This window comes from Schistocerca serialis, chromosome 1 (assembly GCF_023864345.2).
Source record: "Schistocerca serialis cubense isolate TAMUIC-IGC-003099 chromosome 1, iqSchSeri2.2, whole genome shotgun sequence".
Lineage (NCBI taxonomy): Eukaryota > Metazoa > Arthropoda > Insecta > Orthoptera > Acrididae > Schistocerca > Schistocerca serialis.
The window spans coordinates 833,457,890-833,602,068 of NC_064638.1; the positions used below are offsets into that span (position 1 = coordinate 833,457,890).

The window sequence follows — 144,179 nt, forward strand, 5'->3', positions numbered from 1 at the left end:
AGTATTAAAGACCCTTCTTAAAAAGAGAAAACTACTTTCTTTCTGTGCTAATCTCCAATGGCATTGTCCCAATACACAGTGCAAATGTTCCTGGCTGCATACGCTGTCTGCCATCTTTTGAACTTAAACAGAAGAATATGTCGGAAATGTTCCGATTTCTCCACTTAGCACTCCATTTTTCAGCGTCCACAGCTCCACTAACTATCTCCAGATGACAATATGTAAGCTCGAATAGGAACAGCGAACTACAAGTAAAAAGCGACAATCGATGAATAAACCCATAGTAACCTGATTACCAATATGCAAAACAAAAACGCTAAGAACTTCTGCACCAACCTAATATACCAGTGAAATTCAAGACGCGTATAGGTGACATAAGGAGTGTGATAAGAAAGAAACAAAAAGAAAAGTTTATAAGAGCGATTTGTTACACTGATACTTTTTGAGATACATGGTATTCAAAACTGATATTAAAAAACAAAATTGTAACACTGGTTGAAAGAAGTGCATCGAGCAATGCTTTTAGTTTATCTGTTGAATTGAGAAAGGCAGTTCTTATTTTACACTGTTTTACTAAGCATGTCTTACTATGTTTCACAAATTCTTGGTGTTTTAATTTTCTTTTTAACATGTAGAAAGACTTTTTTTAAGAAGGTACTCCTCCAATTTGAGTAAATGCTTGACTTCCGTCTGGAGCAGTCTTTCTTCTTTGGTGCGGCAGAGGGGCGTCGTCCCGCTAGCGGCTGGCGGTGCGCGCCACCACTTCTTGCAGGATGGCGACCATGCTGTCGATGGTCTCTAGCGCGGTGGGCACGATCTGGTCCGCGGGCAGCAGGAAGCCGTACTGGCCCTCGTCGCGCAGCTCCCACTCGAACACGAAGCGCGTGCCCAGCGCCTTCTTCACCCAGTCGATGGAGCCGCCGGCGGCCGGGTCTGCAACAGGTGGACTCCCCTCAGGTTCGCTGCCTCACACTGACCGTGGGGCACTAGAGCTGCTGCTACCAGCGCCGGGTTACTTCACACTCCTACTGAGGGAATGGCTAGAGGACAAATGTAAGGATGTAGAGGCTTATCTCACTGGGGGTAAGATAGACACTGCCTACAGGAAAAGTAGAGAGACCTTTGGAGAAAAGAGAACCACTTGTATGAATATCAAGAGATCAGACGGAAACCTAGTTCTAAACAAAGAAGGGAAAGCAGAAAGGTGGAAGCAGTATATAGATGGTCTGTACAAGGGCGATGTACTTGAGGACAATATCATGGAAATGGAAGAGGATGTAGATGAAGATGAAATGGGAGATACGATACTGCGTGAAGAGTTTGACAGAGCACTTAAAGACCTGAGTCGAAACAAGGCCCCGGAAGTAGACAACATTACATTAGAACTACTGACGGCATTGGGAGAGCCAGTACTGAAGAAACTCTACCTTTTGGTGAGCAAGATGTATGAGACATGCAAAATATCCTCAGATATAATTCCAATCCCAAAGAAAGCAGGTGTTGACAGATGTGAAAATTACCGAACTATCAGTTTAATAAGTCACAGTTGCAAAATACTAACACGAATTCTTTACAGACGAACGGAAAAACTGGTAGAAGCCGACCTTAGGGAAGTTCAGTTTGGATTCCGTAGAAATATTGGAACACGTGAGGCAATACTGACCTTACGATTTATCTTAGAAGAAAGATTAAGGAAAGGCAAACCTACGTTTCTAGCATTTGTAGACTAAGAGAAAGCTATTGACAATGTTGACTGGAATACTCTCTTTCAAATTCTGAAGGTGGCAGGGATAAAATACAGTGGGTGAAAGGCTATTTACAATTTGTACAGAAACAAGATGGCAGTTATAAGGTTCGAGGGGCATGAAAGGGAAACAGTGGTTGGGAAGGGAGTGAGACAGGGTTGTAGCCTCTCCCCGATGTTATTCAATCTGTATATTGAGCAAGCAGTAAAGGAAACAAAAGATAAATTCGGAGTAGGTATTAAAATCCATGGAGAAGAAACAAAAACTTTGAGGTTCACCGATGACATTGTAATTCTATCAGAGACAGCAAAGGACTTGGAAGAGCAGTTGAACGGAATGGACAGTGTCTTGAAAGGAGGGTATAAGATGAACATCAACAAAAGCAAAACGAGGATAACGGAATGTAGTCGAATTAAGTCGGGTGATGCTGAGGGAATTGGATTAGGAAATGAGATATTTAAAGTAGTAAAGGAGTTTTGCTATTTAAGGAGCAAAATAACTGATGATGGTCGAAGTAGAGAAGATATAAAATGTAGACTGGCAATGGCAACGCAAGCGTTTCTGAAGAAGAGAAATTTGTGAACATCGAGTACAGATTTAAGTGTCAGGAACTCGTTTCTGAAAATAATTGTATGGAGTGTAGCCATGTATGGAATTGAAACATGGACGATAAATAGTTTGGACATGAAGAGAATAGAAGCTTTCGAAATGTGGTGCTACAGAATAATGCTGAAGATTAGATTGGTGGATCCCATAACTAATGATGAAGTGTTGAATAGAATTGGGGAGAAGAGGAGTTTGTGGCACAACATGACAAAACGAAGGGACCGGTTAGTAGGACATGTTCTGAGCCATCAAGGGATCAGAAATTTAGCATTGTAGGGCAGCGTGGAGGGTAAAAATCGTAGAGGGAGACCAAGAGATGAATACACTAAGGAGATTCAGAAGGATGTAGGTTGCAGTAGGTACTGGGAGATGAAGAAACTTGCAGAGGATAGGGTAGCATGGAGAGCTGCATCAAACCAGTCTCAGGACCACAACAACAACAACAACAACTAAAAAATGGTTCAAATGGCTCTGAGCACTATGGGACTCAACTTCTGAGGTCATCAGTCCCCTAGAAGGTAGAACTACTTAAACCTAACTAACCTAAGGACAACACACACATTCATGCCCGATGCATGATTCGAACCTGTGACCGTAGCGGTCTGTAGCGCCTAGGACAGTCGGCCACTCCGGCCGGCCAACAATAACTGCGGGAAATGTGTATAATAGCGTCAAACGTCTGAAGTATGACGTACGCGTTTCATTATTGCTAGATCCGTACGAACGGCAAGAAACAATATATTTACTACTACAGACCGTTTCCTATAAACTGTAAAAATTCACCATTTCTCACGTAAATGAAGTCAGATTCTCTATCTTCCACAGAAGATGTAAGACATGCCTCTGCGCTCAAGGTGCGCTAATGCTATTTCGCCAGACCAGCAGTTCGCCAGTTCAGGAGCCAATTTCAGCACCAGATACTGACCAGCAAATGAGAAGAGATCGTAGAGTATACAGGGTGGTCCATTGATAGTGACCGGGCCAAATATCTCACGAAATAAGCATCAAACGAAAATACTACAAAGAACGAAATTCGTCTAGCTTGAAGGGGGAAACCAGATGGCGCTATGGTTGGCCCGCTAGATGGCGCTGCCGTTGCAACTGCGTTTTTTTAAAAATAGGAACCCCCATTTTTTATTACACATGTGTAGTACGTAAAGAAATATGAATGTTTTAGTTGGACCACTTTTTTCGCTTTGTGATAGATGGGGCTGTAATAGTCACAAACGTATAAGTACGTGGTATCACGTAACATTCCGCCAGTGCGGACGGTATTTGCTTCGTGATACTTTACCCGAGTTAAAATGGACCGTTTACGAATTGCGGAAAAGGTCGATATCGTGTTGATGTATGGCTATTGCGATCAAAATGCCCAACGGGCATGTGCTCTGTATGTTGCTCGGTATCCTGGACATCACCCAAGTGTCCGGACCGGTCGCCGGATAGTTACGTTATTTAAGGAAACAGCAAGTGTTCTGCTACATGTGAAACGTCAACCACGACCTGCAACAAATGACGATGCTCTAGTAGGTGTTTTAGCTGCTGTCGCGGCTAATCTACACGTCAGTAGCAGACAAATTGCGCGAGAATCGGGAATCTCAAAAATGTCGGTGTTGAGAATGCTACATCAACATCGATTGCACCCATACCATATTTCTATGCACCAGGAACTGCATAGCGACGACTTTGAGCGTCGTGTGCAGTTCTGCCACTGGGCACAAAAGAAATCATGGGACGATGACAGATTTTTTGCACGCGTTCTATTTAGCAACGAAGCGTCATTCACCAACAGCGGTAACGTAAACCGGCATAATATACACTATTGGGCAACAGAAAATCCACAATGGCTGCGACAAGTGGAACATCTGCGACCTTGGCGGGTAAATGTATGGTGCGGCATTATGGGAGGAAGGATAATTGGCCTCCATTTTATCGATGGAAATCTAAATGCTGCAATGCATGCTGATTTCTACGTAATGTTCTACCGATGTTACTGCAAGATGTTTCACTGCATGACAGAATGGCGATGTACTTCCAATATGATGGATGTCCGGCACATAGCTCGGGTGTGGTTGAAGCGGTATTGAATATCATATTTGATGGCAGGTGGATTAGTCGTCGAAGCATTATACCATGGCTCGCACCTTCACCGGATCTGAAGTCCCTGTATTTCTTTCTGTAGGGAAAGTTGAAGGATATTTGCTATCGTGATCCACCAACAACGCCTGACAATATGCGTCAGCGCATTGTCAATGCATGGGCGAACATTACGGAAGGCAAACTACTTGCTGTTGAGAGGAATGTCGTTACACGTATTGCCAAATGCATTGAGGTTGACGGACATCATTTTGAGCATTTATTGCACTAATGTGGTATTTACAGGTAATCACGCTGTAACAGCATGCGTTCTCAGAAATGATAGGTTCACAAAGGTACATGTATCACATTGGAACAACCGAAGTAAAATGTTCAAACGTACCTACGTTCTGTATTTTAATTTAAAAAAAACTACCTGTTACCAACTGTTCGTCTAAAATTATGAGCCATATGTTTGTGGCTACCACAGCACCATCTATCACAAAGCGAAAAAAGTGGTCCAACTAAAACATTCATATTTCTTTACGTACTACACGAATATGTAATAAAAATGGGGGTTCCTATTTAACAAAAATCGCAGTTGATATCCGTCTAGTGGGCCAACCATAGCGCCAGCTTGTTTCCCCCTTCATGCTAGACAAGTTTCGTTCTTTGTAATTTTTTCGTTTGACGCTTATTTAGTGAGAGATTTGGCCCGGTCACTATCAATGGACCACTCTGTATACGACTGTGTGACAATGTTGGGGGTTAAATTCCAAATCTCTCCACAACATTTCATAGAATGAGATTAGATGGCACTATCAATAATGATCTGTCCATTGGATAGGGACATTAGTACAGGGGGTTTATAGGTGCTCGAGACGTGTTGGTCGTGAGAAAGTGTGCCAGATAACGTGTTTCTCTGTCTCACTTCTCTCATTATGTTACCAACGACACAATCACACTCCCCTAATAATTTATTGAGACAGAACACATCGCAAAGGAAAGGTGCCAGTGTACGTGGTAAAAGAAATATATCAGACAGTTGATATCGGCTAACTTACTATTTTGTCCAACATACATTCTTCGTATGGATTACGAGAGTAAAATTAGAGGAATTACGGCTTTTATGATTGTATGCCTACATTAATTCTTCCGTATACTATCCATGAATGGAGTAAGAGAGAGGTGAGAGAGAGACTTACCAGGTTCATTCCGCGCACCCTGTCACACACCAAACGCTTCCCTGTGGATAGCTGATGCAGACGTAGACACACGATTACGTTGTACCAGCTTCTTTCCGCTGTGTAGTGGAGCCTTACTGTCTCTACCATCACTCCACCTTATCTCCCCACTCGGAAGATATAAGTAAAAGAATGGGTCTCTATGAGCCTCTGTTCCTGCAGTTTTACTTTGTGGAACGAGGTGATGCTGGTGTTGGACTTTTAGACCAGAGGAGCAGTGTGCAAGTCCTGATTTAGTTTTTCCTTGACATACGTAAATCACTTTTGGAAAACACGGGGTGAAAGATTACGATCGAATCTTTTCCCCATCCTTGTCCAACCGAGCATGTGCAATGTCCACGGGATATCATACTTACTTTCCTTATTTTCTTCTTTACATCTAGATCTATATTCATACATTGCAAGCCACCATACGATGCGTAGGAGAGCGTACCATGAACTACTACTATTTATTTTGTCTTGTTCCACTCGCAAACAAATGGAGGGAGAAACTACTGTCTATATGCATCCGTACGAGCCATAATTCCTCTTGTCTTGTCTTCGTAGCCCTTACGCGAAATGTCTCTTGGCGGCCGTAGAATCATTAGGCAGTCAGCTTCAAATGCCGGTTCTCTGAATTTTTCAATAGTGCTCCTCGAAAAGAACGTCACCTTCGCTCCAGGGATTCACTTTTGAGTTCCTAAAGCATCTACACAATATTTGCATGTTGTTTGAACCTACCAGTAACTGATCTATCAGCCCGCCTCTGAGATGCTTCCGTGTCTTCGTTTGATCCGACCTGGTTCGCATCCAAAACACTCCAGCAGAACTCAAGAAAGGGTCGTAATATTGGTCTATATGCGGTCTCCATTACGGGTGAAGCACCGTTTCATAAAATTCTCCCAATAAACCGAAGTCGACCATTCGCCTTCCCTGCCACAACGCTCACACGCTCGTTCCATGTCATATCGCTTTGCGACGTTACGCCCAGATATTTAATCGACGTTACTCTGTCAGGCAGCACTCTACTCATGCCGTACTCGAATATTACGATTTTTTCCCCTACTAATCTGCATTAGCTTACATTCTTCTACATTTACAGCTAACCGCCACTCACTAGACAAAATAGAAATTTAGTCTATGCCATGTTGTACCCTCCTAGAGTCACTCAACTTCGACACCTTCCCGTATATCACAGCATCGTCAGCAAACAACCGCAGACTGCTGGCCACCATATCCGCCATTTCAGTTATGTATATAGAAAATGATAGCGTTCCTATAACACTTCCTGACTATACCCTCATCTCTGATGAATGATCGCCGTTGAGCAAAATGTAATGGGTTCTATTACTTAAGAAGTCTTCGAGCCGCTCACATATCTGAGAACCTATTCCGTATGCTCGTACCTTCGTTAGCAGTCTCCAGTGAGGTAGCGTGTTACTTGCTTTTTTGGAAGTCTAGGAATACGGAATCTACCTGTTGGCCTTCATGCATAATTCGCAGGATATCGCGTGAGAAAAGGGCAAACTGATTCGTGGACAGAAACTTTTCCGTCCCAAATAAATTTATTATATTCGAACTCAGAACACGTTCAAGAATTCTACACAAAAACAATGTTAAGAATATTAGTCTGTAATTTTGCGGGTCCGTTCTTTTACTGTAATTTTGCGAGTCCTTTTTTTACCCTACTTATGTGCAGGAGTCGCCTGGTCTATCTTCCAGTCGTTTGGGACTTTGCGCTGGGCGAGAGATTTGTGATAAATATAAGCTAAATAACAGAGCATGCCGTAGAGTACTCTTTGCAGAACCTAACTGGGATTAAATCCGCACCAGAAGACTTATTTGTTTTCAACATTTTCAGTTGTTTCTCTGCGCCAGAGATTCCTGTTACCATACGGAAGTCTGTGCGATAGTCAAACGACGGTATGTTTGTACAATTTTCCTGAGTGAGCTATTTCTTAAACGCGAAATTTAAGACTTCGATTTTGCTTTTGCTATATTATAACTGTCACACCAGACTGTTGTGACTCTGTAGCTGGGAATCGGGAAACTTTATTACGAATGAACACTCAAGACAGAGGCACTCATTTTCGAATGCATCTTTTCTGCTTGAGAAGCGGAACTTGCCTAGTAGTGTCTTCCACGACAGATTATACGCGATGGTAGCCCTACGATGGCAAGTAATTAGCCTTCCAGACTGGTAGTTTATGTAAGTGTAATACAATGAATGTTTACAAAATGTGTACGAAACGAAATGATCGTTATATTATAGGATACTAATTCGTATTGTCCCGTGGTATCACTAACAAATGCATTTTGAGAATACACGTTTGCCATCTCTCAGGATTTCTGGGCGTAGTTGATAAATGGTGTGGTTCTATGTGCCACGCGGAGTGGCCGCGTGGTTAGCGGCGCCATGTCACTGACTGCGCGGCCCCTCCAGTCGGAGGTTCGAGTCCTTCCTCGGGTCCGGCCGAAGTGGCCGCGCGGTTCTGGCGCTGCAGTCTGGAACCGCGAGAGCGCTACGGTCGCAGGTTCGAATCCTGCCTCGGGCATGGATGTGTATGATGTCCTTAGGTTAGTTAGGTTTACCTAGTTCTAAGTTCTAGGGAACTAATGGCCTCAGCAGTTGAGTCCCATAGTGCTCAGAGCCAGCCTTCCTTGGGCATGGGTGTGTGTGTGTGTGTGTTTTTCGTAGCATAGGTTAGTTTAAGTAGTGTGTGAGTCTAGGGACCGATGAGCTCTGCAATTTGGTCTCTTAAGAACTCGCACAGACACACACACACACCACACACACACACACACACACACACACACACATACACACACACACACATACACACACACACACACACACATTTTGTGTGGTTCTGTGTGTCCTGTCGAGTTGCTGTTTCCACATTATGCATAACATTTCGATGAGTGACCAAGCCATCTTCAGACCCTGCGAGTTCTGCTGTTATGTGCACTCGCTGCCTGGACACCAACTAGACTGAACCATTATTGTTGGTGCGCCGCTATTTTAAGCTCAGTTCCACTCCCGACGCGCACTACTCCCTTTGATGCTCTTTTTTATTCAGAGCCAGCGCTGGTTATTCTGTGAAACGCTGGTGGATGCGATGGCGTGCTAGATCTTAATAAATTGAGTACCAAACCACAAGCCTTGTGTAAATTGAAAGCAGTGTCCTTGTTTGCTAGGTTTTCTGATATCTTTATTTCGGTAGACTCTAATTATGCTGTCTCATAAACTTGTCGTTTGCACCACAATACTGGTCTCATCGTACATCATTTCACGATTATATTCGGGGCAGTGCTTGAGGACAGTTGACGCGCTTGGTTGTTTTGTAAGTAGGCTGTTTATGTTTTCTCTATGTAAGTAGGCTGTTTATGTTTTCTCTATGTAAGTAGGCTGTTTATGTTTTCTCTATGTAAGTAGGCTGTTTAGGTTTTCTCTATGTAAGTAGGCTGTTTAGGTTTTCTCTATGTAAGTAGGCTGTTTAGGTTTTCTCTATGTAAGTAGGCTGTTTAGGTTTTTTTATTGGTAACGCCACCTCTGTATGAAAATCACTGGCTGTGCTGTGTGCAGTCTGTGGCTGCTTTGCATTGTTGTAATACTCGCCATTGTAGTGTTAGGCAGCTAGATGTGAACAGCGCGTAGCGTTGCGCAGTTGGAGGTGAGCCGCCAGCAGTGGTGGATGTGGGGAGAGAGATGGCGGAGTTTTGAAATTTGTCATGAACTGCTATATTTATATATGATGATATCAAGGTAAATACATTGTTTGTTCTCTATTAATATCTTTCATTTGCTAACTAACCCTATCAGTAGTTAGTGCCTTCCATAGTTTGAATCTTTTATTTAGCTGGCAGTAGTGGCGCTCGCTGTATTGCAGTAGCTTGAGCAGCGAAGATTTTTGTGAGGTAAGTGATTTGTGAAAGGTATAGTTTAATATCAGTCAGGGCCATTCTTTTGTAGGGAATTTTGAAAGTCAGATTGCGTTGCGCTAACAAAATATTGTGTGTCAGTTTAAGCACAGTCATGTATAATTGTTCAAAGGGGACGTTTCAGTTTTAGTTGCGGGTGTCGCTGATATTTCTTTCGTCCTCCTTCGACTGTCCTGATAATCTACCCCACGTAATACGTGCCAGTCTGCTTTCGGAGACTTACATCGCCTTTTGAATTAAAAATGTTAATTACGAGACAAAGACCGTCTTTAACATTACAAATGTTAATTACGATCCGTGTCTCTGAGACCAACGTTTGCGTCGCATTCCATGCGAATGTGACATACGTTACTTGAGACAGGTTATCAGAACGGTCAAGGAGTGATATAAGGGACATCAAGGAACGCGCCCGCTTTAAACGACCAAGTCTAGCGCTGCCTGGAATATAATCATGAAATGAAATATGATGACACCAGTTTCGTGGTGCAAACGACAGTTTTCTGGGAGAGCATAATTAAGTAATCTATCGAAAGAAAGATGTAAGAAACCATAAAAACCAGGGACGAAGGTTTGAATTTAAACAAGACTTGGGAGCTGGGATACAGTTTATTCAGATCTCATCGGCCATCACATCCAACAGTGTTGCGACACAGAGAATTTGCGTTTCACGGAACAATCAGTGCCTGCTCTGAAAACAAAAGAGCGTTAAAGGCCGTAGACGGTGTTGGGAATCGAACTATAAGTAGCGGAGCAAGACCAATAATAGCCGACAGTGCGGTTGGAGTCCAGGCAGCGATTATACATAACAGTAAAACTCTCAGCACCTGAAGAAGACGGTTTGGTTAGTCTTCGAAATATCGTGCATGGCATGGAAACAACAACAGAACACCCGCGATTACATAACACACGCAATTACACAGTCAGAAACAAACAAATACACACACACACAAAGCACTTAGGTGGGCGTCGTTTCAGAGTAAACAAAACGCTAAACATGTGCACAGACTATCAAGTTGTTAGACATCACACTTTTCTGCATCATTGTGTTTGGATGGGATCCACTAAATTATAGAATAAAATATTTATAACCACTCATAATGGACGTAGGAGAACACTGCAAGCTGCATAAGTTCCCAGCTGTTGACTGAATACATAACATAAGAAGGAAATGTTATAGATAAACAAACAGTGTGGGATATTTACTAAAGAATAAAACAATGAACGAGTTACTAGCGTATGTGACAGATATAGAAGATCATTGACAGGTATAAGTATTTTCGTGCCTGATTGTCATCGAAAAATCTGGAAGAAGATATGTGTTGGTTCAGTATGTTTGTTAAGAATTTTGTGACAAGATTTAGATAGTAAATGCAAATCTCTAATTGTTCAACAAAATCCATCCATAACCCATTGTCAAAAATGTGTAACACTGGAAGGTTGCCATTGGTGTCATCACAGAATATTCATGATCCGCAGCGTGTGAAACAAAGCTGGACTTACTTCAGTTTTGGAATGGGAGCGCATCCATATGCTCTTCGTAGCAGGTTGCAAAGTTTCTCCCTGTTTGTCCTACGTAGAAGCAAGAAGATAAGCATGTAAGATTACATATGCTCGACTTCTGATGCCACTGTCCAGTCGATATATTATTATGAATAATTTTATTTTGCAATTTATGGTCTGTATGGAAAGATATTTTTTTGTTAGGCGGTATGAAAAGATTTGCAACTTTTTCTGTGACATTTTTCTGAGGAATTGAAGACATAAATTTTGGTATTCCTTTTTTTGGTATGCAGTGGTGAGGTGAATGCTGTACTTTGCTTTTGTTTTGCTCAGTTATGATGTTTATGAGTGAGGGATTATACTCATTAATACAAAAGATTTAAGTATGTTTATTTCATTACATGCATGTGCTTCTCTGATAGAAATGCGGAGCATACGATTCGCAGCTGAACCGAAGAAAGATAGTTTATGTTGGTTTATGTGGCAGTGAGTTATTGTTAATGAACAGGGTTTTCATCTGGAAGGTATATTTATTATTATGACAGCAAACAGTCATGTCAAGGAAATTATTTCCTTCTGTTGTTCAACTATGAATGTGATCTTTGATTTTCGGATCCATCTCATTCATTTCATCTGCTAGGTTACTCAGTTCCTCTCCTTGACCGTTAAAGCGTACAAGGAAACTTCACGATATACTGAAAAAATTAACACTTTTGAAATTAACTTTTCAGTTAACAACAGTCTCGATCTTCCATGGCCACACGCGTCAGAGTAATGTTGAAGTGTGTGTAGCTACATACGCTGTATCCCTAATCATCCATCTACACTGCAGAAAAATGGCTTAACGCACAGCCATTACGCCGTGACCTGCGCAGTTCGCAGAGAAGGCGGATACTTACAGATGATGTCATAGATGGTTCCATACTGGTACTGCGTGCCGTAGCGTTGTTTCAGGGCGTCCACTGCCTTCCCACCGATTTCCATCTGTTTTGGAAAACAGAAATTGTTGTTAGGTTATAAGCTAACACACAGAATGAAGTAAAATAAATTTCGTAATAAGATCAGCGCGGGGTTCGGACGTAAAATCGAGCATAATTTTCCAGAAAACAAGTGTTTGAAAATTGAGCATAGTAAAACCACTAATATAGAACGATAGCCACTTATCGGATTCCGTGTAAAAGTGTGAGCGTTTAACTTAACTTGCCTCACCTAACACCACTTTTGCTAAAGGAACCATCTCTTTAGGGGGTTAAATTGCATTAAAATAAAACTTTAAACTGAATAGGTAAGTGCAGACAAACATTAAATTCCAGTTCATGCTTCGTTAGACACGATTTCGCTGTAATGTTTACTGTGTAAAGTTGGACTGTTGTTACCATCTAAACAAGAAGTACTGCAACTCTATTACATTTTTAAGCCAATAAGAATCACCATTAAAACAACTCGACAATAAGTAGGTCGACTTCTGCGACTGAAACGTGAAATGTTTTCAATTATAAAATTTAAAGACCACGTGTAGAATTTCTGCTAAGTTGAACTTATTTATTCCAACAAAACTGTAACCGAAGCTGATGGGAACAAAAATTTGCATTTTAAACACTATTTTTCTCGAATGTCATTTTCTTATTTTGGATATTTCTACCTCCACCATCGTTACAAAGTTTTTGTCCTCGAAAACAAGGTTAGGTCATACCCTCGAAAATTTTTGGCGTTCCGGAAACGATTTTCACAGCCTCATTGAGAACAGATGAGCACGAATATTGACTTGAGCGCACTCGTCTCTCATTGACTGCCGTTTTGTGGGAGGTGCGCCAAGACGGTTCATTAGCGATCGCCGGTTATCCGGCGAATTTTGCTCTATCCAAAGCGGACCTGTCACAGCACTGGAATTCCCACTGCACAATGTGCCGAACAAAGATCTCGATAATCTTATTTCATTTTGCTTACTTGCAGCTGAAATACAGCAGTTACGGGTTTCAGAGAATGTAAAGTGTTTTTGTTCCGCACAGTATCTTTGTAATGCAGAATATGTATGGGTAACCAGATTTTAAGTACGATGTGCTTGCAAGAAGTAGGCCATGTATGCAGCTTTCTGAGATAGCTGATACTTCTGTCAAACGAGAGTTAGGCATCTGAAGTGTTCATAATTGTCAGGATAATAAGTATGAAATACACGGCTAGACGAGTAACTGACAGCGCATTGCCGGTCAGTGGGATTGTAAGGAAGGCTGAAAGAACTCTATCAGAGACAAAGAGAGAGAGGGAGAGACAGAGAGAGAAAGAGGGATTGGGAGCGAGAGATAGAGATTCCTGCCTATATTGTGTATCTGTTGCTTTTGTGGCACTAGTCTTTCGGTAGGAATTGTGTCATGTACACGAATATGTCTTTCCTTTCTTTATTGTGTTGCCTACTAAGTGGGCACCTGAACCAGTCCCGCATCCCTCGTGCATTATTTGACTTACTGTGCACGACTAAAACGAGTGCATGCGAGTTTTGTGAGAGAGGCCAGTAGGTGTCCGTCTGCTGTTGCGGCTTCGTCTGCCTACCCAGTTTTGCCAATAGCTGTAGGCGACGTAGAAAGACAGAGAGGACTAGCTAGGTCATCAGATCTGGTACGTAGCATAGAAAAAGAGTTAGACTGGCAGGTAACGACGTCAGCTTCTTTCGTGGCCTCTCCACCAGAGAGGTAGCGGGAGCGGTTGTGTTCGGTGCGAAAAGAAAGGCACTATTCTGCCGGGGCTTGGTGAGTATGTACTGATTTACGGATAGATCAGGAGTAGTGGATTTTCAAATGTTTAAGGTGCGAATTTTCAGTCACTTCATTGCAGTTTCTTTTGGCGATCAGGGGTACTCATATTAGTTAGCGTGGGAATATATTAGTGTGAAGTTTTAATATCATAATTAGGTTAAGAATACTTAATGTATGAATAATCTGGTCTCCACATTTGGGATAAGACAACAGAGACCTGATTTCCAAAACCGGTGTTCTAATAAATTCATTCTAAATATGCAGAGTTAATTAATGAAACGGAATTGCGAGAGGTACGAGTCTGAATTTTAATTCTTTCGCGAGTTTGGGAACTCGAAAATAGGTGGCTTTGTACATCCACGTTGCGACGTGGTTGATGATGGAATCTAAGCTCATTCTTTGGTAACTCATAGTAAATGTGTGCACCTTCAGTGCATGAGCATTGTATGAAACGCAGTTTCAATTGTTGAATCAGCCCCTTCTCGTTCTGGGATTCAAGGTATCTCCACCACGTGGGAACATAGTAGAGTATATTTCTTTATTTAATCAATCCGTAGTGTGGAATATGTATTTACTTTGCTAAATTATTTGATGGTTCGACAATTGACCGCTTTAAAGTAATTTCATGGTATTTCTCACATTTAGATCATCCTCTCCTGATTTCTTTTGGTAAATGAACTGATGCATTAAGATACGCCTTTAAACATAAGTGTATTGCAGGGGATCACATCAATTTATTAGTTGAATACTACCGTCTTCTCTGAGCTTGGTCCACAAAAAATAAAATTGTTGTTTAAACCTTGTTGATCCTATGTTCCATGTTTTGAAGATTAAAATCCCATTCCACATCCTAAATGTATTTGTGGAAGAGTAAGTTGAAGCGTTATTGATGAAAATAAACGTCCTGTTCTTGTGCCTTTCTCAAAATGGATATCAGATCCAAGTAAAGAGATTAGTACCTCAAAAAGTCAAGATTAAAGGGTAGTTAAAGGGAAAATAAAATACAGGTTAAGGGAAGGGCGATTGAAATCAGTATATGCTGTCCTCCACTCCAACAATAAAACGGAAATCCTCCACTCAGTACTAAACTAAACCGCTTCAAGGCTTAGAAGCACTGTTAAATGTAATGGACACGTTTCTCAGAGAGGAATTCGGTGCAATAGGACGCAACTCATAAAAATATTGAAAAGTAGCGATATGCCAACAGTAGCCACTTAGCATCAGAAACTGCTAGGAGAAATTGGGATAATTGGAAGAATTCTGTTTTGTAGGAAGGGATATGGATTTACATTACTTGAAGCAAGAAGGCGACATAGAGCAATCTGACTTTCCAACAAAAGCAACCGGTGTCTTTGAGCTGACATCGTATTTCGTTTCTGATCAGCAAAAACTTCGTATCAATGAAATGGAGAACAGGAAAAAAGCAGAAGTTTAAATGTAACGTTACAAAATGACCTTATAAATTAAGCGGACATATGAAGGGTAAAAAACGGAACAGCTACTAATTGAGGCCTATGAAAAAAAATTACTACGAAGAACATTTTGGTGGTACACCCGTGCTAAGACACCCAGGTTTCTTGAGCTAGGTAAAGGGAGTACCTATCACGTTTTCCATGCTGTTGATGTCTCCACAAAAATAGTATAACGTCTGTGGGTAGTGACATCGATTGTTACTAGAGCTGTAAAACTGTCGTAGGTTATCGCAGACTAACATACGTAAGCACATGCTACAGTAATTTGCCTAGTAGCTTTGGGCATTTAAGGTCGTGTCCACATTACCTGTATGCTAGGTGTGTTGAATACCTATCAGGCATTACCTCTTAATGATCGCTTTCCTTGGGCATGCGATCAGGGTCTTACTAGATAGCCCTAGAAACCGGAAATGGTGAACCTTCTAGAAAAAGAGCGAGAGTTTACGAAGAGCCAACAGAAAAGTTTTGTTCAACATTGTTTCCTCCCGTATTCATGTAAAAATAAACAGTTTTTGTTGTTGTTGTTGTGGTCTTCAGTCCAGAGACTGGTTCGATACGGCTGTCCATGCTACTCTGTCCTGTGCAAGCTTCTTCATCTCCCAGTACCCACTGTAACCTACATCCTTCTGAATCTGCTTAAGGTATTCATCTCTTGGTCTCCCTCTACGATTTTTACCCTCCACGCTGCCCTCCAATACTAAATTGGTGATCCCTTGATGCCTCAGAACATGTCCTACCAACCGACCCTTCTTCTAGTCAAGTTGTTCCACAAGTTTCTCTTCTCCCCAATTCTATTCAATACAAATAAACGGTATTTATTGCAAAACTGAAACTTTCAATGTCTAATTCAGGTTTAATTCTAAAATTGATTTTTAATGTGAAACAGAGGGATGTGGTAGTAAAAATAAAGAAAACAATACAGATTTGTCATATAGTGCAAGGAAACGCAATTTCCTCAACAAAAAGGTAAAATGAAACATAAAAAACTGCGAAACAAAAATGTATCAAACATTGCTTCAGTAATTTGACGAACTTATATAAACAGACACTATGGCCACACAAATGAACAATTTATATAAAACACGTTTCTGTTATTCATAAACAACTTCCTCTTTTATCGATAATAACAGGAGACGTTTGCCTTTCGTCATGATGAAGAACGTTCCATTGAGTGCAAAATAGCAACAGTTATTATATCTATTTCTTATGTTTGTGTTGTGGCGTGACCATAAGCGCCGGAAAGAAGAGGAAGAACGCAAGACCAGAGAAGGCGGTGAGGAAACGTCAGCCAATAGCCCGCTGACAAGGGCCGCGCCGTGCCAGGAGTGACCTCTGAAGGAAGTGAATATAAGCGCCGCTCCAGCCAGCCTAGGCCGCTCAATTCGGGTGAGTAAACTGCATTAGTGGACAGGATTCGCCGAGCAGTAGTAGTGCAATATGTTAACCGTGCAGGAAGATTGTGTGTAGCCAGGACTCTGAATTATATTGCATGTCGCCCATCGTTTGCGACAACATTTTGTACATACAATTTAAGTACTGTTAAATCTGCTTTATAGAAATAAAACTACTAATGTTATTTTCTTGAAATGTTGTACAGCATTCCGAGAACGTAGCATCCCTTAGGCACACTATGCGAGATGAGTGGGCAAGACCCAACAGTTTGTGCATGTAAACTGTGCTTGCATCAAAAGTAATTGCTTTGGTTGCATAAAAGTGCAGAAGTTACACGATCATATAATTTTTTTGTACTGCTAAACTTACTGTAAGGATATAAAAGACACAATGGACTAACACTGAATGATGTGCGGCTCTAATTATGTGTAAAACAAACAACCAAACAAAAAACAAAGAGAAGTCATTGGCTCCCAGTTCCTCAATTCAACATTCATTTCTTTCCCTATCTTCGCTGTCAATACTACTGGTAATGCTACCGTTTCCTTGGACGTTTATCTAGTGTACCAAAACTACCAAACCGTAATTTTAGCAGAGCGCAACTCTAGTTATTACTAAGTTAGCCTCGGATAGCTAAGGGAAATGATTGTGTGCAGTACTCACCAGCTCGTCGTAGTTGTCGGGTCGCTCGTAGTTGAGGCCGTAGGGGATCATGAGCAGCTGGGAGTAGCTGTGCAGACTGAGGTAGACCAGCAGGTCATCGGAGATGCTCTGCAGGAACTCTGAGAGCGTGCGCGTCTCCACCTCCGAGAAGACCGAAGGGCCGGCGTACGTCTCCGAGCACGATATGGGGCTGGCGCCCTCGTCTGCAAGCACGACACGGTAGGCTGGTTACACGCCGTTCTGCTGAATTTGCAGCGTTTGATTAAAAAAAAAAAAAGGAATATTTTTCCCTTAGGACAGCGGCAGATGGAGGGAGGATGAAGGAATTTGACAAATACGACGGAAAGATCCCATTCTCCTATGGTATAGATGGAGGTCGTCAGCTAGGATACAATTTAAATACTTATGAAGGAAGCCCCGATCGGTTCAGTGACTAGTCCAAAAGATTCCTCAGTGGTCATCACCAGCCATTTGACATTCACTCCTGGCGAAAGCCTCATCCTGACTTCTCCATGAACTACAGTATTCAGCCGTATGTATTCATGCTGTCCCTACATATTTTTTGATGCCGTCAACCCAGCCTCTTCGCCTCGATTTCATAATATCTCTTGGAATTCAGCAGTCAGTTTCCTTGATCCAAATTTTAGCCATTCGCCTGCGTACATATCCTATCCACCTTCAATTCATTTTCATTACAGTCACAACTAAGTTCTCCATTTTACTCTGTTATCTGATCCATTTCTTTGTTTTCGTGTCTCTCCTAGTAATTGCCAACATACATATCTCTGTTACCTGCAGAAGAGCATCCAGTTTTTGAATGGTTATTACTTTACAAGTCCATTTCTCAGTACCACAATTCAAAATAGGCAATATACTCAGATCTTAAGCCTTTCCAGTTATCTCGAATGCTTGAGTTTTAAAATCCTATTTATTTAACCAAAAGTCCTTCCCAGGCCATTTTTACTTTACTGTGTATTCCTTTTGTTGTCTATCCTGTTATCTAATGGCTCCGTAGCTCTATCATTAATTTGTGTTATTTTCTGTTTAATCCATAAGTTTTATAAAAGTGAGTGCAAGTATGTATGAATGTGTCCATATGAATGATTTCAACCAAACATGGTACAAATATCACTTACTGTTTGGATGGAACCACTGTAGTGGCAAGATCCACATATCTCTCAAAATGGGGGCAGGAGGGTGAAGAAGAAGCGTAGCTCAAGATGCGCAAATAGCCACATCATATTCGTCCAGTATTTCAGAATGAGAGCTCTTCGTGACTTGCAACGAACTTTACACATAACTTAAAACTCATGACGAGACTTTTTGTCGACCCCCTCCCCCGGCCCACAAACTGATGGAAGGAAATTTTTTTTATTACTTACTACATTTCCGCAGCAAAACTGCCGCATCAGGCACAATCTTCTAATTCATTACTTTTTTACTAATAACTCTATCCGCAACACATTTCGCACGCAGTATTAACGTATACGGTTGAACGAAACTGCAAAAATGAGACATTATACGACACATGGGTCACAAGATGTGACGCCATAAACAGTGAGATGCGTGAAAACGAAAGTTCAGGGTGAAATTTGCTTGAGGCACAGGTGTAATACGTGTAAAAATATGTGTGAAGTATGTTAAATATATGTGACAAGTGGGTGTGCGAGCAAAGCTGCGGGTAAAAGACTCCTAAATCCTGTGAGCGATTTTAACTAAATTTGATACACATATTACTTACAATCTGGGGAGAAATACAGTGGGGGGGGGGGTTGATAAGAACCAGCCACTTCCTATTGGGGAAGGGGTAATAACACGGAGTTAGGAGGGGTAGGAGAAGAGGGACGACAGAAGAGGAGGGGATGGACGTAAATGTGGGGGGAAGAGGAGATGGACAGAGAAAAGGGGAAAAGGTAATGGACAGAGAGAAGGAGGAGGAGATGGATAGAGAAAGGGAGGTGCAGCAGACGGACCGAAAGAAGGGCGAGGGGGAGATGTACAGAGGGAGGGGGGAGGAGCGTTTGGACAGAGAGAGGGGGAAAGGAGAGATGGACTAATAGAATTGGAATAAATATATATCCAGGCAATGCAATGTTCTCGGCTAGTATGTACAGGGTAATTCCGTGATGACGTTGGAAACCTTCAGAGATGATGGATAAGGTGAGGTACGAGACCCTGGTCAGAAAACGACTGAGTGGAACGTTCCAAGCGAAAATCGTTCTAATACAGTGGAGCTCTTCTACTGCAGGCTCTTTGATTTTCATATTTTGGGAAGAGGTAGCAACGGATCGAAACAGGAAAAAATAATGCAATAACCATGGGCTCTAAAACGCTTAACTTAAGAGCAATGCGCACTTGTTCAGTGGAAGAGACGTGTTTTACAGTATCAAAAATGAACAAGTGCTCTTAGCTCGTAAGGTATGCATCTTGCAGCCCGTGATTACTGGACTTTTTTCTTTTGTTTTGGTCCGTAATACCTTCTTCCAAAATATGGAAAACAAAACGCTAGCAGTAGAAGAGGCCCACTATCCTAGGTGTAAAAGGCGATTATCGCTTATAACGTTCGACTCGGTCGTTTCCGGACCAGGGTCACTTACCTCAAACTGATACATTTACTAAATCACTTCAAGGCGAACAGCTTTTGCTAGAGACAAAATGCTCGTTCACGCTTCCCAGCAACGGTAGGCAACCTTTAGTTTTCTCCGCTCTAGGATGATGAGATGTCATCGAAATTGCATGGTCTGCAAACTAAATGCGCGGCATACTGCTACTCTGAGCGATTGTCAACAAAAAATGTAAGAGTGATTGTTTCCAAACGGAGAAAGATTTTTAGAAGCGTATCACTAGCTTTAATTTTGCTGGACTCAGCCCTTTCCCCCCGGAGCAGCAGATAACTGAATACGCACGCAGCAGAGAGTCTATGCACTGCCGCCTCTCAGGGATATAACCAGTACAAAAGCATGTCTGTTGTCATCTGGAAACGTTAGCGAATATTCGTCGCTAACAGAAGTTGTTTGCCATGTTGTGATCTGTCAACCCTTCCCCACCCTGTGATCTGTCAGCTCTAGAAGTTTGATGCAAAGACTTAAGCTTGCGTACTTTCAGATTTGTTCTAAAAAGTCCTTACTTTTGCTGTTGGAGTTCATATGCGTTAGTGGTAGAGGGAAACGGTGTGAAGATGATTTACAAACTGTTTTTTCCGTTAACATGCATCATTTTGTTTTACTAGTTTACATACCGTAAATTTAATTTAGGATAGCTGAGAATTGTCGTGGTGACATGAAACCTTTTTGTCTACCCGTTCTTTCAGTTCTGAATTTCCCACTAACTTCATGAGTGTAATGGTAGCTATAGTATTGCATATATTCTTCAGCATACTAACATACATTGAATCAGTGCCTTATCTGACATGAGTGCTTAGCAGTTCCTTCTTGAACCATAACAGAAGTGTAATTCTGTGTCTGTGGGAACTAAACGCCGTGTCAGAACAACGACAAGTCCAAAGTTCCCAAATTTACTTTTTTATTGACTCGATGACTGGTTTCGGGCCGATACCGATTTTCAAATCACCATAACAAAGTCAAAAATGGTATTTCGAAGATGTGAAAACCGTGTCAAAAATGTGCAACGAACAGTCACAGAGCTCAAATGTTTCTCGCTTATGATTTGTGATGAGTTTGGTAATAGATAAGAATGAAGACACAATAGTGACAGCAGATAGCTTAAACATGAACTGTGCTACGCTGCATTTTAATGAAAACGGTATTCTGGCACACCAAAGGGAGAAATTATAGTTGAGAAGGGCTTTAAATTATGTGCAGGCTAAGTTAGAACCATTTTATGAGAAAGGCAATGCTGCATCGCGAGCTACTTGTGGGTGTTGACTGATGAAACTGTCAGCTGGGGTTTTTGACAAAAGCTGTTGAACATAGCCTCGGTCCACTAAACGAAAATGCAAGTAATAACGCAGTCACACTAAAGGTGTCAACTTAGCTATACCGTACTTACCCAGCCAGTAGTAATCCCAGTTACGGTTGGGGTCTGTGCCGACGCACAGCCGATCATCAGACTGGCTTCGGGTTTTGCGCCACATGCGGTTCTGAAACACACACACATAGGCTGTACTGAGCAGCTGAAAAAAACTTACACTATGGGCTAAACAAGTAACAGGTGCGACGTTTCGTTATTTATATAGCATGTGGGCCTAGTAGCTCAAGCTAAAAGGGTGAACCAAGAGAAACAAAGTGTTATTCATCATTGGGTAGGGCTTTTGGAGATAGCAAATCTTCTCCTCGGGGATCTTCGACCTACAAATATGCATAGAGGCAATATGTTGAACAATTGGAGGAAAGTGCGAAGTCACTTCGCTCACTAATAATTTAATTAGATTCCTAACAAGCAGCACTTAGCAATTGCTTTCGCCCTGATGACGACAGAGAAGCGTCATGGCACGGCGTCTATGAGACACTGAAAGCACTGAAGAGCCATTGTGATACCTACCCGCTCAAACGAGACACGCATTTCACGGATATTGATTGGGTGGCTGGTTCTTTGGCATGCACCCCTCATTCGATAATTCGACGTGCCAAACAGAGTTGCCTCAGATAACTAGAGAAGACTTTCGAACACCCTCGTGTCCATGGCGTGTTCTTCAAACTATTTGGACACCATTTTGGAGAAAGGCTGCATATTGCAGATGAAATATATGCACATAAAAGCAAATCACCACAAAATCTCCTCAGTGAACAGGCCGAATTAGCCAATGCAGCCTTTCTTCAAAATTTCATTCATCTGCTTTCCAGTTTCAAGTAAAAAAAAAAGAAAAATCAATGCAATATCCACTGCTGTAATATTTATACACGCACATCTATCCCAAACCATTTACTTTGCTTTTAATATGCGCCATAATATTTACATAATATATCCATAGTTGTAATATTTGTTTACGTACATCTGGCCCTTACAATTTACTTTGGTTCCAGTGTATACCATAATATTTATGTTAAATCACTACAGTAACAATTTATAACAAACTGACTGCTTTATTTGTTTATTTTAATTTTAATCAGTTCTCTTTCAATGTAAATAGTAAGTAATGTAACACAAGTAATTTGTAAATATCTACTGTCACATACACGTATATGACGAAATATCTCTGAGAGTGGAAGTCTTGGGCATTGTTATGGTTGTAATATTGCCATCTTTGTATTCATACCTCCATGTGATGAAACTTCTTACTGTGTGAGTGGTGCTTTACATTATGTGCATACATATACATAAAAATGTGCATCATACAGTTTCTGATGCTGCGAGGTAATAAGCAGTCTGCACTGGAACATAATGGCGCGGATTTTTCATCTCAAGTAAAAGAAACAGCTTCCCTTTCATAATCTGTTTACATTACTGAAAATCGTTGTGAGGCACAATCAGAGTTAAAAAGACATCGTTTCACATCTTGATTTGATTGTAGGGCACTACCACCGCAAGGAAGTTTCAGCAGTTGGAAAAAAAAAGAAGAAAGCTAATGTAAAACGTGAACTAGCCGTCTGAAGATGAACCTGTCGGTTCGAAACCGGTAACGGCTATATTTAAATAAATAAATAGCATTGTAAAAAGTGGCTAGTTGCTGTTATCTTCTATGCAAGAGTCAGCCTATATTTTGTACACAGCTACGGGCTCAAAATGTCAGTTTCCGATAAAATAGCATAAAATACCATGTTGCAAAAATTTTTAAACTTTTTGATTGGATGTAAGATAGAAACCATGTCTCACTCTCAGTTAAGACTTAACTACCTATTCATTTTCCCCTGACATTTGCTGAAGACTAAACGTTAAACATTTTGATCCATACAGAGGTCCTGTGCCCGCTTCCAAACACTCAGTGAAGAGAAACATTGACTGCTGCTGCTGTGGCGTGGATATACCCGAATAAATCTCCTGGAAGGAAGGAAGATTAGGGTTTAACGTAATGTTGACGACGGGGTCATTAGAGACGGAGCACAAGCTCGGATTTGGAAAAGATGAGAAGAGAATTCAGCACTGACCTCTTTGAAGAAACCATTTTGGTATTTGCCTTTTGCTGTTTAGGGAAGCCACGCTAAACCTAAATCTTGTTGGCTCGACAGAGTTTTCAATCAGCATTCCCCTTAATACTTCTACAGTAGTATATCATATTACAAGTTTCTTTTATTTCCATGTTAACTTATTTTATAATTCTTTCATCGTCTTTGCAAGTGGCAACTGCAGCGGAAATTGGTCACTTCAATAAACTTATTAATTTGTTTTGGTTAATTTCTAGTACCACTTGGTGACATGAAGTATTTCTGTAGATTTAATATTTGGAGGTCAATATTACATTCGTGAAGAAAAGGGAAGAGCAAAACGCATTCTGTTGGTGCTCGGACCAGTAGAGCTATGCATTCGTCCGTTTTCATTGAGACGTTATGCTACGCAGATCTTATATCTTTCATTTAGAACTGATCTCACCGATTTCCTTACTTTTTAAAATGTAGAACTAACATATAAATTGAAGCACATGTTAGGCAAACACATGGGGGACCCACGTATTTAACATTATCTTAGTTAACTGTTGATAAGAAAAAAACCTCGATAAGTGAAGCAGCGAGCGCTTACTGCGCTACTGTACAGAAGGAGAGCGAGTGAGAGCCACGTGAGTGTGGTCGCAGGGTGAGCTCACCGAGGCGTGGGTGTACTCGTAGCCGTCCGGGTTGGTGCTGGGCACGACGTACCAGTCGAAGCTCTCGACCAGCGCCCTGAAGGTGGCGTTGCTGCTGGTCAGCAGCTCGTTCACGATGTACGTGGCCGTCGCCACCGTGATCCACTCCCGTGCGTGCGCCCCTGTCCAACGCAAAACGTATGTTTGATGATGGGCTGAAACTGACTACTGTTTCAGTTTCTCACAAAACGATGATGATCAGCCATGTGAACGTAAAATAACTGTGTAATTTGTGTCGTACGTGTCTTTTATATGACAGTTGTGACTTTAGCTGGTAGCTTGAACTGCAACAAGTTGCGCTAAAATTTCTTTCAAATTCTGAAGGTGGCAGGGGTAAAATACAGCGAGCGAAAAGCTATTTACAACTTGTACAACAACCAGATGGCAGTTGTAAGAGTCGAGGGACATGAAAGGGAAGCAGTGGTTGGGAAGGGAGTGAGACAGGGTTGTAGCCTCTCCCCGATTTATTCAATCTCTATATTGAGCAAGCAGTGAAGGAAACAAAAGAAAAATTCGGAGTAGGTATTAAAATCCGTGGAGAATAAATAAAAACTGAGGTTCGCCGATGACATTGTAATTCTGTCAGACACAGCAAAGGTCTTGGAAGAGCAGTTGAACAGAATGGATAGTGTCTTGAAAGGAGGATATAAGATGAACATCATCAAAAGTAAAACGAGGACCATGGAATGTAGTCGAATTAAGTCGGGTGATGCTGAGGGAATTAGATTAGGAAATGAGACACTTAAAGTAGTAAAGGAGTTTTGCTATTTGGGGAGAAAAATAACTGATGATGGTCGAAGTAGAGGGGATATAAAATGTAGACTGGCAATGGCAAGGGAAGCATTTCTGAAGAAGAGAAATTTGTTAACATCGAGTATGGGTTTAAGTGTCAGGAAGTCGTTTCTGAGAGTATTTGTATGGAGTGTAGCCATGTATGGAAGTGAAACATGGACGATAAATAGTTTGGACAAGAAGAGAATAGAAGCTTTTGAAATGTGGTGCTACAGAAGAATGCTGAAGATTAGGTAGGTAGATCACATAACTAATGAGGAAGTATTGAATAGGATTGGGGAGAAGAGAAGTTTGCGGCACAACTTGACTAGAAGAAGGGATCGGTTGCTAGGACATGTTCTGAGGCATCAAGGGATCACAAATTTAGCATTGGAGGGCAGCGTGGAGGGTAAAAATCGTAGAGGGAGACCAAGAGATGAATATACTGAACAGATTCAGAAGGATGTAGGTTGCAGTAGGTACTGGGAGATGAAGAAGCTTGCACAGGATAGAGTAGCATGGAGAGCTGCATCAAACCAGTTTCAGGACTGAAGACCACAACAACGTAAATATGAAGGTGTTGTTGTGAATGCAGAGCAGTCATCATTTTCAACATTAACTCATCTATGTAGTTGTTCAATTCGCAGGCAAAGCTCAAGACAGTATCAAATCGAATGTATAATCTCTACATTGGCTGCAGTAAAAGAGCCACTAGATCTGTGTTCTGTATTAGAAAATCACACAACACGGTTGTTGCACTACCATACTTAGCAAGTACTGCTCAGACCATCGCAATAAAACTTTTCGGAGAAGATAGCCTGAAATGGCCCAGCTGTTTGGGCTCTGCTAGGATAACTATAACTTTATTGTACGACGGAAATGAGCAAATTCCGGATTTCAAAACAATCTAAGGAATTTATAGCAGCAGGAATTCTGATTGTTACAGTTGTTATTTTAGCTGTAGCAAGAAAGCCGTTTGTGCCTTGTCATCCAATATTACTCAAAACGTTGTAAGTTCAGGGTTCACTACAAAAGACAGAGTTTGTAGTAATACTCTTTGATCGCCATTCGGCCTTCGTAGCGTACAATGACGTTTGTATGTCGTAACAGTGTCGAAATAAGTCCTCATTTGAAAATGATTTGTAAAAAATTCATAAATTATAACAAATGGTAGTAGGAAATGTTGCCTACAAAGGAAAGACGATGCTTGCATAAGCGGCACTTTTGAGAAATGCTCGGATCTTTTGATGGCCTGTGACAAACTTCCTCTTAGTTTGCAATACGTCGAGAATGCTGCGAGATTCGACCCACTGACAGAAAACGATACTTCACTTACTTGAATTACATATCGTTAAAAAACATGATTTTGTCCGCAGCTCGTGGTCGTGCGGTAGCGTTCTCGCTTCCCGCGCCCGGGTTCCCGGGTTCGATTCCCGGCGGGGTCAGGGATTTTCTCTGCCTCGTGATGACTGGGTGTTGTGTGATGTCCTTAGGTTAATTAGGTTTAAGTAGTTCTAAGTTCTTGGGGACTGATGACCATAGATGTTAAGTCCCATAGTGCTCAGAGCCATTTGGACCATAGTGCTCAGAGCCATTAACCTGATTTTATACCAAAAAGCAGAGATTTTAGTAGCTGCAAAGGCAACTTTTGCGTTTCAGAGAGTTGAGATTTTTTATTCTACTGATTGACGCAGGTCTAGCCATGTCTTGAATATCTAAATCGTGTTCTATCCCGCAACCTAACATTGAGACAGGCAGCCACTGAACTGTATGTTAATGGAAAATTGTGAGTTCATAAAAGTGTTTTACTGTGTTGTGATATGTTTCAATAAGACAAGATTCTTGTAAAAACCAGACCTTCAAATTGTCCCTACGTGGTCAGCTTTATTTGAGTCTGTTATTAAGAAAGCAGAAGTCTTGATTCTTTTTGAATTTCTCAGTCATAAGAGAAGTTCTCACCCGTTTTAGAGTATTACGTATTGCAATAAGAGATTTTTTTTCCTAAAAGAAACACTGCTGATTATACATGCGTAACCGAAACTAAGAATTTTTATCGTCAACGTTTCGTGGATGGAGGACCTCCTCTCCCCCTCCCCCCTCTCATCACTGTCCAGATTTCTGTTTTGAAACGAATTAGAGAAATGGATATTTATGACCAGATTAAGACATCAGTTGTATACTCTAGGAATAAAGCTAAATTTCATTACACGTCCTACTCGTTTCCGCAGGCGAGTTCGCAAACGCCCACTTGTGCAATGGCTCTCGAATAGCAGATCCTCACGTGTAGATCAGCGGTGTACAGTAGCTAATCCCTAGACACTGTACCTATCCTCTGGGATAATTCCGAACCTCTTCGCAGTGTCTCATGGAGTGAGCGTATTTGACACTATTGAGTGACTCCAACCGCTTTTTAAGGGAAATAGGATACGTGCCCAAACCAGGTTTCACCCTCCTTCTACTCACTCGTTATTGGCTTCAAAGCAAAGTTGCAGGTGCTAGAGAAAAAAATGAACACACCAAACCACAGCACCTTACAAAGCATAATATGATGTCGGAAAACCGCTGGCATTCAAAACCGCTTCAAGTCGCCTCAGGATCGATAAACAAATGTCCTCTGTGATTTACAAAGGACTCTTGTATCTCACTTCCGGCAAAATAGTGGGAACTTCAGGTGAGGATCATGGGGGAAGAAGCGACGAAACACCCTTCTCTCCAAAGTAGACCACAGCGGCTCAATAAAATTGAGGTATGGTTACTGTAGTGGCCAGGGGATATGTGACAATTCATTCTCGAATTCGCAAAACCAGTTCTGGGCGATGCGATCTGTGTGAACAGGGCCTTGTCGTCTTGGAACACAGCAACGCCATTAGTGAACCAACTCTGTACATGGGCTCGACCGAATCAGCTAAAATAATCAAGTAATTCTCGACAGTAATGCGACATTGCAGAGTAATTACGGGGACCGTGAATACCACGATATAGATATCCAAATGATCACCGAACCGCCGTCATGTTTCACTGCTGGGGCCTAAATTCCACCGGAAGTTGGAAATAATGTGCAACAAGACTCAACCAACCACATGACTTTTTTTCATTGCTCCATAGCCCAAGTTTTATGGCTGCGACACCCCGTTTTCCTATTACGAACTTTTGCATTACTGATGAGTGGTTTTAGAGTTCCAGCTCATCCTGCGTTCCCTGGTTATGGAGTTCCCTTCTTGTTGCTTTGGTGCTGACAGGGTTCTGCAGTGACTTTCGCAGCTGTAGTCCTCTTCGTTTTCTTCGCAATGATTTTCTATGACCGTCCATCATGATCGCTCAATATATATTTTCCTCCATGTTGTGAGTTAGCAAATGATGTTTTTATCTTTTCCCTGTATGTGGTATAAATTTTCGATACGGTGGATCTCGAAACACCAAACATTTCGGATACCTTGGTTCCGGAAGCACCCATCACACAAGCGCCAATAATTTGCCCAGGTTCGAATTCACTTGTCTCGACTAACACTTGCAGCCTATTGAGGACATTTCACAGGAACCGTCACTTGTCAAATGCAACAGCGCATCATGCTGCAGATTTGGCTACCGTCTGTATTTCTGTTCAAACACACACTTCTTCATTTTTTACAACCACTGTAACACTACGTATTACCTGCACTCATCACATTCACGGAATGTATATCCTACACAATTGGCCCATCGGTCGCAGAAGCCACAGATATGGCGTCCAAACAAAAGACATGTTGAAGCAGTGAGCAGCACGAAAAGTAAACATCACTAGTCATGATCTTATCTGACTACGGCAAAGAGAAAGAGACTACCTGTTGTCACTTTAGTTTCAACACGATATTAATGTAAACATAATTTTAATGGTACCTCTTCTCTGCACACAGCGCTTCCATGTGAGCATGACTAACCTGACTCGAGGAAGACGACGGGTTTGCCGTCGCCGAAGGAGATCTTGACGCCGCGCTGCTCGCGTCCCTCGAACGTGCTGCCGATCGCCACGGAGGACACCACGCCGGGGTACTGCTCGACCAGGGAGTCCAGCCACGAGTACACCTGCAAAAGGTCACGCGACAAGCACTCAGTAATTGTTCTGCTCCAGTGACGCAACATTTTGGAACTGCATATCGCGTAACACTCACCAAGATGTGTACTGCACAGACGTGAGGACATGACATCCCTCACGGACCCCATGTCAGCAAAGCTGAGGTGCGGGCAGGCTGGTCGGGACGGGAGGAGAGGACTGTGTCAGCTGGACGAGTTAACAGCGTGGCCATGGATGGCAGATGGTGACCGTTCATAACAAGCCTCAGTAGTATCCAAACAAGGAGTGCTCAAACATTTTAGGCTTGAGATCTACTATATGCAATTTAATCCATTTAGAGAACTACTGGCTTAAAAATGCGTTAAGGTTTAAGCATAAAACAATAATCTGTCAACGCCAGCTTGACACATTGTGAAAGATAAAGACCAGACAGTTCATTTGTACACTTATATTTCACTATGTTCATCGTTGTAAACGCTACCTAACATGGATCAGTTCATCCAAAAAACAATACATTAACTAATTTCCAAAAGTTTTCTTCATTCTACTGTGTCTTTAAGTAGATATCATTCTGAACAAATTATTTCTGGGTCAGGCTCACAACAAGAGAAGAGACTACTCATTTTACTTGAAATATCTGGCACATCCACTTTTTCGAAAGGTTGAGCTATGAAAGCCATTACCGGATCTATTCCTTTGATAGTCAGTTTTCAAACTGACTTCAGTGCTGTTAACTTGGCCATATACCTTTTAGCAGCTTATTGATCCAATGATGCTTGCTAATCCGAGAGTTGTGACTGTATTTGAGGAAAGTGTTTAACATTTCTTTAATTAGGATATACAAACCTCACGTTTTTGCAAGAAACACGTTATAGAAGCCATGAAAGTTATGACAGTTTGTTTTTTTCCCTGAAGTTCTTTGTTTAACTCATTTAGTTTAAGTGTCATAAGTCACAAATGCCAGATGAAACAACCAGCTCAAAACATACAGCTGTGACTGATCTTATTCTCTTATCAATATGAACCGACCTCTCAGATTCGATAACACAAAGTATTTAACAGATCATTAACTTCGTCATGCACATCGTCTTCTTGTGGAAGCTCGGAAAAATAGATTTATGTTGCCTACTGGGTTCGGAGCTCGTTCCCCCTGCTCTTAGCTCTCTGCCAAGCTATAATTCCCTAGTAGTAATATCCCCAAATAGAAGAAAAGACTGTTACATGGCATGAGCGTTTAAAGTGGTGAAATGCAGATGGAGACGAAAGAGGCGGTGACGGTGTTGTCAGATTTACTGTACCGCCTTTAAATACCGTGTGAAACACTCGTCGTCAACAGAACACTATTTTACAAAAACAGTTCACTTAAACATATTCGGACATAGGTTTTGAAAGATTGACTCCTAAAGCCATGGCGATCGACTAGTCGATTCCAGTGGATGGGTTCAGCACCCACTGATTTAAACGCTGTAATTAGGGCGGTAGGGTCTGGCAGTAGGCTCTTAGGGGGTATGTACCACAACCAGTTCTCAATTAACAGCTTTGCCTTCCAAATAGGAATGGGAAAAGCTACATCTCTAGGCGCTTGTCGTTTAGGCAAGTGTACGGAAGCCTAAAACTGTATTATTTTTCTTCTATGTGGCTTGCAAGACCCAAATGAAACTGAATTTTGGTACCCAAAATAATTTGAGATACATTAGAGATCTTGTACATCATTCGAAAGCAAGCGAAAACTGTTTTCGGAAGAACGCCAGACTCACATCTGTAACACATTTTGTAAAAGAAGAAATGTGTTACGGGAAGAGTTAGTAACATGTGGAAGATGTGATGATAGAAACTCAGATTCAAACTCCAAGAAATTTTGGGCTTTATTCAATACTATTTCGAAGTTTAAACTTTCTGTTCGAGTATAGAAATATATAAGAAGAGGAAAAAATGATGGAATATACCGGGTGGTTATGATTAAAGTGCAGCTACTCACAGAAGTCCTACGAGGATTTCGGTTATCGTATAAAGTCTAATGCGTTAATGCGGAGCTGACTTGAGCTGGAAACAAATTAGTTCCAATTTTGGCCACCAGATGCAAATCTGGCACTGTAAATGCGAGAAAGGCGTATGGAAATGTATGCATATATAATGAATTAAGAACGGAACATAGGTAGAAAAGGTCAAGTGAGAAAGGCATAATGCTAATTTTATTATTAATTGCCGCTTACACAATTTTTTCAATATTTGCACCGGATACGTTGACAAGATACTGTACAGCGCCAGATTTGCACCAGATGGCCAAAATTGTAATTAATTTTTTCCAGCGTACATCGGTTCCGCACTATCGCGTTAGTACATCTACCAAGTTTCGCTGCCATACCCTAATTACACCCCACATTGGACCTCTGTGAGTAGCTGCACTTTGGTTACAGCTACCCAGTTCAACAGAACAAAATGATGATGTGGTGATTGCTACTTTTCATTCAGAAAAATAAGCTTTGAAGAAAGGCGTACACATACGTCAAATCATTTACAAAAGCAAAGATTGGTACAGTTGTCGAATACTGGAACTTTTTTTTGCTTTAGAGGTTTACTAAGCCATAAATAATCGTAGTCACTTATTTTCGTTGTGAATGAGAATCTTCAAGTAAATCAAAACTCCGAAACAAAGATTTAAAATCACAGACATCAGATGTCGTCCATCATTAATCGATATTACACTAAAATTTCCAACGGAAGAAAATGCAGGGTGTCTCAGGAGGCATGACCAATGTTCACGGATATCAGAAGAACGATCATTTGAAGCAAAAAAGTTAATGTGAACATATGCACTACTCCGAATAGATTCCGAGATCGAACACATTTAGTGTACATTTGTTTAAGGGGCTCCGGAAAGGCTCAAAATCATGAAAAGTTCAATTTTTACTTTTTTGCGTTTTCTGAATCTGCAGACTATTACCTTTTAATAGATATATAATTTATTCAATTCCGAAGACTACAACTATTTTTAAAATTTTTTTGAAATGTGTTCTACATGGGCGTGACCCACTGTGGCGCTGTTAAACTGCTGTCAAATGGTGTTATTATTAACGTCCGTGTTCATCAGGTACATTTTAGTGATGTGAGATAAAGTATGTGTTGTGGCTAACCTGTGATGGTTCAATATATATCGCTGGTGTGATGTCGATTGTTTCATGTTTATTTAATCTGTCGTTATCCCGAAAATATTCGTAATTAATTCTGTTTCTTGAGTCTCTGTTTTGTTGAAGTATAATAATGAGTAAAAATAAAGTTATTAGAAATCCTCTGAAGGCTTTTAAGAAAAGGAGAAATGTTGGAAAGCCAAAGGTATGTGTTATTACTGTAAACAAAGACGATAACCAAGTGAGTGAACCTAACCTCTAAAGTACACCTGCCCATAGCAGTCAAAGTGGGAAAGAAAATACTTCACAGAAGAAGCTTGGTTCAATGAGTGAAAACTATGAATGTTTTATGGGCGAATCGGATGTGAATGAAATATTTGATATGTCGGTTCTCAAAGGAATTTTTTCAAACTGTGTAAGATGTATTCATTGTAGTGAAGTTGGTCTGGAACTCTCCATAATAAAGCACGTAGGACTTGCTAGTGAAATACAACTGAAATGTGATAAGTGTTCATACATGACCACCTTTTGGAACAGTGTTGCAGTAACTGCAACTGAAGAAAATGGTAGCAAAATCTACGAACACAACAACGAGCGATGCTTGCTAACAAGGAACGCCTTCGGGCTGCAGACAGGGCTGTAAAGAGTCTAGAAATACAAGCAAGAGTAAACAGGAGGAGGAACAAGAGGAAGCTGGAGGAGGAGTTTGCAGAGGATGAAGATAATCCATCCTATGGACCTGGAATGCACTAAAAAGTTAATCCAATCTTTGTCGCTCGATTCCCAAAACTTTTATTTTCTCATACTAATTACATGTTTTCTAGGGATCTTCCAAGCATATTTGTTTCAAACTTTCAGTAAATGTTACACAGTACCTTCTGCATAATTTAACACAGCCTTTTTTCAAAAAACTGTATATTTTTGAATATATAAATAAAAAATTGCAAAAATTTTTTGTGAATTTTCATTACAATTGAAAAAAAATCATCTTTAATAACTGAACTAAAATTTTGTAAAATCCCTGTGTTAAGGTATAGCCCATATTCCAATAAATAATCTGCAAAAAGTTCAACTTCCTACCTCAAATACGTTGTGAGGAAAGATGTAATTTATAAGCGTTATTTTAACATTGCAAGTATAGGGCGTTCCGGAGCCCCTTAAGGGCTAGTGGCGCACACGTATGTGTCTTACCCAGTCACGTCTTCGACGTTTCATTTTAACCCAACCTACTTCGTTGCTTTCAGCCTGCTTGTTCTTGATGTGTTCCTGCTATTAAAGTGGCCCGTTGAACGCGCAGTTGTCCATGGTGTGTTGTGAACAGAGAAATGCGAGGCCTTGGGAGTGTGCCAGAGAGATGCATCGGTTAACAATGTACTCGCGCTGACTAAAATTCCACACATCTATACAAATGCAGGATATGCAGATATGGTGATATTTAGGGCTTCTGCGATGGCAGTTCTACTGCTATTGTCGAAGAATATAGTCGGCGCTTTCCGACACGTCGAATTCCTGATCGTAGTGTGTTACCAGAGTTTTCAGCACATGGCGGTAAACAAGTATTCTTCCAAGTCCTTATTTTTCTTCTTAACGTCTAGTTCAGCAACCCGCGCAGGAACAGCAACACAATGTTGCAATGCTGCAGCGTAGTCCCACTACCAGTACACGACAACTTTCTGCGTATATCACTGTCCCACGAACACGTGTACCCGGCCGCTGTGGCCGGGCGGTTCTAGGCGCTTCAGTCTGGAACCGAGCTGCTGCTACGCTCGCAGGTTCGAATCCTGCCTCGGGCATGGATGTGTGTAATGTCCTTAGGTTAGTTAGGTTTAAGTAGTTCTAAGTCTAGGGACTGGTGACCTCAGATGTTAAGTCCCATAGTGCTTGGAGCCATTTGAATCATTTTTGAACACCTGTACGGCGAACATTACATGCGGAAAACTTGCACCTATTTAGTAAACAAAGTGTCTACAGTCTTCAAATTCGTGAAATGCCACACGACTTGAATTTTGTGACTAGATAAATGACAATCTTTTTTTTCAATTTATACTATTCACAGATGAAGTCATGTTTACGCCGAATGAGATGATTCGTCGATGGTCGCAAGAAAATCCAGAGAGTACATGGAAACTAATTTGCAAGTTCGTTTTATGATCAATGTTTGGTGCTGCATGATCCGTAACATTTTGATAGGTCCAGTCATTTTAGAACGACGAATCTTGGGACAGAATTACTTGCACTTTTTGGAAAATTCGCTTGCTGAACGTCTTGATGACATTCTTTCGCCATGCTGTCTGCAAGGTACTTCAAACACGACCGAGCCCTTCCTCATAATATCAGAGGTGTGAGGGAATATCTCAAACGCACTTAACGCTAATCACTTGTTTATTTGTGATAGTACAATTAACTGGCCACCAAGGCCGCCAGACCTTACGCCATTAGATTTTTGTTTATGGGGTTGGATGAAGTATGAGTTGCACAAACGAAAGGCGTATAAGTGAGTTGAATCGCTTGGTCACATCATGGACGCTGTTGCCCTTAGCGAACTTGCAGAAGTTCTCAGACAAGCAACACAAGATGTTCTTCCAAGAGCCTAAAATTGCATTGAACTTGACGGTGGCATATTCGAATATTTATTCTGAACAGTACAAAAGCTGTGATGTGAGTATAAGGTAATGCTTACAGATGAATGTGTTAAATATAGGTCTTTTTCAATTGATACTTTGTAAAATTGCAATGTTTACTAACTGTTGTATTTGTCTAAACCTATGTATTGAATAACACAGAAAATTAATAACAATGTACATTACAAGTGTTCTATCTCGGAAACCATTCGGGATAGATTATACGTTCGTATGAAGTTTTTGCCTAAAATGATCATTCCTGTACCCTGACTATTGACCATTCTTCCTGGGACATCCTCTAGAACTGGACAAAATAACACCCTGTGCCTGTTAAAAACAGAAGAAGCCTCCTCCTCATTCTGTACAGTCATTTTGGACAAAAATTTTATTGACTGTTTTATAAGCAAATTTCAAGTGATGGAGAGTTTTCCGAGATTTTTCAGCATGCCCCGTACGCTGAAGGATCCCTGATAGTTACATTCTTAGATTATTTTGTGCTGTTTTCCACATGCATTGTTAGTGTTGCCAGAGACGTACAACGAATTCTCTGCTCTCAGTGTCTGCCACATCTGTGCCAACCAACGTTTGCATTGTCATGTAAGGGTGGGGCAATAAATACTACAGAAACCAACTGAACGGAATGCAGCTGAGAAGCTCAGCTCCAGGGTGACTTGTAAGTGAGGTGCCTTCTCAAGAATCCCTGTGTTTCTATGGAGGCACGGTGGTACTCACGTTCTCCAGCGGATAGTAGTCAGTCCAGTCGAAGCCAGCGGCGCGCTGCCGGTGCGATGACTCGTTGTCGATCAGTCTGGACAGAAACAAGGATTACATCGCGTCAGATGAACACTAGAACAGATAAGTTCTATAATATTTTTTCTCATAGTGAGATAGAGAACAGTAGGTGAGCACAACTAATTGATGATAGTTCCAGCGTCTCAGTTCCCACCAAGGTTTTAAGGAGGTTTCCTTCGGTTGTCAAGCGCAAGTCCGAACTGATATCTCCTCCCAAATGCTCCCACTCGCTTTCGCTATGCCCTTTCTAAAATAGTTCTTTTTGTGAACGAGAAGCGACTAACTGGGTCCTGAAGGAACTGCTCTGAGAAATGATTATTAGGACAGACCACGCTGTAGGATATTAATCGGTTACAAAAATGGTGTTTCTAATGCTACCATAAGGAAAAACTGCGGAGAATGGCAATATAAGCGATTAGACAGTGCTAATTCATGAATGGACAAAATGTCTTCTAGGTAAATGACATTTGTGAAGAAACAGAGTTCTTCTATGGAATGTGTTCGTTAATTTATATGTGCGATTGTACGGCATGTATAAGTATTACCTAGCTCATAAATTTTTGCCTCTTGCATTACATTGTCCCAGCAAAAGCGTATAATTCAATACACCCAACACAGACATGACAGTGGAAACCAATGCACATGTCATCCAGGGTATTATGCGGTGTCCTAATTTTTCGACTAGTTATCTTGACTTGTTCGATGTGTTTAGATAAGTAGTTCTCTTTCATTTGTCTCCACGCACAAAAAAAATTATGAAACGTATACGGACAGTTTCTTTCTCGTTGCAGGTATTCTTCACTTCATATGCAGTTACTTAAAACAATTCAACGTAAGTAATATTCAATTATGAAGAACCTTTTTAATATAATGTAGTACTTCTTAGCAACGTTTCGCAGTTAAATAGCAGGGCTTACCTTTGTACGTCGTCAATAAAGATGCTGTAGGGCATGGCATATCCGTTAAATGTTTCCGTTATTCGTTCCTGCAGTTCAGGGGGCACCATAACGTCCACTGGTCGCGAAATTGCAATGGGCTGAGTCCAGAAGTCCAGCTGCAACAACAGAAATCAAAGATATTAGTCAGGGAGAACTCAGAAATCATAAATGTTCGAAAATTGGCAACCACGGCATCGCTCTTGCTGTATCAAGCAACGTCTGTAACTAACGATTCAGATAAGGGACTTCGCCAGAGGCAAACAGCGACGCAGAGGGCTCTGCAGCAGTTTAACAACAACGTTGTGCAGATACTGAAGAAAATAGGTAATGATAGTGGAACGATCAGAATAAAACTACAGAAAAATCTGGAAAGTGTCAGTTCTCATTACACACGACACAAAAAATCGAAACACCAAAAAATAATTAATGTAGAGTAATGAAATTTTGAGAATAAATTTGTCTAGGTAACATATGTGAGTGATTAACATTGCAAGATTACAAATTAATGTTAGTGCGAGATAAGCCATTGTAAATGTGAAATGCTGATACCGTCAGAATGTTGAATGCAATACAGGGATAATTAATGCTGTTCGTGGATGACGCTGGTGTTGCCGTCAGATGATGTCTAATATTTGCTGGACTGGAGAAAGGGCCGGTGATTGAGCATGCCAAGGCAACCTTCGACACTCTTTACGGCAGCGCAACAGGCCGAATAACCAGATTGACGGACAAATCTGCAGTCAGGGTGCGTGGAATAACCACGAGGTGTTTCTACCGTCATACGTAATCACAAAAAATTACTCTGAGCACTATGGGACTTAACTTCTGAGGTCATCAGTCCCCTAGAACTTAGAACTACTTAAACCTAACTAACCTAAGGACAGGAACATAAAAGAGAGTTGGACAAGACGTTACGGGTTTCCTCGTAATTTCTTTCCTGAGCAGAGTACACAACGTAATTTGCCATAGTGACCGATACCAACCACACGTCACAAGACCGTTAGATCTAATAAGGTAGCAGGAGCAAAGAGGACGTGATCCTAGTGTTTTTTTTTTTATGATTGCGTGATGTAGCGTATTTCCCACATGTCTGCGTGTTGAAGCCGACCTGTCGTAGGGCTCTCGAGAAATTTTTGCCTCTGTAAAAATCAGTATGATTTAAGAGATCGTGGGAGAAACAGGTACGCTCTCTTCATACACGAGTACAGAGGACTTTGGACAGTGGACGCGCTGCTTTTTCAGTTACGGAGGAATTCATCTTAGTAAATTGGCAAGTGTGCGATTAAGAATATCCATTCTTTCATGAAAAAGTACTTTAAGACTTATTGATTTTCTGATTATAGTGTGGACAGTCTGGACATGAAAACAGTTTGTACGCTGAAGATACATAACAGGTGTGCGATAAATTTATTAATCAAATTAGCCAATGTTGCTCATGGCAGTTAAGTATTAATTTTCTGAAGCGATAGTATTACTTTTCCAGCGTATGTGATCTTAATCACCACTGTATCTTATACAAATATTAAATTCCCTCCTTCCCGTTCCCTCAGGTACTGTTAGTACAGCTTAAACTCTTTGGTTTCAGCGATCACACTATCCAAATTTACCCATGAATACGCAGACTAAATCACTTCCGCCTACGAAAACAGTTTTTCTTCTACCTTACGAGCGTATTCTGTGTTCTGTCCTGTCCTACAGGTCGCTAACATGCCGCGTTTAGTCGGAAGAGCAAACAGTATGTTAGGCTTACAACAATTTCTTTTGCCCCACTCTAAGGTGCTAACTGGTAGCAACTAAGTATTTGTGTCCTCTTGTTACATAAACCTTAGGTGGAATTCTTAATGGACTGTACTTAGAACATACGTTCCATGCACTGAGCTGCATTTCCAGAATGGAACTTTCTCTTCCCTTACTGGATTGTACTGGTTCAGGGACCGCCTTGCCCACACCATTAGAAAGGAAGTCAAAGATAGATGTTATATTTGTTTACCTTTCACTGTTTCGGTATGCTGTTTCTGGCAGGTTCTCTGTCAATCAGATAAAGTCGTCGTTCGTTGGATAGTTTTCTTTTTGAGGCAATTATCAAATTCTACCAGTTGTAGAATACTATACACTGTTTAATGAACAAAGTGATTTTTCTCTTGGGTGCACCTATCGCATGCTGCCGTAAGTGTCTGACCACCGTCGAGCTATACACAAGCGTTATGGTGTAGCGTGCATCGAACTCTGGATCATGCACGTCAGTGTCACATAAGCCAGCGAGTGTTAATTTTTCTTTTAAAGGAATCGAGATAGTTTCTGTGTTTTTCCAGGTTGCGTACCATGCGACATAGTGCACCCCTCTTTTTCCTGCTTATCCACTGCTCTGCGTTTTAGAAGCTAACTAATTTTGGCCAACACCATATTGCTTTTCGTTCAGCGCTACCTCTGCATATCTTCCCAATGAATGTTTCATTTGATGGTCAGTTCAGTCTGATGAAAAATACCAACAGGATTGTTTTCATTTGCTGGAGGACTAGTGCCGTCTTTATTATTCTGGCTCTGTGGATTGACAGGTAGGAAAAAAATGCATAGTAACTGGTGTATTACAGCATAGTAATGAGCAAGTTAAGCGTGGCTCTATGTAGTTTGCTTGGATAATTTCCATTGGCGTTTTACATCAAAGGCATTGAAGGTAACGTCTTTCAGTCTCCGTAAATGATGTCGAGAAGAATTACTTCTGGCATTTCTTGAAAATCGCCAACTGATGCAGCAACAAAATATCAGAAAATGTGCCCCGTAGTTATCATGAGGTTAAAGTTAGCAGTAATAATAAATCTATAGACTGGATTTAGATATTTCTGGATATCTGAGATATTTATTTGCGCAGTCAGAGGTAGTAAACTGTTTTAGTGGGTAATACTGAAATGTAACTTCGCGGTAACCACGGATAGTTGGTTACTTAATTAGTTAATTACTTGTTCCGTAGATCAACTGCACGATTCTCATCGAAATGAGGAACGAGCCAATGCACAGACTACGTATATGAGATTTGCTTGTGAGCACGATTACATGCTGGCCACATGCAGATTACTACGAATGAATGAATTAGTCCTTAATACTACTCATGTAATTATTGATAAAAACAAATCTAGTTTTTTTCAGTTACACACGCCAGTTTTTAATTAAAAAATCGTCCCTGGAATAGAAGTGGTTGTTCAGAAGAAATTATATTACACTGAATTTAAAATCTGCTGTGCCATTGGCAGAATAGAGGAGTAGAGGTCATTTTTTCTTCTCGGGTTGAACCTCACTGTTCTTCTCAAATTCTGGTGAATTATTATGACAAATTTCATTATCGGTTGTTCATATTTTGAAGGAGCATTTAAAATGGCTAGTTGTTTGAAGAGGTGTCTACAAAACGACTGGATCTAGGAAAAATGTGTTGTCTTTGTCACTTCAGTGACGATGTCCATCATGAAGAAACTAGGCAAAGATCATATCTGAGGTATCAGCTGGAAATGCTGTTGAAACTGAAAAACTCTGAAGCAGCAGCGGTTAAAGGTACAGGACGATGCAGAGTAATGCTGGCGTGTGTTCCGTACTCTTTGAAGAATGGACATCATTAACGAGCACAAAAATTTCAAGGCAAGTCTTCGACTTGATGTACAAACAACTAATGCAAAATGACGTCCTTCAATGGTTACAAATTTCGGCTTCTGCGAATAATAAATATATTTATTCGATATTGTAAAACATTCAGGACTATAACTATCTGACAGCAGACATATGAGGAAAGCTACGTCCGGAAAGATGGATATGATGAAAGTAGCAACATTAAAACAGTCCGTCGGTCAGCTTATCTAGAACTTCAGTACCACGTAGAATGCAACATCTGGTAGAACAATAATGTAAACAAGAAAAAGGAGATAGACCCTATTCAGAGCCTGGATTCGTAGAGTAGCTCCACATGATATGAATATCAATGTAATTCCGTTACCAGAACGGCTTTCAGTAGAATGCGATATGATTCTTCTATACAAACTACAACTCACAAAAATATTTGTATAAACTGTACCCCAAAACTATCGTGCACTTCACAGAAAAATTATTTACATTCTTGTTTGGTGTGATTTACCTGACCCTAGTGTTGTTCTTATATCATTCACATCGCATACCGCTATAGCAGGTAAAGAACCACTTATGGCAATCATTACAGCATAACTAGTTAACCCGCTTGATCTTCTAAGTTCGTTTGAAACAAGTGATTTTACATTTTCATGTGACGACTGTAGCACTAGTAAGAATTGTTACTCAGACGACGTATGTATTTTTTATTCTTAACCTTATTAATACTTACTCCAAAGGTTACGGAGCCTGCCCATTGTAGAGATGGTTTATTTTTCAGTTAAATCCCAGAGAACAGTTAGTGGAGCAGAGGTGTTCGGAACTGGTATTGTTTCTTCGGAAAGATGTAAGACACTCACCGAAAGAGAGATCAACAACGCGAACTATCTTATCTTCGTTGCCCTGAAAGGTAAGTATTTTTGCTGTTTATTTAACAAACGAAGATGAGCAAGCAGACCTCAGCATTCAGATTCGCAAATGAAAAAGAAGACTGCTAAAATTAAATTCGTATCATTCTCATAATCTGCACAACGAAAAAAAGAAAAGAAACATACCCGGTACCAACTGCATTTACTTCGCGATAATTATTTTACATTATCCTATTGAGAAAAGTGACTCATCACGTAAATGGAAAATTTGATGATATGATCATGACTTGCAAAGCACCAAAGAAAGCGTCGTTAATTCATTAACGTAAATTGTTGGCCTTTGTGCCCTATCGCCTTTGATTATATCGCGAGCTCCCGTCTCATGCTTTGATAGCGATGTAATCAGATGGTGGGTACTTCAGTAGTTCAAGACAGAGCAATCAGATCCTTAAGAAAGACTGTGTATTAATTATTGTAAACTGTTTGGGATCAGTGTTGCGACGAAGGAAGATCCAATAAGAAGGCTGTTTCATGACTAAGTCCGTTTGAGTAACAAGCAGGCGAACGAGTCTCTTCTAAAGAACACAACGAGACGAAAGTGCGATGCTAAATCGCAAGGTGCTTTTCCAGACAGATGTCTTTCATCTCTATTTATGAAAGGCAACGTCCTAGCCGCCTTTCGTACTGATTGAATCATCTTCGCCCAGCCCAAAATTCTAAGGATAGAAACTTGAAATTTGGAGAAGGTAGGAATCCTTTACCATAAGCATCGTTTAACAAGGGATTTTTTGAAGTTCTAACCATATAGAGGGGAATTTGGGGATGAAGGGCTTTTTTGAAAAATGTCATTATTAACGCAATTTTGAAGATAGACCTACGAAAATTGGTACACAGTTCCTCAGTCAGAAATAAAGAAATACGTGTCTCATCATTTTTGGAAATTTATCCATATGGTGATGAAATAGTGGGTGAACTACTAAAGTATTTTTAAAGCTACATCTGTGAACATTGGTATTTGACTTCCCAGTTACAAATAAAAAAAAATATGTTTTTCAGTGTTGAGCTCCTAAGAAGGTGATATAGGGGATGAGACTTTTTTATGAAAATATTTTATTACAAAAGCATTTTAGAGCTAAGTTTTTGTAACTGGTGTTTGGATTCTTGGTTAGAGGCGAAAAAATACGTGATTCACTGTTTTCGGAAATTCAACCCCTAATGGGGCGAAATAGGAGATGAATGACTTTTTGAAAGTATTTCGCTATTAAGGGAGTTTTGAAGCTAGGACTATTCAAACTGGTATTTGGTTCCTTAGTCAGAAAATAAAAAGTACGTGCTTCAACATTTTTGGAAATTGAGTCACTAGGGGTAAAACAGTAGGCGACAATTTTTTTGAAATTAAATAATTGTTACAGAACTAAAGGGTTTTTAAGGCTACATCTGCAACAACTGGTATTTGACTTCTCGGTTAAATTTTAAAAAAATACGAGTTTCAGTGTTTCTGGAAATTCAACCCCTAAGCGATTGCAATAGGGGACGAACATTTGTAAGACAATATTTAGTTACAGTAAAAAGTTTAAAGTAAAATTTATGAAAATTGGTATTTCACTTCTCGGTTAGATAGAAATAAATATTTATTAGGGGATGAAAGTCGCTATCGAAATATTTCCACAAGTAATCAAATGGCATGATTAACAAAACTTTGGGTTCCAGCTACCAGAATCGATTTTTGGTCAGAAGTACACTTGGAAAAGACCACGCTTATATTGCTTTAATTAGCGTGAAAAGCCTAGAAGGTGTTGCAATTTGTGAAAATCATAAAAATTCTCTTAAATAAAAAATAGATTCTCTGCAAGCCATACAGTCTACACGAGTGAAGGTGCGAGCGTTTACCTAGTGCAATATAAATGAAGTCTTTTGTGCTTACTGTTCCAGGAGACACATACACACTTTCGCAACACAGTCTAATACCGGACTATTTTTCGTAAAATCATCCGCAAACCGTAACTTTAATGGGAAATAACGCAGCGCTCTTAGATCAGTGTTGCTTTTCATCAGGCCTTGTCGCATACAAAATGGTTCATGGAATACCATGAGAAGTCATAATATTTGTTTCATTTATTAATCAAGCTTTGAATCAAACTACTCTCTCAACTATAGCTCTCCACAACCTCCCCTGCCCTGGAAAATTTCAGTTTATTAATTGTATATGAATTTTTCCCAAGATGCAAATAGCATAAACGTTTTGAGGAGATTTCGTAAAACAACAAAAGTGAGAAGTGGTTGTATTTTTTTGTACAGCGAGAATCAGAACTCACCATTACGGCCGGAGCAGACGTTAATTAATTACGTTGTTTCTGTAAACACTTGATTCCGTAAACTAATAACAAGATTTTATAAAGAAATATTTGATAACAGTATATAAAAAATATTGATTTCAACAATGTCAGCACAAAGAGATGTATCTTCTCCGAGCACAGTGTCACTGTGTTGTTACCAGCCGAACTGCCATGCGATGACATCTTATGTGCACAGTGGGATTGGTAATAACGATAGAGTCTACATAAATTACAACACCGGGCGAGGTCGGCATATTTTGAGGCAATGGATCGCATTCTGCAGAAAGGTGCTTCCTAATACGTCCACATCACGGTTTCCTTGCTTTCCCTGATCACTTATGTGTTGAGATGGTTCCTTTGAAACGGACATGGCCTATTTCCTTCCGTGTTTCACCTCTAATCACCTCGACTTGGCGACACGTTAAATCCTAATCTTCCCTTTTCCTTGTATTGTTAACCACACGCTTTGGAAACTTAATCACAGGTGAAAACGACTGTCTGTATGATGTCCATTGTAGCAGCTGCAGACTATAGAATACGTAAGGTATCTAGCACGAGTCATCGTTATTCCAGTGGCTGTGAAAATGATGGTATTGTGTTACAAAGAATGTGTAAGAATGATTAAACTGAGAGTCATGGGGTAATGAGAATCTTGATATCATAGAAAAGTTAAGAGACTAACCCAGTCTAACCTCCGTCCGAACAGGCTTCGGAAGGCCCAACGGTACCAACCGTCATTGGATGTGGACATAGCATGCGGTCAGCACACAACCCTCCCGCCATTGTCAGTTACTGTGAGCCGCTAATTCTCAGTCTAGCAGTTCCTCAATTGGCCTCACAAGGGCTGAGTGCACCCCGCTTGCCGATAGCTCTCAGCAGACGCGGGGGTCACCCTTCCAAGTGCTAGCCAAACCCGACAGTGTTTAGCTTCGGTGGTCTGATGGGAACCGTTGTTACCGTGCAGCAAGGCCGTTGACTAGTTAAGACACTAGTCCGATATAAATTCAGCCTCCTTCAGCAAGCTTCAGTTTGAAGACCGGTTTATAGCAGTATCTGTTATCTATTCTCTGATATTCTCTCCTGCTGCTTTCAGTTCTGCCTAAGACCGTCAATGCGGTCTCTTAATTTAGTCCGTATACATCAGTCTCAGTCTGCATCTTGGATTCTGGCCACCTGCTTACACTCCCATGTCAGAGTATGAGAGCTAACCATATGCCCGTTGTGTGTTAATAGTGTTGTATAGACATGGAATGCTCTATGTCTACCAAAGAACTACTTGGTCGACACCACATCTCAAAACAATCAAATCATAAAACTAATCGATATTATTGAGAGGCAGTAGCAGAGTTGAAATTCTTGTTTCAACGACCTTATCGCTGCCGAACCTTCATTCTTCTTTACCTAACAAAATTGCTTCGACTTCACAAACTCTGATAAGAAAACAAGAAGTGATTAACCAGCGCCGTAACTGGTACTGCATCTATAGTTGTGTGACGAAAAAGAAAATTGCGTAACTCACCGTATTAGATACCTGGTGACATCGTTCTCGATTACAAACAAACAATCGTTACCCTCCTGCTAAATAATCGGTATCCAAATGTTTAGCTCCCTTTTACTTTCTGTTAAAATTGTCATGGCGTATAATTTCATTGCCTTTCCGTATAACCACGATATTTGGATAATACCTTTATAGTTTTGACTTATGGATTTGTATGTCCTCAAGACGCAAGTCAATAGTGTCAACCCAAATATTCAATTTGCGATGGAGGAAGAGAGCAACAGGCAACATAATTTTATGTGTATATCAGTAATGGAATGTCGGGACAGAAATTTAGTCCATAAAGTGCAACGGAAAGCAACAGACATTGGTCGTTTCCCCCACAAGGAATCTGATCATCACTTACCACAAAAAAGATGTTTAATTGAAACCGTGATGTATAGGACTCATACATTATACGAGCCAGTTTATGTACAAGAAGAACTCGAATACCTACAGTCAATATTTTTAGAAAAAGGAGAACCTCAATAAGGAGGTGAAATGAGCGCTACACTCAGAAAAGAGAATTTCAGGAGCGATGAGGAATAACAGCCGCCGCATCCAAAAGTTGTTTCCCTCATGTTTATCACCAAGGTCACTGATCGCATCGAAATAGTTTTGACCAAATATGGGCCTCCAATGAATTTTAAATCGACGAGGAAACTAATAGAATGCTTGAGAACTGCCAAACACGTGCTTCACACAATGGCGAAGTTTGGTCCAGTTGTGACCAAGTCTACCTTGCCAGTTCAGAAAGATTTGGAGTGAATTAATAAAAATAGAGTAAAGTTAAGATGGTGCTTCTAACGCTTCCAGTAGTCTACATAAGAGACAAACTCCATTCCTTCCGAACTGACTATGCAAATGTAGACGAGATGTGGCTCAAATTCAAAGATATTGTAGCAACAGAAATTGAGAGATTCATACCTCATAAATTGCTAAGAGATGGAACTGATCCCCCATGGTACACAAAACAGGTCAGAACGCTGTTGTAGAGGCAACGGAAAAATTACGCGAAGTTCAGAAGAACGCGAAATCCCGAAGATTGGCTAAAATTTACAGACGCGCGAAATTTGGCACGGACTTCATTGCGAGATGCCTTTAATAGGTTCCACAACGAAACATTGTCTCGAAATTTGGTAGCAAATCCGAAGAAATTCTGGTCGTATGTAAAGTACACAAGCGGCAAGATGCAGTCATTACCTTCGCTGCGCAGTGCCGATGATACTGTTACCGACGACTGTGCCGCTAAAGCGGAGTTATTGAGCGCAGTTTTCCGAAATTCCTTCACCAGGGAAGACGAATGGAATATTCCAGAATTTGAAACGCGAACAGCTGCTAGCATGAGTTTCTTAGAAGTAGATACCTTAGGGGTTGCGAAGCAACTCAAATCGTTTGATACGGGCAAGTCTTCAGGTCCAGATTGTATACCGATTAGGTTCCTTTCAGATTACGCTGATACAATAGCTCCCTACTTAGCAATCATATACAACCGCTCGCTCACCGATAGATCTATACCTACAGATTGGAAAATTGCGCAGGTCGCACCAGTGTTTAAGAAGGGTAGTAGGAGTAATCCATTGAACTACAGACCTATATCATTGACGTCGGTTTGCAGTAGGGTTTTGGAGCATATACTGTATTCAAACATTATGAATCAGCTCGAAGGGAACGATCTATTGATACGTAATCAGCATGGTTTCAGAAAACATCGTTCTTGCACAACGCAGCTAGCTCTTTATTCGCACGAAGTAATGGCCGCTATCGACAGGGGATCTCAAGTTGACTTCGTATTTCTAGATTTCCGGAAAGCTTTTGACACCGTTCCTCACAAGCGACATCTAATCAAGCTGCGGGCCTATGGGGTATCGTCTCAGTTGTGCGACTGGATTTGTGATTTCCTGTCAGGAAGGTCGCAGTTCGTAGTAATAGACGGCAAATCATCGAGTAAAACTGAAGTGATATCAGGTGTTCCCCAGGGAAGCGTCCTGGAACCTCTGCTGTTCCTGATCTATATAAATGACCTGGGTGACAATCTGAGCAGTTCTCTTAGGTTGTTCGCAGATGATGCTGTAATTTACAGTCTTGTAAGGTCATCCGAAGACCAGTATCAGTTGCAAAGCGATTTAGAAAAGATTGCTGTATGGTGGCAGGTGGCAGTTGACGCTAAATAACGAAAAGTGTGAGGTGATCCACATGAGTTCCAAAAGAAATCCGTTGGAATTCGATTACTCGATAAATAGTACAATTCTCAAGGCTGTCAATTCAACTAAGTACCTGGGTGCTAAAATTACGAACAACTTTAGATGGAAAGACCACATAGATAATATTGTGGGGAAGTCGAGCCAAAGGTTGCGTTTCATTGGCAGGACACTTAGAAGATGCAACAAGTCCACTAAAGAGACAGCTTGCACTACACTCGTTCGTCCTCTGTTAGAATATTGCTGCGCGGTGTGGGATCCTTAGCAGGTGGAATTGACGGAGGACATCGAAAGGGTGCAAAAAAGGGCAGCTCGTTTTGTATTATCACGTAATAGGGGAGAGAGTGTGGCAGATATGATACGCGAGTTCGGATGGAAGTCATTAAAGCAAAGACGTTTTTCGTCGCGGCGAGATCCATTTACGAAATTTCAGTCACCAACTTTCTCTTCCGAATGCGAAAATATTTTGTTGAGCCCACCCTACATAGGTAGGAATGATCATCAAAATAAAATAAGAGAAATCAGAGCTCGAACAGAAAGGTTTAGGTGTTCGTTTTTCCCGCGCGCTGTTCGGGAGTGGAATGGTAGAGAGATAGTATGATTGTGGTTCGATGAACCCTCTGCCAAGCACTTAAATGTGAATTGCAGAGTAATCATGTAGATGTAGATGTAGATGTAGATGCAGATGTTGTAAGGTGTCAGACAAATCCAACACCTTCCATGAAAACCCTGACATGATAAGCAAATCCAGTAGTATGTCACATAGCTCCGAATAAATCGTGACATTAAATTAACCAAAGTAATACGAGTAACGAGTGAGCAAATGGAATACCACAGACTAACACAAGAATGCCTAAATGCATGTCATACCTTCCCACCGTGAGACAGACGCAGTTCCGAGGGGAGAAACGAGAACAGAAGCCGAGAGCAGAACCGTGTTATGCGAGAAGGCCCTACGATAAGGGACTGACACCGACGTCGCCAGCTAATCGCTACGAGCACACCAACCGTAAGTTTTTAGCGTGAGACTTTTTCGGGTCTCTGTTACGTTAGGACCGCCCCCCCCAGCCCATGTTAAAAGCTAGAGCCCTCCAGAAGAACAGTATAGATCTTACGATAACACAAAAAGGGCCACACCACCCGCAAGTTTTAGCGTGAGACTTTTTCGCGTCTCTGTTACATCAGGACCACCTCCAGCCCATGTTAAAAGATTGAGCCCTCCAGAAGAACAGTATAGATCTTACGATAACGCTAAAAGGACCACACCAGCTGCAAGTTTTAGCGTGAGACTTTTTCGCGTCTGTGTTACGTTGCAAACTTTAAAAACATTGCACCACCACGAAAAGTATAACGTTTCTCATTGGATAGACAGAATTTCTGTAGGTGGAGCTTAAGGTTAACATTGAGACCCTGATTGGACAGATGAAAACACAGCCAGATACCTTTTTTTTAACCAACTTCGGTAAATTGTAGTAAGGAGAAGTTAGGAGGAGAGTTGCTTCCGAGAGGGCGAGCTGGACGGAGCTGCGCCGGCCGCCGCCCCCTGACGAACACCGACAAGGTAATGAACGCACGCGATGCCGCATTTTTGAGCGCATAAGGCTTCACTCAGAACTGCAGAAGTCTCATCTGTTACATCCCCTTTACGTAATACTAGTGTCGATCGTCAATTAAAGCTCATGGTGTTCACATTTGCCACTTGAAGTAAAAATCTGAAACTCTATGATTTTTCTGTTATATAGTTATATCTGTATGATTACATGATGATGGCGTCCTCTTGGGTAAAATATTCCGGAGGTAAAATAGTCCCCCATTCGGATCTCCGGGCGGGGACTACTCAAGAGGACGTCGTTATCAGGAGAAAGAAAACTGGCGTTCTACGGATCGGAGCGTGGAATGTCAGATCCCTTAATCAGGCAGGTAGGTTAGAAAATTTAAAAAGGGAAATGGATAGGTTGAAGTTAGATATAGTGGGAATTAGTGAAGTTCGGTGGCAGGAGGAACAAGACTTCTGGTCAGGTGACTACAGGGTTATAAACACAAAATCAAATAGGGGTAATGCAGGAGTAGGTTTAATAATGAATAGGAAAATAGGAATGCGGGTAAGCTACTACAAACAGCATAGTGAACGCATTATTGTGGCCAAGATAGATACGAAGCCCACACCTACTACAGTAGTACAAGTTTATATGCCAACTAGCTCTGCAGATGACGAAGAAATTGAAGAAATGTATGATGAAATAAAAGAAATTATTCAGATTGTGAAGGGAGACGAAAATTTAATAGTCATGGGTGACTGGAATTCGAGTGTAGGAAAAGGGAGAGAAGGAAACATAGTAGGTGAATATGGATTGGGGGACAGAAATGAAAGAGGAAGCCGCCTGGTAGAATTTTGCACAGAGCACAACATAATCATAGCTAACACTTGGTTTAAGAATCATGAAAGAAGGTTGTATACATGGAAGAACCCTGGAGATACTAAAAGGTATCAGATAGATTATATAATGGTAAGACAGAGATTTAGGAACCAGGTTTTAAATTGTAAGACATTTCCAGGGGCAGATGTGGACTCTGACCACAACCTATTGGTTATGACCTGTAGATTAAAACTGAAGAAACTGCAAAAAGGTGGGAATTTAAGGAGATGGGACCTGGATAAACTAAAAGAACCAGAGGTTGTACAGAGATTCAGGGAGAGCATAAGGGAGCAATTGACAGGAATGGGGGAAATGAATACAGTAGAAGAAGAATGGGTAGCTTTGAGGGATGAAGTAGTGACAGCAGCAGAGGATCAAGTAGGTAAAAAGACGAGGGCTAGTAGAAATCCTTGGGTAACAGAAGAAATATTGAATTTAATTGATGAAAGGAGAAAATATAAAAATGCAGTAAGTGAAACAGGCAAAAAGGAATACAAACGTCTCAAAAATGAGATCGACAGGAAGTGCAAAATGGCTAAGCAGGGATGGCTAGAGGACAAATGTAAGGATATAGAGGCCTATCTCACTAGGGGTAAGATAGATACCGCCTACAGGAAAATTAAAGAGACCTTTGGAGATAAGAGAACGACTTGTATGAATATCAAGAGCTCAGATGGAAACCCAGTTCTAAGCAAAGAAGGGAAAGCAGAAAGGTGGAAGGAGTATATAGAGGGGCTATACAAGGGCGATGTACTTGAGAACAATATTATGGAAATGGAAGAGGATGTAGATGAAGATGAAATGGGAGATATGATACTGCGTGAAGAGTTTGACAGAGCACTGAAAGACCTGAGTCGAAACAAGGCCCCCGGAGTAGACAATATTCCATTGGAACTACTGACGGCCTTGGGAGAGCCAGTCCTGACAAAACTCTACCATCTGGTGAGCAAGATGTATGAAACAGGCGAAATACCCTCAGACTTCAAGAAGAATATAATAATTCCAATCCCAAAGAAAGCAGGTGTTGACAGATGTGAAAATTACCGAACTATCAGTTTAATAAGTCACAGCTGCAAAATACTAACACGAATTCTTTACAGACGAATGGAAAAACTAGTAGAAGCCAACCTCGGGGAAGATCAGTTTGGATTCCGTAGAAACACTGGAACACGTGAGGCAATACTGACCTTACGACTTATCTTAGAAGAAAGATTAAGGAAAGGCAAACCTACGTTTCTAGCATTTGTAGACTTAGAGAAAGCTTTTGACAATGTTGACTGGAATACTCTCTTTCAAATTCTAAAGGTGGCAGGGGTAAAATACAGGAAGCGAAAGACTATTTACAATTTGTACAGAAACCAGATGGCAGTTATAAGAGTCGAGGGGCATGAAAGGGAAGCAGTGGTTGGGAAGGGAGTAAGACAGGGTTGTAGCCTCTCCCCGATGTTGTTCAATCTGTATATTGAGCAAGCAGTAAAGGAAACAAAAGAAAAATTCGGAGTAGGTATTAAAATTCATGGAGAAGAAATAAAAACTTTGAGGTTCGCTGATGACATTGTAATTCTGTCAGAGACAGCAAAGGACTTGGAAGAGCAGTTGAATGGAATGGACAGTGTCTTGAAAGGAGGATATAAGATGAACATCAACAAAAGCAAAACAAGGATAATGGAATGTAGTCTAATTAAGTCGGGTGATGCTGAGGGAATTAGATTAGGAAATGAGGCACTTAAAGTAGTAAAGGAGTTTTGCTATTTGGGGAGCAAAATAACTGATGATGGTCGAAATAGAGAGGATATAAAATGTAGGCTGGCAATGGCAAGGAAAGCGTTTCTGAAGAAGAGAAATTTGTTAACATCCAGTATTGATTTAAGTGTCAGGAAGTCATTTCTGAAAGTATTCGTATGGAGTGTAGCCATGTATGGAAGTGAAACATGGACGATAAATAGTTTGGACAAGAAGAGAATAGAAGCTTTCGAAATGTGGTGCTACAGAAGAATGCTAAAGATTAGATGGGTAGATCACATAACTAATGAGGAAGTATTGAATAGGATTGGGGAGAAGAGAAGTTTGTGGCACAACTTGACCAGAAGAAGGGATCGGTTGGTAGGACATTTTCTGAGGCATCAAGGGATCACCAATTTAGTATTGGAGGGCAGCGTGGAGGGTAAAAATCGTAGAGGGAGACCAAGAGATGAATACACTAAGCAGATTCAGAAGGATGTAGGTTGCAGTAGGTACTGGGAGATGAAAAAGCTTGCACAGGATAGAGTAGCATGGAGAGCTGCATCAAACCAGTCTCAGGACTGAAGACCACAACAACAACAACAACAACATAGTTATTGAGAAGCCACATCAGCCACTGTAATTTACGACAAGTTAGATGAGTAATTAAAGATAATTGAGGGTCACTGTAGACCATTTTGAAAGTTTTCTCTCTTATGAAACTTAATTTAAACCTAGATTATAGATGTGATATGGCATAGGTCATCCTTCGATCCATTGTAGAACTTGGAAAACCATTCAGGGAACATTCGTTCTTATTTTTGTTGAACGCAGTTGGTTTTTACCATCTTGTATTAAAACATTTCCTTTTATCAATAGTGCAATTTATAAGCGATGTTTTGTGAGTAGAATAAAATTTCCAATGATAAACTTAACTGCTTTTTCGACGTTATTTTACCAGATAACTAAAAATAGCAAAACCTTGAACCCCTTCCACTAAATTTAGTTAGTATTAAGATTCTTTTACAGGGAGTGCAGTGGAGCTGACGCTGAAATCATTAAGTGTGTGAGAAATCTTATGGGTCTTAACTGCTAAGGTTATCAGTCCCTTAGCTTACACACAACCTAAATTATCCTAAGGACAAACACACACACCCATGCCCGAGGGAGGACTCGAACCTCCGCCGGGGTCAGCCGCACAGTCCATGACTGCAGCGCCTGAGAGCGCTCGGCTAATCCCGCGCGGCGAAATCATTAAGTATTTGGTTATATCATTGCTAGTCTCACTGAACTCTTCTGAATTCTACATGTCATGTGTGGTCTGGCGTCTCCTTACCGGCAACAGGTCCCAGGTTCAAACTAGTCAATTCCTTAAAAAACACGCTCAGAGCGTCGTTGCCCGAAAGTGGTAGGGAGACACGATATAGAACAAACAGACACCACGCAGAATGTTTAGAATCTAGATAGTTTTTTCGCACTTGAGTAAAATTCGCAGAACATTCATACAATCACGTGAAGCTGTCAAAACGTCCTTCGAAGGTATGTCAACTTGGGGGCCTCATTGGCTTGAATGTCGTTTTTGTCGTCGAAGTGTTGAACCTTCATGTGAATTTCTGCACTTTGTCGTTTTGTGGTAGGTTTGTACTGGTAACACCAAGTCTAATTACCCCTGATGATTTTCTCCGGAAAATAATAATTGTTCACATCGTATATTTTAATCAAATTGTGGCATGTGTCCTTGTGTCGTCGTTTTTATTTGGTAATCGAAGTGTGTCGGACAAATTTTGCACAGACTTTTCTCTTCTTCAAAAGACTCTGGAAGAAATCTGGGACATCTGATTTAGAGATGTTGTTCCACTGCGGTCTCTGACACAAACTTAAGACACTATGGCCATATGTCCACGAGTTAACACTGTCTGCCAAAAACTGACTGGTCGAATGCTCATTTGTTGTTTGCACTTGTTAGCTACCATAGTAGTTTTACTGCGCTCACATCGCCTATATGCCATGAATAAAATCGGCCTCGGAACCTTTTTGAACTTTTTTGGTGTAACGAAAAGAAGATTTTGCCACCAACGTTTTCTATTTACATTAGATCACTGTTTATGATGAAAAATTAGACTATTAATTATTTCATTATTTGATACTGTTTAGCACCACATACTAACAATTTGTGAAGTACTGCATGTTTGGGAGTTAATTAGAGTTGAGGGTTTGTAGGAAAGGTGATTGGGCAACGCGTTCCCCAGAAGTCAGTATCGGCTAAAGAGGGGCAAGGGATGAGAGATGTCATGTTCTGCAGGGGTGCCCTGAGAGAGAGCAGAGCGAGGATGTAGCAATATACAAACTAAAGGCTGCAGAACGCTCATGGCGCAGACAGTACAGGTGGGAGATTGCACTCTGGTGGAAAAGAAAAAAAAAAAAGAAAAGAAAAAGAATAGCGTTCCTGGCTTAAGAGCGTCATGGGTGGAACAAGGCGAAAAGACATCCTCTTAACGTAAAGGAATTTGCGGAGTCACAAAAAATGGTCGTGAGCTGACCTCTGAGGAATCTTCTCACAGGGAGCGCCAGAGCACGCTTCCAACCAAAACGCAGAGGCACGTATTTGAGTGCTAAGGCTGTAGGAGGGGAAATGGAAACTTACAAAAAATCTTCTAAAAGGACTACGAGATTCAGGAGATTGACTGGCAGATCCATGACCCATGTGGTGAGAGGTAATGTTTTTGTAGCGGCTGCTAAAACTCGTTGCCTAAGCATAAATGTAGATCATGAGTGTCCAGGAGGGAGCACGCATATGTCTTGGAGACACTATCCTGTGGAGATTTCCCGAAGACATTTCCCACCATGGATCGACTGACAGACTTTGCTGGTGAGAGCCAGAGCGGAGAATCTGGCAGTTAGATTTTCAGAGGTGTTGATTTCTCCTCAAGGAGTGTGTGCAATCGTTTCTCCATGAACAGAGTGGTTATTCTGTTCACACGAGCGAGGATTCGTTACCTCTCTGTGAAGCCTGATGCACACTGAAATGCATGGGGAAGACTACCTGAGCCGAATTTCTATCTCTGGCTAGTGAGCAAACAGAAATCTTGACTCCTTTTCTGTCTTGTACTGAAGCAATTTCAGCACTAGGGGTTTGCGGACGGATTATCGCGCCCACTGTTTAGGCAGAGAATTAGAGGTACACCATGTACATCAATTGCACAACAAGCAACGACCGAGTGAGTAGTTCACTGGTTGAGTACAACTGCTGTTTGTCCTTCAGTACGTGATATCTGCACTTCGGTTTCGTAGATAGGGAGACACTAAAAGTAAATGTGTTGAGTTCGATTTGCTGCACCGCTGATCTTTTTCTGGTAATGCCAGTTATGGATCATGTCTTATGTTTCTCATAGTTAATCAGTATCAGCCAACTTTGTGTCTTTGCAAAACGAGGCGGGGGGGGGGGGGGGGGGAAGGGGCATGGGGGGGGGGGGGGGGGGGAACGCAACGCAATGCCATTTCTCGAAATTGCATTTAGAGTAGAATTTGGAATTGTGTACTTCGTATTTATACAATGTTTGGACACTATGTCTTTTTGAGAATAAATCGTTTACGATATCCAATTTGTTATTCATTGTAATAGGATTCAGACGGGAATTATTGGTTTTTTGCTTAAGCGAAGTAAAACCTCAACATGATACTTCGTTTCGTGGAAATCTCTAGTTGTAGGTTGTCAAAGCCAGAGTCGTTTTAATTATTTGTAGGTTGTGAATTCCATTGCAAAGACAACATTAGGCAACCACACATACGAATGCCATATGCTAGAAATACCTCGGGGGGCTTACTAAGTATGAACACTTGCTTAGCAGAGCATAAAAAGAACTGTAGCTTGGGACAAACTAAAAAAATCAATCCTAGTGAAACATGCCTTTCACAGTGAAGGACGTGCAATGACATTTAGTAAGACTAGCACTGTAGCTAGGAAAACACACTGTCTGCGTTGTTGGATAGCTATCCAACTGAGATTTACGAACATTCATAATTTCAACACAAAAGAAGAGGAAGCTGAGTTAAATGAAGTCTGGATGCGAACTTTGCGCCAACAGAATAACTATCATTTACCATTTCATCAGGCAAGTATAATGAGACGTGATGTGTGGTTGTGCCCTCCCTACTAGTTTCCTAATGTAGCACCTCCTCGAGCTTATGAAGCAACTGCCGGTACAGTTCTGAGGGTACTTACCGCAGATGAGGACGGAACGTCTGTGAATAGTTTCGTATGTCGTCTACGGCCAATCAGCCCGGAACTCTTAACTGGAGTGCGTTGTAAGAAGTTTGAAGTTTTGTACATTGATGTCATCCCACAGTGACACTGGTGGTGGGGTCCTTACCTGCGGGTATCGGCGCTGGATTTCCTGGAGGATGGCGACGTGTCTGCTGGAGGCAGGCTGGACGCGGTAGACGCGGTGGCCGTCGTAGCGCGCCCTGCCCGGCGCGGCCTCCGAGTGGGGCGGCGCGCCGTGGGCGGCGCTCGCCAGCGTCGTCAGCGCCAGCAGCAGCACGGCTACACGAGGCATGTCGGCGGAGCTGGGGGCACAGGGAAAGTCAGAGGCGGGGAGGGCGAGAGAAACAGGCGCTGGCTGGCCACAGGCTGACTGAACTCATCTACAAGGGTAACACAGAAATTGCACACTGAGGTGACAAAGGTCAGGGGATATCTCCTAATACCGAGTCAGACCACCTTTTGTCCGGCGTATTGCAGCAACTAGATGTGGCACGGACTCAACAACTCGTTGGAAGTCCCATGCAGAAATATAGAGCCATGCTGTTCTATGTTGTTGCGGTCTTCAGTCCTGAGACTGGTTTGATGCAGCTCTCCATGCTACTCTATCCTGTGCAAGCTTCTTCATCTCCCAGTACTTACTGCAACCTACATCCTTATGAATCTGCTTAGTGTATTCATCTCTTGGTCTCCCTCTACGATTTTTACCCTCCACGCTGCCCTCCAACACCATTTTGGTGATCTCTTGGTGCCTCAGAATATGTCCGACCAACCGATCCTTTCTTCTTGTCAAGTTGTCCCACAAACTCCTCCCCAGTTCTATTCAATACCTCATTATTTATGTGATCTACGCATCTAATCTTCAGCATTCTTATGTAGAACGACATTTCGAAAGCTTCTATTCTCTTCTTGCCCAAACTATTTATCACCCATGTTTCACTTCCATACATGGCTACACTCCATACAAATACTCTCAGAAACGACTTCCTGACACTTAAATCTATACTCTAAGTTAACAAATTTCTCTTCTTCAGAAACGCCTTCCTTGCCATTTCCAGTCTACATTTTATATCCTCTCTACTTCGACCATCATCAGTTTTTTGCTCCCCAAATAGCAAAACTCCTTTACTACTTTAAGTGTCTCAGTTCCTAATCTAATTCCCTCAGCATCACCCGACTTAATTCGAGTACATTCCATTATCCTCATTTTGCTTTTGTTGATGTTCATCTTATATCCTCCTTTCAAGACACTGTCCATTCCGTTCAACAGCTCTTCAAAGTCCTTTGCTGTCTCTGACAGAATTACAATGTCATCGGCGAACCTCAAAGTTTTTATTTCTTCTCCATGGATTTTAATACCTACTCCGAATTTTTCATTTGTTTCCTTTACTGCTTGCTCAGCATACAGATTGAATAACATCGGGGAGAGGCTACAACCCTGTCTCACTCCCTTCCCAACCACTGCTTCCCTTTCATGCCCCTCGACTCTTATAACTGCCATCTGGCCTCTGTACAGATTGTAAATAGCCTTTCGCTCCCTGTATTTTACCCCTTCCATCCTTAGAATTTGAAAGAGAGTATTGCAGTCAACATTGTCAAAAGCTTTCTCTAAGTCTACAAATGCTAGAAACGTAGGTTTGCCTATCCTTAACCTATTTTCTAAGATAAGTCGTAGGGTCAGTTTTGCTTCACGTGTTCCAACAGTTCTACGGAATCCAAAATGATCTTCCCCCAGGTCGGCGTCTACCAGTTTTTCCATTCGTCTGTAAGGAATTCGAGTTAGTATTTTGCAACTGTGACTTATGAAACTGATAGTTCGGTAATTTTCACATCTGTCAACACCTGCTTTCTTAGCGATTGGAATTATTATATTCTTCCTGAAGTCTGAGGGTATTTCGCCTGTGTCATACAACTTGCTCACCAGATGGTAGAGTTTTGTCAAGACTGGCTCTCCCAAGGCCGTCAGTAGTCCTAATGGAATGTTGTCTACTCCCGGGGCTTTGTTTCAATTCAGGTCTTTCAGTGCTCTGTCAAACTCTTCACGCAGTATCGTATCTTCCATTTTATCTTCATCTACATTCTCTTCCATTTCCATAATATTGTCCTCAAGTACATCACCCTTGTATGGACCCTCTATATACTCCTTCCACCTTTCTGCTTTCCCTTCTTTGCTTAGAACTGGGTTTCTATCTGAGCTCCTGATATTCATAATAGCCGTCCAAAATTGGGAAAGCATTGCGCAGCAGGATTTTTTGCACGAACTGACCTCTCCAGTTTTCTCCATTATGTCGGGCGACTTGGGTGACCAGATCATTCGCTTAAATTGTCCAGAATATTCTTCAAGCTAATCGTGTACAATTGTGGCCCGGTGACAGGGCGCATTGACATCCGTAAAAATTCCATTGTTGTTTGAGAACTTGAAGACCATGAATGGCTGCAAATGGTCTCCGTGTAACCATTTCCAATCAATGATCAGTTCACTTCCACCAGAGAACCTAATCAGTTCTGTGTAAACATAGCCCACATCATTACGGAGCCACCACCAGCTCGCACAGGGCCTTACTGACAGCTTGGATTCATGGCCTCGTGGGGTCTGCGCCCCCCATAATCCTACCATCACCTCTTCCCACGAGAAATTGGGACTCAGCTAACTAGATCACGATTTCTAATGGTCTAGGGTCCAACGGATATGGTCATGAGCCCAGGAGAGGCCCTGCAGGTGACGACGTGCTGTTAGCAAAGGCGCTCGCGTTGGTCATCTGCTGCCATAGGACATTAACGCCAAATTTCTCTGCACTGCCCTGACAGAGACGTTCGTCTGCAGTTGTTTCACGCAGCGTTGTTTGTCTATTAGCACTGCCAACTCTACGCAAACGCCGCTGCTCTGGTCGTTAAGTGAGAGCCATCGGCCACTGCGTTGTCCATGGTGAAAATTGGTATTCTCGGCACAGTCTTGACACTGTAGACTTCGGAATACTGAATTCCCTAACGACTTCCGAAATGGAATGTCACATGCAGCTCCAGCTGCCATTCGGCCTTCATTGTCTGTTAATTCCTGTCAAGTGGCCATAACCACGCCAAACGCCTTTCCACATGAATCACCTGAGGACAAGTTACAGTTCCGCCAATGAACAACTCTTTTATACCTTGTGTACACGATACTACTGCCAACTGTTTATGTGCATATCGCTAACTTCAAATGGTTCAAATGGCTCTGAGCACTATGGGACTTAACATCTGAAGTCATCAGTCGCCTAGAACTTAGAACTACTTAAACCTAACTAACCTAAGGACATCACACACATGAATGCTCGAGGCAGGATTCGAACCTGCGACCGTAGCAGTCGCAGGATTCGAACCTGCGACCGTAGCAGTCGCGCGGTTCCGGACTGAGGCGCCTAGAACTGCTCGGCCACCACGGCCGGCTATAGCTAACTCATGACTTTTGTCACCTGACTGTATCTCTAGGACAAGGCTGAAACAAAGTAGTAGAAACTAGAAATGAGCTAAGACGATGCACCCCGTTAAGAAAGTAATCTTCTATACAACAAGAGTCCTAATATGGATCAGTGGAGGAGAAGTGTCGAATAAGTTTTTCAAACTGCAAATCTGCAGTACATCGTAGACGGCGGGAAAACTCATCAAACATGTCAGACTTCTTCCTATCTTTCTGCGATGTCGTAATCAAGACAGAGGCAAGCTTACATTTCCACGAAACCTGTTATTAAAATGGACAGATCAGTTACCTCTCAGTTTTTCATCAGCGACAGAGCTCCTGAAGGGGATTCTCCGAAGGCACTACGCTTAAGCGATGTCCCACTTTCATAAAACCGAGCGTCAAAAGAAGAGGAAACCATTCCGGGTGCACAGTGTCACGAATGCCGCAGACAGCTGGTGCTAAGCGTGCATGAGATAAGCTTCGTGTTCGGTGGTACGTCTTCTGAATAGTAAATATGCTGCCAGGAAAAGAAAATACACAATCACTCTGGCCAGTGTGACGTCAACATTGTTCTCGTTGCCTCAAAATCAGAAACGTGAGTCGCACACTAACTGCGTGGACTCGATAAGCCAAAGACCAGTGTCAGTCTTCCAGCTCAGAACCTGATGGAGACATTGCTACCGCACAGAACATGGACAAAACGTATGTTCGTAAGATGCAGGGAACGTTAGTTAGAATTCAGTAGTTCTACATCTACATGTACATGATTACTCTGCTATTCACAGTAAAGTGTTTCGCACAGGATTCAATGAAGAACCTTCAAGTTGTCTCTCTACCGTTCCACTCTCGAACGGCACGCGGGAAAAACGAGCACTTCAATTTTTCTGTGCGAGCCCTGATTTCTCATATTTTATCGTGATGATCGGTTCTCCCTATGTAGGTGGGTGCCAAAACAATGTTTTCGCAATCGGAGAAGAAAACTGGTGATTGAAATTTCGTGAGAAGATCCCGTCGCAACGAAAAACACCTTTGTTTTAATGATTGGCACTCCAATTCACGTATCATGTCTGTGACACTATCTCCCCTATTTCGCGATAATACAAAACGAGCTGCCCTTCTTTGTACTTTTTCGACGTCATCCGTCAGTCCCACCTGATGCGGATTCCACGCCGCACAGTAGTACTCCAGAATAGGGCGGACAAGCGTGGTGTAAGCAGTCTCTTTAGTAGACCTGTTGCACCTTCTAAGTATTCTGCCAATGAATCGCAGTCTTTGGTTTGCTCTAACCGCAATATTGTCTATGTGATCGTTCCAAGTTAGGTCTATCAACATCGTGGTCATCCAAAAGAAGTGACTCTAAATACCCCAGAATACGAGTAATTGCTACCACTGATTCCTGAACTACATGTTTGCAGACAATTTACTGAATTTGTGGGACTGGGGCTCCTGGCTTACGACAAACTAACTCAAAGATACACTGGCGGCTCTGGTTACTTGATCATAAAGTATGCACCAACAATGAGCACAGAAGATAAGCCTTTCAAATAAGTTATTAAAAACATCTGAAAACTGGTTCATTCTGATATTCGTATTACATTACCCAATTTCTGTCGCCATCGAAATGTCGCACAGATGAAATCATTGTTCTCGTCATCTGAAGGATTCTTGGTTATTAATCAGTACTGCTGTTTGGAAAAAAAAACCTTATTTAATTGTAATTTAAAATAGATAATGACGAATCACAAAATCGTCACAGTGGGGTGGCTTGCGTGCCTCAACGATACATGTAGCCCCACTGTAGGTGCAGCCACATCAGAGGCGCATGTGTTGAGATGTCCGACTAACGTGTGGTTCCTGAAGGGGAAAGGGGAAACAATCTTAATGACAGACTGATATGACCAGGTAACATAACTCAACATGGCCCTTTTGGGTTGGTGCTGTGGGCGGCTGAAAGCAAGGGGAAACTACACCCATTGCATTTCCTGAGGACGAACAGTTCATGTCTTCGGTAACATCCTCTTGAGTAAAATATTGAGAAGGTAAAAAAGCCCCACATTCGGGTTTCCGCGCGGGGACTACTAAGGCAGATGTTGTCATCAGCAAAACCAAAACTGGCATTCTACAGGTTGGGGCGTAGAATATTAGAACTCTCAGTCGGGTAGGCAGATTAGAGAATTTAAAAAGAGAAAGTTTAATCTAGCGCGGTGCCAGCACAGAAAGGACTTCTGCCCGTGTGAATACAAGGTTATCAACACAAAATTAAGTAGAAGTAATGCAGGAATAGGCCATAAATGAATAGAAAAATATCATTGTGGGTAAGCTATGATTAGCAGTATAGTGACAGAACTGTAGCCAAGATAAACTCGAAGACAACTCCCAACACAGTAGTGCAGCTTTGTATTCCTAATACCTCCACAGATGATGAAGAGATAATATTCAGATACTTAAGACAGACAAAAACTTCGCTGAGATGGCGGAGAATTCGGAAGCAGGAGATAGAACGGAAGGAAAAACTTGAGAGGATAATGGAATGGGGTAAAAGGATGAAACGGGAAGCCACCTAGTAGAATTTACCACCAAGCACATGATCACTGTCCACCTCCGTTGAGTAGGCACCATGGCTGATTGCCATGGAGGGGAACTGAGTCCTATTCCCGGTACTGCCAGGGAATTTTCCTTTGTGGGAAGACTGGAACGCGTTGCACTCTCAAGGATCTTCTTGAGTGCAAGGTCGTAAAAGGCCAATTGTGTTTACGGCATTTGACGCCCCATGTATTGTCTGCCATGCAACCACAATATTGGCAGCTTATGGCAACAGGGGGCGAGACTGGAGTTGTCCAATGGTGAGTACAGCATGAGGATACGACGCGTGGTTGAACTGCTTACTCGAAGGGTAACTCACAACGGTGCTATAGTACAAGTCTGGTGATACAAAGCAGAGAAATGGCAACGATAAAGAAAGTAAACAATGCATTATACGTATAACAACAGTTGCCGAAGTTGACATTTCGTCAGAAAGGATCCCAAGTCCTTCCCCAGAGTGAAAACGAAGTGACAGATGAAATATTACCGTTTCTGCAAGATGAGTCATTGGAATGTTTGGTGTCTAATACCTTCGACCGTGCGGGCAATATAAATGAGGAGTACAATGATGACGGTACGTTCTAGACAAGTGTATGTGATATTGAAACGGCTGTCGAGCCATGTAGTTCATCAGCCTAGTCAGAAACGGTGCCACAAATCCCGTCTCCAGCGAAACGTAATAAATGACAATCGTTGTCCAAGGAGCGGGTACTGAACGTAATTACGTACATGGAACATCATCCGCAACATAGTAAAAAAAAGAAAAAGTTATGAACAGATTTTGAGTAAGTCCGCAGCAATATGACCGCGTAGTTCATAAGATGGAGGATAAGGCGCAATTGTTACAAAAACTGGTTTCAAGGATGCTCGATACAGTTTACAAGATGTCCATAATAGTGAGCTACTACGTTAATGCACATCAAATTGCGAGTGACATAGATTACAGTGATTTCAAGATAAACAGTGGATGGTTATGTAACTTCAAACATTTGCTACAGAATTGAAGCTTCAAGTTGACGGTGCAGAGCAAACAACGGAATCGTCCCGAAAATTTGTGGATGAGATAAACAAACTTATACCATCGTTCAGTAAGGAGTTTGTTTTCAACTCCGACCAGTCGGGATTTGAAGAGGAAATGCTTGTGAAAGGAACCCTGGAAAGTAGAGGTACCAATGGAGCTGTATCAAGATGAACTAACATCAGTGCCTTAACTGATTCGTATACAATTATGCTGACCGTTAATCTTATTTACTGTGCTGCAAGAAGTTGGAGGTGCTCTGCACCTACGATTCTTTCTCGTGCGCGTGATCTTGCAAGGACAGTAGGGAATATTTACGTCACAGCAAGCAAGGGTGGGAAAATGGGCGTAAAAGATTTGCAGCTACGGTATGAACACTGCTTTTGGTCCATAGCTGGTCAAACTAATTTGCTTTTGATTGATTCCTGGTGTGCGCATGAAGATCATACTCCAGTAGGGGAATCTATCCCTCCTGAGAAATGTGTGACATTACGGTTCATACCACACGGAACTATTGGACAAATCCTGCCTCTGGAGTTATCTTCAGCTAAGCCGTAAAGGACATCAAGTGTCATGATAAGATCCACGACATACTGTTTCATATTGGGTTGCATGGCATGCCATCACATTTGGCCAGTTCTCTTCACCCTGTTATATGATTCTATATGCCTTCTTTTAGAGTGGTTTCCTAGCTGAACGTCCTGTACGGTTTACAACTCCCAAGGATTTCGCCTTCGATCTTGATGATGCGAACCTTAGTGATCACTGTGGCGCGCCATTTTTTATTCGGTGTTCATGGAGAAAGTTAATGGTTTGCTTTGAACATCTCTTGAATGTCGATGATGTCCATTTTGTGAAGTGTAATACATTCTTCCCGTAGAAGGTTGGTTTCTGCAACTCCTGGACACTCATTTTTTGTCGCCCTCCTGATTCACATGATGAGTTATTATCATCTATATTTTTCCTATCATAGTAGTTAACACAGCACTTTCATATGGTCCCTACTAAAGGTTGCAGTTGCGACCTCGCACTCAAGTGGTTCCTTGTCACACTCGTGAGTGGTGGCGGCAGCAGGGCTACTAACCCTACAACAACTGGGAGCGCGGTGTGCTGACTCTCACCACTTGATACAACATCCACATAACGCCATTGACTGATGGATGACACGGCGGTCGGTCGGGCCCGATTGGTTCATGTGTGGCCAGAACTGAAGAGCTTATAACACTTACATCATACGAGTGATTGCTCACACTTGGTTCAAGAAACATGAAAGAAGCTTATACGGGATGATTCAAAATGGTTCAATGGCTCTGAGCACTATGGGACTCAACATCTGAGGTCATCAGTCCCTTAGAACTTAGAACTACTTAAACCTAACTAACCTAAGGACATCACACACATCCATGCCCGAGGCGGTCGCGCGGTTCCAGACTGAAGCACCTAGAACCGCTCGGCCACACCGGCCGGCAGGTGATGACTTTTAGAGATGATGGAGTAGAGTCGATGTATCAATTTGAAGTAAGAGACCCTGGTCCGGAAACGACCTCGTCCAAAGATGTAAGTGAAAATCGTTCTGATACCTCTGACAGTAAAATGCATGTTGTTGCTAAGATTGTGGGGTATGCAACTGTCGGACGTGGTAGTATGGACGAAAACAAGAAAAAGAGCCTAGTAAACATTGGCTCTAAAATGAATACCTTGAGATCTAGGAACACTTGTGCATCCTCAATACTGTGAAAAACATGTCTTCACTGTATAAGTGCCTATTGCGCTTTTGGTATGGGATTTTATAGGTCATATTTACTAGACTTCTTTTCTTGTTTTGGTCCATACAACTACCTCCTAAAGTTGCCTGGCCTACAATCGTAACAACAACAGTACCGGTACACGGATGCCACAGTTAGATGTATCAGAATGATTTTACCTTGTAACTTTCGACTAGATGGTTACCTCAAATTGATGGATTTATCCTTCTCCATCTTCCCTGAAAGTTTGTAACACCATCACGGAATCACTCTGTGGAAGGTCCCTCAAGACACCGAAAGTTTTTGTACAGAATAAATAATGGAAAGACGAAGATTTCGAAATAAAATTTAAAATTGCAAAACTTTCCTAGGGACATAGGTACTATCTGACCATAATTTACTGGTTATGAACTGCAGATTAAGAATGAAGTAATTGCCGAAAGGTGTGAAATTAAAGTGATGAGACCTGGATAAACTGAAAAGACCAGAGATTGCCGAGGGTTTCAAGGGGAGTAAGATCTAACGAATGAAAAACAGAGGAAAGGAGCACAACAGAAGACGAGATATTAAAGAAAGCAGAGGATCATGCAGGCAATAAAACAAGGTCCATTATAAATCTTTGAATAGCACACGAGGTATTATATTTACTGACGAAAACAGAAAATATAAAAATGCAGCAAATGAAGCAGGCAAAACGGAATGCAGACCTCTAAAAAATCAGCCAGAAAATCAATTATGCAATGCAGGACTGGCTAAAGAAGAAATTCAAAGCTGCGAAAAATAGAGTCCACCTGTAGGAAAACTAAAGACACCTGTGGAGAAATGAGAGGCACCTGTAGGAATATAAAGAGCTCGGATGGCACGCCAGTACTAAGTAAAGAATAGGAAGCTGAAAGATGGAGGGAATCTGGAAAGGAAACGAGTTTGAAGACAATGTTATAGAAAGGGGAAGGAAAGTAGGTGAAGATCAGATGAGAGATATGACACTGTGAGAAGATTTTGCCAGAGCAGTGAAAGACCAAAGTCGAAACATGTCCCCTGAAGTTGACGACATTTCTCTGTGTTATTGAACTCCTTTGGAGAGGCACCCGTGAATAAGCTATTCAACGTGGTATGCAAGATATATAAGACGGACGACGTAACGCTCATTCCAAAGAATATTGGTGCTGACAAGTGTGAATATTACTGAACCATTACGTTAATCATTCATGGTTGCCAAATACTGGCGTGAATTATTTACAAAAGAATGGAAAAAAAAACTGGTAGAGCCGACCTCAGGAAAGACCAAATTGGGTTTCAGAGAAAAGTAGCAACGCCCGAAGCAGTAGCATTTGTAGATTTAGAGAAAACTTTTGACATCGGTGCCTGGAATATTCTCACTGAATACTGATGGTGACAGGGACAAAATAAAGGGATCGAACGTTTATCTACAACTTGTATAGAAACCAGACTGCAGTCTAAGGACATGAAAAGGGAGTGAGACAGGGTTTAGCATATCCTCGATGTAGTTCAGTGTGTAGATTGTACAAGATGTGAAGGCAGTCAAGGAGAAAGTTAGAAAATTAATTTTCCGTTTAAAGAGAAGAAATTAAAACATTAAATTAATGTTACACGATAACATTTATTTAGTAGTTAGTTATGAACCGGGTTTCGGCTTCCTAGGTCATCGTCGGAAAACTTAATACTAAACAGACCGTCCACTCTACTTCAGAGACAGTTAATGTCTACGGTCCTCCACGAATCGACGGAATATTCTATAAATACACTCCTGGAAATTGAAATAAGAACACCGTGAATTCATTGTCCCAGGAAGGGGAAACTTTATTGACACATTCCTGGGGTCAGATACATCACATGATCACACTGACAGAACCACAGGCACATAGACACAGGCAACAGAGCATGCACAATGTCGGCACTAGTACAGTGTATATCCACCTTTCGCAGCAATGCAGGCTGCTATTCTCCCATGGAGACGATCGTAGAGATGCTGGATGTAGTCCTGTGGAACGGCTTGCCATGCCATTTCCACCTGGCGCCTCAGCGTTCGTGCTGGACGTGCAGACCGCGTGAGACGACGCTTCATCCAGTCCCAAACATGCTCAATAGGGGACAGATCCGGAGATCTTGCTGGCCAGGGTAGTTGACTTACACCTTCTAGAGCACGTTGGGTGGCACGGGATACATGATGACGTGCATTGTCCTGTTGGAACAGCAAGTTCCCTTGCCGGTCTAGGAATGGTAGAACGATGGGTTCGATGACGGTTTGGATGTACCGTGCACTATTCAGTGTCCCCTCGACGATCACCAGTGGTGTACGGCCAGTGTAGGAGATCGCTCCCCACACCATGATGCCGGGTGTTGGCCCTGTGTGCCTCGGTCGTATGCAGTCCTGATTGTGGCGCTCACCTGCACGGCGCCAAACACGCATACGACCATCATTGGCACCAAGGCAGAAGCGACTCTCATCGCTGAAGACGACACGTCTCCATTCGTCCCTCCATTCACGCCTGTCGCGACACCACTAGAGGCGGGCTGCACGATGTTGGGGCGTGAGCGGAAGACGGCCTAACGGTGTGCGGGACCGTAGCCCAGCTTCATGGAGACGGTTGCGAATGGTCCTCGCCGATACCCCAGGAGCAACAGTGTCCCTAATTTGCTGGGAAGTGGCGGTGCGGTCCCCTACGGCACTGCGTAGGATCCTACGGCCTTGGCGTGCATCCGTGCGTCGCTGCGGTCCGGTCCCAGGTCGACGGGCACGTGCACCTTCCGCCGACCACTGGCGACAACATCGATGTACTGTGGAGACCTCACGCCCCACGTGTTGAGCTATTCGGCGGTACGTCCACCCGGCCTCCCGCATGCCCACTATACGCCCTCGCTCAAAGTCCGTCAACTGCACATACGGTTCACGTCCACGCTGTCGCGGCATGCTACCAGTGTTAAAGACTGCGATGGAGCTCCGTATGCCACGGCAAACTGGCTGACACTGACGGCGGCGGCGCACAAATGCTGCGCAGCTAGCGCCATTCGACGGCCAACACCGCGGTTCCTGGTGTGTCCGCTGTGCCGTGCGTGTGATCATTGCTTGTACAGCCCTCTCGCAGTATCCAGAGCAAGTATGGTGGGTCTGACACACCGGTGTCAATGTGTTCTTTTTTCTATTTCCAGGAGTGTATTAAAACACTGAAGTTTCCCAGTGATGTCACAATTCGGCCAGAGACAGCAAAGGACATGGAACTAAAGTTAAACATAATATATTGTGTCTTGAAGAGAGGTTATAGAATGTAGGTCAACAATAGTAAAATAAGAATAAAGAAATGTTGTCGAATAAAAACAGGAGATGCTCAGCGAATTAGGTAAGGGACTCAGACACTAAAAGTAGTAGATGAATATTTTTATTTGGATAGCAAAATAAGTGACAGTGGGTAAAGTAGAATGGATATACAATGCAAACTGGCTCTAGTAAGAAACGTTTGTCTGAAAAAAGAAGAGAACAGACGTTTTTGAAATGTGTCACTTCAGAACATTGCTGTAGATTAAATGATTAGATCGAATAACTAACTAGGTATTGAACAAAACAGGGGATAAAGGAAGGAGAGGTGAAACATGACTGAAAGAATGGATCGGTGCACATGTCACATCTTGAGGCAAGAATCATCAATTTGCTAGTGGAGGGAAATGTGGGAGAGAGGGGGTAAAAGTTGTAGACGGAGACAAAAGCTTAGCTAAAGTAAGCAGATTCAAACAGATGTCGGGTGAAGATCATCTCGATTTTTTTCGAAAGAGAATTCTATTTGCGGGTCTCTTTGTTTCGTAAAAATAATTTCTAAGGCTGCAGTTTGTTTCTATTTTACTTATTTATTTTTCAATTTTGGCGAATGACTTGAGGACCCTAAATCAGTTCTCAAGCGCTCATTGATTACACAGCCAAGCTTTAGAGCTGGAAGCTGACATCATCACTGATCACATTTAGACTTTAATGTGTGTGAATTCCTAAGGGACGAAACTGCTGAGGACATCGGTCACTACATGAAAGCAAAGTCTATACTTTAATGTAGGTTGTAGTAGTTATGTAGAGATGACGAGTCTTGCACGAGACAGACCAGCGTGAAAGGACATTCAAAATAGTGTCCGGAATGAAGACGACGACAACAATAATCAATTTATCAAGATGAAAATAACTTCTGTACACTGAATTTCCAAATAAAGAAATATACGGAACTTACTGAATTTTAAAACAGGATGTTCCCCACCGTAATTTAAGTGAAGATAATAATTATTTTTCTACTAAATCACGCTTATGATACCGTTTCTATAACTGTCCGATAAAGTCGTAGAGAGACTGCGACTGAAGTACATTTAGAGAATGCTTTTGACATTGTTGACTGGAATGTTTTTATTGAATACTGAAAGTGACAGGAACAAAATACAGGGAGCGAACGGTCATCTACAACTTGTACAGAAACCAGACTGCAGTCGAAGGACACGAAAAGGAGTGACTGCCAAAAGGTCTACTAAAAGCGGCTGTACTATATAATCTGGAGGCACACACTGGGTCAGAATCTTTATATCAGAGAAAATTTTGTGAACTATTGAGCAAGACAGTTTACAAAATGCTTCAAAGGCCGAAAATGGTAGTAGCATATAGATTACGGTTATAAATACAATTTGAGTATTTCTGCAACCACAAAATATTTAACTCGCCGTCTTTAATGTCATATTCACACGTGTGATGGATGAGTCTGCCGAAAACGTTTTTCTATGTCAGTGCACATTACAATGAACGAAATATGGTCGGATCTGGTGAGTAATTAAGCTCAAGAGACATACGAAACAGTATATGTCATCTACGGTGGGTCATGTAACAGCAGCGTATTTGAACATTATTAAAATAATAGCTGAAGCCACAGGAACGCTTAACAGGCGCATATGCTAGTTACCTGTGTCTGCCGAAGAGTGAAATTAACTGTGCCACACTGGATGATTATTTATATCAGTGCCACGCATTTCAGCAACAAGTGAGATAAAATCGATAGCCTTTGCCCACGGGTTGCGCAGCCCGCCACCGAAAGGTAACACGTCTGTTGACGGGTGATCATTCATCTCGCAATCCACTACAAAGATAAGTTCAGTGCGCTCTTATCATTGTGGTATATTGAATCTCAGCTTCCACTCGAAAGGTAGTCTCACTCCTACACCTCAAATAAATATACCACAGAAAATGGAACAATGAAGTAACTTTCGACGGCGTTGCACTTTATAAAAGCAGAAAATAGTACATACTGGCATAAAGAAAAGTAAGTTTTTCGTGAAGGAAGTTAGAGACGACAGTGTCTGGTGAATATGCCGTAATTATATACCTGTATCTTGTCCTTGATGTATGTAGAGGCTCGTATTTACGAGTCTAGGGTGAGAAGGAGGGTTCAAAGGAGGTTCAAATTTTCGAAAAAGTAACCTCAGAAATTTTCGCAGAGCTGAACAAATTGTCTCCATAAACTATATAATGACATATTCTTGTTTTTGTTACATTTGTCAAAAACGAAAGATAATGGAACATTCAGTACCACAAAAGACCTGAATCCTAGATTTCATCAGGTGACTTCAATGTTCCTATGAGACACAGAGTGACTGCTTTAAGAACTTTGTTTATGATCTTGAGTTAAAAACTAAAATGTTTTGGATATGTTCTTAGACTTTATCATCCCTTAAAGTTCCCTGGATGAGTAAGATACTAAAAGCTATTACCGTAAATCATTTTATGGCGCACGAAACGTCAGTTATTTATGAAACAGGGGAGCGCTTGATGTTTCTTCATAAGGTCTGCAGACAGAAATGCAGAAACAAAATAAACGCTGCTGGTACACAGTGGTTTGCAGTTTTAATATAGGTGTAATCGACAAGGAAATTTGCCTCGAAGAGCTGTCTTGTGCTGTAATTCGTCCTATACATTTATTTACAAAATGGTAATTATTCTTCCTGGTACTAAACAGTAACCCGTTTCTATAATAAATTTCATTTCTCATTTATGTTTATAGGAATATGATGTAGACGTCTATACTTATCCCTACTCATCTATACACATGCGAAACATTTTACTGAGCCCGTGTGTGCAAAGTAAGTAAATCGGGGTTGCGTATGCGTGCAGACGTGATGGAATATAATGTTGCGCAAATAAATTCTACACAAATGGTCCCTGCTACTACTGTCGCTTGAAGGAAAAGGGAAACAGAAGGTCATAGTAATTCTGTCAGAGACAGCAAAGGACTTGGAAGAGCAGTTGAACGGAATGGACAGTGTCTTGAAAGGAGGATATAAGATGAACATCAACAAAAGCAAAACGAGGATAATGGAATGTAGTCGAATTCAGTCGGGCGATGCTGAGGGAATTAGATTAGGAAATGAGACACTTCAAGTAGTAAAGGAGTTTTGCTATTTGGGGAGCAAAATATCTGATGATGCTCGAAGTAGAGAGGATATAAAATGTAGACTGGCAATGGCAAGGAAGGAGTTTCTGAAGAAGAGAAATTTGTTAACTTCGAGTATAGATTTAAGTGTCAGGGAGTCGTTTCTGAAAGTATTTGTATGGAGTGTAGCCATGTATGGAAGTGAAACGTGGACGATAAATAGCTTAGACAAGCAGAGAATAGAAGCTTTCGAAATGTGGTGCTACAGATGAATGCTGAAGGTTCGATTGGTTGATCACATAAGTAATGAGGAGGTATTGAATAGAACTGGGGAGAAGAGGAGCTTGTGGCACAACTTGACTAGAAGAAGGGATCGGTTGGTAGGACATGTTCTGAGACATCGTGGGATCACCAATTTAGTATTGGAGGGCAGCGTGGAGGGTAAAAATCGTAGAGGGAGACCAAGAGATGAATACACTGACCAGATTCAGAAGGATATACGTAGCAGTAGGTACTGGAAGATGAAGAAGCTTGCACAGAATAGAGTAGCATGGAGAGCTGCATCAAACCAGTCTCAGGACCTAAGACCACAACAACAACAACAATGATCACCAGAGGTAGCGTAGGAGAAAAAAAAATTGTTTGATCGGACTCGCTGAACGTAACAATTATCATTCTCGGACCAAGAGTGTCTGAATTTATCAAACAGAGTTTTATGAGTTATTGGTGCTCTGCTGAGGTAAAAGTGTTGTAACGTCCCCCTCACTTATCGACCTTAATGACAGTAAAAAATTAAACCGAGTGTACCTAATGGAAATTTGGGAAAAGCAATCGTCACCGAAGTTAATCTGTCGGTAAAGAGGGAGGAAAGGGTTACATCTAAATGAAAGGAAAAATGCAAATGAAACTGGTGGAAATTAATTTTGAAAAGGGGTAAATTTAATAAAGAAAGTAAATGTGTGGCCGTTACGTTAACAATTAACTAGCGGTAATTAGATATTTGAGATTTGGGGGAAATTACGGTCGCCAGTCCCATGGACAATTACTACAGTAACTGAAAAAGAAAGGTTATTACACATATAGTTAGCAATAGAAGCATGGCAACTGAAGGTTGACACGTGTAGTGTGAAAACTGAAAGTTTGTCAGAAGTAATAAATTTCGCTACACTCTGACTTAATTTAGCAAGAGAATTAATAAAACCAGAAAATTGGAAGTTAATTTAGTGACTGAAATTAATAGTGAGCTTTGTTTCTGAAGCACATCGAAATTCAGTAAAATACGATTAGTCTTGGGCTACCTCAACAATCATTTCAAAAGCTACTTGAATCTACGCAATTTAGAAATAATAGATTTAACTTTAAACTTAAATTAAATGATTCTGAGCAATTAACAATAGTAAAATTTAGTACGTACCAAGCTGAGCTGCAGTCACAGGTAAGCTGAAATATGGTAACAAAACTCGCACTCTTAGTTTGTGCTTGTGTAATCTAAATATTGTAGACAGCTATGAATACCTTTACTGAACTTTGAAATTAAAGCAGTGAAATCGAATGATGTTACTTTAATGCTGGCGTTTGAATTTCAACGACACTCGGGTTCATTCCGGAAAAGGAAGGGACCCTGCTTGGTAATGCAATTCGGACAATGAGCAACAAAGGTTCATGCTAAGTTGCTGTAATTTTGTGATGCAACAATTTTAAAAGCTGAGGTCTGCCATACAGTTCTAAAACTTTACGTGCTTCCAGTCTTCCTTGTTGGTTGATTGAAGGTTTGCAGTCGTCGGTCGAGCAGGTGACGACAGTCACTCATTGTCGGCCGTCGCTGTTGCGGAAGCTGGTTGTTGGCGCGCCTTCTTCTCGAAACGGTCACCAGGCGAAACGGGCTCTTGATGTGCGCCAGCTAATGCTTCGCGTCCGCGACACCGTGTCAGAAACTATCATAGCAATTCGAGCGCAATTACATGCTGCCAAACTCCGAAAGCGCGGCAACTCGCGGGAGCGTCACACGACACACCTGCTCCACTGCACTACTCCAACCAGACTCCACTCTGCTCGCGCTCCACGCGGCAGAGTTAACACTACCAAAGACCCTAAACACTTTGGTTCTCCACACGACCTATCGATGTATTCGTTCGACAGCATAGTTTTCCCTAGGCAAGACCCAGAGTAAAATACAAATAATATTTACAAAACAAACCAATTATACATCGACATAGATGCATAAATATACAAATAGTAAAACAATTACAATATACAAAGACACAGAAAATTTTTATCTTCAGGTAACAAAATAAGGAAAAAAATTTGCAGTGCAATAGATAGAAATAGGAGGATATGCATTTCCGGCGTTACAGTGTGTCGTACATGGACTGTAGCATCATAGCAGCTAATCTCTGTAGAAACAGGGGAGAAATATGTGAGGTAGACATGTGAGTCTAACGTGACTGGAACGTACATGACGACTGATAAAGATGATAATACTTGAGTACATCAATGTCATATAAAGTAAGAGGTTACCAGTCAGGTAGGCATTCAAAGAAAATTGCTAGGAATCCTGCTGTATTTGATTCTTAGAAAGAACTGCACATATTTACCAAAGGCAGATCAGTGGATAAAGCTTCATTTTGTATGACCGTGTCGTAATTATATCTCCGGCAACTTCCAATCAACGGGATCTAATGAGGAATAAATTCACTGCAGTTAGAATACGAGTTAGTAGCGCTTTGGAACAATTCTGCTGAACTCGCCGCTCTTTTCATAATTCCTAGATCCATTGCTACCAATCGATCTAATCCACATACATTTATTCAGATGAAAACTGCCTTGTAAACTATAACTAAATTTTCTACCTAATAATAGTTGTTTGTGATGTAACGTAATAGACATTTTCCGCCACTATATCTACTTTATCAGCTTTCTTCGTTTGGTTACAGTTTTCATATTTGGTTTCTCTTTTAGAAATCAACTCCAGATTTGCTGACATGCGTTGGAAGTCAGAACTGCGTCCTGTTTGCAGTGTCATAAAAGGTTTTGTAGGACATGATTTCCATGAAATAATTCTGCAAAACCTGATAGGAGACAACTGCTCATCTTGTCTTCTTTTGTGGAAAAGTTCGAAACATTGGGCCAGACTACCTCAATTCCGATAGATTTTGTAGTAGTTACCTACACAAAATTCAATTTCAGTTTGGTAATCTTCTGATCACAAGGAATTGCTTGATAAACACCACGATAACATTCTATCTGATGTTTTTGGCTTTTCTAGTGAATTTTTTGTGATATATTTGTAGCCATTCTACCACGTCTCAAATCGGTTCAATCAATATACTACAAAGACGACTTTCATACGATCAAAGTGACAATTTCCGAGGGATTCAGTGTCATTTGGATGCCCTGAATTATCTACATAATTAGACAGCAACGTAAATTTACATGATAATTAGATTCATAATATACGGCGTAATTCTGAGGTAAGGCTTATCTGACGCCATGGGAATGACGTCACTAGCCAATAAAATAAAGCAGTGGCCTCAAATGAGTGTCGGGGGAAGGGGGGGATAGGGGGAATTTGTTGGACAGCAATGGTGATTACGGTGTCGGTCTTGATTGACAGGTGTACAAACAGACGCTTTGATAGTTACAGATGTCTGTCTATTTTCCGTTTGGCGCTTTATTGTTTTTGCCTAGCGTGTAGTTGGCAACACTGATGCAGCGAGATAGACGAGTATATTTTCCTAGTGTTGCTTTTATTTTGGTTACACCAGACACCCCTAAAGTGGGTTGCGGAATATGGATGTAGATGATGCAGAAGCAGAGTTTTGTTCTTTATTTATAAAGATAAAAAATACCTCAATCATCATTAGAAACGGTGTTCCAGTAAGCCTACACAGAAAACTATCACAAGGTATGTACATCTGTGGAAGCTGTGGGTTTTGGAATCTACGTATTATGGGGGTGGGGCTCGAATTAATGTCATTTAAAGTAAACTACAGGCAACGTAGCGTACTTTGCTTTGTTTTCTTTTCTTTTCCTTTTGTTTTATCTTACGACATGTGGAAAGCAACACGACCTGAATTCATTATATAAACATAAGTTCAGAAAGTGTGCTCTCCCACCTACTGAGTATTATCGTAAAGAAAGTGCTGTGGTATAGCACAATCAACATTTCCAAAACTTTCATCACCAAAATTCTGGCGATATGCCAGGAATCATTATCTACAGCGGCTCCTAAATCGTCGCCCTCGTTCAACTGCGACCTGCAACTGTTCGACACTCTGCAGCTGTTTAACGCACTGAAGGTATCACGGATAAAATGCAGATGGGAATCTTCCAACACGTTGATGCGTAGTTCGTAGTTCTTTTAGGAGTAGGCCTAGTTGGATCGCGTAAATGAAAGCACTCGACTATGATTAAAGCAACGTGGAGAAGAGCAAAAGGACAAAGCATTCCCTTTTGGTGCACCAGCTGCGCATATATTTTGTGAAATACGACGTAATTCTTGTTTGTTGGAATGCCATAATTGATGTAATAATTCTTTTTTCTTCTTTAACCAGACAACAGTCACAGGTTTTAGTTTTACAATTATCTGTTTCAGCAGTGATTTTCAGCATCTTCAGATCCAGTGTTGCAGCATAAGAAGAAAAAATAATAGCAGTTATAAGTAACTTGCATTGAGAGCTACAGCGGTGATATGACACGTTCGAGACTTCGCTTGCAATTGACAAGGACAGTGAAAGTCAACGTATCTCTCGAGGCAGCTGTGTAAACATCTGACAGAGAATCACAGACGCGACCCGGGATAAAAGTCAAGTAGGTAGGGGAGGGGAGCTTAAAGTCATGAGCTATCGTTCTCCCCAGAGTGTAGCAAGTCTACGATATGCTCTTCTTCTGATAGAAGACCACAACAACAACTCTGAGTGCACTCAATAACAATACTACACGAGGTAAAATGGGCGTTTAGGCACCTGAGGTAGACTTGTGATAATTGTATGGCACATTACTGCAGTAACACAATTCCAGGGATTGACAATATTCGGTACTATTTTCCTTTTATACGAGGGTGAAGGTGTTACGGCAAGTAAATGATTGATTTACTATAATCAGCAACACAATAAACGATTCATAGGGAAATGCACATCAGCTGTGCGTTGAATACCCAGTGACACTGCGACACCGAATTTCCCAGAGAGATTGTACAGAGGTATAACATAGATGGAGGCGCGGAGCTCAAGCCGTGTTTTGTTCATTGAAAAACTGCAGCTTAATGGCTGACCCAATAAGTGACTCGTTACATTTGGAGAGAGCGAGGAATACGATGCGAAAAACACATTTGAATTCGAAACACCCCTACACTATGACAGCAAACTCGTATGGAGAGCAATTACCACAGGCGGGTACAAATGTCTAGGCGCTATAAGATCCGGTAGCCAGAGTGCGAGAATGCATATGTACCAGACAGTCCACTCTTTTGTTCTGTGTGCTTTTGTATGTGGCAGACACTTTTATTTATTTATTTATTTATTTATTTTTTTTTTTACGGGCTCCGTTGCGAAAAGATGGAATGCCGCGGCTAGCTTGATCCCCTAACTTGAACCCTTGCAACGAACGTACCTGGGTCCCATTTGAAAGGAGCACTGCAGTTACATCAGGACTCCTCATGACGACTATTCTGTCATAGCAAATTGTTCTCAGTGAACAGCACAGTTTCTCTCATACGCTCAATAGTGTTGTGATATTTATGGCACGTGGATGAGAGCCAAAGTAGACCGTCCGTATGGACTATGTGCCCTATTTTGGAATAGTTATTTCACCTCTTTGTGAACTAATACATCAGTGAAGAGATGGTACTCAAAGGACTAGAACACTGCAGATACGAATTACAGACCATCAGTATGGATATATTCTAGTATGCTGTGATTTATACGTAAGCATAGTCTACAATACGTCAGAGTAAGTTAAAAGCTTATCTTATGATATGTATCACTATATCCTATGTTTTTATCGGCATTCAGTAACATTACTCAACTGAAATATCAAACGTGGCATGACCTCTACATAAAACATATCCATTTGGGCAAAAGAAGCCTCATAAATAGGTCAAACAGTCGCTGCATAGCAAATTCTAAAGTCGGTAATTTCCCTACAAGGCTTCTTTTCATAGTATGAAGTACTTATCCCTCACACGTGAAGAAGAGAGCATTGGCAAAGTTGAGACACCTCAACACACGTCTGATAGGAAGGACAAGGAATCCCTGGGCAAATGGGGATTGAACATCATTCGTTAATGCAAATTTGAACTACAATTTGTTAAAATTTCAAAAATCCACACAGTTCACCAAATTAGCAAACTTAGAAGGATGGTCTCCAAAACCAAAGGGTTAGATATGAAGAAATCCACCATATGTACCTTACACCAGTGAGCATTTGAGAGTAAAATTACATAATCGTATTGGTATAGGCCTTTAAGTAAAATCAGACAACATTTAAGACGTTTTAGCGGTGCGTGAAATAATTCACATGAATTCACAGTAACACCCAACTGAAAATTAACTGGCCAAATCCGGTGACATTTAAATCAGTTTGAAGAATGTTTTAAGAAAAGATATGTGCAACAACTGTAATATGATATTTGAAGTTGAAACTTTTACAAAGTACTCTGGGAAATCTCTTGGTTTGCAAACGGTTCGCACCATGAGGTGGAACCCGTGACACTCTACAAGAACATGGCCAAGTAGCCCAAATTAACTGAATCTAAAACATACACAAGACTGTTATTACAAACACAATAAAATTAAAACACGCAGTACAGTGTGCCAACAAATAGGGGAACTTGGGGCGGAACGGGATACTTAATGTTTAACAATGTGTATAAAATAAGGGAACACAAGGAAACACTTCTTAAAGTTATAAAAAAACACCTTGTAGTGTAACCTAATGTACCTTATTTTAAAATCACTTAAAACAATACATTCTGCATTTTACACATTTTTTCAAAGAAAGTCTTGCATATTTCCCGTTCCGCCCCACCCACGGGGCAGAATGGGATAAGGCTACTTTTTGTTAAATTATTGCATAAACGTTGAATTTGAATCACGAATATCGTATTAAACCATGACAAAATGTTGTACAAAAGGCACTTCAGTCTAAGGAATGTGTAATTTAAACAATTAAAAAGTCATTCTTCAAAATAAGAAAATATTTTACTGTCATTCTGAAAAATGTACAATGCTTAATAACCACCAAACCATTAACTACTAGTCCTTTCGACGACAGTCACATATCAGTATTTCCTCTTCATCTTCACTGTCTATGCCAGCACATGAATTGTGTGCCCACTTGAAACACCTCTGGCATGCTACCCAGCCCTAATTAGAAACGGAGTGGAAGTCCCCACAGTAGAGACACTCAGCACCCTATCTCTCTCTGATTCTCTCTTCTCCATCATCTTCTTCCTTTTATTTTTCTTAAGGTCTTTGATGTCCTCTGTTTTGGTTTTTTTGGGTGTACAGTCTGATATTTTTGCCTTCAGCTGCATTGCACCTGACGTCTCTGTCCTGACATTGTTCATATTTGTGCACCCTCCTCCTTTCTGTAGGCTTATTTTTCGTGCGACAGCATTCTGCAGTTCCTTCTTATAACGAGAAACTGTTAATACGACGGTTTTTCCTTTTCGTCTTGTAGTCCCCCGAGTATTTTGACAGATTACTGGGATTGGAATGACAGCCTCGAGCGATATGTGGAAAGCTGAGTTGTTCGGCGAACATAGCTGGTTGGGAAGTTAAACTGTGAAACTACTACTTTGTTGAATCCCATTGCTCGAGCCCAGGAGTATTTTCTGGCTTGCTAATAGACAGTGTAGAATGCCTCGTAATAAATCCTTTAACCCAGTCTTGTCCAGCTAGACAAGTTTGTTTGTCAAATTTGTGTGGTAAGCCATTTCTTTCGGCTAGTTGATAGGCTAATGATCAGAGATCTTTCACTGTTAGACCAAAACGTCTGCTTTCCATTGACTTGAGATATGTTACCAGGTCATGTTCTTGTTCTGCAACACCTTTTTAAATTTCTCATCTGATTTGTCAATTATGTAGTCAGGATTATTCGTAGCTTTAGGCACATATCTTTCCAATGTTGATTTCGGTACGTTGCACTGCTTAGATGCTTTTAAAAATCCCATTTGGGAAGATGAAACGGCTGAAACTGCCATTTCCATCGCTTTTACGTCCCATTGCTGTCAATTAGTCTTTTTCATGTACGTTAGCACGATCTGGAACAGCAAGGGGGAAAGAAAAAAGAATACGGTTTGCTTTCTACTTGCATCAAAATATGACGGGGCAGAACGGGACACTATCCCATTCTGCCCCGTTCCGTTCCGCCCCAAGAGCACTTTTGAGGTTAACAACTTTTATGGAGTGTAATAACTGACGTATTTAAACGCATTAAATAACTGAAGTACAACAAATGCCATGCACTTTAAGGGAATGTGTCATTTTAGGGTATACAATTAACAATTAACAGCTTACCTGGCGTTGAAATTTACCAAAATTCCTCAGCGGATTGTCTGCGAGCAAGCGAGCTCGCCAAAGACCTTTTAGAAGCCACTCGTGGTGGTCCTTTAGCCAAAGATAAGTGTGCACTAAAACCTGTCGCGACAGTTCGATTCACGAAACGGCTCAAGACTGTGTAAATTTTATTTCAGAGTAGTGATTGTTTCATCCGCCCCAAAGGTCCCTTTCATTTTGTGACTGTCACGTGCTAGTTTCGTATCTCATGCGTAACTATTCGATGAGTAAAAATTGTCCTAATTCTGTTGTTCAGTCTGAATATGGGAAAAGCAAGATGATGGAACACAGCATTGGTATGTTCAGCATATAGAGTTCTCCTATCGAACAGTATCAATGTGACTATTATCCTACAAAAGGGCCGTCTTAAAAAATGTCATATACTTCAACACATATGTTGTTTCTGAGGCTTGATATGCAGCCTAGGACATTGGCATCAAGTCTGTTAACAAGAATATGACCTCTTCACTTTTTGCCTTTCCAGTTATATTATGCTTACGAAAATTTGTTGTGCTGCTAGGATTACAAGGATGTGCCTACAAGCCGAGTGCAATCATGAAAAGTCGACTACGGGAAAACTATTACAAAATTGTAAGGAATCATCCTCAGCACCATGTGCGCCTTATAGAACTGCAGTAAGCTCGCTTCTCCAGCTATGTAGCATACAAAGCCACTGTTAAATAACATCACTTCAGGTCCCATCGACTGCAAAACATGAATTCCTTTCAAACAGAAGCTCACACACAGATAGTACAAGCTAACAGAATGTTCTGAACTTGTAAAAGCCACAAAAATGGCTCTGAGCGCTATGGTACAAAAATGGCTCTGAGCACTATCGTACAAAAATGGCTCTGAGCACTATAGTACAAAAATGGCTCTGAGCACTATGGGACTTAACATCTTAGGTCATCAGTCCCCTAGAACTTAGAACTCACATCGAAGCCCGAGGCAGGATCCAAACCTGCGACCGTAGCGGTTGCGCCTGTAGCGCCTAGCCGGCCGAAGTGGCCGTGCGGTTCTAGGCGCTGAAGTCTGAAACCGCGAGACCGCTACGGTCGCAGGTTCGAATCCTGCCTCGGGCATGGATGTGTGTGATGTCCTTAGGTTAGTTAGGTTTAACTAGTTCTAAGTTCTAGGGGACTAATGACCTCAGAAGTTGAGTCCCATAGTGCTCAGAGCCATTTTGTAGCGCCTAGAACCGCTCGGCCACTCCGGCCTAAAAGCCACAGGAACAAAGGATGTTTAACATATAAATCCACTAAATTTGATAGGAAAGAACAAAGTAATGCCAACAATCCAAGAATCCGCCAAAATATGACGTCAATTACACTGTCCGAAAAAAAAAGTAGCATCCCGAAGGAAAGAAGTAAACGAAATGAAACTTCACGGCTGGCTTGTATATTGGCACTCGGACCCAGCTTGTAAGATGGTATTTTTACCGCCTTCCATGGACAACAGATGCAGTGACAGTCCATTTTACCACCTTCCATGTGCATCTCCTCGACGACACGATTCGAATGAGATGTCACATGTCATACTTCGGGCGTAACAGACTTAATTTCCAAATCATGTAATAATGAAAGTGTGCTTGGCTGATTGGATAGTAAGTAATTCCTTTTGTAAGTTGCATGTACTGTACATACATTTCGGTAGCAACGCAGACCTGGAAAGGAGAGGAGGCGACGGGCCACGACGCAACCTTTTCATTAAAAGCCAGTTTGCAGATCCGTGTCGCAGGCCAGGGATGGGTCATAAATATCACAGCCGCAAGCGACGCAGCGTGGGTCTTGACAGAGTCACGTAGCTTGTTTCGCCACAGAAAACCAACGGCGCGTTTACGGTCTCAGATGTCGAAGGGAGAGGCGATAGTAATTGTTTCGGCAGCATTTTCGGAGGCGGAGAAGGAAGTACGTAGTTAAAACAGCATGCGGCAGTCACGTGAACAGTACATGATGCATACATATGTATATGAATGTCAGTAGAGGCCTGGTACTCTCGTAGAATGTTCTCTCATTGACGGAACAGTATGAAAATTTCGAGAGAAGGGAGACTGCACCCTTTACATCATTTTCTTACGGGGGTGGAGTTAGCGGGTAGGACGACTGAAAGTAATGTTTTGAGAGTGGGAGAAATAGTTCCTGTTCATAGCACTTTGGTTGGCAGACTCCAGTTTTGGATGGAGGCAATGTTCTTCAAAAAGAAGGAGAGGTAGCTCGATACGTGCAATTTGCAGACAAGAAAGAGCTCTCTCTCCAAAACGTTGTGTTGATACATGAAGTGCTTGACGCTCCGTGGGGAGTGGAGAGCGGTTTATTCTGTGGTCGCTTTGATCACAATGGACTCTAAATGGATCATTGTTATATAATCTGAGAGTCTCGTACATTCTCCAAGTGCAGAGATGGAGAATAGTTCTGATAGTTAATAAGTTAATACATTCTTGCGAGAACAACGAGGGAATGACACCTCCAACCAGGTCAGTGTACACAGCCATTGTAGACAGACTACGGATAAACAGTGCTCTGCTTCGCAGAAGAACTCGGTAAGAGCATATGACTGACACTACTTTCAAAAATAAGCAGTTTTATAGATTTACAGGCAGCACGGAGTAGATCTAGTCGTCGGGCATCACGCACAAAAAATGGTTCAAATGGCTCTGAGCACTATGGGACTCAACTGCTGAGGTCATTAGTCCCCTAGAACTTAGAACTAGTTAAACCTAACTAACCTAAGGACATCACAAACATCCATGCCCGAGGCAGGATTCGAACTTGCGACCGTAGCATCCCGCACATCCAATGTCACACCAAGCAGCGAAGGTAAATGACGCATTGCAAATTGCAATTGCGCAGGGAGTATGTCACAAGCGTGCCTCTTCACCCAGTTCAGTGTTTAGTTTGGAGTAGTATACTAAACGGTCCTTTGTGTTGCGTTCAGCCAAGCAATACTGTAATGCTGAATGTCAGTTAGAAACAACTGTCCAACTACGTTAATTAATGGTTTTAAGTTAGTAGGGGAGAGCGAGGCACGTTGGCCATAGGGGCAGGATGGTCCAGTCGAGTTAGTTCATACAATAGTCGCTAGATCGTGCTGGGAATCAATCAGCAGGTTGGTAGCACTGTCCCGCTCCCTCTACAGGAGCAATATGGCCGGCGGAGCAGTTTTGGACAAGTTGTGTTGATTAACTGTTTTTGTGCATGTGTGAGTAAAATTCTACTCGTCGGGTAATGTGTGTTGTGTAAAGTTTGCTTACTTTAGGCGCGAGAGGTGAGTAGTATAATTAAACGTAGTTGTTTAAGGATTATTTCTATATGGCATACAATCTAAATTGCTTCAGTGGGTTTTGGGACGAATAGAATTTACTGTAAACATGGCGATGGGGCAGGTTGGCCCAGAGACGACGGGGCACGATGGTCACCTGGGCCAACCTACCCCGTCCTACATATTTTGTTTAAAACTCGATGAAAGATTTGTTGTTTTTAATAATAATAATATTTATAATTCGTCGAGTTTATGAAATTATTAACATAATTTTTGGAGTTAACGCACTGGAAGTCCATGGTAGCACTGAAGTCTTGATGGAACGTAGTTTATTGTTCCTCACTTCCAGCCACAGGGACTCCCACCAACATATGGCCTTCCTGGTCACAAATGTAGTGACAGCCTTCAAAGGGACTGAACAGCTGGCAGGGGGAGGAAGGGAGCAAGCCTCCTTAGCAGCAGCAGCAGCGAATTCGTATCCCTGGATCCTCTTCTTGATCGCCGTAGGTTTGCTAAGTAGTTCGGCCTTCAGAACGTCCACCAAACCGTGTCCACCGACCCGGGAACTGCAGTACTGTTGTATGTTTCAGCTACACTTGCCTTTGCCGTGACATGTTGATAAGTTCATTATCCCGTACAGGTGCTCAGGAACGTCATGCTGTCCCTGCCCACCGACGCTGTCAGATTACCTTCCTCCGCTAGGGAATGACCCTGTCACAAATAGCCAGTTGACGACGAGGCAAGGCACGTGGATAATGTGACTGGGAAATAAGCTGCACATCATCAAAATATGTGTCATATAATGCAGTGGAAGGCTCCACAGAGAACAAATTCGAACCAGAGGAATGTGTCCCTTATGGCGAAAGAAAAAGAAAAGTGATTAGCATGGATTCGAATGTGGGACACTTTAGGTGTATAATTATAAAGCTTGCACTTTACACTGACCATTGACAAAATATTTAGATTGAGTTCACGTGCACTACATCTATAGTTAATACCAGCATATTCTATTTGCAGAAAAATTCTGCCTTTTTGCAACAGATCTGGATTACTGACAAGATGAATTTCCAATAATTTTTGAAGTAATATTTCCTCTTCTGCATGTGCTCAAGGTAAATAGGAAAATACGGCACCTTGCATTTCATTCACGTCAGTGCTGTACCGGACTTCAAGTCTGGCTGCGATTTCCGCTGGTCACATTTTGTGCTATCAAGTATACATATATACAACAGGTGACAGAAGTCACGAAATAGCTCCTAATATCGTGCCGGACCTCCCTTTTTCTGGCTTAGTGCAGCTACTCGACGTGGTGTGGAGTCAATAAGTCGTTGGAAGTCTCTGGAAATATTTTGGGCCATGCTGCTTCTACAGGCGTCCATAATTGCAGAATTTTGTGCACCAACTTACTTATCGATTATGTCCCATAAATGTTCGATGGGATTCAAGTCGGCCGATCTGGGTGGCAAAATCATCCCTCGAACTAATCCGCAATGTTCTTCAAACCAGTAGCGAAGAACTGTGGCCCGGTGATATTATACACTCTCACCCGTAAAAATGGAGTCTATGAATGGCTGAAAATTGTCTTCAAGTAGCCGAATTTAACCACTTCCAGTCAATGATCGGTTCAGTTTGACCAGAGGACCCAGTCCATTCCATATAAACACAGTCCACACCATTACGGAATTTCCACCACCTTGCACACTACCTTGATGAAACCTTGGGGTCCTGCCGGCCGGAGTGGCCGAGCGGTTCTAGGCGCTACAGTCTGGAACCGCGCGACCGCTACGGTCGCAGGTTCGAATCCTGCCTCGGGCATGGATGTGTGTGATGTCCTTAGGTTAGTTAGGTTTAAGTAGTCCTAAGTTCTAGGGGACTGATGACCTCAGAAGTTAAGTCCCATAGTGCTCAGAGCCAAACCTTGGGGTCCATGGCTTTGTGGGGCTTGAGCCACATTCTAAACCTACCATAAACTCTTACCAACTGAAATCGGGACACATCTGACCAGTGTTGCTTGTCTTTTAGCACTGACAACTCTACGCAAACACTGCTGCTCTCGATCATTAAATGAAGACCCTCAGCCACTGTGTTGTCCATGGTGAGGGGCAATGCCTGAAATCTGATGTTCCTGGCGCACTCTTGAGACTGTCAATTTGGGAATATTGAATTGCCTAACGATTTCCGAAAAGGAATGTCCCATGCGCCTAGCTCCAACTACCATTCCGGGTTAAAAGTCTGTCAATTCCCGTCTTGCGGCCATAAATTCACGTCGGAAGCCTTTTCACATGAGTCGCCTGAGTACAAAGACAGCTCCTCCAACGCAGTGCCGTGTTATAACCTATGAAAGCGATTCTACCGTCTTCTGTATATGTGCATATTGCTATCCCAAGGCTATCGTCACCTCAGTGTGTAAGTTAGACGACACATATTACTGATCTTTCATACTGTGCTTCTCAACGTGCTATCTTTTTATACGGTGAAAAGAGAATCTACAAAATGACAATTTCTACTTTAGAACAAGCTAAAAGGGAGAAACCAGTGATCGCCCAAAATCGTCGTGGGAATTTTAAACAGTAACCAGAAAAAAGCGGACGAAACGTTCAGGTTGAAAGAGTGGTAATCAGGGCAGACGTTTCTCACGTTTACTGCCCGTGAAGTGCTCTCGAGAGGTGATATATCAGTGTCCACCGGCTAGGAGCTGATGTACGATATTGTTTCGAAACACTGGTGTTATGCAAGGTCCAGACAATGGTTTTCAAAAAGCACTTTCCGGCTAAGTGATATTCTTTTCTTATCAGTCAAGTGTAAGAAGTCACTGTAAAAATTAGAAACACAGTTGCGCAACCGATCGTAATATTTTCATTGGAATGTTTGTTTGGACAGGGACTTTGTAATAGTACATTTAGTGATTTCAGATAACGATAGTATTCTATCCAGTCTACAATATTACAGTCGTAAACATTCTGCCTGTCCGTTGTCGTCAGAAATATTGATTAGTACTAATTACCTGATGTATAGAAGGTAGTAACGTCTCGACGTTTCATAAATATAGTTATGAGAAACTTTTCAATTTCTGTTGTCGTGTGTGTACTCTTAGTGATAGCTTCGACATTTCTACTGACAAGGGAACAATAGTTAGCTACATAAGATGATTCATCTTAATGAATCACCATGTTTGTTTAGTTAAACGGAATGGCAGTTCCCTTTCGAATAATTAGCTTTATAGTCAAGAGAGTTACTGATATAATTTTCTCTAATATGTTACTGGAGATGTATCATTGTTTCTCTCTGGCCAGAAATTACCCTGTCATGTGAAAAACATAAATGAGAGCTCGTACAGTGTGATGTGTTTTTATTGTAATGGTAGGTATGAAAAAGATGTAAAATATAATTGCGTAATTAATAACGATATGATCTGAAAACATATGGAATAAGGCTTCCCACTCGATCAAATTCTTAACAGTGTCCTCTGTGCTTCCACTGCCAGCAATTTCTATCCATAGGAGTCTGACCCGGTGATAAGGATTTTTAACGAATGATTCAAGTATCCTAATACAGGCGGTCCCACTCAAACCTCCCTGATTTCAAAGACCCAGGAGAGAAAAACCACAGCAGATACGACAATGAAAATGCACTGCATTGTAGAGCATCTCAAAGAGTTCATACTCCCAAGTCAGAAGTGTCAATTATCGTCTCCAGAGTGCAGCATGGTCGCACAGAGTGAAAATGGCGACTCCACAGCAGCGCACACAAGCAGTAGTGTGGTTTGCAGAAGCAAAATCGCCAATTACTGTGCAAAGAAATTACCGTCGTGTGTATGAATATGATCCACTTGATGTGAAAACAATTAAGGAGTGGTATAGGAAGTTTCTGGCAACATGGAGATTGTTCTGAAACATTCTGTCAGTGCACATTACAGAGTTTCAGAAGAGACAGTGGACGACATCAAACAAACGTTTCTCAGAAGCCCATGTAAGTCAAAAGTCAGGAAGGTTTAATTGGCATAATGTTCGCATTTGGGGTTCGCAAAATCCGTACGTTGTCATTGATCATGTTCGTGATAGCCCTAAACTAAACGTCTGGTGCAGGTTAATGCACGACAGGGTTGTTGGACCGTTCTTCTTTGCAGAACAAACAGTGAATGGGTCAGTGTATCTGGACATGTTGGAGCAGTTTGTGGACCCTCAGATTCAAGACTTGCAACCCAACATCATTTTTCAACAAGATGGAGCTCCGCCGCATTGGTCAACGGCTGTTCGCAAGTTCCTGGATAGGTAATTTCCCATTGTTGGATCGGTCACGGAGGACCCATTGCCTGGCCACCATGTTCACCCGACATTACGCCACTTGATTTCTTCATGTGGGGAATCGTGAAGGACCGCGTGTATGCAACCAAAGTGGACGATATTCCTACGTTTCGACATCGTATCACTAATGCGATTGCAACAATCACAGAGGAAATGTTACAAAGACCTTGGCAAGAAATTGAATATAGACTCGATATTCTTTGTGCTACAAATGGTTCACATGTAGAGGTGTATTGATGATAAATAAATAAATTCTTTGAGATGGTCTACAATGTGGTGCGTTCTTCACTGTCATAACTACTCTGTTTTTTTTCCTGGGTCTTTGGAATCAGGGAGGTTTGAGTGGGACTCCCTGTAGTTTTCCGCTGCCAAGTGCTGACGTATGGTGTCACTCTCTCGTCCAAAACACCTATTTATGAATGAATATTAGTATTGTGTGTTTATTAAAGGCCATATATGTGATGTCATCTCCCTCTTATATTGTAGCTAAACAACTAATGTTTCCATCATTTATTCATTGTGAACTGTCTCAAAATTACCACAAGATTGTACACTCATTTCAGTAATGGAAGGTACCAAAGTTACATATCGAGATATAAACACATGCCATGTTTACATAATTTTATTTTGTCAAGTAACTCTAATGAACACTGCCAGCCTAAAAATTTGAAAATAACAACGGTCAGCAATGACAAAAAGATATTTCTTTATTACATGTACAGTTTAAAGATTAAGACAGGTACAGTCTCTTCGTGGAATACAGCATTTAACAACAGCTTCAAAAATAGCTGCTAGGTCTGCCCTTCCAGAGTGTTCTCTTCTCAGTGGGTCACACACTATTCAGCGATCTAAACCACACATAAGAAACAGCTAACAACACATGACTTAAAATGAAATAAGCAGTTACATTCTTTACACTCTAAGAGAATGAGGAACACTTTCTTCGGTAATGTGATCTAACAAATAAGTGACGGAACTAACACATACAGGGTGTTTCACGAATGACCGGTATATTTGAAACGGCAATAAAAACTAAACGAGCAGCGATAGAAATACACCGTTTGTTGCAATATGCTTGGGACAACAGTACATTTTCAGGCAGACAAACTTTCGAAATTACAGTAGTTACAATTTTCAACAACAGATGGCGCTGCAAGTGATGTGAAAGATATAGAAGACAACGCAGTCTGTGGGTGCACCATTCTGTACGTCGTCTTTCTGCTGTAAGCGTGTGCTGTTCACAACGTGCAAGTGTGCTGTAGACAACATGGTTTCTTCCTTAGAACAGAGGATTTTTCTGGTGTTGGAATTCCACCGCATAGAACACAGTGTTGTTGCAACAAGACGAAGTTTTCAACGGAGGTTTAATGTAACCAAAGGACCGAAAAGCGATACAATAAAGGATCTGTTTGAAAAATTTCAACGGACTGGGAACGTGACGGATGAACGTGCTGGAAAGGTAGGGCGACCGCGTACGGCAACCACAGAGGGCAACGCGCAGCTAGTACAGCAGGTGATCCAACAGCGGCCTCGGGTTTCCGGTCGCCGTGTTGCAGCTGCGGTCCAAATGACGCCAACGTCCACGTATCGTCTCATGCGCCAGAGTTTACACCTCTATCCATACAAAATTCAAACGCAGCAACCCCTCAGCGCCGCTACCATTGCTGCACAAGAGGCATTCGCTAACGATATAGTGCACAGGATTGATGACGGCGATATGCATGTGGGCAGCATTTGGTTTACTGACGAAGCTTATTTTTACCTGGACGGCTTCGTCAATAAACAGAACTGGCGCATATGGGGAACCGAAAAGCCCCATGTTGCAGTCCCATCGTCCCTGCATCCTCAAAAAGTACTGGTCTGCGCCGCCATTTCTTCCAAAGGAATCATTGGCCCATTTTTCAGATCCGAAACGATTACTGCATCACGCTATCTGGAATTCTTCGTGAATTTGTGGCGGTACAAACTGCCTTAGACGACACTGCGAACACCTCGTGGTTTATGCAAGATGGTGCCCGGCCACATCGCACGGCCGACGTCTTTAATTTCCTGAATGAATATTTCGATGATCGTGTGATTGCTTTGGGCTATCCGAAACATACAGGAGGCGGCGTGGATTGGCCTCCCTATTCGCCAGACATGAACCCCTGTGACTTCTTTCTGTGGGGACACTTGAAAGACCAGGTGTACCGCCAGAATCCAGAAACAATCGAACAGCTGAAGCAGTACATCTCATCTGCATGTGAAGCCATTCCGCCGGACACGTTGTCAAAGGTTTCGGGTAATTTCATTCAGAGACTACGCCATATTATTGCTACGCATGGTGGATATGTGGAAAATATCGTACTATAGAGTTTCCCAGACCGCAGCGCCATCTGTTGTTGAAAATTGTAACTACTGTAATTTCGAAAGTTTGTCTGCCTGAAAATGTACTGTTGTCCCAAGCATATTGCAACAATCGGTGTATTTCTATCGCTGCTCGTTTAGTTTTTATTGCCGTTTCAAATATACCGGTCATTTTTGAAACACCCTATATGTTAAATTAGAGCCGCCCCCCTGCATAAAATTCTGCTCTTAAATAGTAAGGTTTTGCCATATTTGGACAAAATATTTCGCATTAAAAGTTTACAACAAATTTCCTACAGCATGACTTCAAAAGCACCTTGTGTGAATCACAGTTTATCAAAAATTTCTTTTTTTCTTTCTGTAAGGAAAATAGATCACTAATCTTAACCAAGAGCAGAGCAATAAAATAAAAATGTTTTTGCTTTTAAAACAATTTTAAAAAATTTAAGAAGAAATAATGTACCAGGTCATATAATTTTTAAAAGCAGTGCATCAATAAGCATCACGTGGACACAAAACCTAACGTCACTCAGCCAAAAGAAAATGCTGAAACATCGGGGAACTGCCTGACCACACAGAGTACCACTCACAATATAGAGTTGAACACAATGCTCTCAAACAAAGTCAGACTACTTAACAAGTTTAATCGATGGCATACATTAATACCAAAAGTGACAAGTGTTTGCTTATCAAACCGTTAGTTTACTTGTTTGGGTTCTCTTTTCTTTTGTTACTATGAAAATCTACGAGCAGTATGGTGAAATCCAAATTTCCAAATAACGCGAGTCGTTCTTGTTGTGCCTGTTGAACTTCAGATACAAAAGACAGCACTTTCATCAGAGCATGTACAACTCGTCATCTCGACTGAGACTTTTCTTGACCAGAAAACGTAACATTTTCGTGTCACTGCTCAGTTTAAAGTCCAAACACAACTCGAACTCCACTTCACTCGCAGGTGTCCCCGCAATCATCCCCTTCAAATTCTACCACGGTACTTCATCCAAGGTAACACTGTGCCAACCCGCGACATCAGCTCTACGTGTGAATAATTTTCCTGCTGTCCTACAACACTGACTCGCTGTGGCATTCGCTGGAAATGATAAGCCCATTGGGTTTAAGGCCTCATAGCACGATCCCGCTTCAAGCTACCGGGCGCCTGGAAATATATTACCAAGAGACGCGGCCTCCGAATCCTTGAATATCGCTAGTGCACCGGCTCCCATTGCAAGCAGTTCGTGATTTGGAGTATAATTTAGAATGTCCCGCGTTTTCTGTGTGTACACGTTTTGACATGTAGATGCTGTCGTGAGCTCTGAAGTTGTCTATAACATACTTCATGTGTGTATTGGTCTTTTGGACATTGACTTTCTGAACAACGTACACATTGCCTGACTAGTGTCCATCTTCAGTGTGATCGTAACGGAATCGTGTACTTCATTTTATTTCTGACGCTAGGTTACTGGAGTACGGTCTGACGTGTACAAGTTGGCTCTAAATTATTGCTTTCCTGTGTTCTTTGAAATTGGATTCTGAGTGCTGGGGGTATTCTTTTTTGTAGGGGCACCTGTCATCTCAGCACTAGCGAGTGGAGACACATATGTGTTTGGAAGATCTCATGGCCTCTGGTAAATTCGATGAAATGCTTTCTTGCATCACGAAGCACTCGCTCTCCCTAGCTGTCACGTGCGGAGGCATGTATGTGCCAGCCATGTGTGGAATCTAGAGCCATCGGTAGCTCTCTGTAAAGTAGGACTATCAGCAGACATCCAAGCAACCAAATTGTTTAAATAAAGTGCAGTTCTCTAAATCAAATTCCTTACATAAAGTGCTGGACACTCGAAATGCTGTATGTAATATCAAAGCTTGTGTGCATGTAATGGTGTGAAAGAACTGTTCCACAGCGTGCGCCATTGTAAATTGTTTCAATTACAGAACTGCCGTGCCTCGAAGTATTTGTGACAGGACTTTTCACATGTTTACGTGTATAAGAGCTGCTAATACTTGTCGATTGGGCGTGCCTAATAAACCCGAAGAAGAGATGGATGCGGATGTCTATCTTCTTGTGTACATACATAAATTAAATTTCCCCATCACGGTTTCTGTCTGTTTGGGATAATCTCAGAAATTACCGTTGGAATTTTGACACAGATTTCAATAATAGATAGATTGATTCACAACGAAAGTTTATGCATACCATCGCCGTCTAGTAGTGAATGGCTGAATTCCTTGGAAGTATCGAAACATATGGGATGTCTGATGCTTGACGGCAGGCAGGGATAAGCTACTTCCACCGGGAGACCGGTGCGAGCTACCGCCGACTTCCAAAGCTGATAAGAACAGATTTTCTGGTACATGAAATTTGTGCTTCCTGAGAACTACCCTTGCATTCCCTGCTGAATTCGATTAAATTATGTGAAAGTGATGATGTTCAGCTACCTAATGCTTTTCTCTAAATTTTAATCGTAACTCTATGCAGTGGCCCATAAACAAAATTACCACTATGCCAGGCAAATCGTCTGTGGGTTGCTAGTATGATCTATATTTTTACTAATAATAAAACCGTGAAATCATCGGGTCTGTCTATTTGAATACTTTAATAACCAAATTTACTAAACGAATTTTCATGAGGTTTTCACAAGTAAGCTGATCGTAGCTCCTGGTTATATACAGGCTTATTTCTTCAAAATCGGACCACGGAAAAAAATACATCGTGATTTAATTTTTTATCTAAAACTGTCTTATCCGTTTGTTTGTCAGTTTAAATTCACAAATCTCCTAACTTAAAAGACGAATTTTCATGGAGTTTTTACACGTAACTTGAGCATAGCTTGGTGCAACATAGAGGCTTCATTTCATCAAAATCATGTCGTAGTTAAAATTTTTATCTGAAACCGTAGTTCCGATTTTTAATCATCACGGCTTATTACACTATAGAACCGATAGACGGCGCTCTTAGCTTTCTTAACTCACTGACAGATGCATTTTCCGAAGTTTACATCAGCGGCTAAATTAAGCGCCGCAGTCTTATCTTTATGAATGCAGACTAACGGCAGATTTACATGGCTAGGATATACGGATTCTTGATTTCGGTCTTTGTATTAAAAACGTCGAGACATTGCTTTTTTTCGATAGGTTTTATTTAAGTTTGCTTTGTGATTTGGTGCCAACTCATAACATCTTACTTTTTGCTTAGAATAAAACAGTCGCAGTGACTTAAAGTTACTTTACTGCAATGTAACACCAACTAAGCGGAAATTTTGACGAAAACAGTGCGGGTGAGTAAGTTTTTATGTGTCGAATCCCGATTATTCCTAACAATTTACCATTTCGCTTCAAACGTGAACAAGTTCCTGTGGACTTATGCCATGACCATATACAAAAGACAAGGCCGGACGCTACGTAGTGCGGACTTGGACCGTGGTGTCACTTCCTTTTTGCTCGACCGCCTCTAAATGGCTCTCTACCGTGTTAGCGAAGCAAACAAGATCTCGTGCATATCCCCAAGTATTACTGTAAATAGGCTGTTTAGGTTTTTATGTTGGTGAAGCCATGTAGCGCTCTGTATTAAAATCGCTGACTCCGCTGTGTGCAGTCTGTGGCTGGTTGAACTCATTGTTGTATTATTCGCTAGTGTAGCGTTGGGCAGTTGGATGTGAACAGCCCGTAGCGTTGGGCAGTTGGAGGTGAGCCGCCAGCAGTGATGGATGTGTGGAGAGAGATGCCAGAGTTTTGAAATGTTAATAAGAGCGGACGATCTGGACGCGCGTCTGTCAGAAAAAGTAAATTTGGCAAGATAGATATCAAGAATTTACATACATATTATGACTTTTGAACACTATTAAGGTAAATACATTGTTTGTTATCTGTCAAACTCTTTCATTTGCTAACTGTATGCCTATCAGTTACTAGTGCCTTCAGTAGTTAGAATCTTTTATTTAGCTGGCAGTATTGGTGCTCGCTGTATTGCAGTAGTTCGAGTAACGAAGATTTTTGTGAGGTAAGTGATTCTTGAAAGGTATAGGTTATTGTTAGTCGGGGCTATTCTTTTGTAGGGATCATTAAAAGGCAGATTGCGTTGCGCCAAAATGTTGTGTGTCAGTTTAGTGATGATCAGAATAAGTAAAGAGGAAACTGTCTGAGTACGCTCAGTTTTACTCAGCCGTTTCTGTATCAAGTAACGTAGAAGTTTACCAGCACAGTCATTCTTTACATTCAAAGTGGAAGTTTTAATTCTACTTCAAACTTTGTACACAAAGAAGCTATATAAGCCAAAAATAAATTCCATGTGTATGAAGTCTCGGGCACAGCTACAAACAGCTACCTGGGCAACGCTGTTAAGTTCAGATCTCAATCACCATAGGCTCCTTACCTGCCGCTTTGCAACAGATCGGAGGTCGAGGCAGCAAAATTTCTACACCTACATTAACATAACTCCATTCTTCGCGCAGAGTGTGGGAGATGCAGCCCAGTGGTAATTTTGTAAGTGTTCTCCATTTATTTTGGCTTTATTTGACGACCATAAATTATGTTAGGTGATAAACCAACCATTAATTCCGTTAAGAATATCCTTGTACTAACATGCCAAAAACCACAAAAAGTCTCCTGTTTACAATAAAGTATATGTGTATTTGGACGATGATCTTGACAGCAAGCGAAAGTCAGTAACTGCGAAAAAACAGCCAAAAGTGGGTAGCTGAAGGCATAGCAACCTTTGTTTCTTACCTATACGAGCATATGACAGGGAATAGTGGACGTACTTGTGGGTCCATTTTTTTGCAGAGTGGACAGCTCTCAGAACTCTAAAATCCAACAACGATTAGTGGAAAGGCAGCGAAAAAATTACTATTGCGGCACCAGAATCTGACTACAAGAATTTCATTTTACCGTTCCTCCAGCACACTGGTATATGGTTGGAACTTTCGCATACGCCTTGAAATTTTTCTTAAGGCACTCTGTTTCACCGACTCATGAAAGCACTGACGTTGCAGCTATTAACAACTAGTAGATGAGATAGATATTGCGTGATAAGAATCACCCCACTTTCCAAAATGCGTGAGGAGTAGAGATGTCGACCCTGGTGCGAGTGTCCAGCGTGGAGACCTGTGCTGAATAGCCTAAGCGTGGTTCACTGGTAGCGTCTTTGACTAGCACTTAAACCATCATGGCTTCCATGTTCGAACCCAGACACTTCTTAAATTTTGAAAAAAAAAAATTGTCAGAAATTGGGGCCAAAGACTTACCGCATAAGAAATCACCCTTATTCTGCCAAAAGCCTTGTCAAAGAAGGCGGCGGGCGGACAGAGGTTCAGGGCACTCTCTTGCCGTTCGGGTGGGAAACTGGCTCTAAAAGGCGGATGGATCATCAATGATCAATGGCATGAGGATGCAGAAGACAATGGAAATCACTGCATTAAAGACACATAATGTATGTCCACAGGACATATGGCCTGTAATTGAAAAAGTGTCATGGTTATCTCTTTAGTGGCAAAAGATTCCAGACTAGTCCGCCATTCAGATATCCGGAAAGGGGCTGCCAAAGGGGAGGTGACCATAAGAAAAAGATGGAATAACCAACATTCTACGATTCGGAATGTCAGCCTTTCTCCTCTCTCGGTTCTACTGCTAAGCCCATATTCACCTGTAACACTTTCTTCTGTTGTTTCCCCTACAACCGCGTTCAAATGTCCCATGATTATTAGATTTTCGGCTTCCGTTACATACTGAATTAACCATTCAATATCCTCATATACTGTGTCTGTCTTCTGCTTGTGGGGTCAACATGTATACCTGAACTGTTGTTGTCGGCGTTGATATAGCATCGGACGAGGGCAACCCTATCACCGACCAGTTGATAGTAGCTAACTATTTGCCCTACTTTCCTATTTGTAACAAATGCTATTCCCATTGTACCATTTTCTGCTGCTGCTGATATTATCCTATAATCATCTGACCAAAAATCCTTATCTCTTTCTATTTCACTTTACTGACCCCCCACTGTATCTAGATTGAACGTTTGCATTCCCCTTTTCAGATTTTCTAAGGTAACAGCGAAGAAACCCTGGGTATCAGGGGAAATACTTGAACTGACTGACGACAGAAGGAAGTACAAAAACGTGCAGGTAAACACAGGAATGTAACAACATAAATGTGTTTGATATGAATTAAATTGGAGGTGCAGGAAGACAAGGAGAAATGGGTGCAGGAAAGAGGTGAAGAAGTAGAAAAAGGATTAATCACCGGGAGGACTGACTCACTGTCAGCATATAGAAGTCAGAGAAGCCTTCGATGAAATTGAAAGCCTGGTGGTAACACTAAGAGTGCAATTCGCAGAAGAGAGAGCGGATGGGCGGAATGAGTAAAGTGGAGGCCCGTGTGAGGGGAAGGATTTGTTCGATGGCATGATGAAAGAAATTGGAGTGGACATGGGAGACACAGGGGATCCAGTATTAGTCAGAATTTAAAAGAGCTCTGAAAGATTTGAGATTAAATAAGGCAAAGGGAATTACAATATTCCATCGGAATTTCTAAAATAATAGAAGGAAGTGGCAAACATGTGTAGACTCTTTGAGAATGGCGATGCACGACCAGACTTTTGGAAACATATCACCATGCAATGCCGAATATAGCAAAAGCAGGTAGGTGCGAGAACTATGGTAAATTGAGCGTAACAGCACAAGTTCCCATTGTGCTGTCAAAGATAATATACGGAAGGATGGAAAAGAAAACTGAGATTCTGTTAGTTGATGATCAGTTTGGCTTTAGGAAAGGCAAAGACAACAGAAAGGCAGTTCGTAAGTTGCGCTTGATAACAGAAGCAAGAGTGAAGAAAAATTGTCACACGTTCATTGGATATATCGATCCAGTAAAAGCGTTCGACAATGTAAAATGGTGCAAGATGTTCCAAACTGCGAGAAAAATAGGAGTAAGGTCTAGGGAAAGAACCAAGAGGGAACAATAAGATTGGAAGACCAAGAATGCAGTGCTTGGATTAAAAAGGGTATAATACGGGGTTGCTGTCTTTCACGCTTTACAGATCAATCTATACACCGAAGAAGCAATGATGGAAATAAACGGAAAGTTTAAGAGTCAGGTTGAAAAGATGGCAAGACTCGCTGATGACATTGCTATCCTCAGTGAAGGCGAAGAAGAATTATAGGAGCTGTTGAATGGACTGAACAGTCTAATGAGTACAGAATATGGATGAAGAATAAACTGGAAAATGAGAAATAGTAGAAATGCGAATAGCAAGAAGCTTCAAATCAAACTTGATGACCATGAGGTAGACGAAGTTACGGTATTCTGTTATGTTGAAAACAAAATAATTCATGGCAGACACAGACTCATGGCAGAGACAGACTCATGGCAGGCACAGACTAAACTAGGCAGGCAAACATAGCATGCCTGACCAAGAGACGTTTCCTAGTATCAAAAATAGGACTTAATTTGAGGAAGAAATTTCAGAGAATGTGTGTTTGGAGCACAACAATGTATGGTAGTGAATCATGTACGGTGAGAAAATCGGCACAAAGGAGAATCGAGGCATTTGGGATGTGGTACTGTAGAAAAATGTCGAAAGTTAGATGAACTGGTAAGATAATGAATGAGGAGGTTCTCCACTGACAATAAATAGTTGAAGACGTAGGGTTCAAATACTACCTCTGAAAGTGAGATGAAAAGGTTAGCGCAGGAAAGGAATCCGTGGCAGGCTAAAAAAAAGAAAAGAAAAGACGTGCCAACTCGCTCGACCTGCTGTAGCACGACAGGCACCATCTGATGTCACTCGGTCCCTCAGTAGCCTGGACCGACTTTCGCGCGCCTGATACGATGTGGTGTGGCGGCCAGCAACGGCACTGCACGGCATGGCCAACCTACAGACAGAGGCCGCCAAGTGTCTGTCTCTCTCTCTCTCTCTCTCTCTCTCTCTCTCTCACACACACACACACACACACACACACACATTTGACAGCAGAAGATTTTAACGCCAATTTTTTTAAATAAACCATTGATCACATCTCTCATACTTCAGTTCGCACACAAGGCTGGATAGCTCCAATGGAAACGTCAAACTGGCGGTAGTGCAGAGCTGTGGTATGGCTGTGCTTGATGAGGGCTAAGCCCAATTGCACTGTAACTGTTTTAATCCATCAAGCACGTCGAATTACTCGGAAAAAGGTGAATTTTAAGGAAATTAAGAATGGCAGGGCTCAGACCTGGCTTGACACAAATCAGTTAGTTCCTCCATCTTGTATTTTTCGAATTTCCCTTTATAGCTTCTGATATTCTGACTACTTCCACCACCTTGGCTTTTTTTAATTGTCTACTGTTTTAAGCTTAGGGTAGGTGGTGAAGACTGCAGTCCTAGATTGTAACGTAAGTGGGGTGGAAGGAGGGTATGAGAATAAATCTGACAACATTGCATGATGTCATAGGGGAAAGTAGGTCGCTGGAAATGTGGCAACCATGCAGGGCACCCTGAAACATTTCCTTGTCCTTTACTTAAGTGTAAGTCGAAAACAACCTCGATCATTGCATGCCCAACAGTACCGTTGATGGAGATATTTTCGTATGGAACCTGTTTAATGGGTGAAATTGAGACCTTGATCTGTGTACCATCATTTTCAATTGGGACACTATTCAGACCCTAACGATCGTTAATGTGGATCTCTCTGTTTGCCTATAGTTCTCCATAGTCGACCCATACCTCCTTCAGCAAGACAAACTGCCACTCCATCTTTCTCAAAGACGACAGTATTGAGCGAGGAAGGTTCCAGAGATATAATGGTGCATGTATTCCCAACCACTACGGCTCCTCCCCACTCCCAACTTTCTCTTTGCCAAAGACATGTGTGATCATTCCTTATGGGGCACATCAGGAACGCACCGGAAGAGGATCTTGCCTTTGGCTCAGGTCCGATCTGTATTTATGAGTTATGAGCGACCGAAAAGCGATCATGGATCACGATGGGTCCTTACCACGACTCCTCGCTGGCGACGTTTGTGTGAAATACAGTGCTGCACGCTATTTGGCAAATGTGTTTAATTTCCGACATAGTCATTTAGCAGAGATAAAGAACGGGTTAGTATCATGTTAGAAGTGAGGAACACTCTGTAACGGAAACTGACGATCTCACATATCAATAATTGTGGAAGGCATCTTCTTTGCTGTGATGGTAGAGGAGAATGCGGATTTGGTGGGGATCACCTTTTACTAACGTTACAGTGCATATATAAAGTTTCTAGTGTAGAATATAGTTATTATTAAACTATACTAGCATTTGTGAAATGTTTACAAACATAATACATTCGCTGCTGTAACTTTCAACTGTTCATTTACTTTTACTTTTATTCCATTTTACATAATGAACAGCACCTCAACGATTATTGTGATCAAACCAAGAAAAGTAAAACGCGAAAGTTTTTTTGAAAATAAATAATTATTAAAGAAGTACTAAAATATTTTTAAAGCCAGATCTATAAAAATTGGAATTTGACTACTCAGTTAGAAATACGTGTTTCAGTGTGTCTGGAAAGTCTTCTCTGAGAGGGGTGTTTTATGAAATATTTCATTATAAAATCATTTTTAAAGTTAAATCTACGAAAATTTGAATTTGGCTTCTTGGTTGGATATAAAAAAATACATATTCCATTGTTTTTGCAAATTGAACCAGTGTGAGGGCGAAATATGGGATGAAGATTTTTTGTGGAAATATTTTATTATGCAAGCATTTTTGAAGACAAATGTATCAATACTTGTATTTGGCATCTCTGTTAGGAATACAAAAATATGTATTCCACTCTTTCAATAGTCAACTTCTAAGGGGTGAAATGTTTTATGAAAATATTTCATTGTGACAATAGGTATTTGGCTTTTGAGAAATTTAAAAAATATGTGTTCACTGCTTTTAAAAAATTCAACCCCTAAGATGGTGGAATAGCACCAGACCGATTCACTGACTCTTCAACGCCCAGCCAAAACTGCTAAGGATAGAAACGTGAAATTTGGAGAGGGTGTGGTTCTTGTAGGCATCGTTTAAGAACTTACTGTTAGAAATTACACTCCTACGGGATTGAAATAGGAGATGAAAGGCTTTTTGAAGATATGTAGGTATTAAGGCAAATTTGGAGTTAGAACTACGAAAATTGGTTTTTGGTTTCTGAGTCAGATACAAAAAAAAGTGTTTTAGTGTTTCTGGAAATTCAACCCCTAAGCGAGTGCAAAGGGGGATGAAAATATTTAAAGCCAAATCTATGAAAACTGTTATTTTATTTCTCAGTTACATATAAAAAAAATATGTGTTAGAGGATGAGTTTCTATGGAAATGACACAACAAGAACGCAAAAGGCATGATTAACAAAAAGCTTGGATCCAGAATGAGATTTTCACTCTGCAGCGGAGTGTGCACTGACATGAAACTTCCTGGCAGATTAAAACTGTGTGCCGGATCGAGACTCGAACTAGGGACCTTTGCCTTTCTCGGGCAAATGCTCTACCATCTGAGCTACCCAAGCACGACTCACACTCCATCCTCACAGCTTTACTTCTGCCAGTATCTCGTCTCCTACCTTCCAAACTTTACAGAAGCCCTCCTGCGAACCTTGCAGAACTAGAACTCCTGAAAGATAGAATATTGCGGAGACATGGCTTAGCCACAGCCTGGGGGATGTTTCCAGAATGAGATTTTCATTCTGCAGCGGAGTGTGCGCTGATATGAAACTTACTGGCAGATTAAAGTTTCAAAAACCTTGGACTCCAGTTACCAGAACTGCTTTTTGGTCAGAAGTATATTCGGCAAATACCACGCTTCTATGATCTTACTTAGCGTGAAAAGTTAAGAAAGTATTGCAATTTGTCCAGAACATAAAAATTCAATTACAGGATAAACAGATCATACAGTCTATGTGAGTTCAAGGATAGTTGGAATATCAAAAGATGACAGGTTTTCGAAGTCAAAAGCAGACTGTTACTACAACTCTGGAGGGTCACTTTACTAAAGCGTTCTGGATAAAGTCGCAAACGTTATGTGTAGGAAATAAATTTTAAACGTTATTCCATGCACAGGTAATATTTTATTTCTTTTCAGAATGCTGTAGCATTGGTTGATGCTGAAGTCCACTACAATCCACAAAATGTTTTATGCAGTACAAATAGAGAATGTTGTCCGTCAATATAAGACGGCAAACCGATAATTATCAATAAATTTAATAAGACACAAGAGATGGCTCTAATTTTCTTTGGATCCACAACAAAAACATGTGGCTACACATGACGCAGCTGTGTGATCGGTTTTCACAAGAGATCTTTTCATGATAAGTTTGTAACTGGGCTGTTGCTACATTCAACTTGAAGCCGATGGAACGTTAAACATATTATCTCGCTTGTTTCACAACAGATTATTAGGATCGTATGCTTGTAATTAAGACTTCGGTTTCCAGTAATATAAAATTCTGTTCTAAAAGGACTTCTAAAAGTAATTCTGAAAGTATCTGTTCACGTGTTGTTGCAGTCAAGATTTCCTGATATAGAAACGTTGTAGATTCACGCAGGCAAAGATGTAATCAGATACACTAGAAACTGAACCTGTTGAGAAGGTGAAGAAGCGAGTGGTATGTCATAGCAATAAAATCATGAGGGGAATAAAATAACCGTCTAACTCAAAACCTTTCCCACGAGATTTTGGTCGTACGCCCAAATATCTCTATCAACACGCCATCTTTCTTTATCCTCAAGGCAATCAGTAATATTTCAACGAGTTACAAAACTTATGCACAATTTTGTAATTATTAGAAGAGTGGTAAAACTTATGATTTTTGTTGATTTTTCATGAATCTCTAGAAAAAGAATGACATCGCATTGACCGATTTCAAGAAATTATAATTTGAGAGCATTTTAAAATTGTCAGGCAAGGGTAAAACACCCGTATGCGTCAATGACAAACAAATATTAATGGTTACAAAGTGTGCCTGTAGTTATTGGAGACTGAGGTGAATTATATAACGTGAGGAAAATTTCATGTTATGACTTTCTTTCCTTTTATCTTCGTTTCTCTGTTCTTCTATGTGTGAGTCAAAGAGCCTCTTCACTTCTCGATCTTTAAAACAGAGTTTCGGTTTCTTCATGTTCATATAACTCTATGGCTCAATGATAATAATAACAATAAAATAATAATAATAACAATGGTAATATCGTACCTTTCGAGTTACTCAAGTATTTCATTAACTGGTTCATTTTACAGCTATTAAAATGCTGAGAACACCAAAAGAGTTCAGTTTCAGATTATCCCATTTAATATACCTGTATTTACAGAAACAATCACTATTTTATACATTGAAACATTTTCTAACGGACCAAAACTTTAGTTGATGCTCATTACTGATGTTACTCACCACTCCATATTTCTTCTTCCGAAAACATCCTGACCTGCAATTTAAAGGCGTAGTTCTTCAATGTAACGTGAAGCTGCTGCTGTAAGAAAATTAAAGTACTCATTCTATTTATATAATCTTCTTTTAGATATCAAAGTCTTCAGTCTAGTAGAGCGTAATTTCAAATACGAGCCTGCAGTCTTCTTTGACTAAGAGTGTCTAAAATATGTTTTCTCTCTAGAAAACAAAAACATCTTTCGTTTCAAAAGTGAAAATTCTGAATAAAAAGTTAACATTTATTTTAACATTAGTAATTTCAACCAACTTTCTCTTCGGCTTTAAGGAATATCTGTCAGCACTTATGACAAAACAAGATTTAATCTACCTGCAGTTCACAATGAGTACAAGAATCCTGTGTAAAATAACAAGACAGATTTAGTATATATTTGATCTGCAACCTGATATCATAAATCGCAACACCAAAAAAATTAATGTCGAATAATGAAATTTCGTGAATACATTTGCCTACGTAACAAAATTAAGTGATTAATATTGTAAAGCCGCAGATTGATGTAAGGGCGAAATAAGCCAATGCAAATGTGAAATGCTTGTACATTAATAACCTGTGTAACGCCAGAATGTTGAATGCCAGCGTGGAAAAGTGCATGCATTGTGTTGGAAAGGTGCCGGATGTCAGTTTGTGGGACTGAGTACCATGCCTATTGCACTTGGTCGGCCAGTACGGGGACAGTTAATGCTGGTCGTGTATGACACTGGATTGCCATCCGATGATGTCCCATATGTGCTCGACTGGACACAGATCTGGTGATCTAGTTGGCCAAGGCAACATGTCGACACTTTGTAGAGCATGTTGAGTTACAACAGCGGTACGTGATTGAGCGTTATCCTGACGGCAAACATCCCGTGGAATCCCGTTCATGATTGGCGGGACAACAGGTCGAACCGCAACAGACTTCGACCCTGGCCTGCAAAGAGCTCTTGCTTGACATCACTGAAGTAGCAAATGGCGGAGTTATTGGAACGCACGCTGTGGGTCGTATGGCTCGGAGCTGTCCTTGAAGAAACCGATTACAACAGTTCGTCGTGTCCCTGTGGTGCCAACTGCTGCTGTAATTGCTGCTGCAGATGCAGTACGATGCGCCAGAGTCATACGCCGAACACGATGGTTGGTTGCACCACATGGCCGTCCGGAATCCGATCTTCTTGCGACCATAGATTCTCGTGACCACCTCTGCCAGCAACCATGTGTAATGCCTACATCACTGCCAAGTCTTTCTGCAGCATCGCAGAATGGACGTCCAACTTCTCGTAGCCCTGTTATACGACTTCATTCAAACTCACTGATGTGTTGATAATGGTGTTTCTACAATGAAATCAATACCCCCTAGTTGCATTGAGGCGTTGATATAAGTCAATGGGGACGTTGCAAATGTGTGCCCCGACGGGGACTCGAACCCCGGATCTCCTGCTTACATAGCAGACACTCTGTCCATCTGAGCCACCGAGGACACAGAGGATAGTGCGACTACAGGAGCGTAGCTCTGGCACGCCTCCCGTGAGACCCACATTCCCAACTTATTATCCCACACTATATTCACAGTGCCCCTGGCCATTATACTCATTACTCGCGGTTTTTTTGCCGATTTCCGTAAGAGTTCGGGCACTGTTTGTGCATCCGCACAGAAGAAGATAGGCAAATGGCCGGTGAACCGTAACTATATATATATATATATATATATATATGAAGATGGTATCTGTTCTTTCGGACATGTCCGAAAGAACAGATACCATCTTCATATACTCGTATAACGGTGTCTTTGTCACCTTTTAAGGTGATCTTGACTAACGTCAACTCACCTCGTCCAATCTCAAAGGTAACTAATACTCTCGACCGTTACAGCGTGTATTTAAAGTAAACCTTATATGCAGCCTAATAGACTCTTATGCGGCTGGCGCGAAATTTGAATAGACATAGTCCTTCAGATGTAGAAACACGCATACCAACTTTCGTTTACACCGCAACAGTTCATGGTGTTGTAATTTTTTTCCTTCAATGTAGGAAACACCAGTTTAGGAATATTTCACTGAATTACCAGTAGTAATTGTTGCTAATTGTTTTTATTTCCTAAATATTTCTGCACAAAAGTGTGAAACACTCTGCGTATGTTGCTCATTCATCATGCATAATTAGAACTCAATAAAATGTCGCTTGCTAAACAATATGTCAAATACAGTGCGAACTCAAGACTTCTGTTGCAATTGGCATACAGAGATAATACAACTGTGTATCATGTTCCATTCTCACACTGGAATGTCAATTTAAATCTGATTTTTACACACATGTTATTGGTTTTAACCAATACATGACCGTATACAAGAAAAATTCAGCATTTTTTACTTTGACAGTAAATAGGTAACAGTTCCTAAAACTCCTATGTAATTCTAGCACTCTTGTTGATAGTGCTATTCGACAACCAGGAAGAACTTGCTCGTCCTGTCATAGAACTGGCGACAACAAATGAATTTTTTAATATGTTGGTATAAATTGTGAAATAACGTAACTAAATAGTTAACTTTAATAAAAGACTTGTTTATTCACAACGTCAGCTACTGCATAACCTGTACTAAAATGTGCTACCAGTTTAGGTCTGTGTGGATCATCTTGTGGTTTCTTAAGATTGACTTAAATAGACAAACACCACTATTTATATTATGTCTCACTAACACACACAATGTACATAATAGCGGTCAATGTGGCAGTATGTAGGCGTGTTATGTGTGTTTCGCGCAAATGGTGTAAATAAAAATATTACGCCGCCATTAAAAAAATTTATCACAAAGATAACTTCATCTACAGCGGAAAAGATTTGTAATGAATCTGTTCCTACAGTTTGCATGGTTAACGTATCTAAGACTGATTACAAAAGTGGACGCATTTCTCTTGCAAGCAGAGATGTAAACACCAAGAAAGTGTGCATTGTGGTACTGCATTGTCCGTGATTAAGGGTGTATGAAATAGCAGATGCCAGGAAAATAAACTTGTAAATGAAGGATTAAATATAAGAACAGTTTGTGTAGTAACCAAATGGAAAATTTGAAAGGTTCTTTTTGTAGATATCTGGATAATTTTCTTTAAATAATCTAATTTAGTGCACCTATTTGTTTTTACAGGTAAGATCTACATCCTTCACGCCAAAAGGAAAACATCAGCCACAGCAGTGCATGGAAGCCGTAGGCTCTAACTATTTCATCTGCCAGAAAGATGAGGGATGCAAATGGTATTCTACTAATTATGTTTCACAGGAAAGAGTACCAGTTAACTGGTTGTACATAAATCTTTTGGGCGCTCTGGATGAGACAGTAAGTGAGAAGAGGCCTGGAGTGCACGAGAAAAATTTTTCTTTTGTCAGAACAACGCACTTGCTCACAGTGGCATCGTGGCGAATAGTGAAAGTGGAAGATACAAAGTACGAATTATTGACTTAGATTTGGCAGCCTCTGACTTCCATCTGTGCCTTCAGTCCATTCACACATGTGCGTGGGATGTACTTTTGAGACAAATGAGAAAGTTACATTAGGTGTAGATGAGTGTTACGCAGACCTTTCATCTACTCTCTGTAAAAACATTAGATAGTGTGGAGTGACCTATAAAGAGGATGGATCAAAAAATTAATGTAATTTTTTAACTGAGTGAACACTGCCTTTGTCTGCCAAATTTATCTTGTCTTCATTCCACTGTGATTTTCGTTGGCCGATTCTAACTCTACCAGCGTTGCAGCAGCGTCTGTAGGTTTTCACATTCTGCGGAAGGCACAGACTGAGAAGTTGTGTACACATGTTGTAGGCATATCTACCTGTGGCTCCACGGAGTGGATGAAGAAGTGCCTAGGGACGTGCTTCGTGTCCTCGTGCGGACTGTGGGACCGGGCCACAGCGGCATCATGCTGCCCAACGATCAGATCGTGTCCACAGCACTCTAGAGTCTCAACAGCACGGTCGCCATTCTGTGGGACTTACCGACGCGCAACGCCGGTGTGCACAGAAGGAAACAACAAAGAACAGAATGCAGGATAATTAAACTAAACTTTACTAAAAGCGCAATAGATGTATTCATATAAAAGTTACAGAATTAGAGTTATATGTTCAAATTTGTGTGAATTCCTACGGGACCAAACTGCTGAGGTTATCGGTCGATAGACACTACTTAAACCAACTCATGCTGGAACAACACACACACATGCCCGAGGGAGGACTCGAACCTCCGGCGGGAGGGTCTGAGAGTTTTATGAAAAGGTCAGAGGAGAGACAAGTTTTCATTAGACTAAAAGCAAAAGAATGTTTAGAAAGGTAATATAATAGAATAGTAGATCTATTTTGGCCACTATGGTTACGACTGCACAGCGCCGAGGGTCCCAAATAAGCACCTGCTGCCGATCGGATGGTTTGCACTGCGACAGTACATGGTCCATTCACATTAATGTGACGAACGTCTATGCTCGACTTTACTGAACGTCCAATAGGGCGTGGTCTTGGGCTTTTGGGCCAGGGGTGGAAGCATTTTTGAAACGGCTATGTTTGTAAGCTGTTTGCGAGCTGCTGTTGTTGAAGTAAATCACGCACGGCAAGATGGCGCTATCCAAAATCGGCGACAGTGCAACTGTGGAGCACTGCGGGTCATAGTTGGTGGGGGTGAGCCACGGCTGTGGGATGTATTCAGGCGAATAGACTTGCGGCTGTTGAGTAACTAATTGCGCAGATGAACCAAGAGGCTACCAACAGGGTCTTCTTAACGACCGCTTAGGAAACATTGGTGCATATCAGCCTCTGGAGAAGGCTCTTTCTTCATGCACCCATACTGACTGCTGTTCATCAGCGGCGAAAGCTCGAATTTGCATGACAATTCCGCAAATGGACGCCCATTGAGTGGCGACAGGTGGTTTTTTCAGATGAATGATGTGAAACGTCTGAAAGCAAACACCCTGCAACAAGGTTGGAAGGACACAGGCTAGAGGAGAGAGCGTTATGGCGTGGGGAATGTTTCGTCGAGTGATCTTTTCATTCTGGAAGGCAGAATGGATCAACACAAATATTCGCCTATCCTTGGAGACCATGTCCATCCCTACATGCCGCAGTGGCCAAGCAGTTCTAGGCGCTTCAGTCTGGAACCGCACAACCGCTACAGTCGCAGGTTCAAATCCTCCCTCAGGCATGGATGTGTGTGATGTCCTTAGGTTAGTTAGATTTAAGTAGTTCGAAGTTCTAGGGGGCTGATGACGGCAGATGTTAAGTCCCTAGAGCTCAGAGACATTTGAACCATAATCTGAGGGACCACCTCGATCAGACTGTTTGTGCTCTGTAAGTAGTAGGGTAATGGCGACATGAGAACAATTTTGATATCAAATTGATGTCAATTTGATATCGAAATTAATGAAATTGATCAATTAATTATCCCCTACAAGACGTCATGTGTTTCCACAGCCAGCACCTTGGTCCACATTCCCTCCCCCTCCCCACCCCAGCGCCTCCCCCTCCCCCACACACCCTATTCGCAAAAATTTCGAATTTTGGCGGGAATTCCTAATTTTCGAGTAAATTTAAAAATTAGCATTTCCTCGTCTCAGGGCTGTGCTGACCTTCCATCCCACTGCCACCCGGGAACTGGCAATAAATTAAAAATGTCTGTGCCCTTTCTGAGACTTGACCCCTGCTCCTTCTCGACAGAAAGTCCAAGTGTAACTCTCAACTCAGGTGAATTAGTGTAATTTATTTATTTTGGTTGGGAAACTGAAGTAAAGATCAGTGCTAATTATGGAATTAGTCATAAACATCTGCCCTAATTACACAACTGTGTGCAGTGCGCTACACAAGGAGCGCCTAAAATAACCATACAGCTCAAAAATTGACAATGTAATACAACTGATGTTATCCTGCTCGGAAAAATTTCACAATACCACTCGAAATTAGTGGCAGACAAATTCAAACTCTACCCTTCAACTATGAGCTGGTGGGGAGAAAAGGTGGAGTGAGAGGCAGTATATTTTTTGGTGGGAAATGTATTCAACTGATGAGATGCTACTATTAGACAGAGAAGAGTTTAGATTACCTGTAAGTATACAGCTGAGGATTGTATCTATGGCTACATCTACATGATTACTCTGCAAGTCACATTTAAGTGCCTGGTAGAGGGTTCATCAAACCACCTTCATAATTCTTTATTATTCCAATCTCGTATAGTCCGCGGAAAGAACAAACACCTCTATCTTTCCGTATGAGTTCTGATTTCCCTTATTTTATCATGGCGATCGTTTCTCCCTATCAAGGTCGGGGTCAACAAAATATTTCGCGTTTGGAGGAGAAAGTTGGTGAATGGAATTTCGTAAAGATTCTATCACAACGAAAAACGCCTTTCTTTTAATGTCTAGCCCAAATCCTGCATCATTTCAGTGACACTCTCTGCCATATTTAGAGATAATAAAAAACGTGCTGCCCATCTTTGAGCCGGCCGTGGTGGCCATGCGGTTCTAGGCGCTGCAGTCCGGAACCGCGGGACTGCTACGGTCGCAGGTTCGAATCCTGCCTCGGGCATGGATGTGTGTGATGTCCTTAGGTTAGTTAGTAGCTCTAAGTTCTAGGGGACTGATGACCTAAGATGTTAAGTCCCATAGTGTTCAGAGGCATTTGAACCATTTGAACCCATCTTTGAACTTTTTCGATGCACTCCATCAGTCCTACCTGGTAAGGGTCCCACACCGCTGTTCGATGTCGGATTTCTCTATAGACGCCTGCTCAACATCACCCTGTAGTCCACGTAACCGAAACCAATACACGCTACCACAATTGATGGAAAAAATTCACTGCTCTAATTAAACGTCAAAATTGTCGTGAAAAAAACCAGAACTTGTGTAAGAGGTCATAATGTAATATACAAATACTGGGAAAAATCCTCGTCATAAAAGACTGCAGAGAGAGCAGTAGTTGAACGACATTCTCCTCGATGTACAATCAAAAACTGCTAAATTAGAGGCCCTATTACCTCGCCTCATCCCTACCCCTTCCTCCATCCCTCCCACCCAACCTCCAGCTACAGGGGGTTCTTCAAACAGTCAGCTGCTACCGCATGCTGTGAGTTTATCTATGGCATAACGTCTTCCCACCAGCAGACAGGCGGCACCCTGCACTCCCTAAAGCGATGATCCAGCATCGGCCCTCCGCCAACACAAAATGATGTACAGCTAGCTAAACAAAAGGAGATATATGGATGGAAGCCCGAGGTGCAAATTACTTGTTCATCTAAAATTTACCAGTACAGTGCCACCCCACAGGCAGCGCCATCGTCAGATCACAGCTGCCTAGGGCAAACACACACAATCCTATAAGAGTCCACCATTCTAAGTGGAACACAGTGCTGTAACGATTACATTTAATGTCAACGCATCCCTCTTATAAACAAGACTACAGAGGCTTATAAATGTCCACACTGCATAAAATCGGGGAAAAAAATCTACTACTACTTTGCTGCAAAACTACCGATCACCACAGAATGCCCTCATTATTTCGAAATCATCATTGAAGTAAAGAAAAATCGAGAACTATGTTATGCAATTTCTCCCAGATTGATGGAGAAATTACAAGAGCTGAGAGCGTCTCTCACGTTCAAATCAGTGTCTGTACATAAACTGTCATGCAAATGTGCATTACAAACATTTCAGACACGTGAAATAAAATTACATGATACAATATTTCACGCCGTTTACTCACATGTTGAAAAAAAAACAATCATTTTACATTTGACAACAACAAGCTATAATTCCATAGGAAGTTGTTGTTTTGTACACTATGGCAAGCTCTGTTTTACCAGTGTGGTGCTATATCACACTGGCGTTTACGAAACAAATTGTGAGAGCCAGTCTTGTAATAGAACCTATAGTAAGATTTTACCATGCCTCCAACTTCCAATATATCGAAAAACGAAAACAGTCTGCGTGTTGACGTCGAGCATAATATACATACACATATCATTCCACTGAAGCAGGTGACCAGTGGTCAAAGTCCCTTGCACACATCTTGCGTAAAGTTTTATCAACTGTACTGGAGTAAGACCATATCCAGCAGACTATCAATCATCTACATCTACATCCATACTAGGCAAGCCACCTGACGGTGTGTGGCGGAGGGTACCCTGAGTACCTCTATCGGTTCTCCCTTCTGTTCCAGTCTCGTATTGTTCGTGGAAAGAAGGATTATCGGTATGCTTCTGTGTGGGCTCTAATTTCTCTGATTTTATCCTCATGGTCTCTTCGCGAGATATACGTAGGAGGGAGCAATATACTGGTTGACTCTTCGGTGAAGGTATGCCCTCGAAACTTTAACAAAAGCCCGTACCGAGCTGCTGAACGTCTCTCCTGCAGAGTCTTCCAGTGGAGTTTATCTATCATCCCCGTAACGCTTTCGCGATTACTAAATGATCCTGTAACGAAGCGCGCTGCTCTCCGTTGGATCTTCTCTATCTCTTCTATCAACCCTATCTGGTACGGATCCCACACTGCTGAGCAGTATTCAAGCAGTGGGCGAACAAGCGTACTGTAACCTACTTCCCTTGTTTTCGGATTGCATTTCCTTAGGATTCTTCCAATGAATCTCAGTCTGGCATCTGCTTTACCGACGATCAACTTTATATGATCATTCCATTTTAAATCACTCCTAATGCGTACTCCCAGATAATTTATGGAATTAACTGCTTCCAGTTGCTGACCTGCTATTTTGTAGCTAAATGATAAGGGATCTATCTTTCTATGTATTCGCAGCACATTACACTTGTCTACATTGAGATTCAATTGCCATTCCCTGCACCATGCGTCAATTCGCTGCAGATCATCCTGCATTTCAGTACAATTTTCCATTGTTACAACCTCTCGATACACCACAGTATCATCTGCAAAAAGCCTCAGTGAACTTCTGATGTCATCCATAAGGTCATTTATGTATATTGTGAATAGCAACGGTCCTATGACACTCCCCTGCGGCACACCTGAAATCACTCTTACTTCGGAAGACACCTCTCCATTGAGAATGACATGCTGCGTTCTGTTATCTAGGAACTCTTCAATCCAATCACACAATTGGTCTGATAGTCCATATGCTCTTACTTTGTTCATTAAACGACTGTGGGGAACTGTATCGAACGCCTTGCGGAAGTCAAGAAACACAGCATCTACCTGTGAACCCGTGTCTATGGCCCTCTGAGTCTCGTGGACGAATAGCGCGAGCTGGGTTTCACACGACCGTCTTTTTCGAAACCCATGCTGATTCCTACAGAGTTGATTTCTAGTCTCCAGAAAAGTCATTATACTCGAATATAATACGTGTTCCAAAATTCTACAACTGATCGACGTTAGAGATATAGGTCTATAGTTCTGCACATCTGTTCGACGTCCCTTCTTGAAAACGGGGATGACCTGTGCCCTTTTCCAATCCTTTGGAACGCTACGCTCTTCTAGAGACCAACGGTACACCGCTGCAAGAAGGGGGGCAAGTTCCTTCGCGTACTCTGTGTAAAATCGAACTGGTATCCCATCAGGTCCAGCGGCCTTTCATCTTTTGAGCGATTTTAATTGTTTCTCTATCCCTCTGTCGTCTATTTCGATATCTACCATTTTGTCGTCTGTACGACAATCTAGAGAAGGAACTACAGTGCAGTCTTCCTCTGTGAAACAGCTTTGGAAAAAGACATTTAGTATTTCGGCCTTTAGTCTGTCATCCTCTGTTTCAGTACCATTTTGGTCACAGAGTGTCTGGACATTTTGTTTTGATCCACCTACTGTTTTGACATAAGACCAAATTTTTTTAGGATTTTCTGCCAAGTCAGTACATAGAACTTTACTTTCGAATTCATTGAACGCCTCTCGCATAGCCCTCCCCACACTACATTTCGCTTCGCGTAATTTTTGTTTGTCTGCAAGGCTTTGGCTATGTTTATGTTTGCTATGAAGTTCCCTTTGCTTCTGCAGCAGTTTTCTAACTCGGTTGTTGTACCACGGTGGCTCTTTTCCATCTCTTACGATCTTGCTTGGCACATACTCATCTAACGCATTATGTACGACGGTTTTGAACTTTGTCCACTGATCCTCAACACTATCTGTACTTGAGACAAAACTTTTGTGTTGAGCCATCAGGTACTCTGTAATCTGCTTTTTGTCACTTTTGCTAAACAGAAAAATCTTCCTACCTTTTTTTAATATTTCTATTTACGGCTGAAATCATCGATGCCGTAACCGCTTTATGATCGCTGATCCCCTGTTCTGCGTTAACTGTTTCAAATAGTTCGGGTCTGTTTGTCACCAGAAGGTCTAATATGTTATCGCCACGAGTCGGTTCTCTGTTTAACTGCTCAAGGTAGTTTTCAGATAAAGCACTTAAAAAAATTTCACTGGATTCTTTGTCCCTGCCACCCGTTATGAACGTTTGAGTCTCCCAGTCTATATCCGGCAAATTAAAATCTCCACCCAGAACTATAACATGGTGGGGAAATCTACTCGAAATATTTTCCAAATTATCCTTCAGCTGCTCAGTCACAACAGCTGCTGAGCCAGGGGGCCTATAGAGTCATCCAATTACCATGTCTGAGCCTGCTTTAACCGTGACCTTCACCCAAATCATTTCACATTTCGGATCTCCGTCAATTTCCTTCGATACTATTGCACTTCTTATCACTATAAACACGCCTCCCCCTTCACTGTCCAGCCTGTCTCTGTGGTATACATTCCAATCTGAGTTTAGGATTTCATTACTGTTTACGTCTGGTTTCAGCCAACTTTCTGTCCCTAGTACTATATGGGCGTTGTGACCATTTATTAATGAGAGCAGTTCTGGGACCTTTCTATAGACGCTCCTGCAGTTTACTATTAGCACATTAATATTGTTATTCTCTGTTGCATTTTGGTTACTCCTACCTTGCCGTGTCTCAGGAGGCGTCTTGTCGGGCCTAGGGAGGGAATTCTCTAACCTAAAAAAAACCCCATGTGCACTCCACACGTATTCCGCAACCCTTGTAGCCGCTTCCGGCGTGTAGTGCATGCTTGACCTGTACAGGGGGACCCTACATTTCTCCACCCGATAGCGGAGGTCGAGAAATTTGCACCCCAGATCTCCGCAGAATCGTCTGAGCCTCTGGTTTAAGCCTTCCACTCGGCTCCAAACCAGAGGACCGCGATCAGTTCTGGGAACGATACTACAAATAGTTAGCTCTGATTCCACCCCGTGAGCGAGGCTTTCGGCCTTCACCAGTTCCGCCAACCGCCTGCACGAACTGAGGATGACCTCTGAACCCAGCGGGCAGGAGTCATTGGTGCCGACATGAGCAACAATTTGCAGTCAGGTGCACCCAGTTCTCTCTATCGCCGCCGGCAGGGCCTCCTCCACATCTCGGATGAGACCCCCGGCAAGCAGACAAAGTGAACAATGACCTTCTTCCCCGACCTTTCCGCTTTTCCCTAAGGGGCTCCATCACCCGTCCAACGTTGGAGCTCCCAATAACTATTAAACCCCTCCCCCCGTGTGCCTGCTCGGACCTTGCTGAAGCAGCAGCCACATGTCCACTCACAGGCAGAGCGGGCGATGCCACACGGCCAGCCTCCACATTTACCCTCCGCCTCATGCGCCGCTAACGCCGCTGAACCCGCCACTCCCCTTGGGGAGAGGGTGGCCCAACAGCGCCCGGTACCCGCGAAGATGTCTCGACAGCAGGGACAGTGGGTGAAGCATGTAACACCTGGGGTGTACCATGCGACGCACCAGACTCCCCACTGCCGTTACACTCTGAGGCAGCAGCCTGAAGACGGCTGACCACGGCCATCAACACGCTCAGCTGTCCGCGAACTGTGGCCAGCTCCTCCTGCGTCCGTACACAGTGGTCACACATCCTATCCATCCTAAGGAATCAATTTACTGTAGAAAGTTAATCAACTTTTAACTAGACTGCTAATTCACTAAGGGTGGCTGATTTTTGACTAAACTGTGATTTTTAGCCACTTCTTGTAGAAAACAATGAAAATAGCACTACCTGTCTCTGGACTGTATTCAAAACAAACACTGACACTACTGGCACTGTGGCTGACTAAATGGACTCTCTCTGACTTTATTCAAAACAAACACGAAATCTATGGAACACTATTACTAGCACTCGACAATTAAAGCTTCCTAAAAGCAAAAAACACATGGAAGAAGAAGTGACAAGTAAGAAAACTACAGTTAATACTTAAATTAAGATAGCTCGCTGCACAGCAGACGTGAAGCAGGCGGCAGTTACGACGACACTGACACTACTCACAATATTGTTCCTGTTGTTCCTTCATAAGCAGTGTATGACTGTGGCTTTCTACACTGCCATACACTTATGTTTTCTACCATGACATCGAGGTACGTGCTATGTGATAAATTGACATTAACATGTTTCTATCCATTGGCTCTCACAGAAAGCTGAACATATTCACACAGGTTGGTAGAAATAAAACACAGAGGCGATGTTTCTCAGTGGCAAAAATGAAGAAGACATCGCAAGATATGGAAACTGGAAGAGCTTGTGGCATTGTAGAGTGTTTCCAACAGCCATCTGAAGGTGATGGCCTGTACAGTTAATCTCATCTTCCAAAGTGACGGGGTAGCAGATATCTCGGTGATCCGTTTTTGAAGAGAATTGTTTTCTCATTTTGCCATAACACATGATTACTGCTCCAATGTTGACCATCGCTGGAAAGTACTGTTCACAACACACGTCAGGTGGTAGAAATAAAATCATCAATTTGATATCAAAATTGTTCTCATGTCGCCATTACCCTACTACTTACAGGGCACAAACAGTCTGATCGAGGTGATCCCTCAGATTATGGTTCAAATGTCTCAGAGCTCTAGGGACTTAACATCTGCCGTCATCAGCCCCCTAGAACTTAGAACTACTTAAATCTAACTAACCTAAGGACATCACATACATCCATGCCTGAGGGAGGATTTGAACCTGCGACTGTAGCGGTTGTGCGGTTCCAGACTGAAGCGCCTAGAACTGCTTGGCCACTGCAGTATGCAGGGATGGACATGGTCTCCAAGGATAGGCGAATATTTGTGTTGATCCATTCTGCCTTCCAGAATGAAGAGATCACTCGACGAAACATTCCCCACGCCATAACGCTCTCTCCTCTAGCCTGTGTCCTTCCAACCTTGTTGCAGGGTGTTTGCTTTCAGACGTTTCACATCATTCATCTGAAAAAACCACCTGTCGCCACTCAATGTGCGTCCATTTGCGGAATTGTCATGCAAATTCGAGCTTTCGCCGCTGATGAACAGCAGTCAGTATGGGTGCATGAAAAAAGAGCCTTCTCCAGAGGCTGATATGCACCAATGTTTCCTAAGGTGCAACCACAACGGAGGGGTATCTGTTGAGAGGTCAGACAAACGTGTGGTTCCTGAAGAGGGGCAGCAGCCTTTTCAGTAGTCGCAGGGGCAACAGTCTGGATGATTGACTGATCTGGCCTTGTAACACTAACCAAAATGGTCCTGCTGTTCTGGTACTGCGAACGGCTGAAAGCAAGGGGAAACTACAGCCATAATTTTTCCCGAGGGCATGCAGCTTTACTGTATGATTAAATGATGAAGGCGTCCTCCTGGGTAAAATATTCCGGAGGTAAAATAGTCCCCCATTTGGATCTCCGGGTGGGGACTACTCAAGAGGCTGTCGTTATCAAGAGAAAGATAACCGGCGTTCTACGGATCGGAGCGTGGAATGTCAGATCCGTTAATAACGCAGGTAGGTTAGAAAATTTATAAAGGGAAATGGATAGGTTAAAGTTAGATATAGTGGGAATTTGTGAAGTTCGGTGGCAGGACGAACAAGACTTCTGGTCAGGTGAATACAGGGTTATAAATACAAAATCAAATAGGGGTAATGCAGGAGTAAGTTTAATAATGAATAAAAAAATAGGTGTACGGGTAACCTACTACAAACAGCATAGTGAACGCATTATTGTGGCCAAGACAGACACGAAGCCCACTCCTATTACAGTAGTACAAGTTTATATGCCAACTAGCTCTGCAGATGACGAAGAAATTGATGAAATGTATGATGAGATAAAAGAAATTATTCAGGTAGTGAAGGGAGACGAAAAGTTAATAGTCATCGGTGACTGGAAGTTATCCTGCTGGGAAAAATTTCACAATACTACTCGAAATTAGTGACAGAAACACTCAAACTCTACCGTTCATCTACAAGCTGGTAGGTAAAAAGGCTGGAGTGAGAGTTTAACATTTTAAAATGTTCGGATAGTAAGTTGCCGTTTCTTCATCTAAGAATAGATGATGAGTGCAGCTAGCCGCTAACTCTGTGTAATGTCTTGTCTGTATAGACGTGTATCTGTTGCCTTTAAGATCCCTTCTCCTTCACACATAAATCTATACAGTAAAGTAAGGGCCTCCCATTTCTTGGCTGATCCGTGATAAGACAGGTGAAAAGTTAGACTAATGGAGGATTATTAGTATTATCTCTATTTTCATTCGCTCTCTCTCTTTCTCTCCTTTATCTATGTACAGTTTTTAATATAATATTTCATTACGTGGAATCAGCCAAATAGAATCTTTGGTGGAGTCCTTCGTCTTGGTAATCAGCGGCTGGCTTGCTGTAAGAGATCTTTACATTTATTATTACTGTTACACACTGCATTCAGTCGAGAGAATCAATCGTTTGGACAATTTGTTCCTTTTACAAAAGATTGCGAATTCCAGATGTGTACGAAGCCTTTTTGGACGATTTAACACAGACTCAATGATTGCAGGCGCTCTTCGGCACAGCTGAAACTTCCCCACTAATTACAGGGCCAACGTGATCATCAAACGATTCAGAAAAATCTCATTCGTTCATTCACTCCAGAACAAAAAAGTCACAAACCTTATTTATGAAGGAAATTGTGTATTAAATCCATCTCCATTACATGTCCAGATCTCCGGTGATTCCACGTCTTAATTATTTTCCGTTTACAGTCTCTTTCTCTTCAAACAAACCGCTAGTGGCACAAATGTTAATTGGCTCGCGTTAGCGAGAAGAAAAGCAGAATATGTATCTCTCAGACACACGTCAATCCCTCAACAGATACTCCAGAAGCTGTCCTCGTTACCGCTCTAACAACCATGGAGAATGCATATATGCATCTCTGTTATTTCAAAGAATAAACACACTAGAAAATACTTTGGCGTCGACGAGCTGTCGCCGCATTTATTGCGAGAAAATCAGATCAGATAACTTTTCCAAAGTGAATGAATGTGGATGGTTTGATTGAAAACGATTAATTGGTGGGTGGTAGAGGGTATTTTCTGTGGGGACATTACAAGAGGTACTATATTTTTTTGCTGGGAAATGTATTCAAGTGACGAGATGCTACTATTGAACAGAGAGAAGTTTAATAATACCTGTAAGCATACGGCTCAGGAAAGTATCTACCGCTGTTTGACTAGTTCGCTACAGGCGCCTGCTCGGCAGTGACTATGCAGTCCAGCTAATCGAAACCAATACACGCTTCCACAATTGATTGAAAATGATTCGCTGCTCTAATTTCACATCGAAATTGTAGTGAAAAAACTAGCACTCGTAATCAACAGGTCTTAGAGCAACACATGTGCTGGGAAAAATCCTCGTCTTGAAAGACTGCAGAGGGAGCGGTAGTTGAACGTGCGATCTCCTCGATGTACAGTCACAAACTGCCGAAATTAGAGGTACTCTTAGTTCCCCTTCTCCGCCCTCCCTCTGTCCATCCATCGCCACCAACTACGACGGGGAGGGGGGGGGGGGGGAGGGGAGGGCACAGCCTTTTTCAAATGGTCTATTGCTACCGCGTGCTGTGCACTTTTCTGTGACATGCTGCCTTCCCGCCAGCAGACTTGCAGCATCGGGCCCACCTTAATGCGACGATCAAGCATCAACCTTTCGTAAACCCAAAAGGATTTTTAGTCAACTAAGCAATAGGAGGTAAATGGACCGCCGCCATAAGTTGAACTTGTTTGTTCATCTAAAATTTAGTGGCACAGGGCCACCCCACATGCCGCGCTCTGGTCAGATCACAGCCGCATAGGACAACCACACGCCACCCCTCGAAGAGCCCGCCATTCTAAGGGGGAAGACACTGCACTGTAACAATTGTATTTAACTTCAACGCACCTCTTATAATCAAACACCTGTTGAAAAGGAAGACACAATCACGACGATGATAAATACTCTCTTTCCATGAAAATAGGCGCAGTCAATTTTTTTAGTTTTATGAGCAAATTCGGTATAGTTTTAACGTTCGACTGCGGGGTGCAACTCGCATCTCATTATTTTGCGACATCCAACAAAGCGCACCACTGCTGATTACAAATGATCAGACAGCACAGACCTATAAATGTCCACCCGGTGTAAAATCGGAAAAAAAGATCTCCCACTATTTTGCTGAAAAAACTACCGATCACCATAGAATGTCCTCATTATTTTGAAACCGTCATCGAAGTAACGAAAAAGCGAGAATTTATACTCCAAAGAAAAAAATCTGTATTAAGCAATTTCTTTCAGCTTGATGGACAAATTACACGACCTGAGGGCGTCTCTCGCGTTCAAATCAGTATCTGCAAATAAACTGTCATGGATCTGTGTATTACAGAAATTTCAGACACGCGAAATAACATTACAGAATACAATCTTTCACGTCATTTAGTCACTTGTCGTAAAAATCACAATCATTTTAGGTTCGACAACAGCAGGTTATAATTCAAGAGGACACTGCTGTCTTGTACACTGTCGCAGGTTCCTTTTTACCTGTGCAATGTTATATCACACAGGCGTTTACGAAACAAATCTTGAGACCCTGTATTGTAATAAACCTCCTACAAGATTTTAGTGTGTCTCTCTCTTCTGATTCACTGAAATCAAAAATAGTCTGCATGCTTACATTTGACATTTTTGACTGATAACTCACCTCTACCTACGTGTCTGTAAAGTTTTTATCATACAGTAGATTCTTGCTCTTTCTGTATGCAGTATGATCATCGCAGCATGTTTCACGCACTCTACTTATAACACTCCCGTCTGCTATTGTTATATCATAACCTTAATGTAGGAGGCAGGTCATGAAATATAACTATAAGTAGGAGGCAGGTCGTGAAATATAACTATCTAGTTAAAACAATTATGGTATAAAGCAACAGAGTAGTGTTACCCTCTGAGAGGAATTTTGTTGTGTTGACCGAGTTGTACCTAACGGGGGTGGCTTATCGGAAATGAAAGTCAGAATTGCGTAAATATTTGAACAGTAACAAACAAAATTATTGCCTATCTGCACTGTTTAACGGATGAAGAAAACGGTCACCAGCCAAATTAGGCAAGGGAATGATTAACATTCTTGTTCAAGAAACTAGTCATTTGTAACTTTAACGGATAAACACAACCTATACTTTGTCACACGCGAGTGCAATGAACTCTAACACATACATATGTATACGGAAATATTGAAGCTAACAGCTAGAGCAGCACAAACTATTGGCAAAAATATAACAGATACCGAAACACACTATTACTTTCAGGGCTTGTTCAAACTGAATGGTCTTTATAAAATTACTATTAACATTCACTGCAGGATCATAAATTGGACATAGGTTAAGGCTCTCTCAGTTAAATACTTTACTATTTAAAATGAGAGTTAATTGGAATCCACTACCAGATTGCTTCTATCTTTTGAATAAAGAAATCATGGTTTTCATAAATAGTGGTCTTCCCGTTACTTGTTACCTAGCATTAGCACAATAGACAAACTGTAGATCCGGTTGTACTATTAATATGCACTTCCAGTACACAAGAGAGACAAACACTTAGCAATCATGAACATATAATTTTCTACTATTGCAGTTTTCCACTTTTACTACAGTGAAACACAATGTTGACAAAATTGCAACAAACTAACTCACCTTTAAGAATTTATTACAGGCAGCATTGTGATCATTTGCTAAGCAAAACTTTATAAGACTCAGTTTTAAGAGCTATTAATCTTTAAAAGAAACTGCAAATTGTCTTTAATACCACAGTCTTCTACTTGCAAGTAAATGATTAAACAGGAGACTTTGAAACTCCACAAAACTTTAAATTAGACTGTTTCCATTCCTGGGAAGCTTTCACAAGACTACATTTACTACCTCCCACAATTTCATTAAAGCCACGGTAAATCTGAATACTCCCTTCTTACCAAAGATCAAACAACGTTATTTAATGTTCTGAGGCTTTCATTTTTTCCACAAACTAGGACACTCGGTAATCATAGTTCAAATGGAGAGGAACCCGAGAGGTGTTGTAATAGGGAAAAAATCAAGGTAGGTACATGAATTCAGTTATAAGTTACCTTATATTTGTGCACACTAAAACATCCAATAAGCTGATCCTTCACTGTACATTATTATAGCATTCCGATACAGTGATTGCGTAATGTGGTGGCAATTGCATATTGGTAGGTAAATTTGCAGACACAATTGCTGGACTCTGTCCCTTCTTGGTGGCGATGATGGATACCAATTCCAGAATCATTCCAGCTATTTATCCACCCATCCGAGGCATTGGTAAGCGGCAGGAAAAGCCTCTCTCGGAACCAGCACAATACACAACTCTCACACGGGAAGTGCACAGTTTGGTAGCTCGCCCCCGACTGACTCTTGTTCCACCTTTTCTACCTATGCCAACCACAATTAGCACGCGCTACACATTTCCGTTCCCGAGGGGAACCACTACACCTTTTACATACAAACTAACTAAGAACCCTAAGTGAGAATCAGCAGTTTACATAACAGCAACCAAATGCATTAAATAAAACAGAACATTTGCACATATTGACATTTCTACAAAAAATTATTCACACAGAAATTACACTTATATATAGTAAGTTTTGTTCCCTCCAAATGGGACAAAGAATTTAAATGACAGATATACTACATTGCATAGAATCAAACCACGACATCAAAGTTTTAACCAAGAAAAGAGTATACAATTTAATGTTATCGATTCAAACACATTTACAGATACTCAATGTTATAACGTTAAACCAAAGCAAAAGGTAAAATAAATCCGTACAGCATTAGAGCCATGGTGTTACATACTCACCTGCTGGGATAAAACACTATCATTTCTAGGTTCCACAAAAGCCATAATTCAAGTGGTGTCTACTTTATAATTAGAGATTATGAAGTATGAAATAACGTAGGACTTCAGGTAACAGATATCTTTAAACACGCAGTCGTGAGTGTAATAATAAAAAAAGATACAGATGATTTCTATTAGTTTTGTGACCAAAACGGTGTAATTATGAGTGAACTATCTGCACCCAAACTTTAACAATTCTACCACCCCTGCTAATAGAACCTCCTATTAGCTTTTACCGAGTCCCTGTCTTCCGATATAGAAAAACAAATACAGTCTGTGTGCTGACATATCATTCCATTGTAGCAGGTGACCAGTGGTCGAAGCCCCTTGCACACAAATCTGTAAAATTTTATCAACTGTACTGGAGGAAGAACATATCTAGCAGACTATCAATCGCACAAGAGGGTTGATGTGTTGTTCCTTCATATGCAGTTTAACATAGTTTTTGTTTGTTTGTTAGTTTGTTTGGCTGTGACACATATAAGCAGTGTACAACTACGGTTATGTACACTGCCATATACTTTGATTTTCTACCACGACTTCGAGGTATGTGTCAGGTGCTAAACCGACATTAACATGTTTCAGTCCATTGGCTCTCAGAGAAAGCTGAACACTGCACGGTGTAAACTACACAGGTCCCACAACACACAGGTTGATGGAAATAAAACACAGATACGATGTTTCTCAGTGACAAAAACGTGGAAGTCATAGTAACATATGGTAACTGTAAGAGTTTGTGGCGTTGTAGATCGTTTCCAACAGCCATCTCAAGGTGATGGCCTGTACAGTTAATCTCATCTTCCACAGTGACGGGGTAGCAGATGTCTCAGTGATCCGTTTTCGAAGAGAATTGTTTTCTCATTTTGCCATAACACACATAATTACTGTTCCAACGTTGACCATCGCTGGAAGGTACTGTTCACAACACACGTCAGGTGGTAGAAATAAAAGGAGACACAGTTATCGTATTGGTGAAAAAAAGAAACATGTGGAGGATATTGCAGCATATGGAAATTGGACTGTTCTGCAGCTTTCACGAACGCTTCACCAGACAACTGTCTGAAGGTGATGACCTCTATATTTAATCCCATGCTATACAAGGATATCAAGTGTCCCACAAAGGCTCCCTCCTCAATCAAGTGGTATTGATCAATCATAATCTGGTAATCAACAACGTACCAGTGGACGGATGGGATGGGAAAGACATTGTCGATGTGGGACGATGAACTGTGATATGAATCACAGTTGATAGTGCAATCAGATTTAGCAGTTTTGCTACTTGTTTCGTAATGTTAACACCCGCTCGTGACACGGAAGAATGATTCCCAATTTCTGCATCATCGCTTAATCACCTTCCACTACTTTGCAAGTATCATATACTATATTGCGAATACCCCATGAACCATGGACCTTGCCGTTGGTGGGGAGGCTTGCGTGCCTCAACGATACAGATAGCCGTACCGTAGGTGCAACCACAACGGAGGGGTATCTGTTGAGAGGCCAGACAAACGTGTGGTTCCTGAAGAGGGGCAGCAGCCTTTTCAGTAGTCGTAGGGGCAACAGTCTGGATGATTGACTGGTCTGGCCTTGTAACACTAACCAAAATGGCCTTGCTGTTCTGGTACTGTGAACGGCTGAAAGCAAGGGGAAACTACAGCCATAATTTTTCCCGAGGGCATGCAGCTTTACTGTATGATTAAATGATGAAGGCGTCCTCCTGGGTAAAATATTCCGGAGGTAAAATAGTCCCCCATTCGGATCTCCGGGTGGGGACTACTCAAGAGGCCGTCGTTATCAGGAGAAAGATAACCGGCGTTCTACGGATCGGAGCGTGGAATGTCAGATCCGTTAATAACGCAGGTAGGTTAGAAAATTTATAAAGGGAAATGGATAGGTTAAAGTTAGATATAGTGGGAATTTGTGAAGTTCGGTGGCAGGACGAACAAGACTTCTGGTCAGGTGAATACAGGGTTATAAATACAAAATCAAATAGGGGTAATGCAGGAGTAAGTTTAATAATGAATAAAAAAATAGGTGTACGGGTAAGCTACTACAAGCAGCATAGTGAACGCATTATTGTGGCCAAGACAGACACGAAGCCCACTCCTATTACAGTAGTACAAGTTTATATGCCAACTAGCTCTGCAGATGACGAAGAAATTGATGAAATGTATGATGAGATAAAAGAAATTATTCAGGTAGTGAAGGGAGACGAAAAGTTAATAGTCATCGGTGACTGGAATTCGTCAGTAGGAAAAGGAAGAGAAGGAAACATAGTAGGTGAATATGGATTGGGGCTAAGAAATGAAAGAGGAAGCCGCCTGGTAGAATTTTGCACAGAGCATAACTTAATCATAGCTAATACTTGGTTTAAGAATCATGAAAGAAGGTTGTGTACATGGAAGAATCCTGGAGATACTAAAAGGTATCAGATAGATTATATAATGGTAAGACAGAGATTTAGGAACCAGGTTTTAAATTGTAAGACATTTCCAGGGGCAGATGTGGACTCTGACCACAATCTATTAGTTATGAACTGTAGATTAAAACTGAAGAAACTGCAAAAAGGTGGGAATTTAAGGAGATGACACCTGGACAAACTGAAAGAACAAGAGATTGTACAGAGTTTCAAGGAGAGCATAAGGGAACAATTGACAGGAGTGGGGGAAAGAAATACAGTAGAAGAAGAATGGGTAGCTTTGAGGGATGAAATAGTGAAGGCAGTAGAGGATCAAATAGGTAAAAAGACGAGGGCTGGTAGAAACCCATGGGTAACAGAAGAAATATTGAATTTAATTGATGAAAGGAGAAAATATAAAAATGCAGTAAATGAAGCAGGCAAAAAGTAATGCAAACGTCTCAAAAGTGATATCGACAGGAAGTGCAAAATGGCTAAGCAGGGATGGCTAGAGGACAAATGTAAGGATGTAGAGGCTTATCTCACTAGGGGTAAGATAGATACTGCCTACAGGAAAATTGAAGAGACCTGTGGAGAAAGGAGAACCACTTGCATGAATATCAAGAGCTCAGATGGAAACCCAGTTCTAAGCAAAGAAGGGAAAGCAGAAAGGTGGAAGGTGTATATAGAGGGCGTCTACAAGGGCGATGTACTTGAGGACAATATTATGGAAATGGAAGAGGATGTAGATGAAGATGAAATGGGAGATATGATATTGCGTGAAGAGTTTGACAGAGCACTGAAAGACCTGAGTCGAAACAAGGCCCCCGGAGTAGACAACATTCCATTAGAACTACTGACAACCTTGGGAAAGCCAGTCCTGACAAAACTCTACCATCTGGTGAGCAAGATGTATGAGACAGGCGAAATACCCTCAGACTTCAAGAAGAATATAATAATCCCAATCCCAAAGAAAGCAGGTGTTGACAGATGTGAAAATTACCGAACTATCAGTTTAATAAGTCACAGCTGCAAAATACTAACACGAATTCTTTACAGACGAATGGAAAAACTGATAGAAGCCGACCTCGGGGAAGATCAGTTTGGATTTCGTAGAAATGTTGGAACACGTGAGGCAATACTGACCCTACGACTTATCTTAGAAGAAAGATTAAGGAAAGGCAAACCTACGTTCCTAGCATTTGTAGACTTAGAGAAAACTTTTGACAATGTTGACTGGAATACTCTCTTTCAAATTCTGAAGGTGGCAGGGGTAAAATACAGAGATCGAAAGGTTATTTACAATTTGTCCAGAAAGCAGATGGCAGTTATAAGAGTCGAGGGGTATGAAAGGCAAGCAGTGGTTGGGAAGGGAGTGAGACAGGGTTGTAGTCTATCCCTGATGTTATTCATTCTGTATATTGAGCAAGCAATAAAGGAAACAAAAGAAAAGTTCGGAATAGGTATTAAAATCCATGGAGAAGAAATAAAAACTTTGAGGTTCGCCGATGACATTGTAAGTTTATCAGAGACAGCAAAGGACTTGGAAGAGCAGTTGAATGGAATGGACAGTGTCTTGAAAGGAGGGTATAAGATGAACATCAACAAAAGTAAAACGAGAACCATGGAGTGTAGTCGAATTAAGTCGGGTGATGCTGAGGGAATTAGATTAGGAAATGAGACACTTAAAGTAGTAAAGGAGTTTTGCTATTTGGCGAGCAAAGTAACTGATGATGGTCGAAGTAGAGAGGATATGAAATGTAGACTGGCAATGGCAAGGAAAGCGTTTCTTAAGAAGAGAAATTTGTTAACATCGAGTATAGATTTAAGTGTCAGGAAGTCGTTTCTGAAAGTATTTGTATGGAGTGTGGCCATGTATGGAAGTGAAACGTGGACGATAAATAGTTTAGACAAGAAGAGAATAGAAGCTTTCGAAATGTGGTGCTACAGAAGAATGCTTAAGGTTAGATGGGTTGATCACATAACTAATGAGGAGGTATTGAAAAAATTTGGGAGAAGAGGGGCTTGTGGCACAACTTGACTAGAAGAAGGGATCGGTTGGTAGGACATGTTCTGAGACATCGAGGGATCACCAATTTAGTATTGGAGGGCAGCGTGGAGGGTAAAAATCGTAGAGGGAGACCAAGACATGAATACACTATGCCGATTCAGAAGGATGTAGGTTGCAGTAGGTACTGGGAGATGAAGAAGCTTGCACAGGATAGAGTAGCTTGGAGAGCTGCATCAAACCAGTCTCAGGACTGAAGACCACAACAACAACAACAACATTGCGAATACACTGTGCAGTATGTCCATTCGGTCATATACATCAATGTATACCAGATGTTCTATAATCTGAACACCAGCCAATGACACAGCAAAATACTTTCCTGTTTCTGTATCATAGCAGCATCACCCCTCCACTACTTTGCAGGTACCACATACTAGATTGCGACGACTGTGTAGCTTGTTCATTCGGCCATATACACCAAAGTATACCAGGCAGCATCCTATTCCGATGCAAGTAGTTTATCTACAAATTTCCAGTGCATCGATAATAGAACAGAATTTACGATTACGACTGGTCATCTTTGCCTGTGTGAATGGGCATCACAGAGTATTCTCACATTAGTAGGATAAAGTCGGAGATTAACAGATCCCTCCCACATTGTCCTTGACCAGATCTCCCTGCAACACCAATCTTATCCACGGAACCTCTCCAAATGAACAAATCTCTCCAGATGGGTGCAAGACGAGGAGGATAGCACCTTTCATCGGTGTATAGTAGACATGAGACTCCTGCAATGATATATCAGACGGTTAAGAAGAAATGTATGGCTTATACGTGATGGAGCTCCAGACGGATGGAGTTTGAAACATTTCACGTAAATCAACCGTGCTATCAATTCTGAAGCACTATCCCACTGTCTGGAGTCAGTACCAGGAAGATATCGGCATGAAAGAAGTGATTGTAGAGAATAGACACATATTCCTGTGGCTACATGGTTCTCCACCTAAAAAATGCTGTATTGTCAAAGCCACACAGTTTCCGAAGTATTATTCATGCGGAATGCTGCGCTATTAACACTCTAATGCAGGATATATTTGTCAAACACGAGACATACAACCACCGCGCAAGTTTTCTATCCCAAATATATTGATAAAACTACGTCCTCCTTCACTACTCTGTTGTCCTAGGAGACAATCGTCAGTGTATATCAGCCACTCGAGCAGCATATAAACCAACTAGAGCGAAGTCAGGAGACTTCTGTCACGTCTATTAAGAAATGAATGGATTTAAAATGTCTTTTTAAGTCGGAAACGTATGAACCCTCAATCACACTTCCCGCATCAGTCGTGCTCACCATTAATATTAGTAGTATCGGTTTTGAAGGATGCAGCTACGTCACACTAGCAATAGAGCGAGGAAAAACCGACATGAATATTTTCCACAGCTGATACATTAAGGTACCACCCACGCCCTGCTGCATGAAAATGCACACGAAGGAGCAGCAACTTCTTACGAGGGAGTAAGCACCACTATCAGTAGCCAAAGGGGATGTAACAGTCTTATTGCTGTTTACAGTAGCATCACCACAGCTCTGGTAGCATTCCTCTTGCAGAAAGAAGTCCAGGTCTGATGTTAGGTAGCTTTGTTCATGTGGAGGGTGATTAGCAATTTCGACCTAAGACCACATCTCTCGAATACACCCCCCTGACGCTATTAAAGGTGATATATGTGACATACGTACACTTTTCTACAGAACACTCTAGGGACTGGCTTAAGTCTGATAAACGCATTGATTCTTCTTCTTAATACTTAAGGGGTAACATTGCATCTGAGTACCAATCGTAATTCGGTAATATCGATATTTGACTGCATGTATGAGAACGCAGTTGGGGATTGGTATACATATGTTTTGTTCTACACATTCATCTGACTTACACTCTACCGTGTAGGGATCTGTAAGAGGGAGCTGACATGTGTACAGAGTTGATTTCTGTTGCTTCATGGGACAAATTCTCAGAAAGCAGTAGACATAAACCCTGTACACATGTCAACTCCATGTTGCAAGTCCCCACATGGTAGAGTGTAAGTCAGATGAATGTGTAGAACTGTGCCAGTCTCTGAGTTTCCATCAAGTGCATCACTACATGAGTCTGAAAACAAGCTCTTTGATGTGTCGTAGCAGTACACGTATTTGTTTCTAGACAACAAATTTCCAATCTGCATCACTCGTTGAGTCTCATGTAGGTACGAGCCGAGTGTTACTATGCTTTGCTTGATCTTCTTATAAAAAATGCATGCATGTAGATCATCGGGAAGAGAGCAATTCTTAGGATTTTTTAATAGTTAGGTGTAAACGACACGCAAATGTTCTCGTATAAAGTCAAACAAAGTAAGGGTATGCCGGCAATATGACCATATACACACGGAAAATGTCAAAAACTATGAAAAAACATAAAATCCTTAAAAATCAAGGAAAAGCTCATATAATCACAACAAATTGAGGGAAAATACGTATAATTGAGGCAAATACTCCGAAATAAGTGAAATCGCGAAAAAAACTTGCTAAAGTACTTAAACTGATTGAATAGATAGAATAGATAAAATAGGGTGGGGGTACCCAGATACTCAGGATAAGCAAAAGCTTAAAAATTATGCTATGGCTGCATTCACTTTTAACCCTCCCCCTGTAAACTACGTAGGCTTTCGTAACACATACTTCAAGAAAGACGACTTAAGTACTACACAGAGGCGCCATGTTAAAGCTGGCAAAGCATATGTATCAAAAACCCCAACTGTATTCTCACACATGCAGTCAGATATCGATATTACCGATTTACGGCTGGTTCTCAGATACAGTGTTATTCCTTAAGTATTAAGAAGATGAGTCAATGCGTTTATCAGACTTAAGGCAGTCCTTAGATTGTTCTGTAGAAAAGTGTACGTATGTCACATATATCACCTTTAATAGCGTCAGGGAGGTCCACTCGAGAGATGTGGTTAGGACGAAACGGCTGTATCACCCTATACATGAGCAAAGCTACCTAGCATTAGACCAGGACTTCTTTGTGCAAGAGGAATGCTACCAGAGCTGTGATGATGCTACTGTAAACAGAAACAAGACTGTTACATCTCCTGTGTCTGCTCCTTCGTGTGCATTTTCATACAGCAGGGCGTGGGTGGTACCTTAATGTATCATCTGTGGAAAATATTCATGTCGGTTTTTCCTCACTCTATTGCTAGTGTGACGTAGCTGCATCCTTCAAAACCGATACTACTAATATTAATGGTGAGTACGACTGATGCGGGAAGTGTGATTGAGGGTTCATGCGTTTCCGACTTAAAAAGACATTTTAAATCCATTCATTTCTTAATAGACGTGACAGAAGTCTCCTGACTTCGCTCTAGTTGGTTTATATGCTGCTCGAGTGGCTGATATACACTGACGATTGTCTCCTAGGACAACAGAGTAGTGAAGGAGGACGTAGTTTTATCAATTTATTTGGGATAGAAAACTTGCGCGGTGGTTGTATGTCTCGTGTTTGACAAATTATATCCTGCATTAGAGTGTTAATAGCGCAGCATCTCGCATGAATAATACTTCGGAAACTGTGTGGCTTTGACAATACAGCATTTTTTAGGTGGAGAACCATGTAGCCACAGGAATATGTGTCTATTCTCTACAATCACTTCTTTCATGCCGATATCTTCCTGGTACTGACTCCAGACAGTGGGATAGTGCTTCAGAATTGATAGCACGGTTGATTTACGTGAAATGTTTCAAACTCCATCCGTCTGGAGCTCCATCACGTATAAGCCATACATTTCTTCTTAACCGTCTGATATATCATTGCAGGAGTCTCATGTCTACTATACACCGATGAAAGGTGCTATCCTCCTCGTCTTGCACCCATCTGGAGAGATTTGTTCATTTGGAGAGGTTCCGTGGATAAGATTGGTGTTGCAGGGAGATCTGGTCAAGGACAATGTGGGAGGGATCTGTTAATCTCCGACTTTATCCTACTAATGTGAGAATACTCTGTGATGCCCATCCACACAGGCAAAGATGACCAGTCGTAATCGTAAATTCTGTTCTATTATCGATGCACTGGAAATTTGTAGATAAACTACTTGCATCGGAATAGGATGCTGCCTGGTATACTTTGGTGTATATGGCCGAATGAACAAGCTACACAGTCGTCGCAATCTAGTATGTGGTACCTGCAAAGTAGTGGAGGGGTGATGCTGCTATGATACAGAAACAGGAAAGTATTTTGCTGTGTCATTGGCTGGTGTTCAGATTATAGAACATCTGGTATACATTGATGTATATGACCGAATGGACATACTGCACAGTGTATTCGCAATGTTGTTGTTGTTGTTGTGGTCTTCAGTCCTGAGACTGGTTTGATGCAGCTCTCCAAGCTACTCTATCCTGTGCAAGCTTCTTCATCTCCCAGTACCTACTGCAACCTACATCCTTCTGAATCGGCATAGTGTATTCATGTCTTGGTCTCCCTCTACGATTTTTACCCTCCACGCTGCCCTCCAATACTAAATTGGTGATCCCTCGATGTCTCAGAACATGTCCTACCAACCGATCCCTTCTTCTAGTCAAGTTGTGCCACAAGCCCCTCTTCTCCCAAATTTTTTCAATACCTCCTCATTAGTTATGTGATCAACCCATCTAACCTTAAGCATTCTTCTGTAGCACCACATTTCGAAAGCTTCTATTCTCTTCTTGTCTAAACTATTTATCGTCCACGTTTCACTTCCATACATGGCTACACTCCATACAAATACTTTCAGAAACGACTTCCTGACACTTAAATCTATACTCGATGTTAACAAATTTCTCTTCTTAAGAAACGCTTTCCTTGCCATTGCCAGTCTACATTTTATATCCTCTCTACTTCGACCATCATCAGTTACTTTGCTCGCCAAATAGCAAAACTCCTTTACTACTTTAAGTGTCTCATTTCCTAATCTAATTCCCTCAGCATCACCTGACTTAATTCGACTACATTCCATTATCCTCGTTTTGCTTTTGTTGATGTTCATCTTATACCCTCCTTTCAAGACACTGTCCATTCCATTCAACTGCTCTTCCAAGTCCTTTGCTGTCTCTGATAAAATTACAATGTCATCGGCGAACCTCAAAGTTTTTATTTCTTCTCCATGGATTTTAATACCTATTCCGAACTTTTCTTTTGTTTCCTTTATTGCTTGCTCAATATACAGATTAAATAACATCGGGGATAGACTACAACCCTGTCTCACTCCCTTCCCAACCACTGCTTGCCTTTCATACCCCTCGACTCTTATAACTGCCATCTGCTTTCTGGACAAATTGTAAATAACCTTTCGATCTCTGTATTTTACCCCTGCCACCTTCAGAATTTGAAAGAGAGTATTCCAGTAACATTGTCAAAAGTTTTCTCTAAGTCTACAAATGCTAGGAACGTAGGTTTGCCTTTCCTTAATCTTTCTTCTAAGATAAGTCGTAGGGTCAGTATTGCCTCACGTGTTCCAACATTTCTACGAAATCCAAACTGATCTTCCCCGAGGTCGGCTTCTATCAGTTTTTCCATTCGTCTGTAAAGAATTCGTGTTAGTATTTTGCAGCTGTGACTTATTAAACTGATAGTTCGGTAATTTTCACATCTGTCAACACCTGCTTTCTTTGGGATTGGGATTATTATATTCTTCTTGAAGTCTGAGGGTATTTCGCCTGTCTCATACATCTTGCTCACCAGATGGTAGAGTTTTGTCAGGACTGGCTTTCCCAAGGTTGTCAGTAGTTCTAATGGAATGTTGTCTACTCCGGGGGCCTTGTTTCGACTCAGGTCTTTCAGTGCTCTGTCAAACTCTTCACGCAATATCATATCTCCCATTTCATCTTCATCTACATCCTCTTCCATTTCCATAATATTGTCCTCAAGTACATCGCCCTTGTAGACGCCCTCTATATACACCTTCCACCTTTCTGCTTTCCCTTCTTTGCTTAGAACTGGGTTTCCATCTGAGCTCTTGATATTCATGCAAGTGGTTCTCCTTTCTCCACAGGTCTCTTCAATTTTCCTGTAGGCAGTATCTATCTTACCCCTAGTGAGATAAGCCTCTACATCCTTACATTTGTCCTCTAGCCATCCCTGCTTAGCCATTTTGCACTTCCTGTCGATATCACTTTTGAGACGTTTGCATTACTTTTTGCCTGCTTCATTTACTGCATTTTTATATTTTCTCCTTTCATCAATTAAATTCAATATTTCTTCTGTTACCCATGGGTTTCTACCAGCCCTCGTCTTTTTACCTATTTGATCCTCTACTGCCTTCACTATTTCATCCCTCAAAGCTACCCATTCTTCTTCTACTGTATTTCTTTCCCCCACTCCTGTCAATTGTTCCCTTATGCTCTCCTTGAAACTCTGTACAATCTCTTGTTCTTTCAGTTTGTCCAGGTGTCATCTCCTTAAATTCCCACCTTTTTGCAGTTTCTTCAGTTTTAATCTACAGTTCATAACTAATAGATTGTGGTCAGAGTCCACATCTGCCCCTGGAAATGTCTTACAATTTAAAACCTGGTTCCTAAATCTCTGTCTTACCATTATATAATCTATCTGATACCTTTTAGTATCTCCAGGATTCTTCCATGTACACAACCTTCTTTCATGATTCTTAAACCAAGTATTAGCTATGATTAAGTTATGCTCTGTGCAAAATTCTACCAGGCGGCTTCCTCTTTCATTTCTTAGCCCCAATCCATATTCACCTACTATGTTTCCTTCTCTTCCTTTTCCTACTGACGAATTCCAGTCACCGATGACTATTAACTTTTCGTCTCCCTTCACTACCTGAATAATTTCTTTTATCTCATCATACATTTCATCAATTTCTTCGTCATCTGCAGAGCTAGTTGGCATATAAACTTGTACTACTGTAATAGGAGTGGGCTTCGTGTCTGTCTTGGCCACAATAATGCGTTCACTATGCTGCTTGTAGTAGCTTACCCGTACACCTATTTTTTTATTCATTATTAAACTTACTCCTGCATTACCCCTATTTGATTTTGTATTTATAACCCTGTATTCACCTGACCAGAAGTCTTGTTCGTCCTGCCACCGAACTTCACAAATTCCCACTATATCTAACTTTAACCTATCCATTTCCCTTTATAAATTTTCTAACCTACCTGCGTTATTAACGGATCTGACATTCCACGCTCCGATCCGTAGAACGCCGGTTATCTTTCTCCTGATAACGACGGCCTCTTGAGTAGTCCCCACCCGGAGATCCGAATGGGGGACTATTTTACCTCCGGAATATTTTACCCAGGAGGACGCCTTCATCATTTAATCATACAGTAAAGCTGCATGCCCTCGGGAAAAATTATGGCTGTAGTTTCCCCTTGCTTTCAGCCGTTCACAGTACCAGAACAGCAAGGCCATTTTGGTTAGTGTTACAAGGCCAGACCAGTCAATCATCCAGACTGTTGCCCCTACGACTACTGAAAAGGCTGCTGCCCCTCTTCAGGAACCACACGTTTGTCTGGCCTCTCAACAGATACCCCTCCGTTGTGGTTGCACCTACGGTACGGCTATCTGTATCGTTGAGGCACGCAAGCCTCCCCACCAACGGCAAGGTCCATGGTTCATGGGGTATTCGCAATATAGTATATGATACTTGCAAAGTAGTGGAAGGTGATTAAGCGATGATGCAGAAATTGGGAATCATTCTTCCGTGTCACGAGCGGGTGTTAACATTACGAAACAAGTAGCAAAACTGCTAAATCTGATTGCACTATCAACTGTGATTCATATCACAGTTCATCGTCCCACATCGACAATGTCTTTCCCATCCCATCCGTCCACTGGTACGTTGTTGATTACCAGATTATGATTGATCAATACCACTTGATTGAGGAGGGAGCCTTTGTGGGACACTTGATATCCTTGTATAGCATGGGATTAAATATAGAGGTCATCACCTTCAGACAGTTGTCTGGTGAAGCGTTCGTGAAAGCTGCAGAACAGTCCAATTTCCATATGCTGCAATATCCTCCACATGTTTCTTTTTTTCACCAATACGATAACTGTGTCTCCTTTTATTTCTACCACCTGACGTGTGTTGTGAACAGTACCTTCCAGCGATGGTCAACGTTGGAACAGTAATTATGTGTGTTATGGCAAAATGAGAAAACAATTCTCTTCGAAAACGGATCACTGAGACATCTGCTACCCCGTCACTGTGGAAGATGAGATTAACTGTACAGGCCATCACCTTGAGATGGCTGTTGGAAACGATCTACAACGCCACAAACTCTTACAGTTACCATATGTTACTATGACTTCCACGTTTTTGTCACTGAGAAACATCGTATCTGTGTTTTATTTCCATCAACCTGTGTGTTGTGGGACCTGTGTAGTTTACACCGTGCAGTGTTCAGCTTTCTCTGAGAGCCAATGGACTGAAACATGTTAATGTCGGTTTAGCACCTGACACATACCTCGAAGTCGTGGTAGAAAATCAAAGTATATGGCAGTGTACATAACCGTAGTTGTACACTGCTTATATGTGTCACAGCCAAACAAACTAACAAACAAACAAAAACTATGTTAAACTGCATATGAAGGAACAACACATCAACCCTCTTGTGCGATTGATAGTCTGCTAGATATGTTCTTCCTCCAGTACAGTTGATAAAATTTTACAGATTTGTGTGCAAGGGGCTTCGACCACTGGTCACCTGCTACAATGGAATGATATGTCAGCACACAGACTGTATTTGTTTTTCTATATCGGAAGACAGGGACTCGGTAAAAGCTAATAGGAGGTTCTATTAGCAGGGGTGGTAGAATTGTTAAAGTTTGGGTGCAGATAGTTCACTCATAATTACACCGTTTTGGTCACAAAACTAATAGAAATCATCTGTATCTTTTTTTATTATTACACTCACGACTGCGTGTTTAAAGATATCTGTTACCTGAAGTCCTACGTTATTTCATACTTCATAATCTCTAATTATAAAGTAGACACCACTTGAATTATGGCTTTTGTGGAACCTAGAAATGATAGTGTTTTATCCCAGCAGGTGAGTATGTAACACCATGGCTCTAATGCTGTACGGATTTATTTTACCTTTTGCTTTGGTTTAACGTTATAACATTGAGTATCTGTAAATGTGTTTGAATCGATAACATTAAATTGTATACTCTTTTCTTGGTTAAAACTTTGATGTCGTGGTTTGATTCTATGCAATGTAGTATATCTGTCATTTAAATTCTTTGTCCCATTTGGAGGGAACAAAACTTACTATATATAAGTGTAATTTCTGTGTGAATAATTTTTTGTAGAAATGTCAATATGTGCAAATGTTCTGTTTTATTTAATGCATTTGGTTGCTGTTATGTAAACTGCTGATTCTCACTTAGGGTTCTTAGTTAGTTTGTATGTAAAAGGTGTAGTGGTTCCCCTCGGGAACGGAAATGTGTAGCGCGTGCTAATTGTGGTTGGCATAGGTAGAAAAGGTGGAACAAGAGTCAGTCGGGGGCGAGCTACCAAACTGTGCACTTCCCGTGTGAGAGTTGTGTATTGTGCTGGTTCCGAGAGAGGCTTTTCCTGCCGCTTACCAATGCCTCGGATGGGTGGATAAATAGCTGGAATGATTCTGGAATTGGTATCCATCATCGCCACCAAGAAGGGACAGAGTCCAGCAATTGTGTCTGCAAATTTACCTACCAATATGCAATTGCCACCACATTACGCAATCACTGTATCGGAATGCTATAATAATGTACAGTGAAGGATCAGCTTATTGGATGTTTTAGTGTGCACAAATATAAGGTAACTTATAACTGAATTCATGTACCTACCTTGATTTTTTCCCTATTACAACACCTCTCGGGTTCCTCTCCATTTGAACTATGATTACCGAGTGTCCTAGTTTGTGGAAAAAATGAAAGCCTCAGAACATTAAATAACGTTGTTTGATCTTTGGTAAGAAGGGAGTATTCAGATTTACCGTGGCTTTAATGAAATTGTGGGAGGTAGTAAATGTAGTCTTGTGAAAGCTTCCCAGGAATGGAAACAGTCTAATTTAAAGTTTTGTGGAGTTTCAAAGTCTCCTGTTTAATCATTTACTTGCAAGTAGAAGACTGTGGTATTAAAGACAATTTGCAGTTTCTTTTAAAGATTAATAGCTCTTAAAACTGAGTCTTATAAAGTTTTGCTTAGCAAATGATCACAATGCTGCCTGTAATAAATTCTTAAAGGTGAGTTAGTTTGTTGCAATTTTGTCAACATTGTGTTTCACTGTAGTAAAAGTGGAAAACTGCAATAGTAGAAAATTATATGTTCATGATTGCTAAGTGTTTGTCTCTCTTGTGTACTGGAAGTGCATATTAATAGTACAACCGGATCTACAGTTTGTCTATTGTGCTAATGCTAGGTAACAAGTAACGGGAAGACCACTATTTATGAAAACCATGATTTCTTTATTCAAAAGATAGAAGCAATCTGGTAGTGGATTCCAATTAACTCTCATTTTAAATAGTAAAGTATTTAACTGAGAGAGCCTTAACCTATGTCCAATTTATGATCCTGCAGTGAATGTTAATAGTAATGTTATAAAGACCATTCAGTTTGAACAAGCCCTGAAAGTAATAGTGTGTTTCGGTATCTGTTATATTTTTGCCAATAGTTTGTGCTGCTCTAGCTGTTAGCTTCAATATTTCCGTATACATATGTATGTGTTAGAGTTCATTGCACTCGCGTGTGACAAAGTATAGGTTGTGTTTATCCGTTAAAGTTACAAATGACTAGTTTCTTGAACAAGAATGTTAATCATTCCCTTGCCTAATTTGGCTGGTGACCGTTTTCTTCATCCGTTAAACAGTGCAGATAGGCAATAATTTTGTTTGTTACTGTTCAAATATTTACGCAATTCTGACTTTCATTTCCGATAAGCCACCCCCGTTAGGTACAACTCGGTCAACACAACAAAATTCCTCTCAGAGGGTAACACTACTCTGTTGCTTTATACCATAATTGTTTTAACTAGATAGTTATATTTCACGACCTGCCTCCTACTTATAGTTATATTTCATGACCTGCCTCCTACATTAAGGTTATGATATAACAATAGCAGACGGGAGTGTTATAAGTAGAGTGCGTGAAACATGCTGCGATGATCATACTGCATACAGAAAGAGCAAGAATCTACTGTATGATAAAAACTTTACAGACACGTAGGTAGAGGTGAGTTATCAGTCAAAAATGTCAAATGTAAGCATGCAGACTATTTTTGATTTCAGTGAATCAGAAGAGAGAGACACACTAAAATCTTGTAGGAGGTTTATTACAATACAGGGTCTCAAGATTTGTTTCGTAAACGCCTGTGTGATATAACATTGCACAGGTAAAAAGGAACCTGCGACAGTGTACAAGACAGCAGTGTCCTCTTGAATTATAACCTGCTGTTGTCGAACCTAAAATGATTGTGATTTTTACGACAAGTGACTAAATGACGTGAAAGATTGTATTCTGTAATGTTATTTCGCGTGTCTGAAATTTCTGTAATACACAGATCCATGACAGTTTATTTGCAGATACTGATTTGAACGCGAGAGACGCCCTCAGGTCGTGTAATTTGTCCATCAAGCTGAAAGAAATTGCTTAATACAGATTTTTTTCTTTGGAGTATAAATTCTCGCTTTTTCGTTACTTCGATGACGGTTTCAAAATAATGAGGACATTCTATGGTGATCGGTAGTTTTTTCAGCAAAATAGTGGGAGATCTTTTTTTCCGATTTTACACCGGGTGGACATTTATAGGTCTGTGCTGTCTGATCATTTGTAATCAGCAGTGGTGCGCTTTGTTGGATGTCGCAAAATAATGAGATGCGAGTTGCACCCCGCAGTCGAACGTTAAAACTATACCGAATTTGCTCATAAAACTAAAAAAATTGACTGCGCCTATTTTCATGGAAAGAGAGTATTTATCATCGTCGTGATTGTGTCTTCCTTTTCAACAGGTGTTTGATTATAAGAGGTGCGTTGAAGTTAAATACAATTGTTACAGTGCAGTGTCTTCCCCCTTAGAATGGCGGGCTCTTCGAGGGGTGGCGTGTGGTTGTCCTATGCGGCTGTGATCTGACCAGAGCGCGGCATGTGGGGTGGCCCTGTGCCACTAAATTTTAGATGAACAAACAAGTTCAACTTATGGCGGCGGTCCATTTACCTCCTATTGCTTAGTTGACTAAAAATCCTTTTGGGTTTACGAAAGGTTGATGCTTGATCGTCGCATTAAGGTGGGCCCGATGCTGCAAGTCTGCTGGCGGGAAGGCAGCATGTCACAGAAAAGTGCACAGCACGCGGTAGCAATAGACCATTTGAAAAAGGCTGTGCCCTCCCCTCCCCCCCCCCCCCCTCCCCGTCGTAGTTGGTGGCGATGGATGGACAGAGGGAGGGCGGAGAAGGGGAACTAAGAGTACCTCTAATTTCGGCAGTTTGTGACTGTACATCGAGGAGATCGCACGTTCAACTACCGCTCCCTCTGCAGTCTTTCAAGACGAGGATTTTTCCCAGCACATGTGTTGCTCTAAGACCTGTTGATTACGAGTGCTAGTTTTTTCACTACAATTTCGATGTGAAATTAGAGCAGCGAATCATTTTCAATCAATTGTGGAAGCGTGTATTGGTTTCGATTAGCTGGACTGCATAGTCACTGCCGAGCAGGCGCCTGTAGCGAACTAGTCAAACAGCGGTATATACTTTCCTGAGCCGTATGCTTACAGGTATTATTAAACTTCTCTCTGTTCAATAGTAGCATCTCGTCACTTGAATACATTTCCCAGCAAAAAAATATAGTACCTCTTGTAATGTCCCCACAGAAAATACCCTCTACCACCCACCAATTAATCGTTTTCAATCAAACCATCTACATTCATTCACTTTGGAAAAGTTATCTGATCTGATTTTCTCGCAATAAATGCGGCGACAGCTCGTCGACGCCAAAGTATTTTCTAGTGTGTTTATTCTTTGAAATAACAGAGATGCATATATGCATTCTCCATGGTTGTTAGAGCGGTAACGAGGACAGCTTCTGGAGTATCTGTTGAGGGATTGACGTGTGTCTGAGAGATACATATTCTGCTTTTCTTCTCGCTAACGCGAGCCAATTAACATTTGTGCCACTAGCGGTTTGTTTGAAGAGAAAGAGACTGTAAACGGAAAATAATTAAGACGTGGAATCACCGGAGATCTGGACATGTAATGGAGATGGATTTAATACACAATTTCCTTCATAAATAAGGTTTGTGACTTTTTTGTTCTGGAGTGAATGAACGAATGAGATTTTTCTGAATCATTTGATGATCACGTTGGCCCTGTAATTAGTGGGGAAGTTTCAGCTGTGTCGAAGAGCGCCTGCAATCATTGAGTCTGTGTTAAATCGTCCAAAAAGGCTTCGTACACATCTGGAATTCGCAACCTTTTGTAAAAGGAACAAATTGTCCAAACGATTGATTCTCTCGACTGAATGCAGTGTGTAACAGTAATAATAAATGTAAAGATCTCTTACAGCAAGCCAGCCGCTGATTACCAAGACGAAGGACTCCACCAAAGATTCTATTTGGCTGATTCCACGTAATGAAATATTATATTAAAAACTGTACATAGATAAAGGAGAGAAAGAGAGAGAGCGAATGAAAATAGAGATAATACTAATAATCCTCCATTAGTCTAACTTTTCACCTGTCTTATCACGGATCAGCCAAGAAATGGGAGGCCCTTACTTTACTGTATAGATTTATGTGTGAAGGAGAAGGGATCTTAAAGGCAACAGATACACGTCTATACAGACAAGACATTACACAGAGTTAGCGGCTAGCTGCACTCATCATCTATTCTTAGATGAAGAAACGGCAACTTACTATCCGAACATTTTAAAATGTTAAACTCTCACTCCAGCCTTTTTACCTACCAGCTTGTAGATGAACGGTAGAGTTTGAGTGTTTCTGCCACTAATTTCGAGTAGTATTGTGAAATTTTTCCCAGCAGGATAACATCAGTTGTATGAGATCGTCAGTTCTTGAGCTGTATTGCGATTTTTGGCACTCCTTGTGTAGCGTTCGTCATATAGTTGTGTAATTAGGACAGAACTTCATGATTAATTCCATAACTACGACCGATTTTTACTTCAGTTTCCAAACCAAAATAAATAAAGTTCACTAAACTAATCTCTCTCTCCTTCATCTGGTCCTTTTCGTGTGTTGGGGGTTGCACTTGGGCTTTCTGTCCACAAGGATCATAGTTTGAGTCCCAGAAAGGGCACCATCATTTTTATTTTCCAGTCAATTCCATGTTGGGGCTGGGAGGTGGGTGGGGTAGGACGTCAGCACAACCATGGAACAATGAAATTCACGCCAAATTCGAAGTTCCCGCCAATGGGGTAGGTGGGGGAGCGGAAGGGACTGGGGTGTGAAAGGTGAAGGAGTGGGAGTCCATGTTCCAGCTGAGGAAAATACATGACTTTATCTGGCGTTGGGGTAATTAAGTGATTAATTAATTTGCAGATCAATGCGATATCAAAATTTTCCTCGTGTATCCCTTACCATACTACTCATGTATCTTCATCCGAAAAACTTAGCGCTACTGGCCACAGCACTGGATTTACCCTGGCTTCACATCCCTGTCTGTGTCTTTAAGAACCTCATTGACTTTCTTACTACCCTTGGTGCAACGGTTTATGCTGCAAAATATGGTTTTTCGGGCTTTTGGAAATTGGTCACGTTAACGTACCTGAACAGTTCGTTCGCTTATTATGACAAAAATTGAACTTTAATTCTCTCGTAATAGCCTGCAGATGTTTAACTTCATTATTTCGTAAAGAATACCTTTAGATTTTTGTCTTGTTATGCAGTTACTAATAACGATGTTGTCATAGATATGCGACTGTCACTCGCCAGCTACACTGTCTGATCAAATTCCATTGCCAGACATTAATATGTGGTGTGTACACATTTCGCTTGGACTCTGGTGGAGACACATTCAGTGAGTTTCTGAATTTCTTTCGAGGAATGACATTCTTCTTCAAGAGCCGCAGCCAGAGAAGATAGTGTCGTTGGACAATGAAGGTGAAGCAAAGTCGATGTTACAACTCATCCCAAAAGTTTTACGTTGTGTTCAGGCCAGTCCACTTCAGGAATGTTACTATCCACTGATCACTGCTTTAAAAACGCTGTTTTATGATGGGATGCATTTTCATACTGTTACAAATAATCATCGCCTCTGAACTGTTCCTCTACTGTATGCAATATACAACGTGGTAAAATTTGTTCACAGCCTTCCATGTTCGGCGTTTTCTTAAGCACAATAAGGGATCACAATAAAAACATAAGGAACAGCCCCATACCATAACACCATTTCCTCCATACATCGATGTTGGCACTATACATGCTGGTAGGTAAAACTCTACAGCCATTCACCACACCGAAACCGTTCCATGATTTACACTCGAAATCACTCGTTTCTAGTCATCTCTGTCCTGTGGCATCTCTCTTTACACCACATCAAGTGTCACTTAGCATTGACTGCAGAAGTGTGTGGCTTATAGCGTGCTGCTCGACCATAGTACCCCACTATTTTTAACTGAGTATGCACGGCCTATGCTCTGGATGGAAGATGATAGCATTTTACATTTTAGAACCCATGAGTCATTCTTTCTGCTGATTTAATACGATTTTTCACAACCAATCACTGCAATGCTCAATGCTCCCTGTCAGTGAATGAAGTCTGTCGGGCCTTGGTTTGTATTGCATTGTATTATATGGAACCGGGGACCTAGAAATGACGGAGAGAATTCGTCCCCACAGTGGTACTCCAAATGCACTCACCCCACCGCCACCCCACACCGAACCCAGGGTTACTGTGTTCGGCCTATAGTGGACCCCCCTGGGAACGTCTCACAACAAACGAGTGTAACCCCAATGTTTGCGTGGTAGAGTAATTATGGTGTACGATTACGTGGAGAAAGTGTGCGCAGTAATCGCTGACGTAGTCTAAGTGAGGCGGACCAGCATGTCTTCCCGCCCGGAAAGCAGTGCATTAGGCCGCACAGCTAACAAGATGGGCTAGTCTCGGTCTAGCTGTGGTTGTTGTTTCAGGTCTCAATTTCACAATCATATTACGAACAGCCGACTGGTCCTGCTATAGAAGGATTGAAATATCAGTAATGGTCTGTGTGGATTCTGGATCAATGGTTTATCACGTAATCCTTATCCCCACTATTATCTGTGGTCAATGGCCCCTTCCTCTACACCTCACAGCTACTTGTGTAACATACAAATGGCGGCTGTTATGCTATTGGCTGAGTTGCTGACCTTGAACATCTAGACACTTCCCCCCTCCCTCCCCCTCTCCTCTCACAGTAGAATGTTCTGGCCGAGATTTTTAGGATCTAATTTATTACCCAATCAGGACTACCCTTTTCCTTATCAATAAAACTTATTGCCTTCCTCTCTCCCATTCCTCTACGCCACTTGGCCTGTTTTTATGTATAATCAACCAACTAGAACTACCCTTCTCCTTATTGCAACAGTTTATTATTCTTATTGCTAGTATTTATTGTCCAATTACTCGTAGCATTATTTATGATCCAAGATAGTGACCACGTGGCCAACACTATGACATCACTATCAAAATGGCTCCCCAAGGTAGTGGAAGATCAAAATGTCACTCACTGACACGTGTGTGGCAGTATCATGTTGAAAACATGCTGTTACTCGCATGCAGGATTTCGCTAGGGTTATGAAAGGTGTAAAAACAAAAATTCTAAGTGAGAGATTGTTTGACAGTTGTATATTGCATGGTCTAATTATGTTAACATTTCATAACTTTTTGGTGCAATGTAACTCATTACAGTTTTGAAGAGTATGTTAGTAGTCATCTTTATTTTATATGAAGTTTTCTCTTGCTATGTAACATTTGCTCTGAGTAGAAGCTGAGATTCATTTTTTAAGCAAAGTGCTGTAAAGTATCCCTCAAAAATTAAATCAATGAAATGCCAAAGTGAGTTTTTGAATGTTGATCATTAGAGAAGGGGGACACATCATATTAACGACAGCAGGAGTACGATAATAATGACGTGGAGACATAGAGTTTTATATTAAAGATAAAAATGAAACTGCTGCATTGAATGATATCACATTAACTGAAATTCTTGTTAAAGTTAGGCACAGAAGTTCTCGTTGAAAAGTAGAAAAGCTTGGTGACGCAGGACAGCGTCAATATTACATTAAAATGTAACAAATCATTTGCAGAATAATAGCAATGATAATCAGACTTCATAAAAAGAAAATTGGATTGCAGGTTCGACTTGTGAATACACTATACATTGCCGGCCGCGGTGGCCGTGCGGTTCTGGCGCTGCAGTCCGGAACCGCGGGACTGCTACGGTCGCAGGTTCGAATCCTGCCTCGGGCATGGGTGTGTGTGATGTCCTTAGGTTAGTTAGGTTTAAGTAGTTCTAAGTTCTAGGGGACTTATGACCTAAGATGTTGAGTCCCATAGTGCTCAGAGCCATTTGAACCAACACTATACATTCAAGAGTACTCTGATGTCATGTGATCATTGTGTCTCAAACTGACCATTTCCAATGAGTTAATTAGTTTGAAACATAAAAATGAGTCACAGTTGGTAGGACAGGATTATAATGATTACAAAACAGAGTAAAATGCATGTGTAATTATTAAGTAAATTACAAAATTAACTACAGAATATCTGCACATCCTCTCAAGAGAGCGAACAAGGAGCAAAATCAAGAGTTGAGGCAATAGTAAGACATACATCAATTCTTTTGTTTTTGAGAAACAGATAATTCACGCATTTTAAATACGTTTTGTTCTATACGCTTCAGACATACTCTCTGGATGATAATTACATCCTTGACTTGGAGTAACGTTTCGTCACAATGTTATTCAACTGTAATTCATATGTGACTGAATACTTCATGAATATTTGAATCACGAACATGACGAAAGCACTGACGTAGGGATTTAGTGGAAAATATAACGAACACAGTGTCAGCTGTGTAGTATTTCTCACAGAATAGTTTTTTTATACATTACATATTTAACCTCGGGGAAGATCAGTTTGGATTCCGTAGAAACACTGGAACACGTGAGGCAGTACTGACCTTACGACTTATCTTAGAAGAAAGATTAAGGAAAGGCAAACCTACGTTTCTAGCATTTGTAGACTTAGAGAAAGCTTTTGACAATGTTGACTGGAATACTCTCTTTCAAATTCTAAAGGTGGCAGGGGCAAAATACGGGGAGCGAATGGCTATTTACAATTTGTACAGAAACCAGATGGCAGTTATAAGAGTCGAGGGACATGAAAGAGAAGCAGTGGTTGGGAAGGGAGTAAGACAGGGTTGTAGCCTCTCCCCGATGTTGTTCAATCTGTATATTGAGCAAGCAGTAAAGGAAACAAAAGAAAAATTCGGAGTAGGTATTAAAATTCATGGAGAAGAAATAAAAACTTTGAGGTTCGACGATGACATTGTAATTCTATCAGAGACAGCAAAGGACTTGGAAGAGCAGTTGAATGGAATGGACAGTGTCATGAAAGGAGGATATAAGATGGACATCAACAAAAGCAAAACAAGGATAATGGAATGTAGTCTAATTAAGTCGGGTGATGCTGAGGGAATTAGATTAGGAAATGAGACACTTAAAGTAGTAAAGGAGTTTTGCTATTTGGGGAGCAAAATAACTGATGATGGTCGAAGTAGAGAGGATATAAAATGTAGACTGGCAATGGCAAGGAAAGCGTTTCTTAAGAAGAGAAATTTGTTAACATCGAGTATAGATTTTAGTGTCAGGAAGTCATTTCTGAAAGTATTTGTATGGAGTGTAGCCATGTATGGAAGTGAAACATGGACGATAAATAGTTTGGACAAGAAGAGAATAGAAGCTTTCGAAATGTGGTGCTACAGAAGAATGCTGAAGGTTAGATGGGTAGATCACATAACTAATGAGGAAGTATTGAATGGGATTGGGGAGAAGAAAAGTTTGTGGCACAACTTGACCAGAAGAGGGGATCGGTTGGTAGGACATGTTCTGAGGCATTAAGGGATCACCAATTTAGTATTGGAGGGCAGCGTGGAGGGCAAAAATCGTAGAGGG

At 41.4% G+C, this 144,179-nt stretch overlaps 1 protein-coding gene across 1 annotated transcript; it reads right to left on the minus strand.

The window, feature by feature from the left end:
• Positions 1–736: 736 nt before the first annotated feature.
• Positions 737–76,205, minus strand: LOC126438555 (zinc carboxypeptidase-like). Its single transcript, XM_050090550.1, has 10 exons — positions 76,158–76,205; positions 55,465–55,572; positions 36,386–36,522; positions 35,409–35,484; positions 28,794–28,938; positions 24,067–24,227; positions 21,378–21,468; positions 17,370–17,572; positions 11,992–12,076; positions 737–933 (listed from the first exon to the last, which is right to left on the minus strand). Exons 1-10 carry the CDS (start codon positions 76,203–76,205, stop codon positions 737–739), a joined length of 1,251 nt encoding a protein of 416 aa, XP_049946507.1.
• Positions 76,206–144,179: the final 67,974 nt, after the last annotated feature.

Excerpts from the sequence above, each read along its gene's own strand:
- LOC126438555 (XM_050090550.1), bottom strand. The coding sequence starts at position 76,205 with ATGAGGAGTCCTGATGTAACTGCAGTGCTCCTTTCAAATGGGACCCAG. Across the intron at positions 55,573-76,157 it reads TCCTTTCAAATGGGACCCAG|GCCGCGCCGGGCAGGGCGCG; the intron begins GTACGTTCGTTG and ends CCCCACTCGGAG. Across the intron at positions 28,939-35,408 it reads ACTACTATCCGCTGGAGAAC|GTGTACTCGTGGCTGGACTC; the intron begins GTGAGTACCACC and ends GACCTTTTGCAG.